At 38.7% G+C, this 144,179-nt stretch overlaps 9 protein-coding genes across 11 annotated transcripts in view; 5 read left to right on the forward strand and 4 right to left on the reverse strand.

Moving 5' to 3' along the window:
• The first annotated feature begins 903 nt into the window (after positions 1-903).
• LOC128865807 (RNA-binding protein 48) lies at positions 904-1,774 on the forward strand. Its single transcript, XM_054106166.1, has 3 exons — positions 904-1,097; positions 1,155-1,299; positions 1,354-1,774. Exons 1-3 carry the CDS (start codon positions 1,002-1,004, stop codon positions 1,632-1,634), a joined length of 522 nt encoding a protein of 173 aa, XP_053962141.1. The 5' UTR covers positions 904-1,001; the 3' UTR covers positions 1,635-1,774.
• On the reverse strand, positions 1,644-3,617 carry LOC128865806 (presenilins-associated rhomboid-like protein, mitochondrial). The gene is made up of 7 exons (XM_054106165.1): positions 3,355-3,617; positions 3,093-3,291; positions 2,733-3,030; positions 2,443-2,663; positions 2,195-2,296; positions 2,029-2,126; positions 1,644-1,968 (listed from the first exon to the last, which is right to left on the reverse strand). The coding sequence occupies exons 1-7, from the start codon at positions 3,399-3,401 to the stop codon at positions 1,884-1,886; spliced, it is 1,050 nt and encodes a 349-aa protein (XP_053962140.1). The 5' UTR covers positions 3,402-3,617; the 3' UTR covers positions 1,644-1,883.
• A 2,574-nt stretch (positions 3,618-6,191) lies between these two features.
• Positions 6,192-25,029, forward strand: LOC128866211 (protein rigor mortis). The gene is made up of 10 exons (XM_054106761.1): positions 6,192-6,380; positions 6,446-8,047; positions 8,108-8,444; positions 8,496-8,664; positions 10,421-10,574; positions 18,182-19,092; positions 19,176-19,332; positions 22,888-23,038; positions 23,114-23,371; positions 24,679-25,029. Exons 1-10 carry the CDS (start codon positions 6,332-6,334, stop codon positions 24,797-24,799), a joined length of 3,909 nt encoding a protein of 1,302 aa, XP_053962736.1. The 5' UTR covers positions 6,192-6,331; the 3' UTR covers positions 24,800-25,029.
• Positions 10,484-17,256, reverse strand: LOC128866212 (cilia- and flagella-associated protein 206). The gene is made up of 5 exons (XM_054106762.1): positions 16,602-17,256; positions 16,345-16,525; positions 11,505-11,854; positions 11,202-11,453; positions 10,484-11,139 (listed from the first exon to the last, which is right to left on the reverse strand). Exons 1-5 carry the CDS (start codon positions 17,046-17,048, stop codon positions 10,642-10,644), a joined length of 1,728 nt encoding a protein of 575 aa, XP_053962737.1. The 5' UTR covers positions 17,049-17,256; the 3' UTR covers positions 10,484-10,641.
• A 20,650-nt stretch (positions 25,030-45,679) lies between the features above and the next one.
• Positions 45,680-89,495, forward strand: LOC128868300 (uncharacterized). Of its 2 annotated transcripts, none has more exons than XM_054110213.1 (6): positions 45,680-46,336; positions 69,626-70,589; positions 76,978-77,217; positions 77,925-78,025; positions 82,146-82,480; positions 82,577-89,495. In XM_054110213.1, exons 2-6 carry the CDS (start codon positions 70,437-70,439, stop codon positions 83,227-83,229), a joined length of 1,482 nt encoding a protein of 493 aa, XP_053966188.1. In that variant the 5' UTR covers positions 45,680-46,336; positions 69,626-70,436; the 3' UTR covers positions 83,230-89,495. The 2 variants fall into 2 exon arrangements, with proteins under 2 accessions (XP_053966188.1, XP_053966190.1); XM_054110215.1 differs by having other exon boundaries at positions 70,452-70,589.
• On the reverse strand, positions 89,496-95,458 carry LOC128868296 (WASH complex subunit 2). The gene is made up of 6 exons (XM_054110209.1): positions 95,251-95,458; positions 94,973-95,173; positions 94,765-94,904; positions 93,217-94,705; positions 90,029-93,155; positions 89,496-89,929 (listed from the first exon to the last, which is right to left on the reverse strand). The coding sequence occupies exons 1-6, from the start codon at positions 95,350-95,352 to the stop codon at positions 89,793-89,795; spliced, it is 5,196 nt and encodes a 1,731-aa protein (XP_053966184.1). The 5' UTR covers positions 95,353-95,458; the 3' UTR covers positions 89,496-89,792.
• Positions 95,459-95,577: 119 nt separating this feature from the next.
• Positions 95,578-98,624, forward strand: LOC128868297 (PIN2/TERF1-interacting telomerase inhibitor 1). 2 transcript variants are annotated; one of them, XM_054110211.1, is made up of 3 exons: positions 95,578-95,951; positions 96,010-97,562; positions 97,660-97,781. In XM_054110211.1, exons 1-3 carry the CDS (start codon positions 95,879-95,881, stop codon positions 97,681-97,683), a joined length of 1,650 nt encoding a protein of 549 aa, XP_053966186.1. In that variant the 5' UTR covers positions 95,578-95,878; the 3' UTR covers positions 97,684-97,781. The 2 variants fall into 2 exon arrangements, with proteins under 2 accessions (XP_053966186.1, XP_053966185.1); XM_054110210.1 differs by having other exon boundaries at positions 96,010-98,624.
• Positions 98,625-98,629: 5 nt separating this feature from the next.
• LOC128868299 (DDB1- and CUL4-associated factor 11) lies at positions 98,630-103,382 on the reverse strand. Its single transcript, XM_054110212.1, has 9 exons — positions 103,285-103,382; positions 102,822-103,189; positions 102,484-102,757; positions 100,845-100,991; positions 100,216-100,782; positions 99,998-100,153; positions 99,203-99,309; positions 98,989-99,138; positions 98,630-98,923 (listed from the first exon to the last, which is right to left on the reverse strand). The coding sequence occupies exons 2-9, from the start codon at positions 103,020-103,022 to the stop codon at positions 98,906-98,908; spliced, it is 1,620 nt and encodes a 539-aa protein (XP_053966187.1). The 5' UTR covers positions 103,023-103,189; positions 103,285-103,382; the 3' UTR covers positions 98,630-98,905.
• Positions 103,383-138,979: 35,597 nt separating this feature from the next.
• Positions 138,980-144,179, forward strand: part of LOC128867703 (homeobox protein unplugged) — a 16,823-nt gene continuing 11,623 nt past the window's right edge. Inside the window, exon 1 of the mRNA XM_054109153.1 lies at positions 138,980-140,341. Within this exon, the coding sequence (XP_053965128.1) occupies positions 139,360-140,341 (982 nt within the window). The 5' untranslated portion in view covers positions 138,980-139,359. The remainder of the gene's footprint in view (positions 140,342-144,179) is intronic.

The raw sequence follows: 144,179 nt of genomic DNA on the forward strand, positions 1-144,179 counted from the left end.
TTGCCAGCTTAAAACGGTGCAGGTATTCCTGAAAACAGCCACGCCCGCTGAGCAACTGTGAAAGGTGATAGTCGGCGTCTCCATGTATTCTCATTAACCACTCATCAACACGTGTTTATGAGTTTGTAGGTCCAACGTCTGCTTTGTGACTCATCCCACCGCTGCTGCCACCGGCCTATTGTCAGCAGTCACTGGGTGTCATTATCTCTGTTCGTTTGAGTTTGACAGTCAATTGTTCTCATCATTACGCTAAAAACGAAACTAATAGATGCTATAGCACTCCGCTTTCACAAGGCATAACTTTTTTCGTCTGCATATTTTTCACCTTTAATACTATTGATTGATAATTCAAATATCTTCACAATATCATTTTGAATTTGAGCAGCATCAAAATCATGTGGATACCTAGGCACTCCGGCACCCAGGGTAACACACTGGCAGATACAATCGCCAAGGACATTTCCGTTACACAAACAATCACAGCCGAAGTCATCCTACCTAGCGACATATCCCGATTTATTCATGAACATAGGCAAATAAAGTGACTTCGTGATTCATCGTATTATAAACACCATTATTCGAACATTAACCCCAAATGTATAAAAACAAAAAAAATAAAAAATAAAATAAAAAATTCCCACTCACTCCTTTATGTCTTTGAATTGCGCAATATATAAAGTTTAATCGGTCAATTTTAAACTCAGTTTAAAAAATGCATCTCATTTAAACTAGCACTGCCCCTAGTACAAAGCGTGAATTACCTTATTTCTAGTGGTTATCAACTCTGCACTGGAGCTGCCACTAAATTAGAATTTTTCCGAAAGTAATTTTTGAATAAGAAAATATTTGTATTGATTTCAAAATAATTGGCTGGCAATTTTTCCACTTCATGTAAACAATGAATACCATATGCAGGAGAAACTTTTTCAAGAAATATGTAAAAATATGGCTAAAGAATAAAATAAGCATTAGTCGATCCAACAAAAGGCAATCAACGAAATATGGCTGATGCGAACGGTTTCACTCACCATAATCGTCAAAAGTATTGTCTGAATCGTTTGGATTACCGAAAAGGGCGTCGATTAAGAGCGGTCAAGGTAGTTTTCCTAACAATATACAAATAACAAGTCCTCAATTATCCTTAATATTTGAAGGTATATACCGTGGCGAATGAATCGAAACACCTTCTAGTATTTGGAGTTCCAAAAATTAATTTAAAACAGGAATTAAAGTCCAAGCTCCAACGATGTGGAGAAATGGAATTTCTCCTTTGTGTAACAGAGCAGTTGGCTAAAAAAGGTTAATTATTAAAATAGCCATTTGTTGTGCTTAATTTATAATTTTTCTCTCTAGTTGATTTGGAGGCCTTCACTGATGTGTTTCATGTGAAATTTTCAAAAGTGCCGTCAGCACGGCTTGCAAAACTCTACTTAGACGCGCAAGAGTTTTATGGCGGCATACTTCATATCTCTTACGCTCCAGAGTACGAAACTGTGGATGAACTTCGGCAAAAAATGTTAGTACGGAAATCTGAAATTAACCATAGACAGCGCTTAAACGGAAAAGCGGCATCAACAACGGCACATGAATCGCAGTCTTCTCAGATGCAGAATAAAAGAAGAAAAGAATTATAAAAGACTGAATTGTATAGAAATATATTTATGTAATTTGCATTTATTCGCTTTCCCATTAGAAATTTAAAATACAGAAGAACACATAAAAATGTGTGACTCTGTTTCACTACCTAAAATCATGATAATGTGCTGAGCTACAATTGTTTTTTTGTTTCAATGTACTTCGCTCAACTACGAATTTACGATTATGTTATCTAAAGCAGAATTACAATTGTATTTACTCCGGCTACCAATGAATGAACATCTCGGTTATTTGGTTTTACGTAGGTCATGATACATTGTAAGGAACGGTAATCGTTTTTGCCACAATTCAGTACCGTAATAGACCCAAAAGCTGCAAAGAATTATGACGTTACAACACATTTGTACTCCTCACTATGACATTGTAACTTACAGTCCAAAGAGAGCACCACCCAAATGGGCTGCGTGGTCAAAGAATTTCCACCCTAGAATGCAACCGGCCAAATCGAAACCCATGATCACTTTAATGGCCTTTTGGAGAACAAAACATGTGATTATGTAAGAATATAATTAAGTCATTTTGATGTCTGAGAACTTACAGCACCGGCCGAGAAATTGAGCATGGGTAGGAATAGTATGCTTAATTGAGTATCAGGATACTTTGCACAAACATAGGCCAAAATCGCCATTATCGCACCCGACTGAAATTGGAGTATTTCTTTTTTAATAATTCATCTAGTAAACATTAAACATGTAAATAATCAAAAGTTTTTAGCACATAATCGTTTATGTAGAATCATATTTTCAAATAAGCGATCAAAGTAGTGATGCTTTCTTTCACACTCACCGCGCCTATCGAAAGACCTGGTTTTGCTGTCACCGTCTTGTAGAGAATACTCGTGAGACTAGCAACCACACCAGCGCTCAAATACACTCCTAAAAATTGTTCTTTTCCCAAAGATAATACAGCCGCACGGGAAAAGCTGTGCAGCACATACATATTAGCGAAGAGATGAAACATGGAGTAATGACTGAAAGTCGACAGGAACATTGGCCAACAAATTGCACCTTGGAATACATAAGTGGATACAATATAGATATATATATATTATTAGACTTTCAGTTATTGAAACTTACGCCCCGCGGGGTTCGAGCAAAAGTAAGTCATCATTGTGTTACGTAAGGCTGGCACACGCCAAAGTCCAAACACCAACACATTCAGCGCGCACAATGGCACAAACACCCGCTCACCAGGCGTTAATTTATCCCAGTGGAGTTGCAATTCCTGCTTTACTTCTGGCCAAACATTTTGTTCTTGGTTAACCGTCTGTCGTTTTAGCCATGGAAATTTACTTAGACGTGCCTTCTCTAACATCATATTGCGCGCATTCTCATACTCCAATATGGTGACACCCATAAAGCAGCCAACACTAAACTACAAAATTTAAGATGTTACTCATTGAGAAATTCGCCCAATCAGTATTACTTTTAAATTACCGCGCCTGTAAAAATTACTGCTTTCACTACATTACTTGGCGGCACTGCACCGCCGAAGGCATAATTCTCGAACGGTGGAGATGTTTGCAGATTTTTACTCTGAGGTGGACGGTCATGTCGGGGACTGCTTCGCATAGTGCGAAGAACTATCGTACGTGGCCGCAGGAACTTACTACTGTAGCTAGGCATCAGTGGTTCGCTGAAATTTGATGGAATTTAAGTATTCTGACTCTTACATATGAATAATTTTAATAATAATCACGCTATTTGCCGGGTCCAGTTACGACAGAGAGCTCTCTGTAAAATCATGTTTGTTTAATTCGCGGCGTGTACAAATGATTGTTTTGTTTTTAAATAAATTGCAAGGTTTCGCGATTTCGTCACGCCTCCATTCAATTGCAATCAGCTGATTATTTCGGTTTGTTTTGATCCAACAATTGAAGGAAGTGAACAGCTGATTTTAGTTCGATTACTGCGTGTTCGATATATTTTTTCAAATCACTTAACTAATAAAAACTTTTATTTTCGTGATAAGTTGCTTTACATATTAGGGCAAATGATCCTCTCTGTTTCTTTTAAAAAAAACAGACACGAACCCTACATTCTTTTTTCGAATTGGAATATAACTGCAGGTATCGTACAGTAACTAGAATTTCAGAGATGGTAAAAGTAAAAGACCAAACATTCAATTGGCAAATACAAAACTAATTCGTTAAAGTTAAAAAAGAGGTTGTCTGTAAAGTCGGTTTACTGACGATAGTTTAACGTGACAACGTCATAAGAAAATATTGATGGAATGGTTGCAATTTTCAAAACAAAATTTTAATTTTATTTGTTTGATAGATATTTTGTATGGATATAGAGGAGGAGGTAAATGGAATTGCAATGGAATAGGTCAAGTTACATTTACACAAACGTGAAAAATGACGAAACATTTATCAAATTCATAAAAGATATCTTCAATTTCGATTGTGCATCAGACGTTAATAAGTCAACAACACTAAGAGGCATTATCATCGATTTGACTTTCTCAAGACATTTTACACTTGAAACACTCCCTTTCATTTCCTATTTTTCCTATCATCGTTTATTCTCAACAGAGAATGGTTCATTACCATGCACACGGCAAGAAGGCATATGCAAATACAAGTATGTGAATTTATATACAAATGCATATATACATACATATATATGCTCACTCAAGTAGGACAGAGCCAGATGTCGAACGTTGCCGAACGCGGGGGCCGATTGTGCTCTTTGTCGTTCGTTCCGCGCTCTCGCTTGCAGTTCAAGCACATTAGCTTACATTTGCTTGCGTGCGGAATATATTCGTATATTTGATATATCCATATGATTTGTATGCATCTTTACATATAGATTTGTTCTTTTTGAAAATTGCACCAAAGTATATGTATGTATGCATGTTTATATAAGTATATATAGTAGTATACAACATATCTTATAAGGTATATGGTAAATATTACCATACATTTATTCCTTCATATATAATAAAAAATACAAATACGTGAATTTATATATGTACATATGCGCATATACATACATATATACTCTCACTTAAATAGGAGAGAGCAAGATGTCGAACGTTGCCGTTCGTTTGCTTTGTTTGCTTTGTCGTTCGTTCCGCGCTTTCGCTTGCAGTTCATTCAATGCAATAAGCAAGGTAACGACAAATGAGCAAGGTAACGGCAATGAGCAAGGTAACGACATATGAGCAAGGTAACACTAATGAGCAAGGTAACGACACATTTTTTCGTGCGTGCAGCCTGTTAAATCGAATTATAAGACGTTATCACGTCAAAATATTATATTTGAAGTTCCCAGAGCAAACTCTTACCTTAGCTTAACTCCCAAATTTGTAATTTAACAGGAAAATCAAAATCAAAAATTTATCTCTTGGTGATTAGTAATTATGAAATAATCAGAAATTATTTCGAAAACTTTTCTGAGTCCAACATTTAATAAAATCATATTTATACATTTCAGGACAAAGCGATCACAGTGGAAAAAGGAAAAAATTGAGATACTTCTTGATTTTTGGGGGGAGAAACGACCACAACTTCAAAACAAAACAAAATTGACAGCTGATTATCAAATTTCGCATTAAAAAACGGACGTATCAATGAACGAGAAGGCAAGTATGGATTATATTTATATGTACTTTATGAACTTAACGATACACTTTTACAACGAGACAATAAATACGTATAATAAAACAAATGTGTTATAGTTAACCTTGCAATGGATTGAACAGTTTTTTAATAGCGATATCTAAACATTTTCTCAGTATATTCCTATGGTTACGTGTTGTTATTGCTGCTGTTGTAACTGCATAAAGTTGGCTATAAATGTTTGGGCTTTTGTTTATTAAAGAAGCTATAACTGAATTTTAGCATTCCCTTATTACACACCAGTGATCTAACAAGTGGTGGAATAATGTTTGCCATTGCTTGCCGATAGGCGACCGCTATTAGACACAATTTTTTTATCATTTTACTGTTTCATGCATGGAGATTTGAGCCTACAAATGAAACAGGCGATGGAATATCCTAGCGTTTTGTGAATTTTTATCCCGCCATTTAAATAAGATTTAAAAAAATTTTGGGTACTACTGCTGGAGTGACAGTCTTGCCTTAGTCTTAAGAGTAAATTGTTCTATTTTATTATATTAAATACATATTTTTTCGAAAAAATATGTACTACTGCTGGAGTGACAGCCTTGCCTTAACCTTGAAAGGAAATGGGTTTATTTTATTATATATATTTTTTGGAAATTTTGAAGTTTTCTAATTCTATTCTTATATGAAATGCACGAGTTTTTCATAGTGCTTAGGACAATATTTTCTTAATGTTATCTTATAATAAGAGACTTTTTTTCGAGAAAAGGAGGCACCATATGATTTAGTGTCTTGAAAATTCGACATTAAGCCTAAATAGTGTATATGTATGACACGCGTTTCAATTAACACACCCAGTTTATAAGATTTACTGGTGATTATATAAAATCACTGCATGACTTACCGGACTACCTGTATTTGAGCTTTGCGAAACTAGGAAAAATCGACGAAAATTAAGCATCTCTAACAATCCATAGGTAAATTTCTGAACTAATGTGGTCGATTTGAATGAGCGAAGGAAAGGACGCCGCGCGAGAAGTGTTTACAAAAAAAACTGAGAAGTTGTGTGAAGACATTTGATTTAAGCACGTGCCTGCAGGGAAAATGGTTTTGACGAAAGTCCCAATTACGCCTCAGTGGAATTTAACCAACGGTAAATCTCATAATTGTGAAGAGCTTGTTCAGTGGTCCAAAATTGTATTATTTTTTATATCACAGGTTGTGTGTGCACGCCGGATGGTGGCTTTCTTTATGTAGGATCACGCAGCATCAACTATGTGGGCCCCTTAGAGCAAGGGGATGGGGTAGCACACAAGTCACCACAGATCAAAGTGTTTCAAACTCGCCAGAGCATAATGAGTATAGATGTTGATCCGGGATGGCCTAAAAGTGGTCGACCAATTGAAATTGGAAAACCTTCTACTCCTGGAGCTCAACAAAAATATTTCGCAGCTTTGGCACAGGATAATTCAGTACAGATTTGGGATTTTGATCGTGGTTGTGCGGTGAGTGGTCATAAGGCTCATTTTAGCACGGCCTTATATATGGAAGGCAATGGACCATCACCTCAGGGCGATCATGTACTTTTAAGCTTTATGAAAAATCGTAATGTTCTGTCAATGAACGCCCAGGATTTAGTGGTGTATTGTGTTGCATCGAATACATACTGTCGTCGGCAGATGTTCGTATCGGCACGAAATCAAACGCTGACTGTATTGCGCTGTTCACCATACAATGAACATATTTTTGCTGTAGGCAACAATCGGGGACTGGTTGTAATTGGCGATTTACAAAGTATGAGTACCTTGTACACACTTCGTGGGCACGAAGCTTCAATAACTGCATTGTCGTGGTGTCCGAAAATGTTAGAACCATTAAAACGTGGATCTTCTGAAACAAAAGAGTTGCCCATCGCCCAAAAAGCCACAAAGGAAGTTTCAAAAGAAGAGCAGCCGTCTTTAAATAAAGATCTAAATAAATCAAAAGTTAATTCAAATAAGAATGCCAAACCGCAAAAGGACATGAAAAAATCAGTAATGTCAGCTGTAAATGATGACATCTTCGACATCTATGACTACGACTATTTGGAAAATGAATTCGGCGCACCTACAGAATCGGAAAAGAAAGTCAAGGATGCAAAGTCAGCTGATGAATTTGTAGGCGTTGAGAAAGCTGTAGAACGTGGTGTATTGACGAATTTCGATTTTGCCGAAGCATGCCAAAGTTTGAAAGAAGAAATAGATGCTTTGAAGAATGAACCAAACTATGATCAGGAGGACCCCAAAAGAATGTCTGAGGTCACGCTCGCTGATTGTCAAAAAGTATCGCGTGCCGACGACTTATCATCTAGTTGTGGAGAAGGTAGCCGTGAGTCAACAGAAGGTAGCTTAGAAATAGCTGATCGTTCTTCGGATGACGATGTACGCGTAGATGGTGGCGAAGTAAACCCGAAGCAACAAATACTCCATCAAGCAGAAGTGCATGCAGAGCAAACAAATGATTTGGAGAAGAAATTAATTGAGGTGAACAATGAAGAGTTAACGGATACTATCAAAGAAGAAAAAGATGAAACAAATAGTTTTAAAGCAGAAGAAGCAGAGAGGGATGAAAATCAAGAGTTGCCTACAGAAAGTAATTCCGAACAACCTTCTGTTGATGGCTATGGCTCTCAAGATAATTCTTCCACTTTCCTCAATAATACACGCAACACTATATTGTTGGCCTCAGCGAGCGTTGATGGCAATTTTTGGATATGGAATACAAATACTGGGGCAAGCTGCGACAGTGTACGCCCTTTGAATAACGGCAAGCATGGTAAAAGTAAGTATATTGCTATATGAGATGAAGTATAGTTTGGAATATAAATTTGTTATATTTTAGATACCAGCATTCACATCGATTGGTTGAGTTCTACACAATTTCTAACCACAAATAGAACTGGTGAACTATCACTTTGGTCAATGATAAATGACCTTTCACTAGAGCCGCCAAAGCGTCAACAGCGGCGCTACAAGTTCAAAGAGGAAACACAACAACGTTTTCAGCAGCGCAGTGTTATGTCCTTTAGTGCTTCGTATCGTTCCAAATTACTCTGGTGCTTGTCTTCACATCGGGAGATCAGCTGTGAAAACTTGGATACGGGAAATATGCTACTCAAATACTGCTGCGCTTCTACGAATGTTTCGGCGATGCGCGAGTGCCCTGATGATATGAATAAGTAAGATTACACATTCTGCTAATTCTTATGTACTTATTGAACTGTTTGTAGAATTGCGCTGGCCTTCTCTGATCGGCGTGTCGGCATTATCGACATTTCAAAGATGTCTGCCACTAATGTGTTCATCGAAAATTATATCTCGCGTGTTGATGCGTCCGTGCTTTCACTAGTTTGGAGCCCTGATAGTAAGAAACTGGCATTTGGCACGTTGGAGGGCAGAGTAAGTGGATTTGAGTGATATTCTTTAACACTGCATGAGTAACTTTAGCGTGCTATACTAAGTCTTACCGTAAATTCTGTGACAAGTTTAACAATGCATTCGGCGAAAACAAATTCGCACAGAAAAGTTCCCTTATTTTTGCATTGTCCACTCATAAATTATACTCAGTTTCAGTGATTGCTTTGCAAAAGTGTGGTAAAAGTGCAAGTGAGATTTACGAATTGCTGAAAAACTTAATATTTCTGGAAGTTTGTTTACTGCACGATCAATCGTTTTCCCAAGTGTCTAAATGACAGACAGCAAAAGAAATGGTCGTCCGCGCGTGGTTTGTGCAGCCATAAAAGCCGTTCGAGAAAGAATTCGCAGAAATCCTCTTAGAAAGCAGTAAATCATGTCCAGGGAAATGAATGTGTCGACCAGATCCACGTCAAGATTAATTAGAGTTGATCTCCACATGAAAGCGTTCCGTCGCTCAACTGGTCATCGCTTGAAGAAAATTAAACTCGACAGATGCAAGCAGCTTCTTCGGTGGCATGCGGTCGACGGCTATGAAAATATTCTTTTCACAGATGAGAAAATTTTCACTGTTGAAGAAGTTTTTAATAAGCAAAACGACAAAATCCATGCACAAGGAATACAATAAACTGCTCAGCAAACATTCCCTGTTAGGGTGTTACCACCCATGTAGACACCTGCTTGAGCCTGAGCCGCCTCCGAGGCACGTCAGCGTACTGTAGCAGATTAAACTCCTACCTATCCAGAATTGACCCCGACATATTTAACATATGTCCGGCATAGGAAGGCGCTCCGCACGACACTAAGCACCTTTTCACATGCCCCATCAAACCCATTCATCTAACACCCCTCTCCCTCTGGACCCAACCTGTCGAAACAGCAAGTTTCCTGGGCCTGCCGTTAGATGAGCTAGACGAAGACGACCGGTGATTTACACTACACTGACAGACCAAAGTTACTGATACAACCACAACAACAACAAAATCCATGCTAAAACTTCTAAAGACGCAGAAAATGTTGTTCCAAGTGTCCAGCGTGGCCACCATGCAACCTTCGTAATGGTTTGGTGGGGAAAGGCGTCAATCTCTTCACTTCTGCGAAAAACGAGTTAAGACCGGGGCAAAAGTGTCCCAGGAGGATGTCTTAGAAGGCGTGGTGAAGTAGTTGAGCAGTACTCTCTTGAATGGAGAGCGTTGGATCGCCCAGCAAGATTTGGCGCTCCAGCCCATAAGGCAAAAACCACCCAGCAGTGGCAAAAAAACAATATTCCTGGGTTCATAGCCGCAGAAGATTGGCTGTCTGGAAGCCCAGATCTGAATCTACTGGACTACAGATTATGGTCAGAATACGAGAACAGGGCCTGTCGAAGACCTTACAGAAATTTGGAGAGTCTTAGTTCGAGCAGCGACGTCAATATTCATGGAAACCGTGCGTGCTGCAATAGCTGAGTGGCCTGTGAAGGCTTGTGTAAAAGCAAATGGTTACCTTTTCGAATGAAAATCTAATTTTTTTTCTAATATTTACATGATTAAATAAAACTAACTTCATTATGAAAAGTATTATACTTTCATATCTATAACGGATTTAATTTGTAACATAACTTATGGCACGCCTACGTATAGTGAATTACGTCCGACCTCCAGCAAACGCTTTTACAGCGCATTTATTCTCTTAAATCAATTAGTGGCTGGCAAAAAATTTAATGCATCCCTTTATTAATTTTTTTTTAATTTCACAACAGGTTGGCATAATTTATGTGGAAGCTGCTAAGCCTACCATGACCTTCAATTCGTTTTGTGGCAAACCAATTTACTCCATTGATTGGCAAGGCGATCATATATTTGTGGTTTGCAACGAAATTTTAGCCATTTACGACGAAAGCTTGGACAATAAAGGTAGGTACAGTGAAAAATGTTATATTATTTGCATTTAATTGGCATAATTGCATATAAAACAATGGAACTACGATGTTCTGTGTCCGAACGGCAGGAATTCATTTTGTGCGTTCATTGTGCCAAATGACAGTGCGGTCTGTTGTGAGCGCGTCTGCAGCTTACGGATGTATGCCAAATGTATAGTTTCACGATGAAAATCCCATTTGTTCCAAGTGATATTAATGCGATTTGAGGGTCTAAGGTCGTTTACAACAACCATCTCCGTTTGGGTGCCACTTTCCGAAATTTTGCCTTTGCGCGTTTGGCTTTCTGCCACAAAGTCCTTCTCCAGAATTTCATCAACCAAATCGAAAAGCAATAGCAGATCCACAGAAGTGTAGATGGCCGTTTTTAATGTGTGCATAAAGTTTTCAAAATAACGTTCGGCATATTTTGCGAATTCAATATTAGAAAAACCGAAACGAAATTTCGAGTCCTCACAAAGTTTTTTTTGCAGAAATGCGGGCAATAGTAAGCCATTGGTTAATGCAATTGTTAGGCCACAATAATTTTCAAAATTATCTGACTGCAAGGCAAAATGGAAAGCATTGAAATAGGAGTTGTTATATAAGAAATGCGGATACGTACAACATTTTGCAATGACGTCATTGCGGGATGTGATTTGTTGGTGCGTTCCATTAACTCGTCGAACGTGGGCTTAATTGTTTTTTTGATAACTTGCCGTCGCACTTCGGTAATTTCCAATAGCTTGAGAAAGTTCGCCTTCACTTCTTTAGTTAAAGATTCGTCTAATAAATCTTTCAGCTTATTCAATTCGACCAAATAGCTTAGAGATAATTGTAAGGAGGTCCATAGTTCCGTGAGATATTTGAAATGGGGCTGAAATTCGCCACTGATTAATAGAAAATCGTATATTGCAAAAGTACTTACGAACACTAATTCCGATTCGATAGCAGTGCGAAACTTTAAAACATCATTAATTTTCTCTATAACGCAATCCATTTTCTTTCGATCGAGACTAATGAGATACTCGGCCTTTTCGAATGAATGGACTATATTTTTCAGCAGCTTCTCATACGAACTGAACAAAGCAATGTATTTGTTGATTTCACGCACTTTCTCTATGGGCCATTTGCAATTCACCTTCTTCGTTTTTGTGTCCACCTCTATAAGTTGAGCCATCACTTCTATGCCACTTTCTATGTAGTGCGCTATGTCTTTTAGAGCAGCTTCAAGCGAATCTCTAGTGTTGGTTTTTGCCATTTGAATATCCGTTAAGACTGCGTAGAAAAGAGAAAAAGCTTTCCATTTAAAATGGGTGTCTTTTTTGTGTATGTGTACATTAGGCCGGGTCGATTTGTGGGGAGGCAAAAATCACCCATTGCTCTGTGAAAATCATATTCTAGGGACCAAATAAGAAACTTTGCCGAAGGAACCATACCTCTAAAACGAATTCTGATGTCCCCCAATTTGGGTCGAACTTTTTAGTTTCTTTTCTATAACTCACTTAAATTAATTTTTTCATTTACATATGTTCTGACTAATAAATTTCTTAAGAGAAAAAATAGATATTATTATAAATAAATAAAAATAAAGAAAAAACATATCCATTTAGCTGATTTCTTCATGTAAAGACCAAAAATGGTGATATTTTTAATTCGCTTTAGAGGTATGGTTCCTTCGGTAAAGTTTCTTATTTTGATCCCTAGAATACGATTTTCACAGAGCAATGAGCGATTTTTAAATCGACCCGCCCTAGTGTACATATATTACTTTCATAGGAATTTCTGATGAAACAGTTGTCCAAGTAAACACAAATTTTTAACGTTTCCGTAAATTATCTTCTTCCAAGTGTGCCTTCTCATGCGCATGCTTATAACCTAATGCCAACCTTTACGGTCGGTTGACGAACAAATTGAAATTTATTTCCAAAATTAGCGACAACATTTTTACTGTTTCTAATACTCGTCTTACTGGCCATGCCAATAAAGAAAACTGTCGTATTTGAAGCGACGCGACACAAATATATCCAAAGCGCAATAAAGGCTCTCATGATATGCAAACGTATAGCAGGAAAATCCTGGTACTGTAGCCCAAGAATCCTAAGATGGCTATACATCATGATAACAAGGCCAATGAGTGGGAGTAATTGGGACCATCGACAGTGTATAGCCTTCATATGCATGCCTACAGGAGAGGAACCTGGACGCAGGTACCTGTTGTGTCTTGGGACATAAAAGCGGCTCTACCCAGAAATTATACTTTTGTGGTCCAAGGATAGAATTAGCCGAGGTAGAGGATTGTCTATTTAGGAACCAGCATTAACACCGATAACAATGTCAGCCTTGAAATCCAACGTAAAATCTCTCTTGCCAACAAGTGCTACTTTGGACTAAGTAGGCAACTGAGCAGTAAAGTCCTCTCTCGACGAACAAAACTAACACTCTACAAGACTCTCATCATGCCCGTTCTAACGTATGGCGCAGAAGCTTGGACGATGGCAACATCCAATGAAGCGACGCTTGGAGTGTTCGAGAGAAAGATTCTGCGTAAGATTTTTGGACCTTTGCACGTTGGCAGCGGCGAATATCGCAGGCGATGGAACGATGAGCTGTATGAGCTTTACGACGACATAGACATAGCGCAGCGAATAAAGATCCAGCGGCTACGTTGGCTGGGTCATGTCGTCCGAATGGATACAAACGCTCCGGCTTTGAAAGTATTTGATGCGGTACCAGCTGGTGGTAGCAGAGGAAGAGGGCGGCCTCCTCTGCGTTGGAAAGATCAGGTGGAGAAGGACTTTGCTTCACTTGGTGTGTTCAACTGGCGCCGGTTAGCACGAGAAAGAAACGTCTGGCGCGCTTTGTTAAGGTCGGTCAAAATCGCGTAAGCGGTTATAGCGCCAATTAAGAAGAAGAAGAAGAGGATTGTTATAATATTAGTGGGAGCGTGCCCTACATACCATTGGTGTGACGGCACCTCTGAGATGTTTCTGACATTTTCAGGTTGAACCTCCTTCCAAAAATCAAAAGGCCAATGATAACATATGGAGCGGTCGCTTGGGCATCGAGAACCGCTCTCTCGACAGTGCGGGCAGCGCTAACTAAGCTTCAGCGCTCAGCAAGCGTCTGCATTACGGGAGCGATGCGGACCTGCGCCACAGCTGCGATGGAGGGGGTGCTCGAGCTTACATTCAGCAATCAGCCAAGCGTACCCTGTTAAATGTTATTAGGGAAGGCTACGGTAAAGGAAAATTGATATCATTTGAGAATATGGAATTGGTGAGTCTGCAGCTCCTACTTATCCAGCTACGCAGAGATCACTATCACTATGTATCAGATATCATTAAAGTCATCAAATTCGAAAAGAAGTTCAGAATTAAACTGAACGATAAGTTAAACTGGACTTGACCCTGCATTTAAATGTAAACTAGTAGTGTATCCTGCACTGGTACACAGATGGCTCGAAGAATCTAGAAGGCATAGGCGCTAGAATTGACGACCCCAGAACCTAGCGTGCTGTGCTGATGGGTAGTTTTCCAAGCATCTTCCAAGTGGAGATGATGTGTGCCATCTGCCTATGTACAAAGATAAAATTAGACAGAAATTTCTGGAATTTGCCATTATGAGCGACAGTGAGGCGGCACTCATGTCCCTGCCGTCCTGTAAAATCAAGTTTTCACTGGTGTTTGAATGTATCGAGAAACTTTAATCTACTGGGAACACACAATCACATTCGTCTAATTTGGGTCCCAGGACGCCGGGCTATAACTGTAAACGTAATAGCGGACGCATTGGCGAGAGAGGCTGCGGCCTTGCCTTTAATAGGACCCGAGCTCTTCCTTGCTATGGGGCAACACAACATCAAGGAGAAACTTAGGAGTGAAGAGCTGAGGCTAAGGGAGGTTTTCTCGTACCAAACTATGGGGTTACGCCAGGTTAAATCCAAAAACTCCTAATCCTCCCCAAGGATAAACAGAATGCTCACGTGCATTTGCACAGGCTACGGGCTCTTGTCGTTTCAGCTCTACTCAGAGTTTAATATAAGAACTGGGTCTGGATGAGGTACTGCGATGAGTAGAGGGCTCAAAAGTTATGGCGTCTTGAGTAAATCTACCACTGTACGTGTTTCCGATTTCTTACAGTTTTAAAAATGGATTTGAATTAACAACAAGGAGTTTGTATTGTGCATGTTGCATTAAAAATTGATTTAATGGTGCGAAAATTTTAAAAATGTTTAGAAACTGTTTCGGTAATGATAATCTAAGGAAAAAAGCCGACAGCCGTTTACGAGTGACATGAACGTTTCAGAAGAGATCACGAGCCCATCGAGGATGACGAACGTAGTTGCAGGCCATTGACATCGAAAACTGATGGAAACATCAATAAAATCATAGAAAAGTTGCTGAATAATCGCAAGTTCAGGACATATTAGTTAATTATTTGGGTTTGCGCCGTATTGCTGCAAAGTTGGCCGTTATTCCCAAAGGACCTGAATTTCATACAAAAAAGGGACCGCGTTGATTGATATCGCCAAAGATATGATTTCCAAAGCTGAATTACGCATCATTACTGGAAATGAGACATGAGGCTTATGACTACGACACGCAATCCAGACATCAGGCGCGTGAGTGGCGAGCTCCGAATGAAACAAGACCAGAAAAACCACGTCGTTTTCAGTTAAAAAAGAGAGCGGTGCTCACGGTTTTGGTGGATTACAATGCAATTGTAAGACCAGAATTTTTGCCAGAAGATCAGACAGTTAATAAAGACTATTATTTGGGTGTTATGAAATATTTAAGTAATGGAAAAATAGAAGACGACTCTGAAGGCGATAATATCACTTATGAGCAATAAACTTATATTTTGAATTTTCTGAATATATTCCGGTAACTTTTTGATCAAGGTGGTGTATTCCACTCGCCTTTGGACCAGGCTTAGCATGTGGATCGAAAGCGGTGGTGTGCAATTTACCTATAGTTCCAGAACGTGTGAACTCCGATCTTCGATCTATCTATTACCCGTAAAAATGTCCAGTTCGGTTTAGTTTGAATACTTTTTCAAAACTGTAGATGAGGCTAAGGTCGCAGGCAGGTTTCCCACAGCAATACTAATTGGCCAGCGAGGCAATGCAATACGTACTATATAGCGCGATGTACTATATCGTGGAATCACGCACCTTTAGTGGCCGAGTAATCGGAAGAAATAGGCGACCAACCGAGGTCACCGACTAAGTCATGCGACTTGATTATTTGCCCTACTTTTTGTGGATTACGTTACGTCAAGTATCTAGTATTTGCCGATAAGTCAGCTACTATTGACGATTTGGAAGATAGCATTTGGCGCATTATCGTTGAGATTGTATCGGCTGCACTGGAAACAGTGGCGCAAAATTTACCAACCGGATGGTCTTCATATGATGCAGTCGAGGTAAACATATGCCCGAAGTTATTTACCTGCTATTTACACCTGCCTTAAAATTCGCAAGCAGGTAAAACAAAACCAAAATTTTATTAATTTTTTTTATACGAAAAAAGTTTTATACTTCTTTGGTATAAAATGTTATTTGGCAGGTTGAGTGCGGAGAAGTCTCGGCCAACTGCAGCCAGAATAAAGGCACATACACTCAATCCAACCCACCTCTATCCTGAGTTTAATAAGAGAACTGGGTCTGGATGAGGCACTATGATGAGTAGAGGGCACAAAAGACCATGAGGTCGAAGTGCAAATCTCTTAGAAAAATCTGTTTATCAATTTGGAATTTTACTCACTATCTCGCATGTTTTCCTTCTCGCCGTTTGGATCGCAATTGTTGTAGATTAGTATACCGCAAACGGTAGCGGTCAGACGTTGCAGGTACTCCAAACGATGATAACGTTTCTTCAGCACAAAGTTTTGCAAATCTCCGTGGCTAAGCACACTTTTCAGACTTTGATGCGTCTGCTTCAAGAGCTGGCGGACAAACAAAATGTTGGGAAAGTTAAAGATAAATAGTTTATTAGCCACAGAATATTTACCAATTACTTACAACGTCATTTTTCGGATCACCAATATTGTAGCAGGCAATAATGAAGACCTGTATTTTGTAAAGCATTTCATTGAGCTGCTTGTCACTGCTCGTCTCCGGATATTGCAAAATGCCCTTAACGAGCATATTTAACTTTCTTTGAAAATTTTCGTTGTAAATTTCTTTCATATTCTCGATTTTCAACTCGCGAAAGTTTCTAAAGCAAAAGTTCATTTTTAAATTGCACATCGTTGGATCGTTTTGATTCTTATATAATCCAATGGCATTTTGCCTGAGTTGCAAAATAGTGCAAGCATTTGGATCCTGCTTGTTGAGGCCGAGTCGCGCATCGCGTGCCAACAAATGCACGAAGAAATAGGCAAAATTCGGGTCGACTTCCAAGCCATACTCTTTGCAATCGTCCAGGAATAGCATGAAAATTCGATTTAATTGATCTTTTATTGACATTTCGGTGTATCAATCAGCGTGTGGAAATATTATATTTAAACTAGATTTCCATGTATTACTTGTTTGGAAACAATTCACTTCACATAATATCGAGACACCGAATTTCAGCGTGATGGTCTGTTGCTATTACTGGTTACTCTGACAACAACGCAGTTTGTTAAATAAAAAAAATATAAATTTGAATTAGAATTTTAGCTGACACAACACAGTATCTGATTTGAAAAATTTAATGAAATGTAACGAAATTACCAAACCTGTAAAAAATATTTAATATAAATTTAGGTACAGGGTCCGGCACTCGAAGTGTAACCAATTAAAAAGGACCATAAATTTAGTTTGGAAAATCACTTTTATTCAATTCAAAGTAAAAAATGTGTGAAAATAATACAAAATTAAGAATCAATTTACCCTTTGCCTTGACTAAGGCCTTGAGACGGTCCAGAAACGAATCGCAAGCTGCACGAATGTGACGTACAGGTTTTTTGTGCCACTAGCGCACAATGGTTTTTTTAGCGCCTCGAGACTGGTGAATCTTTTAGTTCAGACCTGGCTCTCCAAAATGGTCCAAAGAGAATAATCCATCGGAATCGCGTCTGGTAAATTTCAGAGCCATTGTGTGAACGTTATGAAGTTCGGACCGTTGTTTTTTAGCCATTCTTGAAACGTCCATGGTCTGCCTCCGAAATGTTTGTCTGCCCACGGCTTCAAAGCAACCGCCGGAATACTTTCCCGATAATATTTCGCATTTACTTTGACGACAGGCTCAATGAAAACGATTGAAGAGCGCCCACCTGCAGTTACAGTGGCCCAAAACCATTACCTCTGGCGGGTGCTGCCTCTTGGTGGCCCATCGATGACTCAAATTCTCGGTATGAACGGTCGGTCAAATAAATCCCATTGTTTTGGGAGTTTACGAATTGTTCAATTTGAAAAATTTCCTGCCATTTCCTGCCAAAATGTGACGGCGCGCCCATTTTACAAAAACAAATTTTGTTCATTTGAGAACATTTCAGACAAGCGATTTCATATTTTTTTAAATAAAATTTACAGCAATTCGAAGCATTTGTGCCTAATTTCTTTATTTTCTGCTCAAAAACAAGAACTTTTTCAATTTGCTCTTTTTCATCTCCCAGATGCTCACATTATCCGTGAAGTCCAAAGCGTTTCAACGGTATCAGTGCGCGGCCACATACTTTACGTAGGCACACAACGCGGCCACATACAGGTGTTCCATCGTAATCCCAGTCTTCCTTACTCCTACATTCTAATGCAGGACGTGCCATTGGCGCCACGCTACATCACCGAAATCTCCTGGAGTGCCATTGCCAGCGATCACGTCGCTGTAGTGGCCAATGCCAATAACATACACATATTAAAATCGGTTTCGCCCGACGGCCTCCTTACGCCCGTGCGTCGCATCGAGATCAAAAATCCAAAGGCTGCGAATGCTTGTGTTAAATGGAGCAATCGTAATGCTGCCGAGTTTCTCACTTGCGGTTTCGATGGTGGTGTACGTGTTTGGGACTTGAATTCGACGTCGAACGATGAGAAATTCCTTAAACAATTTCCATGTCCCATGACATGCGGCCTCTTCTTGCCAACGGATGAACAGATTGTGATGTGTGCCGGTAAATCTACCTCAATCGAATTGTTCGATATGCGCTTAGAGCAATCCGTGGTTTATTCGGCGAGCAAATGGAAGCGTTCCAATACACACACATTGGAATCTGTGAAATGGGCCTTGAAGGTGCCCACACGTCCTGATGCGTCCAAGCCAGTGACAGCGGCGGAAAAGCGTCGTGCCAAGCGTACTGCAATGGGTAGCTATGAGGAAACATCGGGGGCAGTTGAAGGTGCAAATGGGGCAGAGCATGATGAGAGTGCTGAAGTAGTCGATTTGTTGGGGGCGTTAAAGTTAAGAGAGGCTACTCAAAAGAGCAGCGCATCGGAAAAGAACGCGAAAGCTGAGGTATCAGCACAGCCAGAAGTCGTAAAGAAAAATGAAAATAAGTTAGCGATGGGCAGCACTTCCGTCTTTATGAAGGTAAGTTGATGAGTCATTCACGTGAGTGGGAGATTTAAAATTTCTTTAATTTTGAGCACAGATTTTGTTTTGTATTTTTTTAGAAATCAACGACTGTATTTAACTTAACAACCAAGGAACTGAACAAAGATGTTTTGGAGAAATTAAATATGGCCTTAGATAGTTCGGGAAATAAAAACTTACTTTGTGCGAAATTATTTGGTACAAAAGCAGACGCTCAACATTTACTGGCAGAGGAATGTGAGTACTAAGTTGGAAATTGTAATTATGCAAATAATCTGGATTAAGTTGAGGCCGCCGTAGCCGAATGGGTTGGTTCGTGATTACCATTCGGAATTCACAGAGAGAACGTAGGTTCGAATCTCGGTGAAACACCAAAATTAAGAAAAACATTTTTCTAATAGCGGTCGCCCCTGGGCAGGCAATGGCAAACCTCCGAGTGTATTTCTGCCATGAAAAAGCTCCTCATAAAAAAAAAAATATCTGCCGTTCGGAGTCGGCTTGAAACTGTAGGTCCCTCCATTTGTGGAACAACATCAAGATGCACGCCACAAATAGGAGGAGAAGCTCGGCCAAACACCCAAACGGGGTGTACGCGCCAATTATATATATATATCGTCCCCTTAGTATTAAAATAGCCTATCAATTTTTTGATGTTTTGAGAAAATGAATTTCAAACTTTTTGTCGAAAGTAGCTCTCACTCAAATCTCCTTATGTCTGTAAATATTTATTATTTTTTGACTGACGTTTTGACCCACTTTGTGGAACTAGAATTTGACAAAATTTTGACCACATATAAAATCGACGATGGAGAATCCAAAAATTCAATAAAAAAATAATAGCCCATGAGCACATAGGCTATTGTTATACTAAGGGGACGATATAATGGATGCGGTGTTCGTAAATGACCATGAAAATATGTAGGATATCGGTAGTGCGACATATCTCTTATATTAATCCTTCGTTGGGCACCCGGGTTTGGCTAGACTTTACGGACTTGGGACGTGAATTTAACATACATATTTCTATTATAGCTAACGACTTGAGCTTCCAGGTAGCTCCCTAGAATTTAATTTTGATGGGTTAATTGATGGTCATGTGTGACACAAATTGGGTTTTAAATCGTGATCGTTTTTATACACCACAGTTTTATTTAATGGGAGTTCATAAAAATCAGAAAAATATTTTTAAATGGGGCGGCTAAGCTATTTCGTGTGATATCGCTGAGCTGTTTAAAATGGCGCAGTTGATGAAAAATGTAACATCCAGATGATACAAGGTGGCAGAAAATTAATCATCCAATGTGCCAATTCCGACATGCATATTGACGCCAAATCAAAATATCTGGGCACAGCGTTCCACCGATAGACGATTCTACGCTAGCGGAACGACCCGGATTTATTATATTTCCGGCCAAGGACTGTCACTCCAGCAGCATTTCCCGTATGTAGGTATGGGGAATGTTTTTGCTGCTACAACAACAACATCTGGGCATTATGATCGACAGAAAAATAAACTGGCAAGAGCATGTAAAGAAACAACGTAAGAGATTTGAAACTCGTTTTAAGAAATTGTACTGGCTGCTGGACCTCAATCCAAATTATCTCAGCAAAATAAAGTATTTGTATATCGAACGACAATTGCACCGATCTGGAAATATGGAATTGAGCTTTGGGGCACTGCTGCAAAAAGTAATCTAAGCATACCACAATGTGTCCAGCCTAATACTTAGGATCATGACTGGTACATAGCTAAGGCAGATATTCATCGCGACCTTGACATCAATACTATTGATGAGACAATACAAAGCGCTAGGAGCAGACACATAGCAGACTATTGTTGCACACAAATCGTGTGATGAGAAGGCTCCCAAATAAAGAGAAATCTACCCAATGTCGGCTCAACCGTCAAACACCAAAAGATCTTGCAAAATCTATGTAGTTAATTGCCAACTAATCGTATTTGTCACTGATTGTTAGTCATTCGCTTTAAATGTTATGCATATTTCATTTGAATGGGCTTGAGGGCATTGGCCCTACAATATGACTCTCATTCCATGAATTACTTATTGTCTAACGACGGGTGTAATATTTTAAGGAAGCAAATAAAAACAAAATATTCGTCAGAAATGTGCTGCAGGAAGTTGGGGGCTAAGCACGATGTAATAAAATAGTGAAATGTTTTACAAAAGATAGCAGCTTTAACTACGTTTTCTCTTACCATTAGTTTTTAGAGTCATATTGTATCTGCCACCCCTAGATCTTTTCTGCAAATACTCAGCGGCCAGTTCCGCTTTAAGGCTCAGAGCGAGCTCACAATGGAAGACTGTCACACATGGACATTCAACCATCTTAGACTCCTATACGGATATATCACCCTCCCATTCTCTGCTTCTTAAGGAAAATCCCTTCTAGACTGGAATGGCTTGAAGAAGATCCATTACCCAACACACGCGTTAAGATCTACACGGACGGACCTAAAATGGACACCGGTGTGGGATTAGGGTTATATTGCGAAGAGCTTTCTATCAGTGAATCCTTTAAATTACCGGATCACTGTAGTGTTTTTCAAGCGGAAATAAACGCTATTCAATAGGCCTTAAAATGGTTAGAGATAAACAGAATAACATCAACAGATGGGGCCCTGGATGTATTCCAAATAACATCGAGGAGTGTCGTACATTGTCACCAATCTCTTAATGAGATGGCCAAACAATATCTTATCTTCTTATGTTGGGTTTCACTCCACAGACTGGGCACCAGGGAACTGTAGGGCTGACCAACTTGCAAGAGAAGGTACCTGTATGCCAAACATAAGTAATTTTATGGGGGTACCTCTCGCAACTTGTAAGCTTCTTATTAAATACGCACTAATCAGTTCTGCAAATCAAGGATGGAATAGTGTCAATACCTGTGACATTGCTGGACAAAGATGGCCTAGGGTAAATCTACGTCTGTCTAAGAATATTACAAAATTGAGTAGACTACAAATTAGGACCTTAGTAGGGGCCCTGACCGGATATTGTCTCATAGGAAATCAGTGAAGGCGTTTACATGCATGATTTCTGTTGTAACTGCAGAAATGAGGAGGAGTGGAAACAATTCAACACCTTTTTTGCACATGTCCGGCTCTAGCCAGAAGCAGGAACCGATATTTAAGATCCTACTTCTTAATGAATATAGATAATCTATACACTTAAGGTTTCAACAACCTTTTACGCTTTATCAAAAGCTCAAAATGGTTCAATATGGAAAGGAAAATGTAGCCCAGCCCCTGCGGCGCACAACGGACCCATTTCGTGGTCTAAGTGGCTCTATGTGCGATGCGGCTGCCCATCCTAACCTAGTTTTTAGAGCTATTTTTTTCATTTTGGCCAGCCACGAGATAAGTACAGGCGTAGCACACTGATTTAAGTTATAACGGGGCATTGTCTAGTCGGCAGGCACGCCCAGAGGATAGGTGTGCAAATACATGACTTCGTTCAGAAGTTGTCTAGATGAGGAAGAGACGATCCCGCACCTTTGTGTCATTGTCCTGCTCTCTCTAGACTTAGATTTACCATTTCAGGGAGACAATTTTTTAATGGATTGGAAGATCTTAGTTCTGCGGAAATCATGGATCTTCTGAAATTTTTGAGAAGTACACACTGGTTTTAGGAGAGATAAGTACAAGTTCCCTGCGCGGCATCACAATGGGCTATGAGCCTTAGTGTGCCCCACAGTGGACAACCGCTTCAACCTAACCTAACATATTCCATTATATGCTTATGATCAACTTCGTTTTTTTTACCTTAGTGAAACACCATAGATACTCAAAAACTACCGGCATACCCAACTTATTTATGACACAATTAAACTCATCAGTCAGAGAGGAGATACTTAATTGTATACAGAGCAAACAACTGTCCGAGTGGCATGTGGCCGTCGCACCTACCATATCTTATGGGTAATTTTATTTTTGTTTATATATTTTATTTTATGTGTATGTATTAATTCTTTTGATATGAAACAATCATTGCAGTTTTTGGCAAAAATGCTGCCAAGCATTCGCCGATCAATTGTTGGAGCAGGGCTACGCACTGCAAGCGGCTACTTACATAATAGCAATGCATCACCATGTTGAAGCCATTGAAATGCTCATGTCAAAGCATTATTATAAAGAAGCGCTCATCATCGGTCGCATTCACTTGCAAAAGGACGATCCATTGTTAAAAGACATTAGCGACAAATGGATCACGCACTTGGATACGACTGGCAATTTGACTGGCTCGGCCTTGCTGTAAGTAAAAGATGTAAACCAAAACCAAAATTTTTATTACAGGTCCGGAATTCGAAGTGTAACCAATTAAAAAGGCCATAAATTTAGTTTGGAAAATTATTTTTATTAATTTCAAAGCAAAAAATGTGTGAAAATAATACAAAATTAAGAATCAATTTACTTTTGCTCGATATGACCACCTTTTCCTCGACTATGGCTTTCAGACGGTCCAGAAACGGTGAGTCCTGTTGAAACGTCCACGGTCAAATAAACCCTATCGTTTTCGGAGTTTAGAATTGCTCAATTTGAAAAACTTTTTCGTCAGAAAACACAATGTTCGGAAATTGACCGTTTTCGGCCAAGCGCAGCAACTCCTTCGCTCTCTCAAGTCAGACTTGTTTCTGCTTTGGCGTGAGATCATGCGCCTTCGGGATCTTGTAAGGCTGGACTTTGAGATCTTTTTTCATATGCGGCGGATGCTACGGTCAGATATTTTCAGTTCTTTCGCCATTTGATTGTCACTTTGTCGAGGGTTTCACTCAAGTCGCCTTTTTCTTTTTTTGACCACCTCAATGACGTTTCGCGATGCTACCAGTATCATTGTAACGAGTAATCTTGCGATAAACAAACACTTTATTTGTTAATTAATGGTTAATGGTTGTAAAGGGTTAAGGAGTAGCCCTTTAGCACTGCGACCATATTGATCTATTGTGCACCCTATGCTGTCTATTGACTGTTAAGTATGCTTATGAATTGTACCAGCTCCTTCTGAGGGAGTGATTGAAGGTCTTCATCTGTAAGCATGAACTTGTTTAAAAACCTTTTCCTTCTGTGCGTCAACCCCGGACATTCGATAATGAGATGTTCCATAGACTCCTCATCTTCGCAGCAGAATCTGCAGGTGCTGGTGTTAGTTATGCCTAATTTATGTAAGTGTTTGTTGCAGGTGAAGTGACCCGTGAGGGCGCCTGTGAGAGTGCGAATGCTCTTTTTGTTTAACGTGAGGGCCATGTTGGCTCTTTATTTACTTTAAGTTGTTCGAGCTCACGAACAATCACTGGTTTTGATTTTCCAGCCAAATATAATGCAATCTCACTACTACGTTTGAAATCCATAACTGATTTTCTTTTTTTTGCGATTACTCTCGGCAAAGTGCTTCCACACAAATGCTTCTGCGCGTTCATCAGCTGGGCGAGCTGTTTGAAGTTGGTTACACTTCGAGTGCCGAACCCTGTGTTAAATAAAAAATTTTAAATTTCAATTAAAACTACTCAAATTTTATTTCATCAAAAAAATTTATTCAATCATATTTGTTGCATATGTTTTAGTTGCGTACTCTCGGGCCAGCTGAATCGTGCTTATGAAACTTTATCCAAAGTGCGGAATGTTCATCCCGAAATAGAGCGTGTACTTGGAAAGATGAAAAGCAAAGAGCCCGTTAGACAATAAGTCATATAGCTTATCAGTATACTTACATACTTAGATTAAAAATTTTCTACCATAAGAAAAACTACAAATGTATTGAAGTGACTAAGAATTGCTCGAATGGCATTGTTATTGTTTACTTTACTTTTACGTTATTGTAACAGTTAATTTTTTATATGAATGAATTTGTAAGCAATTGATTTTGAACTATGAAAAAATAAAGAGTGAACTCGAAATTACTGGAACTGAGAAAATTATAAATTTTTTTGCTGCTGTTGCTGTTGTTGTAGCAGAGCTCACAATTCCTCATGTGGTTCGAACGTGGATCATCATCTAATTCTAGTTCGGTGAGGCTGATTCTAGAGTTACTCCGAGCAATGCGGGTCGCTTAATGGCTTATGTATTATTAATATACATATATTTAAGGGGTTACATGGGTTTCGTCGGGTAAAAAAAGGCCCATTTTCAATATTTTTTTTTCTATGTAAAAAATTATTTATTTAATTCAAACCTTTTTCTGTCTTATAGATACATATTTAAAGAATAATTTCTGAAATTTTCAAAAAGAAAAATTAAAACTCCTCCATTGTGACGTCATTTTCGGTGACCCCTCGAAAAAAAGGTGCGTCCGCGTTGTCAGAATAACTCCTGACAGGCTCATCAAAAATAAAAAAACAAAAATAAGTGCTTTAGTTAAGACCATAAACTCGTGCTTGAACGAAGGAAAGAGAAAAAGTAAAAATTGGAATTTTGGCAAACATTTTTGCAAAAAAATGAAAATTTCGGTAAAATTTGCTTGACATTTTGTTTTTTTTAAATAGTTGTAATTGAAAAAAAAAAAACCAAAATCCTTCGTTCAAGCACGAGTAAATTGTATTTTGAACACTTGTGTAAAATTTCATCCAAATCGGTTGAGTAGTTTTCGAGAACAGTTGACAACCGACTTTGAAAACACAGTTCCGAGAAAAACGCGTTTAAAGTTTTGAGTAACAATAAAAGTGGCTTGGAGCGCACACATTCCAAAGGCTGTATCTCCGAATTTATTATTCGGATCGACTTGAAAATTTTTGGATAATATTCCTGAGAAGTTGTAGAAATTAATAAGCAAAAAAAATAAAAATAAATCGATTGTTTGAACCAACGAAACCCATCTAACCCCTTAAGAATACTCACAGAAAATTTAATATCGTTCCGGTGAATATTTTCGAAGTTACACGCAAATTTGAAAATGCGTTTCAGAGTGCTTGAAAGTACCTATAAGGCCGGAGCTTTAAACGCGTTTTTCTCAAAATGGTGTTTTCAAAGTCGGTGACCAACATTACTTGAAAACGGCTTAACCGATTAGTCTCAAATTTTAAAACGAGCTCCTTAAATATATTTTTTAGTAATTAATCGAAGATTATTTCACCGATAAATATTTTTTTTATAAACAATTTAAGGCCGGAATTTTGGTCGAAAAGCGATGTTTTTTTGAGAATCCGCCATTTCGCTTAGTTCTTCGATTAATTACTAGATTTAACATTACTTGAACGAAATCTTTTTGGTTTTTTAAATTCAGAGGATCCAGCTCAGAGACATAGTGGCCACCGCAAAACGTCTTTTTTGAGAGGAGCATCCAGAGATCAGCTGTAGCTTCTTTCCAAATAACTATTTTTACTAATACTAAGTCTTAAAATACAGTTAAAAGATAACATAGCATGGGTACAAATTTTTTCTCAGAAAAAATTCTGGAATATTCACTTTCTCGGCTTGCTCGGCTTTCCAACTGTATAAAACCCCTTAAATTTACACACTGAAATCTTGTAAATTCGCTTAGATAGCTTTAACTTTAATAAATAAAATACAGTTGTTTTACGAGGTCGTTAGTTTACGTGGTTTTTACTAGGCATTTAAGCATTTAGATGAATGCCCAGGGCCGTAGAGAGCATATCCGGGCCCGGGGGAAAATCCGGGCCCCGGGGGAAAATTGCAAATGCGGGCCCTTTCAAATGATGTATAATTCATATAAATACGTATAATCTCGAGTCCGGGCCCCTCTGAAAACTCCGGGCCCGGGGGAAAAAGTACCACTGAAACTTTTTCCTTACACTAGGGGATCCCTTTTAAACCATCTTGCGGCTTTTATAAACGAGCTTGATTCCGCAGTATTCCGCCGCATACTGAAAAATGATCTCAAAATCAAGCCTTACAAGATCCAAAAGACGCATGATCTCACACCAAAGCAGCAAAAAGTCAGACTTGAGAGAGCGAAGGAGTTGCTTCGCTTGGCCGAAGCGATGAACTTCCGAATATTGTGTTTTCTGACGAGGAAATTTTTCAAATTGAGCAATTTTTAAACTGCCACAACGATAGGATTTATTTCACTGACCTTTCATACGAGAATTTAAGTCAACGATTGGCCACCAGGAGACAGCACTCACCACAGGTAATGGTTTGGGCCGCTGTAACCACAGATGGGCGCTCGAGCGATCGAGCCTGGCGTTAAGGTAAATGCGAAATATTATCGGGAAAGTATTCTGGAGCTTGCGTTGAAGCCATAGGCAGACAAACATTTCGGTGGCCGACCATGGACGTTTAAACAGGACTCGGCACCGTCTCACAAAGCTCGAGTGAACCAAGAATGGCTGAAAAACAACGTTCCGAACTTCATAACGTCCACACAATGGCTCCCAAATTCACCAGACGCGAATCCAATGGATTATTCTCTTTGGGCCATTTTGGAGAGGAAGGTCTGAACTAAAAGATTCACCAGTCTCGAGGCGCTGAAAAAAGCAATTGTCCGCGAGTGGACCAAAATACCTGCAAATCACATTCGGGCAGCTTGCGATTAATTTCTGGACCGTCCCAAGGCCATAGTCAAGGCAAAAGGTGGTCATATCGAGCAAAAGAAAATTGATTCTTAATTTTGTACTATTTTCACACATTTTTTACTTTGAATTGAATAAAAGTAATTTTCCAAACTAAATTGATGTGTTAAAGCGGCGCTGGAATTGCGTTGTAATGGATGGAAATTAATAGGACTATGAATAAGTTCGTGCAGTTTTACAACAGATGGCGTAACTTGATTATTATTCCATCGATCCACATTTCCAAACATTCATTGGAGAGCTACTGTCGTAAGGCACAAACGTCAGTATAAGTTTTTTATTTGAAGCGTAAACAACAATATTTTTACCACACTTGAAAATGTCGAATTTCGTGCCAAATAATGTGTTTTTGCGGGGAATTCTTCTTCATTATTTTAATATGAAGAAAAAAGCAGCCGAAAGTCGTCGTATCTTGGTGGAAGTTTATGGTGAGCATGCTCTATCTGAGCGAACGTGCCAGAAGTGGTTTGCACGCTTTAAAAGTGGTGATTTTGGCTTGGAAGACGAAGAACGCGAGGGTGCGCCGCCAAAGTTCATGGATACCGAATTGGAGGAATTGCTCGATCAAGATCCGGCTCAAACGCAAGAAGAGGTTGCAAAAACTTTGGGAGTTGATCAATCAACCATTTCCAAACGTTTAAAAGCCATGGGAATGATCCGAAAGGTAGGCCATTGGGTGCCGTATGAATTGAAGCCAAGACACGTTGAACGCCGTTTTATGGCATGCGAACAACTGCTTCAACGGCACAAAAGAAAGGGTTTTTTGCATCGAATTGTGACTGGCGATGAAAAGTGGGTCCATTACGACAATCCAAAACGTCGGGCAACGTATGGATACCCTGGCCATGCTTCAACATCGACGTCGGCGCAGAATATTCATGGCCTGAAGGTTATGCTGTGTATCTGGTGGGACCAGCTGGGTGTTGTGTATTATGAGCTACTGAAACCGAATGAAACGATTACGGGGGATGTCTACCGACGACAATTGATGCGTTTGAGCCGAGCACTGCGAGAAAAACGGCCGCAATACGCCGATAGACACGACAAAGTTATTTTGCAACATGACAATGCTCGGCCACATGTTGCACAAGTGGTCAAAACATACTTAGAAACGCTCAAATGGGATGTCCTACCCCACCCGCCGTATAGTCCAGACCTTGCGCCATCCGATTACTATCTCTTCCGATCAATGCAACATGGCCTGGCTGACCAGCACTTCCGTAATTACGATGAAGTCAAAAAATGGATCGATTCGTGGATTGCGGCAAAACCGACCGAATTTTTCACAAAGGGAATCCGTGAATTGCCAGAAAGATGGGAAAAAGTAGTAGTAAGCGATGGACAATATTTTGAATATTAAATTTGTAACCATTTTACGTCAATAAAGTTTCAAATTTCGAAAACAAAACCGCGCGAACTTATTCATAGTCCTATTATGTTGATGAATAAGCTAAAAAAAAAACAAGTTTTCTTTGTTAGGCGCAGGACTTTTCAGTCCATGTGTTATAAGTATAGCGGTTTAGAAGCAATAAAGCGCTGAAGACGATGATTCGAGGCCTTTGGCGGAGAGTTTTTCTGAATCCATGAATCTGCTGCCAAGTGTTAATTCTACTGTAACTTACATACATACATAGCTGCTCAATGATTGCAATTAAATTTGCTCTATAGTCTATTTCGAGAGCCTGCAGTTTTCCTCTTGCAAAACTCTTTTAAAGAAAAAAATAAGCCCATGTTGCTATAAGAAATGCTTCTACGCCCTAAAACCGTTATTTTCTCAATTCCCAAAATTTCCACGCCTCATCTGCATATGCAAATTTACCAAGTACGTAAATGTACGAATAAATGTGTATTAGAAATGAGTCTAACAGCGCAGCCATAAATTAAAACATAAATAATTGTTATGCCATTCAATACTGAGATGTAAATACTGACGTAGCAGCAGAACAAAAGCATTCGCCAAACAACGGCAGATTCCCACAATTCAGCTTAAATCCATTCAACAACTAGAAAGACAAATAAAACCAAAAGTAGTAGATGCGAGTGTCAAAAAACAGATTTAGAGCTCGCATTGTCCACTATAAAGTTGCGTACATTTAATACGCCTCCGCGTCCTACCCAACCGCCGCCACCCGCCATCATTCGACTGCTTTGCGCGAGTACGGTTGAACTAACAACACCACAGGCCTCACCGAAATAATATAAGAAGCGGAATTTTACACATTTCAGTTAATATTTTTACAGCTTGAGGAATGCAGAGCAATGAGTTTAAATAAATTCAAATTCACACGCAAGTAAAAATGATATCGGTATTAAAATTAACATTCACTAACACAAACCAAAAATTTATACACATACACTTGCAAGTGCAATATAAATATGACCAAAAAAGAGAAAAAAAAAGGCTCAATGAGTTAGCCAACGAACGTTTTTAGTAATTATCGGTAATTGTGGTATTAACGCCTGCAACATTGAGGGCAGCAAAAGTAAATATTTTGAATTACTCGCACAGTGGCGCATGGATTTTATGAGCTTGAGGTCGATAGCCTCCGGTGCTAGGTGCAATTTAATGATTTGTAATTAGATTTCATATAAATAATTAAATAAATAAATACATATATATATATATATATAAAGGGTGCTCAATTTAGAGGTATTGGAATTTAAATTGAAATAAAACAACACAAATACAAATTGACTGGGCAATCTTTATTATTTTTGTGTAGAACCATTTATGACATTTACTTTTCAAAGATAATCCCTTTTAAATGTTGTCCGCAACTGCGCCGTACTTCGGTCATCCATAAACTCAAATTTTGAACAACTCGCTGGAGGACTTCGGTCAGTCGGTCGGTATCTCGTGAATAACTTGATTAATATTGGCTTCCAAGACCTCAATCGAAGCTGGTTTATCCACAAAGCATTTAGATTTTACATACCTCCATACATAAAAGTCTCCATACATAAAAGTCCAAAGATGTCATATCACACGATCTTGGTGGCCAATGCATTGGTTCTAGATGAGAGATAATTTGCTCTCCGAAACGACGACGCAGTAAATCCATTGTTTCACGTGCTGTATGGCAAGTAGCGCCGTTTTGTTGGAGCCAAATGTTGGAAGATCACGGGCTTCAATTTACGGCCTCAAAAAGTCGTTTATCATGGTGCGATAGCGTTCGCCATTCACTGTTACATTGGCGCCAGTCTCGTCTTTGAAGAAATATGAGCCGATGATTCCTCCATCACGTAGGGCCGCACCAAACGGTTACTTTCAGTGGATGTAATGTCTGTTATTGAATGGCTTCGGTTTGATCTTCAGCCCAAATAGGGAAATTTCGATTATTGACGTAGCCATTAAGCCAAAAATGGGCCTCATCGCTGAACACCATAAGTTGGCCTGAGCTCGCGTTAAATACTTTTCACAGAGCGTCGATTTTCGTAATACAATTGTACGATTTGTTGTGGCGTAAGTTTTTCCATGATGAAATGTCAATGAATACTGAAAAAAAATGATGTACTAAGTTTGAGAGTAGTCACGCACGATCCATCAAAAAAATCCTTATTGAAGAAAATACCTCCAATCTGATCACTCTTTATATATTGGGTTGGCAACTAAGTAATTGCGGATTTTTTTTAGATAATCAAAGACAATTTTTTCATAGAACTAAATAATTTTATTTTGTAATGTATTGCCCATTTTGATCAATGACCTTTTGCCATCAACCATAAATGACCAGGCAGCATTATAATCCCATGTTCATAAAACTTCTGGTTTTTATTAGCAAAAAACTGAATCAGGTACGATTTGACATCATCTTCACTATTGAAATTTTTACCATTTAAGGAGTTTTGTAAAGATCGAAACAAAACGTAATCATATGGTGTAAGGTCAGGACTATATTGTGGATGTGGCAAAACAAGCTGCAATAATTTTTGCCGAGTGGCCACAGATGTGTGTGGCCTTGCATTGTCATGATGGAACAAAATACCTTTTCGATTTGTCAATTCGGGCCGCTTTTCCCCATCTGCATTGTTTAATTTCGTTATCTATACAATGTAGGCATCAGAATTGATCGCTCGGTTGGGTGGTTAGAGCTCAAAGTAGACAATTCCTTGGTAATCCCACCAAACTGATAACAAAACCTTCTTTTGGTGAATATCAGCTTTTGATGTTGTTTGAGTTGGTTCACCTGACCTGCTGCCCGATCTTTTCCGCTTGATATTTTTGTAAACCATTTTTCATCGCCAGTTATCAGTCGTATTAAAAATTGATCATTTTCATTACGGTTCTTAATGGCTGTTAATGCGTTGCGTTAAATCAAAGCACCTTTTAAACGCGTTTGAAGAGATCTTCTTCAGCTCCTTCAGCGAATTCTCCTTAATGGTCTCTATCGACTCAAAGCGGCGTTCGCGGAGTGGCAATTTTAGTTTTGGGAAAAGCAAAAAGTCACCGGGGGCTAAATCCAGTGAATACGGTGGTTGTTCGATGATATTTGTCGCGTTTTTGGTCAAAAAAGTGTTCAAAATATGAGCCTTGTGAGGAGGTGCGTTATCTTTGTGCAAGATCCATGAGTTTTCTTTGCACAAATTGGGCCGTTTCCTACGCACTATCTCTCTCAAACGTTGCATAACTTCCATATAATATTCTTATTCGTAGAACCATTTGGGAAAGAACTCCGAGTGCACAACACCATGATAATCAAAGAAAACAAGTAGAATGACCTTCACTTTTAACTGACTTTGACGGGGTTTTTTGGCTTTCGACTCATGTGGATAGCGCTATTCGGCCGGCTATTGACTAATTTGCATCTCAAACTCATATATCCACGTCTCATCACTTGTTATGATGCGCCTGTTATGATGTCATCAGCCACCTTCTTCCGATGAATTTTTTGAAAGAAATTCAACTCTCTTGGAGCGAGTCGAGCAGCCACGCATCTCATGCCCAATTGATGGTGTAAAATGTTGCGAATTGATTCGTGGGACCCGCTAAGGTCACGAGCTACCTGCCTCAAACTTAAATGATTGTTTTCCAGCACCATTTCCTTGACTTTGTGGACGTTTTCATTCATTGAAGGCGTTGATGGGCGACCAGATCGGGGCAAACATTCCACGACTTCTCGGCCCTCTGCAATAGCCTTATACCACTGACCTGTGGTTTTGATAAAGCACACTCGCCATAGGCTTTCTGCAACATTTTCAACGATTCGGCACATGAAATCTCGTTCAAAACCCAAAATTTAAGCCAACTTCTTTGTTTGATATTTTTATCCATAATGAAAATCACAGAGCACACCTGCGGTTGACTGATATAATTAAATGCCAAAAAAGCATCTCTTTCCGCGAGCCATCTGTTGCGACTAAAGAAAGTGTATTCAGCGTCATCGCTCGGTGCTCTGCGGTATATGCACCTGGAGTCGCTTACATTACTCATGCGATATAGGTATCTCCGGAAGTATCCGTGGTCCAAAAGGAATTGAGTTAAGAAGTAATTCACTTCCCCGAAGTTCCTTTGAGGCCAGTTGCCTATTGATTCGCCGTCCATCTGCCAATCGGTTCAGTGTCCCATCGTTGTTGTTGTTGTAGCAGCATAAACATTTACCATACGGGGAATGCTAATGAAGTGACAATCCTTGGCCGGATATAAATCCGGGTGTTTCGGTTACGAAGAACCGACTGTCGTGGGAACGAATGCATAGTTTTGCATGGTTTGCCGTCTTCGTTCCGCGACGGTATTTATGATGTGTTTTTTCTTGGGGTCCCACGCCTTCATTCGTTTCCGGGCCATGAGATCGACAGGTATCTCCCCCCTGATTATAAAGACTGCAGCTCTGGTGACAGTACGGTAGGCTGAGGAAACTTTGAGTGCCGCTGTTCGTTGCACAGCCTCCACTGCTTTGCGCTTGGCTTTCCAGTTTAGCGCAGTTGGTGTTGGCCCATCGATGGTTACCTCTAATCCGCTTAGCATTCCCGTGACCTGTGCTGCTTTAGTTCTCGCAGCATAGGTCTGATATAGAGCTAAAAAGTTTCCTCTTATACTTGGATCTCACGAAATGGATCTGACTCAAACAAAAAAAAAAAAAACAACAGAAACAAGACTTGACACGAGAACAGTGGTAGCAGAAAGGCGCTAGTCGCTAATTAGGATTATTTTAGTAGAAATATTCAATCAGTAAAGATGCATCAAGCAAATGCCTCCGCATGATCTGCAGTATATTCTGGCCAAACACCCTCAGTAACGACGCACTGTGGAAATTAACGAACGAAGAACCCATCCTTAGGCAAATCATACGCAGAAAGTGGCGATGTTTAGGAGGCAAGCTTAGAAAGCCACCAGTTAGCATCACAAGAATGGCACTGGTCGCGGTCGTCGAAAAAACACTTGGAGAAGGTCGATGCTGCGCCAACTAGCAGATGCCGACATCCCATAGGACGGTGCAAAGACAACAGCACAGAACCGGGTACGATGGAGGAATCTTGTCGAGGACCTATGCTTCCGAGAGGAGTGAATAAGGAAAAAAATTCAATCAGTAACAACAACAACAAGCAATAGCTTTCATAGTTCCTGCTACAACAAAAACATGTCCATCGGCGTAGGTCAACACTTTTTTTTTACATTTGCTTAGTAAATTGAAAACTTTGAAGTCATGTTTGTCGAATTTTTTATATTTTTGCTTTATGACATTCTACCAGCAAACGAGTGATGTGTAAGTGTAACTTTGATATATTTACTTCCTTATAATACTTAGTTTTTCTTTCGTTTCTATGAACAAATTCATATTTAGTGAGCACTTCGCCTCTAGTCCACTGGCATCACAATACACGTAATGGCATTTCTATGAAAGCTGCCGTAGGCCTGGCTATCAAGGAGTCATAGTCAATGAAGTGAGCCAAGTTTGAGCGAATCTTTTCAAAAAAGCACTACTGTTACTAATACTTTGTTTGCCGTGAGTGTTTGCAATCAGTGCAGAGCATTGTGCAGAGACGACAATTGCTCCTTTTAACAATAAGACTCTCACAAAACATATTGGCATGCACAGCCGAAAGTTCACCACCGAAATCGGCCGAAAGCACAAAGTCGCCAGCAGCAATAGTCGCAAACACTGCCGCGCATGCGAATACAATCAGTTGCAAAGCAGTTGGCGTGGTGAGCATACGTGCATATGAGCAGTTGCGGGCAGTGTTTTAGCAGGCAATCAAACAAGCAATCGAGCTGTGAGGCAGGCATACGCGCACGTTCGTCGCTTAAGTCTTTCGTACGTTTTCACTTTTCACTTAACGGTGTGATGCGAGCGCCGGCTATCTTATGTATGTATGTATGTATGCATGCATGTATGGAGATGTGTACATTCTAACGTTTGTGAGTGGCTTAGCAAACAGCTAAAGATGTGCCGATGATACATTCTTGTTAACACAACGAAACAAACCAGTGACGAGCTATTTACGATGTTGGCATAAATTAACTGTTGCCTTTGCGGTAATTGCTAAAAATAGACCAGACGCAAAGCGGGGTGCAAATAAATACAATAAATAAATGTTTTTTCTTCTCATTTCTCTAATGCCATATGTAAAATGCGTGTTGTAATTAGCGCTGATGCGTTGAACAGGTGGCATGCGCGGCAGCCTACAAAAGCGCTGTGAAATTGGCCAGCGTTGCTTGTGTGACAAATAATTAAAAAGTAATTAAAGCGTTGAGTGGTAGAAAAAGAAAGGGGCGAAATGTGTTGCTAAAAGAGTTTGAACCAAGTGAAAAGAACCAAATGCAAATAAAAAGGAAGCAAATGCAAAATAAATACAATTATTGTTGAAAAATGTGAGTTTTTGCGTGTGAAATTCCAACTTGATTTAAATTGTTTTTTTCGTTTCGTTTTAAACAAAATTACCTTGCAACTGTTGAACTTTTTTTATTCTTTTTCCCTGCTCTAATTGCGTGTGACTTTGTAGCACAACAAGAAAAAAAAGTAGCGAAAAAACAATGACACTCGAATAGATGTATGAGAAAAAGTGCGTCCAAAAGTCATAATGCGATATTAAACCAGCGCAAGTGTCAAGTAAAAACAAACAAAGTAACAAAATATAAAAACAAAACAATTTAGAAAACTATAAACTCATTAAAAAGTTGTACAAATTGAAGTGGAAAAGTCAGCGGCAATTTATTATCGTCAAAAAATGTTACAGCCTAATAAAAATGAAATCAGTCAGTTGGTCAGCCATGGGGATAGCCGTTTAGCCAGCCTGCATGGCTTACTGCAGGGGACACTTAAACTTACTTACAAACTGACTATAGCGCAGGGAGATAGTGCAGCTTGTCAGTGAAGTCATCTCGTCAGCACCTCAAACGACAACTCCGCCTCACTCACGCGCTTATGAATTTAAATAAATACAAACATCAAGTTTGCTATGGCTTTCGACTCACGTTCTTGTCAATGGTTTATGCAGGCAAACATTCATATAAATTGATATGTCAGGGACGGCCCAAGAGGGTTGAGAAGGGGGTGTATCAACTTTTATTGCCCGTGCATAGCCTTTATTTGCAAATATGTTTGATAGCTCATAATTCATTTTCATTTATAAACACTTGAGGAATTCCTCTCGGGTTGTTTGGCCAGCATTATTTCAGTCCGTACAAACGATAACTCACGGGAAACTGTAGGTATCTGAATGAAAGGTGGGTTAGTACTGAAAATGGGACATCAACACACCCACCTATGAAGGTGATTTTCAAAAATGAGAAAGTATAGTGTTGTTGTTATTGTTGTTGAAGTGGTTGCGTGTTTCTGCTGAAATAATCCTAATTAGCGACCAGCACCGTTTTAAAACCACTGTTCTCGTGTGATGTCTTGTTTCTGTTGGTTGTTTTTGTTTTCTCAGATCCTTCCTCTAAGTCAAATTCATTTTGTGAGATCCAAGTATAGCAGCAAATTCTTTATCTCTATGTCTGAGATCTCATTAATTTGCTGTAAGAAAGGCTTACCGAATGAGCAAACTCCTAGAGCATGACTAGCCCTAGACATTCCCATAGGTAGTGAAAAAGACTTTCCTTCACCCTTTCCGCTTGCCAGCTTCTGCAGATGGGATTGAAGGGGAGGTTGAGTCTGGCTGCATGATCCTCTACTTTCTTCGGGGAAAGTCCCGGGGCCTATGATAGAAAGCACCAAGGCGTAAAAAGGTGCAAAAGTCAAAAATTTGTGCTTCACCTATATTTCGAGGAAATCCGCCAAACACCCTAAACAAAAGAAAGTATGATATTTTAGAACGCGAAGCAAACCACAAAGATTGTTCAAGAATGTAAGAAGAAGCTTAATTCTATCGCAAGACACAAACGGGCTTGTACTTATATGGGTCCCACGATACTTCGGTGTTCAAGAAAACGAAATTGCCGATGAATTGGCCAACCGTGGTTCAGCGGTTCCCCCACAAGAGGCAGAGCCAATAATCGGAATCAGTTCCGCAGGAATTATGAATTAGATCAGTGCTTATGTATGAAATTTACATAAAGAGCGATGGTCCGGTCTAGAACTGCAAAATGTTTTGTGACAAGACCGAATAGAAAACTAGAAAACTGTCAAACTTTCTACTAAAACTTGGAAGGAAAGACGTTCAGTTGATGGTAATCATACCGTTACAGGACAAAACTCAGCATATGACCACCATTGGAATCATTGAGGCCCCGATGTGCCTGTCTTGCTTGGAGGAGGCGGATAGCACTGAGCACTTTCTCTGTGAGTGTGCTGCCTTTGCTAGACCACGGCTACGAGTTTTGGGTTCCGATGTCGAGAGAATGAGTAATATTCGTTCACTAAAACTGGTGGATATTTACAGATTTACCAAAGAATCTGGAAAGTTCTCAAAGGACTAAAGGACTCTGTCTCTGTCTCTATTCTTTCCCATCTCTTTCTCTGATACTTTTCTCCTTGACTATCTACACTTTAACTTTCCAGAGCTCTAAATACAAAGGGTTTTTTAGCCTGAGTCCCCAAGGAGCCCCCAAATCTCTTGATGCTCCTTGGCTCGACCAATTCAAACCCTGTTTTTACTTGTATCATGCGACTGCACTGCACAACAGCATGCACGATGATTGAGTTATGACAGATGATCCTAGTCCAATTTTTCATGGTCTGTAACTGAAATTTCAGTATCAGCTCTTTAAAAAAAAATATAAAACACAAGTCTTTTTATAAAAAAAACACTAATATTTAACACTTTGGGGACGAGTATCGGGGTATAGCCGCCCAAGCCGTTTTACCGATCCGGACGCGTGTCGGCATAAAATCACCCAAATTAGTTCATAGCTGCAAGACCAGCGACGTCTGTCGTTCTGAGCGATAATATACGCATAGGTATAGTAAAAGAGTCACGTTTTCATTCAAAGACATTGGGGGCCATTAGCGATGAAGTCTTATCTTCCTCATAATGTATATTAAACTAAACAGTGTCACTGCCAAAGGAACCTGCAAGCTTTTTATATATTTTATCCTACGCAGGATGGCTAGGCGATCTAGAGATGATACGTTAGATAGTGACAGTTCTGACGAATATTACTTTGAATCTGATAAGACGGAAGATGACGCATTACTTCGTCAAGTGGAAGTGAAATCCGTGCAATAAGGAATCCACTCAGGCATTTCAACATTAGCAGTGATAGCAGTTTGTTTATAATTATTTTTTGATTTTATGAAACTTTTTTTTTGTGTCAAATAAAGACTTAGTTTTTATAACATTCAACGTATTTATTTTTTTTACTGCGCACTCCAATACCTCTCGTCCTCAGTGACGCTCGCCCATTGAGCGGCTCCGTCTCCAAAGGGTCATAGATAATCATGTATTTTTTAGTTTTTAAGCTGAAAAAAACTTTCTTTTCTGTGATTTTCTTTTTGAAGCTGAAGGTAGAGAGAGCTGTTCTGAACGCTCCAACAATAGTCAGCCATCAAGTGTGCGCTCCAGTAGCCCTGATAGCGCTCCTCCATCGTACGAAGGCTCTGGTGGCACCGCTCTTCTTGTTCCTCACTTAGATCCCCAACATCGGCAGGGAAATAGTTGAGGTGGCAGAGAAATATTGAGGACTTTGAAAATGACTCATTAGTTTTCGGACGTGTTGCGAATAATCAGAATTTTTTTTATTCCCCAAAAAATTTTGCACAAGTCAAATAACCTCTTCCATGCGTTTTTCTCGAACTCTGTCATGTAAAATTTGAGTCTTTTATTAAAGATCTTGTCTGTGGATCATCAAAAATTCCCGTTTTTATCTTTTCTGCACTTAGTTTTGGAAACGTTTTTGATAGAAAAAGGAAACAATTTCCGTTTTTGTCAAGACCTTTTACAAATTGTTTTTAAGCCTTAGTTTTATGTGTAACGGGGGTAAAATAATACGATCTCTTGATACTGGAGGTGGGTTTTTTAATTCGTTCTGTAGACCGGAAACTAGCGCTTTCCGACTAGGCCAATCCTTTTTAATCTAATGTTTTGTTTTAGCTCTACTGTCTCATAAGCAAAGAAAACAGGGATACTTTTCCATCTGGCAATCTAATTTCCTGCAAGCTTAGGGGCAGCACAACACAGCACAGTATTATTATTATGACAAAAAAATGGACTATAAAATACAAATATTTGCCAGGAAAGATTGGCAGACCAGAGTCGTATCAGGTCACCATATTTACACTGACGGCTCAAAAAAGGTCAATGACACTGGATTGGGAGTGCACTCGGAATAAATATCTTTAAATTGCTCCTTTAGACTCCCAGACTGGTGAAGCGTCTTCCATCTGAGATCTACACTACATACAAAGCAGCAAAAACTTACCTCCGACAAACCTTATTATTTTTGTTGATTGGTGGTCTCTGATTACTAACTGTAGGGTCTCCAAAGCACGCTGGCTAAACTGAATATTAAACGTCCAAAATGTCTGTTTATATTCAACAGTTCAACTCAGGCCCGACGAGAGGGGGGGGGGGGGGGGGATCGGGTACTTTTTCCCCCGGGCCCGGAGTTTTCAGAGGGGTTCGGACTCGAGGAAACTCGACTTCGATGATATTATAAGAGCTTTTGCCTCAGCTAAAGCAAGAAAAGCAAAATTCTAAGCATCGTGGCAGTCATTTTCAAATATTTGTAAGGCTCACAAAATGAATAAAAAATTTTAACTTTTTTCAGCTGCGTTTTTTATTTAGGATCTGCTGAAGAGTTTTCTAAAATTCATTTTAATCAATATTTCATAATTAATTCTTCAAAAATTTTATCAATGAGTTCTTCAATGTTTAAATGTTATTTCACTATAACATAATACGCATTTTGATAAATAAAAAAAATTTGAAGGGGCCCGCATCTTCCCCCGGGGCCCGCAAGTTTCCCCCGAGGCCCGAATACTCTCTCCACGGCCCTGGTTTAACTACCAGCGTCCTCACAGATGTTTTAACGGGCACCAAAGCCAGTAGAATGGGTGTACCTCACAGTGACTTTTGCAGGAGTTGTGAAGATGAAGAAGAAATTTAGTTGGCACAACACCTCCACTGTGGAGGCCCTGCACTTCAAAGAAGGCCTTAGGGCCCATTTAGAGTGTCTTGTCTTAGACAAGCAACCTGGCTAACCGATTTGATAAAGTCTTGATAGTTGTTTGGGGTATCTAAAAAGGTGATAGAGTAAATAAAGAACAGCGAGTACATATCGTCCCCTTAGTATAACAATAGCCTATGTGCTCATAGGCTATTATTTTTTTATTGAATTTTTGGATTCTCCATCGTCGATTTTATATGTGGTCAAAATTTTGTCAAATTCTAGTTCCACAAAGTGGGTCAAAACGTCAGTCAAAAAATAATAAATATTTACAGACATAACGAGATTTGAGTGAGAGCTACTTTCGACAAAAAGTTTGAAATTCATTTTCTCAAAACATCAAAAAATGTATAGGCTATTTTAATACTAAGGGGACGATATTGAAGCAAGAGCTCAGTCTATTGACCGCTATTGAACTTTGAGAGCTAATAAAAACTTGGACAGAACGTAATACTTCACAAACTGTTTTTGTATTTACTTTTGGGTCAGGAACTGCAATTGAAAAATCAGCATTTACATAGAAGAAGCCACAAAATTATCGGATAATGTTTTCATTGGGGTTAAGGGAAAATAGCAAATCGTGGATTCGTACCTGCTTATACGAGTAAGCTATGCGAGCTTTCACAACCGAAAATGAAAACTTATTCCGACCCCTTCATGGATCTGCCACTGTACGTGTTTATAAAATTATATACGTATGTACATATATTTGTGCATGAAAGGGCAAGCATTCGCTGAGAACCATAAATACATACATCACATATGAATTTCGAATGGTTAATTCCTTGTGACTAAGCGTTGAATAATTTCTACGACGTGCGTATAAACCGCGAGACGCTACAGCGTGTCTGACAACAATTGTAAAGAAAACAACAATAAATACAAAGTAGTTTGACACGCCTTCCCCAATGAATAAACATACATACATGCATGTGACTATCGTGCCTGTATATATGTATATCTGCACGAGTGTGTATGTATGCATTTATACCCAGCTTAAAGTACGAAATGATTGATGCCGGTATCGGTCAAATGTATGTACGTACATCGATTCTATGAAGTGTAAGCCCGCATATTTTTGTAATCCGTATGTTTTTAGTAGTTACCCATGGGTTTGACACACACATATATGCATACACACATATATACATACATACATATATACATATATACATAGATACGTACGTACATACATACATGCACAGCTACAATTGCATTTGTACCGGCTTGCTGCTGATATAATTTCGCCACAATTTCTTTAAGAAATAAAAACCAACAGTAGAGTTAAATAAAATTATGCACAAAAAGCGTCAAAGTTGCTTCAAGTAGATATCAATTCCGTCTAATAATTGGCTGCTTGACAGGTTTTCGATTGTCAGGACGCTTCAGTTTTCAGCTATTAAATGTTAATAAATCAAGAAATCCATGAAAGATGAGAACAACTAAAAACTCTTTTTTTTCATTCCCGTCAGCTTGCAGGGAGGGCTACACACTCATTAACGTTAATAGGGTGATCAATAAACGAAAAGAAATTTTTATTTTTTTTACATCAATAATGTGAAGGTTATACAAAATTTCATTGCGCTGGTTATCAAAAAAACTATATTATAAAAAAATTTTCGTTTGTTAATTATCGGAAAAGTTTGTCCACAAACATTTGGCCTTAAAAAAAACACTCACTATTAAAAAAAATATCGTTTTGTTAATTATCAGAAAAGTTTGTCCACAAAAAATTGTTTTTTTCTGATTCTCGAAAAAAAGTTATCAACCAATATTAAGTTTTTTTTAGTAATTGCATGCTTAATATACGGCGGAATAGCCGAATGAGTTTATTGCGTGACTATCATTCGAAAGTGCACGGGTTCGAGTACGCGGGCATGAAACACCAAAGAGTTGTTTCTAATAGCTGAAAAAGCTGGCATGAAAAAGCTCCTTATAAAAAACGATCTGCCCATCGGAAGCGTCTTAAAACTGTACCATAGTTCCTGCCATTTGTGGAAAACATCATGACTCACACCCCATTACTTTTTACTACGCGTAATATACTGCGTTAAATAACTAAAGGGTTTTCTAATCAGAGGTGTTATTTTGATATTCAAAGAAAAATGCTACTTTTTAATAGAAATGATCGGATGTTTATTTCATTATAAAGAAATAACATTAGGAAAATGACCACCTCGACCACGCTTACAGGACAATATCCTTTTCATGGCATTTTCCATAACCGAATTGCAAAGTAGCTGCCCGATGTCCTCGATAGCCTCACGAATTCTATCCTTGAGGTCTTGAATCGACCCTGGGCTGTTGGCTGTTGGCGTAGACCTTTTCTTTCACGTGTCCCCAAAGAAAAAAGTCACGAGGTGGCCAATTGTGATCACAGAGAGATAACACGGTCCGGAAACTTTTCCCGTCAAAGATCAAGGTTTTCGTTGCTTATGTGGCACGTAGCGCCGTCTTGTTGAAAATAAATGTTGTCCAGATCAATAACATCCAATTCCGGCCATAAAAAATCGTTAATCATCTCCCGATAGCGCAATCCATTCACCTGTAACACCTGTTATTGGAAAACCCTATACAGCACAAGAATTTATTGACAAGTTCTAATTACTTTTTTTGTTTCTTATTTCATTTTTATTATTTTATTATGAAAATATAGTTCATTCTCCCACAAAAACCATATAAATCCCAAGGATGATAAAAGCAAGATTGCATCCATTAGAGAGTACGTGACGTCACATTAGTGTAGTCCTGCAGTGTTGCCAAGCCTTTGCTCTTCGCAATAAATTTTGGGCTTTTCTATCCCAAATGCGAAAATTTTTGATTTTAGTGTTTTTTTTTTAATTCAAAGCTACCAAAATTGGAAGTTAAAAAAAAGTATAATTAAATAAAAAAGGCTAAAATAAGCCACTCTTGCATTTAAAGCTTATGCTTAGAAGATTTCAGTGCTATTGAAAATTTGTTAATTCTTATAATTCTGGTAATGTGGTGACACTGATCATCGATTGTATTAGGATGACGTCACGAAAACCAGCTGATTTTATCAAATTCGCTGCGAGCAAAGCAACTGTACCACGACAGGCGCAACCTCATTATTCTTTCCATCTTGATAAATCTAAGTTTGAAATTTGTGAAAATGAAAAAAAAAAATCAAAAAATGTTTATAAAAATTTCACACTTTTTAGCTAGAAAAATTTCGAGTATGCAGTTATAGCCCATTCAATTTTGTTACAATAAAATACAAACTTAAAGTGGTTCAAAAAATGCGTCGATGTTTTTTGCGGCGTTCTTGTTTATTTTCATTTAGAGGTATCGGATTTTAAATTGAAATAAAACAACAAAAATTGAAATTGTTTGGGCAATCTTTACTATTTTTATGTAGAACCATTCATGAGATTTATTTTTTAAAGATCCCTTTCAAATGTTGGCTGCAACTGCGCCGTAATTCGGCCGTCTGTAAACACCAATTTTTAATGACTCACTGGAGAACTTCGTTCGGTCGGTCGGTCGGTATCTCGTGAATAACTTTAGTAATGTTGGCTTCCAATGCCTCAATCAAGGCTAGTTTATCCACAAAGCATTTAGACGTTACATACCTCCATATATAAAAGTCTCCATACATAAAAGTCCAAAGGTGTGATATCACACGATCTTGGTGGGCAATCCACTTGTTGGAGGCGAGAGATAATTTGCTCACCGAAACGACGACGCAGTAAATCCATTGTTTCACGGAGTCTATGGCAAGTCGCGACGGTTTGTTGGGGCCAAATGTTGTGAAGATCACGGGCTTCAATTTCCGGCATCAAAATGCCGCTTATCATGACGCTGTTCATTCACTGTTACAATGGCGCCACCAAAAAATTGTCAAAACTCAACGCGAATTCGAACTTGCACTTTATTCTGTTGAAATTCAATGGGCTATAAAACTGCACACCCGAAATTTTTCAAAAAGTTCTGATTAAAAAGTTTGAAATTTTTATGAACATTTTTTAAATTATTGTTTGTATTTTACGCAAAGTTTGAAACTTTAATTGACATATTTTTAATAGAAGAATGAACCATATTTATCATTTTCGTAATTTGTACAATAGAAAGCTTGAAACTATAATGTATATGGTTTTTGTAGGTCAATGAACTATGTTTTTTTGTTTGTATTTTGGTCAAAGTTGGGAACTTGGATTTATATGTTCTTAACAGAAGAATGAACTATATTTTTATAAACAAATTATTAATTCTAAAGAAGAAATAAATAAGTAGTCGAAACTTGTCAATAAGTACCTGTAGTAATTTAGCCCATAGTTATTTAGCCCAGTTCTCTAAAACTCTGCGTTGGCGATCACGGGCTTTTCTACAAGGAGAAGTCCAAAATAAACAAGACTGAGCTAAAATAGAAACGGCAGGAGCTTTGTTCTGATAACTTCGAGTTTATTTATTCAAAACAGTTCCCTCTGGCCTCGGAACACTGTTTTGCGCGATCTAAAAGCTTTTCGAAAGAGTGTTTCAGGTCATTGACCGACAGGAAGGTCCTTCAGGATGTCGGTAAAATTCTTTTGGACGGTCTCTACGGACGGACGCAAAATGTTTTTTGCAATGCAGTTTTCCGAAAAGGTCGAAGTCACAGGGAGGCACATCAGGCGAATACGGTGAGTGATTGATGGTTAAAATGCGATTTCTAATCAGAAAATAAGTCACAAGAGTGGATCGATGAGATGGTGCATTCTCATGCAATAAGCACCAGCTTCCTCCTTCGCGGTATTCAGGGCGATTTCGCTTCAAAACGCCAAGATAGAAAATTGCATTGACGGTTTGGCCCGTTGGCATGAACTCACTGTAGACAATCCTTTTGGAATCGTAAAAATAAATGGGCATCGACTGGATTTTTGACTTCTCCAAACGCGAGTTTTTGGGGGTGGCTCGTCTGGGGTTTTCCATTCGGCACTTTGACGCTTAGTTTCAGGTTCTTGTTGGACACACAACGTTTTATCACAAGCTCCAATATTGTAAAGGATGATCTCGTCTTTTCTCCCCTTTTCAATGAGGTCTTTAAATGTTGAATTCCGAGCAATTTTTGGTCCTCAGTTAACTTGTGCGGAATGAAATGTGCTCAGACCTTTCGTAAGCCCGAATGATCGGTTAAAATGCGATAAATCAATGTTTAGGAGATATTCAACTATGATTCCATCAATTTAAACGATAATTTCGGTTCATTTTTGATAACAAACACAGTTTGATGACGCCAGTTTTGTTTATTTTGGAATTCACCTTGTATTTGGGAATCATTTCAAATGGTTTCAAATTCTTTTTGGGATGCTATGTTTCGGTCTTCCAAGCTGGAAATATGTACTGGCCAATAGTTTAAGTGTCTAAATGGAAAGCAAAGTTAAACCGAAATTATTCTCGGCTTGAAATTTCTCTTAATTTGCAACTAATTCTATATCTAATAGCACTGCCTTTTTTTGCCTCTTTAATATTTTGAAATGAAATATACAGAAATATATAGAGGAAAAAATTACAGAAATATTAAAACATTTGAAATTTTCGTAAAACAAAAATTGCATTTAAAACTGGTTGCAATAATTAGCGATTGAACAAAAACTGCAACAACAAATTATATGAAAACTCGTAAAAACTACTATAAATACCTGCATACTTAGAGAATTTGTTGGAATAACGAATATGAAATGTGAAAAACGATAATGAGATCACGAGTATAAATCCCAATAAAAGAATAGCACGAGCAAAACACTACAATTTAGTACCAGCAACAGCAACAACAGGAAAGCAATAAAAAATTAATTGCAGCAAAGTCGTAATTATTGTACTAACAACAAAAACGACAACGACATTTTTCTGCTACATTACGCCATTCCCTGATAGGTCTTGCAGACACAGTCGCAAAACCTACAACATTAGTTGACGCCACATCCTACAACTCAGTGCAACGCGAAGGGGCTGTCGTGCCTTCCTGTGAACACTACATTAATGTAAACACTGAGTGGCAATTCGATTGTGTATACCTGTGTGTGTGTGTGTGTGTGCGCGCGTATGGAATGCGTTCACTCAACACCATCAGTAACATATAACGAAGCCAATAACAACGAACATATCACAACGACACATTGCGGCAACCATAACGCACAACGAAAGTGAAAGGTAATTTGTAACTTTTTCTCCACATAAACTTATTTCATTAATTCATTTCTTCAGACAACTGTACACAAACGTATTTGCACATAAACTCATTCACACATATTTACGTACATAAATTCATATAAATACCATACAAATACGTAGATGCCAGGGTGACTATTTAGATTGTGAGATTAGTTATGAAAACAGAAATAAAACAAAAGCATGAAATAGGCATGGTTGGTTGGTTGGTTAGAGTGGTGATTCATCCAGAATCCATCTAGCGCTTCATCCATTTTGTTGCCACATCCAGCTTGTTTAACAGTTATTTACAGCAAGACGATATCCAGTCTGTGCGGTTTAGAACCCTTATTAGGCTGTTGCCGTCTAAGCCAGACAGTTGCTCGAGACTTTCGAACAGCGGTTTGCCCAGAGTTAACATTCTGTCCTTCCATAGGGCAGGATATTCATAGAGGAAATGGAAGATTGTTTCCTTTTTCTATGACAGTATGTGTTGTGAGGGATGCCCATTTTGGCGGCTTGTTCTCCGATAGACCAAAAGCCAGTTATGACTGCCGTTAGTCTACAGGCGTCCCGTCGCACAGTGCGGCCGATTCCCAAAAAGCTGGCCAAAAGTCGAAAAAAAGATTTCTAGATAGAGTTTTTTTGTCTTTGGGTTGGCTATAGTAATGCCTTGAGTAGTGAAAACCGTTCATAGCAACGTCCTGTACCCTAAGTATCCTCTGCATTTTCAGTCGCAACGTGGCCTTCGTTTGAGCATCGTATTACTGTCGATGAATAGTGAAAGTTGTACACATTTGAAAGATTTTGTAATGGAGTAAATTGAACAAAACCAAATGGAATCATCTTCGGAAGGTTAGTAAAATACGAGAAATCTTTAGTACATATCAATACCTCGACACAAAATTTTTAGCTGCAGCAATACGTAGATACATTTTTTGCAATTTTTTTTATAAAATTTGAGTTTTCAAACTGTATAGTAATACAACGCCGTCAAATGCTGCTTTGAAACCTATTAAAGGTTACTCAAAAAAGTAATGGTTACTGAATAAAATAAGATTCAGCTGCTACCACTTGCTACCTTGCGACCCCGAAAACATATAAATTTACATGCATCTTGATTATGTTCTTGAATATACGCTATATACGCTATGTGACGGGGTGGCCAATAGGGGTGGAAGGGGGTGGATTTTCAAAATTTTAAGATCAAATTCGTAATCAGCGACCCCGACAACCCCCGAGTAAGAAATTTTGAATCAATTACTTAATTTTTTGAGTTTTGGCCAGCTTTTCGGGAATCGGCCGCACAGTGCGTCGTTTCATGTTTATCAATGTCGACGATTGCTTGAGGTTCTAGGTGGACCACAACGTCCTGCTGATTTTGCATTTCGTCTGGTCTCTACATCTACAATCTGCGATTCGAAGGTATTTTAGGGAAATTGCATGCTTGACTGCACCTAATGGTGTGAATACCGGTACTGCAAGAACGTTATTCATGGCAGATCCCCCTCTTGTTAGTTCATCGGCTTTTTCGTTACCTTCTATGTTCCGGTGTCCCGGGACCCAAATTAAGGTTACTTTATGGTTTTCACTCAAAGTGGTGAGGTTATTCCTATTTTGCTCCACCACTTTGGAGGTTGTTGTAGCCGAGTCAGTAGAATCCGGATTCGAAACCCGCTATGGGAATGAAACACCAAATGATAGAAAAGGTTTTTCTAATAGCGGCAAGCCTCCGAGTGTATTTTTGCCTCGAAAAAAGACTGTCATAAAACACCGTCTGCCGTTCGGAGGCGGCCTAAAACTGCACGCCATAAATAGGAGGAGGAGCTCGGCCAAGCAATCAACAAAAGCGCCAACATATATATAAAGGGTGATCAATTAAGAGGCATCGGATTTTAAATTGAAATAAAACAACGAAAATTGAAATTGTTTGGGCAATCTTTATTATTTTTGTGTAGAACCATTCGTGACATTTATTTTTTAAAGATAATCCCTTTCAAATGTTGTCCGCAATTGCGCCGTAATTCGACTATCCGTAAACAACCATTTTGAACTTTGACTTTCAAGGGGACTTCGGTCGATCGGTCGGTATTTCGTGAATAACTTGGGTAATATGGAAGCCAATCGAAGCTGATTTATCTACAGAGTATTTAGATTTTACATATCCTCACAAATAAATGTCGAAAGGTGTGATATCACACGATCTTGGTGGCCAATCGACTGGTTCGAGACGAGAGATGAATTGCTCGCCGAAACGACGACGCAGTAAGTCCCTTGTTTCACGGGCTGTACGAGTATGGTAAGTAGCGCCGTCTGCCGTCTTGTTGGAACCTCATTGTTGTGCAGATCACCGGCTTTAATTTTTGGCATCAAAAAGTCGTTTATCTTGGTGCGATAGCGTTCGCCATTCACTGTTACAATGGCCCCAGCCTCGTCTTTGAAGAAAGAGCGCCGTCGATTCCTCCAGCCCATAGGCCGCACTAAACGGTTGCTTTCAATGGATGCAATGGCTTGAATGGTTTCAGGTTGCACCTCAGCCCGAATTTGGCAATTTTTGCGTCTTGACGTAGTCATTAAGTCAAATAGGGCCTCATCGCTGAACATCATAAGTTGGCATGAGCGCGCGATAAACACTTTTCACAGAGCGTCGATTTTCGTAATAGAATTGTTCGATTTGTAAGGCGATTTGTTAAGGCATAAGTCTTTCCATGATGAAATGTCAACGAAAAAAAATTTGTATTTAGTTTGTCTTACAAAAGCACATTCTGGGAAGAAGTACCTCTAATCTGATCACCCTTTACGAGCATTTTACAGCGGCAAAGTTTGCCACTTTTTCGTCAAAAGTGCAAGTAAGCTTATCGCTACATTCTCGCCTGCATAATGCACATCGAAATTGTAAACAAATCATTGCTCGAAATTTTTAAAGAGCTAAATTTTTTATTATTATTTTTTTTATTGTAATTTCGAACAACACAATTCGCGCGCAAATATCAAATGGCTCTGAATCAGGTATCGTCACAAATGTATATTCGTAGCTTTCCAGCTAAAATGTCAGCTAGCACCAATCAGCGTTACCAAGTCTCACAATGTAAATGGTGGCCCTCGTGTAACTCACATTTTATATTTCACGCAATTCATCATATATAGCTTACACTGCTTTGATATACTAATTTTATAAAGGAGCTTTTTCATGCTTTATTATTACATCGCTAGGCAAAGGCATTATTCAAATTTAAATCACAACAATAAATCCGTAAGTGGAATAAAATGAAGTGAAATGAAAATGATTCAAAATCACACATTGATACCATCCATTTATAGTGGTGTAATTCGATGCATAGGTACCGTTACAAGCGCAGTCACAAAGCCGCATAATCGCATAATCGCCTGACTGACTGTCTGCCTGGCATCGTAGGCCACTCGTACATGAGTTAGCGCAATCGGTCGCCTCGTTCATATTAGCATTCCAATAAATGCAAAAATTAAACTATGCATAAATGCATGAAAACACATAAATCCATAATACCACGCAGACAATTGATAGCCGTACAAAGCGTATAAATTAGTGATGTGCATTTTTTCGATTTTTACGAACGCGGGATTTTTAGGAATATAATCAAAGAAAATAGCGCGGGAGGGAAAATAACCAAACAGGAGGAAAAAGGAAGAAGGAGCTTTGGATTAGTGGATGACGGGCAGCAGTGGCTAATTGCGTTTGTATTAATCGCTTCAAACTACTGAAGAAATTCACCACGTGAGATAAATTTAAACTCGCAATATCCGCAGGTGCAGTAAAAAATAACCGCGTGAATGCCTAAATCTTTATCCGACAAGAACAGGGCAGCTGAGAAGAAGATGCTGAGATGATTCCGGCTTCTGCAGAAAGAACTTGAAGCAATCCCAAGTCACACTGCATGGACACCTAACGGACAATGTCCGGTAAGGATATCCACCAAATTCGAGATCTGCGACTGTGTTAGCCTTAGAAGTTCCTTCGAGTGCCCCCGATCTACCCGTGACCAGAAGGGTCTTACGATTTTACACGTTTGCGCACTAGCCCAACCCTCATTCTCGCATTTTGCGGTGAAACCGTCTCCAGAGTCCTCTGTCTAGCCAGCTCATCATATATTTTTTAATCTCGTACAACTGAGACAGAATAGAGGAAAGTATGTGGCTTTGATATAAATTATTTTATGTTGAAAAAAAAAAATCAAGCAATTTAGTGAACTTTTTTACAATAGAGGCATACATATGAATGCACTACTTTTTATATTCAAAAGAAAACAAAAAAAAACGTTCTAAATATCCATCCTCTCTAAAAAGTTATGGGCTATGTTGCTTTTTTCGGTATAAAAAGTGTTCTTTCAGCTCCCATTTCATATGCTTCGAAAAAATTTACAAATCTTGAAAATTATTTGCCTGCAAACTCGAGATTTTCGGGACCGAAATTGACACCCCTAGTTCACATACATATACATACATATGTATGTACTTAAGTTAGATTGCTAACACATCAAATGCTGGCAAGCAGCGGTTGCTAATGGCTTTATTAAATTTATGCGAACTTTTCTTAATATCTCAATTCATTCAAAGCGGCATGGAAATTCAAATAATTCAAATATTTCAATTATTCAATCGCATCGCACTCGGGCCCACTCTAATGCACTAATTCAATGCCTCACTTGGCGCGGCTTCAGTCTATTCATGAAGTGTAGTTCATACTCGCATATTTACATACATATATACATGTGTGTACTTGTAAATGTGTACCTGTACGGGCATGCAATATAAAATCTACTCAGAGCATAATAGTATATTAGCATTGTCATTGAACTCGCGCATTTAGAAGGTGCGCACTCATTTCACCTTATCACCTCTGCTCTATTTACATATGTGTGCATGTATAGTATGTTGCTCTGCTTGCACACACGTATCAAATTGAGGCACACGCAATTCTTCAGCATACGTTGGCTCATAGCGCTTCGGCTAATGCTGCAGCTCATCATTGTCATCATCGTTTGGCGCATCACTACACACCCGAATCACTACACAGCCACACACACGCGTATCTGTGTAGGTACTTGGTTATAGCATTTAGTTGTTTTTGTTTGTTATGCGCTGAGTGGGATTATGAAACTGACTGCAACATGTCATCATAGCAATCTTATGTTGTGATCGCGTTGACATCAACTTTTGTGGTAACGCACTGTGCATTGCTTTTTAGAGGCATTTTGTGTGTGTGTTTAGTAGAGGTACGATTCACTTTATGCCATCTTTCACTCAGTTTTCTTATTTTAGAAGAAGTTACTGATTTGGAATCGCCTTAATTGTGTGTGTGTGTGTGCGTCACGTCAATAAATGATCAGATGAATGTAATTGAGCCAATTTGCCAGCCATTCTAATAGCCAAACACAGGGTAGTCTATGAGCGACTGAAGTCGGGTACTTTCAGATACACTTTCCTGAACATTAAAAAAATGTATTGCAGTACTTACTACCGATGACATCGAATACTTAAATCTTTTAATAAATAAAAGTTATAGAAATTGTTTATCCAATAATAGGCGTCCCTCGGCAGGCCGTGGAAAATAATGAACATCTACTACTTTTCCTGCCTCCACTCAAACATTTTTTGTTTGTTTTTATTAAGTTAAAATGGCTTTTCCGAAACAAAATATGATGATTAATAAATTAGTTTGGGGAAAAAGAAATCATTATTTTTGTTTAAAAATTTTGCGTAAATGTTTTAAAACATTTAGCATCGATCCTTAACTCCTGGGCGATGCTACGACTACTAGCATTCCGGTGATCTTCGATTATTTCTGTGATTTTATAGACATTTACGACATTATCGACATTTTCTTTAACTTCAAAAATACCTGAATGGAATTGACGAAACCAAAACTGCACGTAATTATGTTAGTTGTTGCAGTAACGGCACCATAAACTCCATTCGCAATTTCAGCGGCCTGGTTTGCATTTTCGTTTTTATCAAAGAAAAACTCAAAATTGTAAAATGTACCGAATTTTCTCTTTATTGACTTCCTTGACATTGTTAACTCCCTGTAACTCACAACTGAATGGAACAAACGAATTTAGTGTGAAATATCAGCTTGGCAACGAAGGTAAACTGTATCTTGTTTTAATGGATACAGCCATCTACCGAGAAAAATGTACCCTTTTTTGGGTGTTCGGCCGTGCTCCTCTCCCTATTTGCGGTACGCGTCTTGATGGTTTTTACAAATGGAGGGACCTACAGTTTTAAGCCAACTCCGAACGGCAAATGGTTTTTATGAGAAGCTTTTTCATGGCAGAAAGGCCGAGAGCTACCCGCTGTTAGAAAAAACGTTTCCTATCATTTCGTGTTTCATGCCCGAAGTTTCGAACTTGGGTACACAGCAACTCATGCAGCTATGGCGGGCGCCAATTGATGTTTGAATATAAGGACTTTTGGCTGACCTTATAAAGAAATATCTTTTTGTATTTTTTTGTTTTGCTTTGACTGTTATTTCAACGTTACTATTTTCTGTAAGTTTTCTGTTACGAATGCATTTAGTGTTTCGATTACCCATGCATACCTCCGTTAAATAATAGCAAATCGGCAATTAATTTCATTTATTACTGTCTGTAATTAACTATCCATACACAACACACAAGCTTATATTTAATTTATATTGATCGTTTCTCATATTTTATATGCGTAAGCATTGTTTAACGGTTAAGCAATTAAATTAAATTTAGCTTGCTTTTTAAGGCAGCCAACCTATTTATTTGCGGCGCTTAAGTTAGTGGCAAATAAAAAACGTTGATTTTAATGCCACTCAGCCATCATTGACAGCTGTACACACAAATCTAACAAAAAGTTCATGGCGAAAGAAACAACTGAAATCCATTAAAGTCATATTGAACAAATTGCCAAGAAAAAAAAAATAGGCGACAAATCAATTTCTGTATACGCTATAACTTGAAACATATTTATGACAGAGGTATACAAAAGGTTTTCCAATAACAGGTGTTATAAATGAACGGATTGCGCTATCGAAAGATGATTAACAATTTTTATGGTCGGAATTGGATGGATGGATGATCTGAATAACGCTTATTTTCAACTATACGGCGCTGCGTGCCACATAAGCAATGAAACCATTGATCTTTTAGGGGAAACGTTTTCGGACCGTGTTATCTCTCGAAGAGGTGATCACAATTGGCCACCGAGAACTTGTGATTTAACACCTTGTGACTTTTTTCTTTGGGGCCACGTCAAAGAGAAGGCCTACACCAATAGCCCAGGGTCGATTCAAGACCTCAAAGATGGAATTCGTAAGGCTTTTGAGGACATATGTAAGCCACTTTGCAATTCGGTTATGGAAAATTCCATGAAAAGGATATTGTCCTGTAAGCGTGGTCGAGGTGGTCATTTGCCTGATGTTATTTTCCACTATCAACGGCGTACCTTCCTCTTTATAATGAAATATATAAATACATAAATGATCGGATGCATTTATGTTAAAAGAGGGATCTTTGGTTTGAATATCAAAATAACACCTCTAATTGGAAAACCCTCTATTTTAGTATAGGTTGGTCGAAACATAGGAAAGGAAAGAAAAGTTCGTAAATTTTTTAGTTAGTTAATTTTTTTTAGTTAAAAAAATTTAGTTAATTTAGTTAATTTTTTTTTAACAAATAATAATCTACTTCACTAATTATTTTTTAATTAATTAATTTTTTTTAATATATAATATTCTACTTCACTAATTTTTTTTAGTTAATTTTTTTTTCTTTAAATATAATAAGCTACTTCAACTTCAATATACTTACACAAGGTGGCCCAAAATAATAAACCAATTTTGTTTGTAACTTTTAACTTTTCTGCATTACTCCCTGAGCGGGTAAAAGTGGCGCGTAAAATTGAATGATTAATTTTGCACCACCTTATATATTATAATTGGCGGTTACGCCTTTTATTGGGTGTTCCGCCGAGCTCCTTCTCTTTCTTGTGGTGCTGTTTTTCTATAAATGGAGGAGCTTACAGTTTTCTGCCGTCTCCGAATGGCGAACAGATTTTTATGGCAAGCTTTTCTTTGGCAGAAATACACTCTGCGCTTTGCCTTGTCTGCCGAGGGGCGACCGCTACTAAAAAACATTTTTCTATTATTTGGTGTTTCACGCCCGAGGTCTCGAACCTGTGCATTTCCGAGTGCTAGGCATGAGATTAGTGGAACTATAAAAGTTCTCAGCAAGGGCAGGGCATATGTCTTGAGATATCAAGTCCGCTGTGTGTCATAATTTTATTAGTACGAAATAAATTTTACCTAAGCTATAGTTTAGATTATGCGGAAGATTTTTGGATTTTTATATCGTAGGCAATGGAGCAATCAGCTGTACGAGCTTTACGGCGACATAGACATAGCGCAGCGAATAAAGATCCAGCGGCAACGTTGGCTGGGTCAAGTCGTCTGAATGGATACAAACGCTTCAGCTCTGAAAGTAATCGATGCGGTACCAGCTGGTGGTAGCAGAGAAAGAGGAAGGACCCTCTGCGTTGACAATATCAGGTGGAGAAGAACTTGGCTTCCCTTGGTGTGGCCAACTGGCAAAATAACTCTTTACCCTGTTTTCAAAGGCTGATACTTTTTCGAACATTAGGCAATTTGTGAAATACGTTCCGCTCAAAGTACTCGACTCTCTGCCTGGATAGCTTTAACCTCCTTGCAAACCGCTTGAATAGAATTTGTATAAAGAAAAATATTACCTCAATATGTTTTCGTAAACTGCCAACTGTACTTCAGTCCATTTGTATTTTTCTCCCGTGCACTTCAATGCACATACAATCTTGTCTTGCTTTCGTTTACATCTTCTTAGTATTCTTCTTTTTTCTGCTTGAAAAGCTATCTATTTATTTATTACCACAGTTCTATTGTTTTTTTTTGTTATTACTATTGAGTAGCGCTTAATGATTTGTTATTTTGCTTAGTGCAATCTGTGTGTTTTGTGTGAGATATGTTTGTTGTTGGTTTTATTTTCACTTCACTTTTATATTCAACGTAATTTTGCAAAGCTTTCTTGCATTAATTCCCTCGTTATTTCTTTTATATCCTTTCTGATTGGCTTATATTAGATTGAGTATACTTTTGAAATAAACGTTAAGCGGAATCTCTTATTGAGAGATCAAAGACAAGGTGGCTTAGCACGACTGGAGCGATCGAAGCAAACTAAAAATCCCCAGGCCGATAGTCTTAGTAGCTAGTGCCTCTTTTTTGTAATATAGTTATTTATAATTATATTTCATTATTAATAAATAAATAAATAAATAATAAAAATCCCAAGTGAATCCAAAGTCTTTTCCACGTAATCCTTCAAATGCAGAAGAAACGAAAAATTACTCTCTTGTCATGCTGAAGCAAAATGGCGGAATCTCTCCCAGCGCTCGAACGCAAAGAATAGAGTCGTCACGGTTGACGATCTATAATTTAAGAAATACTTAAATTTACGTTCTAAAATTTTTTAGACATATTCTTAAAGGATTATATTAACATTTTATGAAAAAATAATTTTTTTTTTCAAAATTTTACAGGTATCTGTCCCCTTAATAATAAGAATTAAAAGAAAAAAGGTTTTCGGGTTTTATAATCTTACTTTTTTACTCGATATTGATATATACGCCATACTTTTTACCGCTGTTTATTCAGTTCTCGATATTTTGGTCAGATACCAGAAAGTAAAATTATCGATTGGTGGTATCGACTGCAGTTCCTTCACTTGTTCCATGATTTTTGCACTTGCAGCTTTCTGATGAGGCAACCAGGCATCGGTGCGGCTCTCAGAAGATCACGCAGAGTTCTGCGAATTGTACGGCAATTGCCTCGTTGCTGTGTCTACTCGACAAGGTCCAGACGGGACGTTGTACGGCGAATACCTCGTTCCCATGTTCACGAGTCGACGAAGTCTAGTGCGGCGTTGTGTGGTGCGCTCTACTGCAATGGGGTGTGGTTCTTGCCACTGGCCCAAAATCTCTTAATTAGCCGATGTAGTGAATTGCCATATTTCATATTAAAATTAATGTGAGCTTTCTGAGATGAAAATTGTTATTGTTTTTTTTAAACCTTTCATAGTTTTGGTTCAAATGGAGTGTAGATAAAAATATTGACTTCAATTCTTCATAGTGTATAAATGAAGTTTCCAACCTCGACTTTTCGATAATCTCAAATTTATTGCTTTTATATTACAAAATTTTTTAATTTGTTTTCATTTGCGCTAAATCTCTGCACGACAACGGATATCTTTGGTCAATAAAATTAATTTTACTAAAAGTGGACGCACGCCACAAATTGGAGGAGGAACTCGGCCAAACATCTAACAGAAATATACGCGCCAAATATTTATTTGTTTTAAAAGCGGATTAATTAATTCTTAAATATTTGAATGCCAACTTAATATTTTGCCCTTGCCTTATAAACTTGTGCTTGTATTTGAACATAAAATTTTATGTTTTCATATTTCCGCAAGAAGCAGAGAATATCAGGTTTTACGAAAGCTGTCTGCGCCAAAATGTCCACAGGTGTAAATTTGGAATTGTGGATATCTAAAATTTGTTAACATTTTTGTATTTCATTGGGAAATTTTTGTATGAAAACCAAACAAATGTGATGCGATAAACAGATCGTCGCCTCCAGCATAAGAGTACAATACGAGTGTGAGTAATGCATGCATGCAAGAGAATTACAACTGTACCTTACTCTAAGAGTACGAGTAAATAATAACTATGAGAACTGTATTAAAAAAGTTGTATATTAGTAAAAAATGTAGACTAAGTAGTGCAAATCGATAAGTCAAATAACTGCCGCAATTCGTGCATATTAAAATCAATAAACTTGTGTGGACATACAAATACAATGAATATATGTATATATAAATATTTATATATGCGCGTAACAGACCTTTTACCATATCTATGTACATGCGTATGTGTATGTGTGTTATTTGTAAAAACCACTTCCAAGTAGTAGCCACTACTTACACACTTTTGATTCCAACGGTTCTATTGAATTCTGTTGGTTGTCGTTAGAGGTGGGGAAAGTGTGTTGCCATAGTAAATTTACAGTTGTTTTTCTTTTCAATTGGCAAGTAGAATAGCAGCACAAACGAGCGGTGCTATCATTGGCCGACTCACAACAACAACAATGTACATTTGCAAGTAATAATAAAAGTGCTTGTTGTTCATAGAGCGCAGCGTCAAAATCGAATGCAAACAAAGAGGCAAAGCGTTGACGTAGACGTCGACGAGGTAGCCGTTGCTCGCGTCATTACCGCTACCTTTTCATACGTACATATTTAGATAAAAGAAACGTGGTTGTGGTCTTGCATTATCAATTTTAGCGGGTAATTACATTGAAAAAAGAAAGAAAGAAATAAATGAAAAAAAAGTAAAGGTGCTGATGCGCAAAAAAGGGGAAGGAAATGTATGAAAAAGTGCTAAGAGACGTATGTATGTATACGCGGAAAAACATTCGGAAAGGAGGGCAAAGTGGCAACAATAAATAATTATATAGGGTCGTTGTTTTTGTTGGGTGCTGCCGCAGACAAAATAGCTTCGGCTAAACTTAAAGTTTTATTTATTAAGAGTTAAAATTAAATTCACATTGAATATTAAAAGCAGAAATCAAAAATTGGTGCATAAAGTATTGATTTTTATAATAAGTTTTAACAATTTTAACGCATTCTTGAAACGTACAGCTTACCATATATAGAATTCAAGACAAAGTACACATTTTTGCCAAATTTAACAGCTGGAGTTCTATCAAAAATGCCGTTATGCACTGGCAAAGCTTGATCGCGGCTAGCGAAAATCTTTAAATAAATTCATATGTCCAACAATTTAGCACGCCTTTTGTGCGATTTAAATGAAACATATACCGATTTGCAGCTAATTTTCTTCGCTAGTGCAGGGCGCGTGGATCCACTTATACCGCATTCCTAGACTTGAGAATACCTGCACTGTTAAAATTAATTTGTATTATTAAAAAGTGTGACATTTTGGGAAAGGGCGTTACATTTTTACATTTTACATTTTTGAGGTTAAAAATAAAAAAAATTCTGCACTTAATTTGAAGAACGAACTGGCGCAACTGAGGAGAGAGCCAAGTGGAGGTTTTTTGAATTTTCGCCGGTTACGTATATTCGAATTTCGATTCTTTTTGTGGCGATGTTTTGTGTTAGCGGCCGCCGTAGCCGAATAGATCGATGCGCGACTACCATTCGCAATTCACAGAGAGAACGTCGGTTCGAATTTCGGTGAAATACCAAAATTAAGAAAGACATTTTTCTAATAGCGGTCGCCCCTCAGCAGGCTATGGCAAACCTCCGAGTGTATTTCTGCCATGATAAAGCTCCTCATAAAAATATCTGCCGTTCGGAATCGGCTTAAAACTGTTGGTCCCTCCATTTGTGGAACAACATCAAGACGCGCACCCCACAAATAGGAGGAGGAGCTCGGCCAAACACCCAAAAAGGGTGTACGCGCCAATTATATATATATATATATATATATGTTGGTACTCATGCTTCTCACTCATGCCGACAAGTTCGGCCATTTTGAATGTTCAGTTAAGAGCTGACAGCGGCTTTGCTTGCACGTGTTTCGGCTCGTTTTCGATTTTTACCTATTTAAAAAGATGGATCAAAGAACCTGTATCAAATTTTGTATGAAAGTCGAAATTAGGTGCGCGGATGCATTTCGAATGTTGACTGTGTCATACGGAGAAGCTACTTTGGACCAAAGCAACGTTTATCGGTGGTACAAAATGTCCGAGTACTTCAACAACAGACGAAAAAATTGATGAAGTGAAGAAAATGGTATTGGCCAATTGTCGAATCACCGTTAGAGAAGTTGCTGAGCACCGAGACATTTCGATTGACTCGAGCCATTCGATTTATACCTTTGTTAGGGGTGCGTCTTGAGGGTTTCTTACAAATGGGGTAATCCATGCCGTTTTACGTCGCCAGATTTTAGTGTTGGAAAGTTGCAAAACAAATATTAAGGGCGTTACAAAGCAATTGACACAAAAGACTTAAGAAGCGAACTCGAGAATATTAAAAGCAAATTAAGAATATTAAAAGCATTAAATCATGAGTTGCACAGTATGGCAATGGAAAGAAGTGTGTGAACAAGTAAACGGCAAAGATGTATGAGTCGATAATTTCTTACTTAAGTGCAGTGCTACGCCTAGATGGGACTACGCCTTGCTGCAAAAATGGCAGTAAGGGCATCGCAACACGTACGAAAAAAGAAGCCAGTACGCATGCCCGTACAACCAACTATATGGAGGTGGAAAAAATAAGAAAAATATATATAAACGTTACAACGTTCTGGCGCGCAGGTACATTCTTCAGCAATATCCGGTGTTAGTATGTTGCGGTTGTCGCGCGGCATCCGTCCGGCTTAAATGCGCTGTTGATTGCTTTAACACGTTGTCGAGTTTTTTATGCACGTACATATGTGTGTGTATGTGTATGCCTGTGTTTGTGCATAAAGAAGCTTTGCACATAACGCTTATTCACCGTTCGCCCATTATACCATAACTTCATCCACAAAAGTATGTCTGATTATGGCGCGTGCTATAAAAGAACACCAGTGGCACTCAAATCGACTAATCTATCAGAATGTAGGCTCAATGTATGACTAATAAATTGGTAAACAAATAAAAGACAACAATTGAATTGAACTAATGAAGAGGTAAGAAGCTTCGAAGCTTTAGCTGCTGCCGTCACTGCTCGCACAGTCAAGTCAGTATTAACTGGCGCTGCACCCCTAAATACCCACTCAATTGAGCGAGTTGAAGCTCTTCAATTAGTTTCACAAACATATATTTACACACACACACATATACACACTTTAATTTATAGCGATGCACTGGCATTTTGACGCTTGAATGCTATTAAATAATGGCAAATCCGCATATTTGAGGAGGTGTTTTTTGGCTTGTCAAGTCATTGGCTTCTCAAGTGACTACTTGAGGCTTGTCTGTGCAAATATGTTTGTATGTATGTATGCATGTATAGGCTTGGGTGTTTGTTTCGGCAACTTGAAGTTTTTGCATTTTTTGTAAGGTCTTTCGCTCACACACACATGCACACAAATGTTTATTTATTAGTTTCATTTGCCGCATCTAATAAGCTGACGGTATTTCAAAAATGGCATAATAAAGCGGTGTCGCCTCGAACTTACGGCTTAAATGTTTTAAATTACTATGTTTTTTTGTTTGTGAGAATTTTAATTGTGCTTAGGTTGAACAAAATTGGCGTAACTACATTATGACGAAACGCATAATAGGAGGCTGACATTGATTTTATGGTGAATTACGCCTTTGTTTGCCCGGCATGTGGGTGACAACACGCCTAATGCAGCGCTTTAAGGTGGAAAATTCACGAGGCTCATGTCACAGAATTTGAGGTTCGGTCCAATTTGGTTTTCTGCTCATTTGTCTTGCATTTAATTATGTATTTTGTTTTTTGTCACGGGATGACGCCCGTGAAGAGGAAACTCTCATGAGTACTGCTATACCGGCAAAGCAGTATGCACGACTTGTAGTCTCACAGCTACACCTACGTACTAAACACCTCTCCACTATCTAATATACCACTCTCCCCGCGGAACTGGTTAGCTCATAGGCTGCCAGTTATTTTGTCTACGAAACTCCGTGCGTCTTAGATCAGTAATCACTGGATTTTAGCATAAAATCTATAATATTTTCGCCTATATCACAGGTCCTCTTCCCTCTCCATGCAGATTTGGCAGTTTGGGGAACTTCCATGGCCGAATCTATGGAAGTATTTTCGAAATACTTCGCACCCTGAAAGGAATTGGGTTAGGTGGAAGTGTGTTTTCCCATGGTTCCTTTCTAACCACATCGTAAGAATGGGTATTAATTAGGTCAGCGTCCATCTACCTTTCGCTGATCTGTTCCACCGGCCTTGGCAGTGGGCGATCGAACGACGCCTTTCTTCTTCTGCAATAGTTTTACGACTTGCTCTACCGTCGGACTCGGATGACCTCAAATACACTTTCTGCATTTCTCTCGCCAAAATATCTACGGGGACTAGTCCTACTATAACGAAGGAAGCATCGTCCGAAATTGTACGGAAGCGGCAGCTAGTTCACAAAGCGCTTAGCCGATAGACGGTTGTCAGGTTTTTGTGAAGCTATTTAACGGGGGAGCCTGGTTTATAAGGTCAAAAAAATCAATTTTTTTTTTCGTTTTAAGCGATTCCTAATATATTTCAGAATATTCACACAAAGTTACAGAGCCTAATTCTCAATATTTCCGTAGATACAAAGCCAAAGGTAGGCGAGCGTTAGGTAGTTACGCTGTGACCGGACAGCTATAGTACAAACTTTATCTTCTTTTCTCGACTTTTCATTTTTATGATTTCTTTGAATTGACGTACATGAATGAAAAAAAACTAATGAACCTTTTGAAATGAATCATAGCTTGCTCCCTTCAGTATTAAATTCTCTTCTATTTGAACTAACAAAATAGATTAAAAAAAATGTTTCAAGATTTTTATACCAGTTTAATGAATTTTTTTTTATAGAAAGGCATTTTTTTCTTTAAAACCTCCAAAAAGTTGAAATTTTGGAATTTCTCTCAGTTTTCTTAGTTCATCTAGAATAAAAAGTCATGATAATTAGAAATCCATTTGAATTTTTTGCTTTAGATAATAATTACGAGCTGTATCTTGTACGCCAGTTGGAGCGTTGCAGCGCTCTACTAATTTCTATGTTAAACATTTTTTTCTACTTATTTTAACCAGTACAAACATTTTTTATTTTTTAAATGTTCATTAAAAGATAGAAAAAACTTTGCAGTGCTAAATTAATTTTTTTCTTAAAAAAAAAAATCGCAAAGAGATGCAATTTTTAGACCTCATAAACCAGGCTCCCCCCTTAAGTTGCAGTGCATCCGCCCAGATCGGTGCGGCATACAAAAGCACTGAGCTGACTACCCTGCTATATAGTATTTATTTGCTGTGGCTAGATCCTCCAATGTTTGGCATTATTCACGACAGGCAGGACTGCACACTCGATGCCTTCTTCACAGCGTATTCAAGGTGCGTTTTGAAGTTTAAACGGATGTCAACCATCACTCTTAGGTATTTAACAGCGGCTTTTGAACTAAGGGGTTACAGTGTCAACATTTACATTTATAGTTTCTACTATCTTCCTGCTGCTTATTAGGACTACATCAGTCGTATTCTCAGCTAGTTCCAGCTTCATAGACCTTAGCCAAGTCTTGATCCTGCTTAATGGTTTGCTGGCGATCTTCTCAATTTCGTGGATATGTTTTGCTATCATTACCACCGCGATGTCATCCGCGCATCCAATGACTTTAGAACTAGGGGGATATCCAGTCTTAGAACCCCGTCATACATTAGGTTCCATAACAGTGGGCCCAGAACTGATCTTTGAGGAACTCTTGCTGATACTGCGATATACTACTCAACGCCTTTGCCACTTCTAAACCTCAGCTTATGGTCCGTGAAATAGCTCTCAATTATTCTGATTTTATAACTAGGCGACCGTATTTTTTCGAGGGTTTCTAGTATACAGTTAGCTGTATTAAAAGCATTTCTAACGTCCAGAGTTACCACAGCGCAGTATTTTTGTTCCCGCCGCGCCATCTCTTGCCTTGAATGGCTTCGGTTGTTAAATCTATCACGCATTTAATTGACAGCCTGTCGCAAATAATTCTCTCCAGAATTTTCCCCATTGTGTCTAGTAGACATATTGGTTCATAAGACTCGGGTTCGCCAGGCTTTTTGTTGCCCTTGAGTAAAAGCACAAGTGTTTGCTTCTTCCACCTCTTTGGGAGAGTGTCTTCGTGAAAGTAGGTTTGGAATACTGTTTGAAATATGCCTGGACGTTTGAAAATCGCCAATTTCAGGGCTCTATTTGGTATACCAGCTGGACCTGGAGCTTTCTTAGACTTTATTTTATTACACGCCGCTTCGTGTTCTATGCAGGATGACAAAATGTTTTCAGACACATACACGACTATCTGCCCGATTACGCTGCCAAATACACCAATCTAGAAAATATATTAGGGATATCTAATATTAAGTGCGGCCTCGGTAGCCTAGCGTAAGTGCACTAGCCTGCCATCGCAGAGGTTGTGGGTTCGAATCCCACACAAAACAGGGTCCTTGCACTTTTCCATACTTACCTACTTTCCTAGTTTCTAGTAAAAAACAGAACAAAAAATGTTCATTCCTCAACCCCAGAAACCTTATCCTTCCAATCTTTACTCCCACACAAAAAGTCAGCGCATTAATTGCACTGTGGCTGCTAAAACAAGCAAAACAAAAAAACAAAAACAGTTACACATTGCATCAGTGGCGCCAGCAAGAGGAAGCGGCAATCGCGGTAATAGCACAGACATACCAAATTTAGCGAAGTCCTCAACCATCTGTGTGACCCTTCTGGCAGACAAATGTGAAACACACAGCGCTCCGAGCAGTAAGAAGGCGTTGTTCCTAAGCAAGGCAAGACAGGTGGGCATTCCCCCTATTTAGGACTGGTAGCGGCAGGCTAATCACCTACCCTGCCAGAAGGCAAAATAGATTTACGAAATCCATGCAAGAGGAGACCCTACGCTCCTGAGTGGAGTGAGCAAGGTAAAAAAAATATCAATTGCGGCTCCTTTAAATGAGAAATTCTAGTTACTTTACGAACAGAAGATATACTCAAAGTAGTAAAAGAGCCCAAGCTTCTTTAACTAATAATAAAATAATAATATTTTATACCTTGAAAGTGAGCTTAATATTCCTATAGAAGTGTATAAAAATATCAAGGACGCACCAGCATTTATAACATTTACGCTTCATTTCTAAAGATTCTAGTAGTAACTAAGCGCGAAAGCCGTGAAATTCTTTCACTTTTCGGCAAAGCATTAAATTATTTGCTCGCCTATTTTCAATCTCACCGACGTATCATAAACAGCTTATTTACCAATTCGCCAACTCATGAACCTACTTAATACTTAAATAAATATTTTTGCGACGTTATAAAAAAGAGCTACTTTACAACTGGCAGTGTGTTAGTAGGGCAATAAAAAGTTTAAGCAGTGCTCTTGAAAATTCAATTCACCACATTGAGTTCGCGTCTTAAGTCTTTTGTAGTTATTTTGGCAAGTCAGTGTGCGAGATGGGAAAGAATGAAAATAGTTGTGTGCAAAAGTGAGCATATCAATAACGACGAACATTTATAAAAATAGTTAAGATATATACTTTCAGACGGTGTATATCTCAGGCAGTGTTGATCTTATCTACTTGAATTCATAAATCGATTTTAGTTGGGAATATTTGTATTTTATACTACTTTCATATAAAGGGTGGTTATGTTTCAAGGGCCGGTGTTGATTTTGAATAAAATGTAATGTGTTTAAGAAATTATTGTCATTTCTCTTTATTATGATAATATTCGTATAGCTCAATTAGGTATGGAACAAAATATTGACCGAATAACCGCCGCGGCCTCGGCGGCACACCTCCATCCGATGGTCCAAATTTTCGATGACGCTGAGGCATAATTGAGGTTCTATGCCGTTAATGTGCCGAATTATCTCATCCTTTAGCTCTTGAATTGTTGCTAGCTTATCGAAGTACACCTTTTTTTGTCAAATAACCCCAAAGAAAGAAGTCCAACGGTGTCAAATCACATGATCTTGGCGGCCAATTGACATCGCCGCGACGTGAGATTATTCGGCCATCAAATTTTTCGCGCAAAAGAGCCATTGTTTCGTTAGCTGTGTGACAAGTGGCACCGTCCTGTTGAAACCACATATCGTCCACATCCATATCTTCCAATTCGGGCCATAAAAAGTTCGTTACCGGCCTCATTTTGGAAAAAATACGGCCCAATGATGCCGCCGGCCCATAAACCGCTCCAAACAGACACTCTTTGTGGGTGCATTGGTTTTTCGGCAATCACTCTTGGATTATCATTCGCCCAAATGCGGCAATTCTGCTTATTGACGAATCCACTGAGGTGAAAATGTGCCTTATCACTGAAGATGATTTTCTTCACGAAGTGCGCGATATGCATTTTGATTTGAACGCCCGTTTTCATAATAAGCCAGAATAACTTTAACGCATTCCTCGATTATGTATCTTTCCATAGTTCAAATTGAGTTAGTCTGACATTGAAAAATATCAAATGAAATGCAGAAAAAAACTTGACGTTTACGTGTGGTTCATATTCAATATCGGCCCTAGAAATTTAACCACACTTTACAACCTGCAACAAATGAGAGCAGATCCATATTTTGACCAGTTTTAATTATTTTTCATTTGGTTTTTAGTGTTCAATATTTTTTTATAAAAGTGTTTCATCAGTATGGAAAGAAGTAAAAGTTGTATTTATTCCTAAGGCAGGAAAAAGTTCACGCATATCACCCAAGGATTTTAGGCCAATTAGGCCGTTTGTTAACTTGAAGATTACGTTCTTCAGAGTTAGTGATTCTTCCGCTCAGAGACCCTATATTTTGCTCCAAGTGGAATTGGTATAACGATTTTTATAAAAAATTTAGCATAAAAAATATTACGAGATGAAGTGACTTAATTATGTCACGTGACAAGTATATACATAAGTACAATATAAATACATCTCTGATTTATTTTTTCTCTGACTGCAGCGGCTGTATGTTAGGTTAAGTTGACCTATTGGTCCTCAGAGGCACCAGTACCAGATGGAGCTTAACCTTTACGCTTCTTTGCAGTAGACATGTTGTAATACGTCTGCTTCTTTTGCGAATCAAAGTAAACTTTGGAGCTCTATCCCCGAGAGGTTTTCTAACTTCTCATATTGCAAACTTCCTAAGCATTTCAATCTGGTTCTAGCCAACGCAGGGCAAGAACATAGAAGGCGTTCTAGCGTTTCCCTCTCTTCCAGTTCATTGCAAAATCTGCTGCTTTCATTGTTTGTAATTCCTTTTTCGTATGCGTGCGCTGTTAGCAAAATGTGGCCTGTCAGCATACCTACGATAGTTCTGCTTTCTTTTCTGGACAGATCTAGTACGAAGTTTTTTTTGGTGTTTTTGTTTTTTGGTATGCGGACCTGGGAGGTGGAATCTTCTAAAGATACGTATGAGCCGACTCATACGTATGCTCGATTCACATGCGATATTCCCTGGCTATTTTTGAACTAACTTTCGTAGTGATTGCGGGCTAAACCACCCCATCGCCTCGCTTTTCTGCTTTTTTCGCCCTCGGTATTACTAGTTAAGATATTCCTTTGAGGGGGTAAGATGTGTTTATTCACTCATTTGTTTGCGCTCATTATCATCATGTCTCAGCCTTCGCATAATTGTTACAACCATAGTTCCACTTTTCTTCAGATACTAGCATATATTGTACTAGGCTAGCAGCTGTCATGCTCTCGCCGATATTTGAGCGCCACATGCTTCGTTCCCCATCAAATCTAGAGCATTCTAACAGGGTATGCTCAGGAGTTTCATACCATATTTGTCTTGGCAGTATAGGCAAAACGGGGAGTCTGTGTGCTTGTATTTGTACAAATACTGCCTGAAACAGCTATGCCCAGTTAAAAGCTGTGTCAGCATGAAGTTAACGTTTCCATGTGTTCTCCGGATCCATTTCTGTATGTCGGGGATCATAGTGAATGGTTCTTCCCTTCCCACTATCGTTCCATTTGGTCTGCCAATTTTGCAGAGCGATATCATCGATCCTCTGTAGGGCGTGCCTCAATGAGACTATGTTACCAGATATCCATGCGTTTTTTGCATACTGGTATTTTTGGGATTCTGTACGAATGCTGTACGAATCGGTCGTAGCTATCTGCATTCTGTGTACACCTGATTTTCGCGGTTTTGCAAGTGGTTAGATTATTCCACCTTCTGTCTATCCGTGTTTTCATATACGCAGCGATATCATTGTATACCGTATTTAAAGGTTTCACTATACCGTTTTCTTGTTCAAATGGTATATAAACAGTGCTCTTGGCAATCTCATCTACAATTCGTTTCCTACAATGCCCTTAGTATGTCCGGGTACCCAATAGATGCGCAACCGTCTGTCTGCCGCTAGTCTCTCTATGGTTTCTGCGGCTAGTCTCTCTGCTCTTTAGAACATTTTTAGATGCAATTTCATATGAGTTTATTGCTTTTATCGCCGCTTGGCTGCCAACGTCTATATTTATGTTGGCGTTGCTGGATGTCTTTGCGAATGCTACTTTCGCAGCCTTACCTGCAGCAAAGACTTGAAAGATACTGCAGTGGTCGGGAAGCTTAAATATCTGCCTGATGCCTAGCTCTGCGCAATAGATCCCTGCCCCTACTCCGTCTAACATTTTCGAGCCATCAGTAAATATCAGGTCATAAGTTCGTTCAGGTTCATAAGTTCGTGCGTTTTTTAAAGGTGGTTTTAAAATTAATAAAAAAGATGTTTAAAGTATTTATTAATCAATAATATATGTTTCTTCATTATTTACAATGTCTTCCCAACGTTTAGGCAAATTTTTAATTCCCTGCTCAAAAAATTGTTTGTCCTTGGAGCCAAAATACGCTTCGGTATCCCTTTTTATAGCTTCTCTTGAGGAGTAGTTCTTGTTACTCACATGGGATTGAGGTCCACGGAAAAGGTGATTATCACAAGGTGCAGTATCCGGAGAGTATGGTGGATGGGGCATTAGCTCCCATCCGAGCTTGTTCAGCTTGCCTAATGTTTGCCTTGCGGTATGAGCTCTTGCGTTGTCGTGGTGAAACAAAACTTTGCGTCTATTCACTAAAGACAGTCGATTTTTGTTAAGTGCCTCATTCAGGTTTGATAGCTGATGGGAATAATAATCAACAGTTATCGTCTGGTTTGGTTCCAGAAGTTCATAATAAACAATATCGGCCATATCCCACCAAATAGACAGGAGAATCTTCTTGGGGTGAAGGCCATCTTTAGGGGTCGGTTCTGGTGTTTCATCTTTATCTAACCATTGGTGTTTGCGAACAGGATTATTGTAAAGGACCCATTTTTCATCACCAGGAGCGATAAGGTTCAAAAAACTTTCATTTTCAAGCCGTTGCAGTAGCTGAGAACACACATTCACTCTCTGCTGAAGGTTGGCGACGGAAAATCTATGCGGAACCCATTTTCCCAGCTTTGAAACCTTTCCCAACTGCACCAGGTGCCTGTGAACTATTCCATGCGATGAATCTTACCTCTGTCAAATTTGGCTCAGCTTCCACGAGTTCGAGCAAGGCGTCGGAGTTAAAGACTTCAGGACTACCAGGACGCGGGGCATCCTCCACGTCGCAATTACCACTTCGGTATTTTGAAAACCACTTTTGCGCAGGCCTTACCCTCACGGTATCCTCTCCCTGAACAGTGTTTATTGCTGCAGCAGCAGTTGTTGTATTTCTACCACTTTTATAAAAAAAAAAAAAAAAAATATGCCTCTTATACGCGTTCGAAGATTCCATTTTATTTTTTAACAACACGTGCTTCTATCCACTTGTTGCATGCACAATATATCAAAGAAAATATAAACAGTTCCGTTATATTCCGCGAATAATTTTTTGTATGCAAAAATCGTGCAAAAGTGAAATTATGGGTAAAATACGCACGAACTTATGAACTGACCTGATATATTAAGAGTATTTGGGTTCGGTTTCATGCCTCTTTTCCCATCTCTCTTCTCCTATTGTTGTTCGGAATCTCTTCACCCAATTGCATTTTGTAGTAATGTAGTCCGTCTCGACCCTGTAACTCATGCCTATTGAGCTATGTTCGAATGTTTTACAGGTAAATTCAACTGTCGCGTTGAGTCTTACAGCAGATTTAGCTGCTGGACATTCTGCCGCAATATTAATCGGTGACAAGTTGAGTATTCTTTCAAGCACTGCCGTTGGAGTAGTTCTCAATGCACCTGTGGTGCAGAGTGCACCAAGACGTTGAATACTTTCCATAGGTTGGCTTAACGCACCTCAAATTCGCTCCATAAGTGCCAGCATAGGATCATTTGCGAATCACTATTATAAGATTATCCATGTAGGCCTATTTGGAAAGTAGTAGCTGTATTTATTAGTAAACACAGTTTTTTTTGACAATACAGCAAGTGAGAGTTTATTTATCAGACTGCATTTATGTATATATTAAGCTTTGTTCACACTCATACAACACACGCACACACACACAATCCCAGCTACACTAATTCTTTCATCTCATCACTACCAAGTCGAACGTTCATTTGATAACTTCAATCATTAAACGGTGGAAATTTTCATTTCAGCACAAGTAACTGCACATTGAAAGCGCGACAAATACACCGACCGATAAACAGACAACCACAATTTACAATCACATAAGCAGCTTATTGTAATAAAACGCTTTTTTTAGCATTGAAAATATCCACACGCACATACCGCATAAGCCAAACGAAAAAGAAAAATAGAAATAAAAATAAAAACAATACCGTATTTATTGGCAGCAGGCGGAATAGACACATCTACGTACATAAATGTATAAAAAAAGCTTTGATTTTACGCAATTACTAACAACTATAAAGCGCATGAAAAAGATTCACATTTCTACGCGTTGAAACAGCGGTTGTTGGTGACAAAAACCAAAAAACAAACGAAAAAAAAAAACAAAAAACAACATAAATACTAAATTGGCCAAATTTAACATAAGAATAAGCACATTCACCAAAAAGGCAATAAGAGAAGCAATAAAATTCCAAATTCCAAAAGTACAAAAAAAGCATTCAACTCAATCATCAAATGGTGGTAGTTCAGTTGGCGGCAACAAATTCACTCAAATCTTTACGAATTCGACTCAACTCACATTGACGGCGACCGAATTCACTTAGTCAACACCCAAGCATTCCATACATTCAAGCGCTTTACAGTGAACATCATAAATTTTGCATTGAAACGAGTTGTGTTGACCGGTACCGTGGTATCGTGATACCGTTCTGTTTCTTGCCGTTGTTGTTGTTATTATTCATTTGTTTTCGTGCATATACGACAATCGTTATTTTTGTTTCAACTTTTTTCTCTACAATATTGCACGCAAACATCACAACAATAACAACGAACACAATGAATTATGAAAAGGCCATCGGTGAAACGCAGCAGCACAAGAGCAAAAACAACAAAAATAGCATACAAAGTTTTTGGAATGATCAAATAATGGAGCGTTTTATAAAGGCCAATTTATTTATGATTTGCTGTGTGGCTGCCGGATTGTTACTGGTAAGTGAGAAACTCAATAGTAGATAAGTGTTTAGATTTGTGTGTATGTATGTGTAGGTATATATGTAAAGGTGTTGTTTTTGTAAGACGTTTCCGTTAGCGAAACGAACAATATCGCTAACGGTTAGTCAAAGTGTCAGCGGTAAGAATGAACAGCAAATGGCAACAACAAATCGCAGCATCAACTTGAACAAATCAATGGCCAGCATCTTGTGGATAAAAGGCAAACACCTGCTTGAGACCCGCCGCAGGTGAACAAGTGAAAATGAAAATGAGATTAACAATAAGAACGACAAAACTTAAATATTTTTCTTGCTTTTCGCTTGAATACCCAGCGGCAAATTACATTAACTTAGATTAAGCAAAGAAATAAATGAATTGGGGATGACACTTTCGCTCGCTTCAGTAGCTGTCGCCAGTAGTTGAAAATAAACAAATTACAGCTAAATAGTTGAAAAATGAAATTGAAATTTGAATAGGTGGAGCCAAGAAGCACCAATAGATTTTGTGGCTCCTAAAACACTTAGGCTAAAACGCCCTTTGTATTTTAAGCTCTGGAAAGAGGGTAAATAGTCAAGGAGGAAAGGAGAAAAGTATCAGGGAAAGAGAAAGGAAAGAATAGAGACAGAGACAGAGGTAGTTAGTCCTGTGAGAATTTTCCAGACTCTTTGGAGAATGTGTAAATATCCTCCAGTTTGAGAGAACGAATATTACTCGTTCTCACGACATAGTAACTCAAAACTCGTAGCCTTGCACTAGCAAAGGCAGGACATGCACAGCGAAAGTGCTCAGTGTCATTCGCCTTCTCCAAGCAAGATAGGCACATGGGGTCCTCAATGATTCCAATGGTGGTCATATGCTGACCTTGACCATAGGTTGTGTTCTGTAATCAAGCCGACCATCAACCGCACGTCTTTCCTTCCAAGTTTTAGTAGGAAGTTTGACAGTTTTCTGTTCGGACTTGTCACAAAACACTGTAGCGTTCTGCACCGGACCATCGCTCTTTATGTAAATTACATATATAATCGCTGATCCAATTCATATTCCTGTGGAACTGATTCCGATTATTGGCTCTGGGCCTTGCGGGTGAACCGCTGATCCACGTTTGGCCAATTCATCGGAAATTTCGTTTCAGCTAAATAGTTAGTAAGTATTACCTTGGGCGAAAAGAGATCCATTTCTTTGCGAAAAGCTCCAGGAGTGTACGCTTCACTAGAACACAGATGTCTCGAAGACAACAAAAGGCATAAGCGCTGGAATTTACGGCCCCAGAACCAAACGTTTTGTGCTGATGGGTAGTTTCCAAAGATCTTCCAAGTGGAGATGTATGTGATCTGCTTATGTGGAAAGATTAATTTAGACAGCAACGACCGGAATGAGCGAATCACTATTTTGGGCGACAGTCAGGCGGTACTCATGCCCTTACCGTCTTGTGAGATCAAGTTCTCACCATCGCTCTTTATGTAAATTACATATATAATCGCTGATCCAATTCATGATTCCTGTGGAACTGATTCCGAGTATTGGCTCTGGGCCTTGCGGGTGAACCGCTGATCCACGGTTGGCCAATTCATCGGAAATTTCGTTTCAGCTAAATAGTTAGTAAGTATTACCTTGGGGGAAAAGAGATCCATTTCTTTGCGAAGCTGAATCTGTTAGGTATGCACAATCGCAACTGGCTAATTTGGGTCCCAGGACACAGAGGTATAATTAGGAACGAACACATTAGCAAGAGAAGCTGTGGCCCCGTCCTTAAGAGGGCCCGAGCCATTCCTTGCTATGGGACAACACACCATCAAGGAGAAACTTAGGAGTGAAGAGCCGGGCTAAGGGACGTTAGCTGGCACCAAACTATGTAGCTACGCCAGACGAAATCCTTACTGAGGTAGTATAACCAAAAGAGGTTTAAAAAAACTCAAGACTCTGCTCGAGGATAAACAATGAATGCTCACGGGCCTTCTCACAGGCCATTGCAGAGTGCGTAGTCTTCTGCACATGATCAGGATATGGTCTACTGACTCTTGCCGTTTCTGTAACTAGTCCCAGGATATTCCAATGCATATTTTCCTTGAATGCAGCGCTATAGCCTGGAAAAAGTTGAGACATCTCGGCCATTTGCAGCCAGAAGAAAGGCACACCGCACACCCAGATCTATCCTAATTTTAATAAGGGAACTGGGTCTGGATGAGGTATTGTGATGCGTAGAAGGCACAAAAGGCCATGAGGTGGAAGTGAAAACTCCAATAAATCTAATGGGTATTATTATTTATGCAGAAATCCAATCGCTGATATCTGTGTTAAGCGTGTAGCCTTTTAAAGATCGCGCATCTTGACTTTCTAATTATTTTCGGGGGTGGGTTTATTGTACGGTGGAGTTAATATTGGGCCAGGGAATAAGTTCGTAGCGTTTTTACTAGTTCGTAGACTTTTATTTAAACAAAAAACAATAACTATATCAATAAATTAATCAATTATATATTCGCCATTGCTTTTTACAATCTCTTCCCACCTCTCGACCAATTTGTTGATGTCGTTCCGCCAAGAATCGCCTGGTCTGAAGGATCTCCCATAAGAGCTCTTGGAGTGCGGCTTTGACGACTTGTGCAACATGGGGCCTGGCGTTATCGTGAGGGAGTATAGGTTGCAAAGTAGATCAGGTCTTTTCAGTCGTGTAGCCTCATTCACGCGATGTAGCTGGGCAATGTAGAGCTCCTTGTTGACCGTGGTATTCTTTTCGCACATTTCCCAGAGCCCTATGCCCTCACAGTCACACCAAACACATATCATGATCTTCTTTGGATGAAGATCCGGCTTGACTCTCGGCTTTGGCCCACTCCTTTCTTTGCTTCATATTGATGTATAGGCACCATTTTTCACCTCCTGTGACGATTCGGTACAAAAAACGCTGTTTATGACCGCGTGTTATGGCGGGTGAGATGCTGAGCACCAATTTAAAGGCTACTTTTTTTGTTTTTTCATTGAGCACATAAAGCACCCAGGCTCACAAACCCCCAAATTATTGGTAAATCCCATTGAATGAAGGTGATTGAGAATCGCAGTTCATTTTTATCGCCAATTCACAACTGGTTTGGCGACCATTTTCCTTCAAAAGTGATTTGAGACCTTCTTCATCGAATTCAGAAGGCCTTTCGCTGCGGGACGTCTCATCGACGTCAAAGCCGCCATTTTTGAACTTTGCAAACCATTTCCGTGCTGTAGACTCGTCTATGACTCCTTCTCCATATACATCTCAAATGTTCCGGGCTGCTTCGGCAACTTTTTGACCTCGATGAAAAGCAAAGAAGAGGAGGCGCCGAAAATGTTGATTTTTACCTCCTGGGTATTCCATTTATAAGCCTCAAAACTAATAAAAAATTATTGTAATATAAATAACTCAAAAATTCAACTAGTATAGTTTTGTGGAGCAGAAAGAGTGGCAAACAGCAAGCAAATCGCTGAAAATTAAAAGAAAATATAAACACTTATTCCCCCACCCAATATATCTCTCCTACTTGGGGTGGCTCCTGGAATGGCTTCTTCAACAAAACTACAATATTTCGCAGACCCGTCAAACAATTAGGTTGCATTCTTTTGGTAGACGTTTTTGATAAGAAACCTCTTTCATTTGAGTAGGCAATGCCCAATAGACGGTGGCTCTACTGGCCATGCTGGATCTGTTTTGCTTCGAGTTCGCAGACATTTATAAAACTTGTAAAATGGGACAAGTTCTTTGCTAGACTCTACCGCCTTTTCACCACAAGGTATTTCCCATGTAGATTTTTTTTGTTTTATTGTGTCCAATAAGCGCGGAATAAGGAAAACAAACTTTAAATATATATATTTAGAGCACATTCGTATGCGTGTATGTATGTGCATGTGAATTCAGTTAGGTAATTAAATATGTAGCATTGAGAAATTAAGTTTTTCTTTCCGTTTGATTGACTGAATAATTGATTGTTTGAGCGTTTTACTTTCGCTTTTCTCACACTGCTGGTGGCTTAGTTGTTTGTTGTAAGTGCTGCTGCAAATGTTGTAATTGCTGTAATCAAGTGTAACAGCCGTTGCATGGCCAATAGTATTTATTGCAGATTTAATTAAATTACTACATATAATTTAAGTATTAGATGACTAGGAAATTTATAATTTTATTTTTGTTTATGAAACTTTATTAAAGTAGGTGTTGAGATTACAAATAATTTCATTTATATGGTTTTCGTTTCAAAAATGCTGCATAAAATATACCGTTCACAATGTTCCAATGATTTCTGTAGGGCGAATTCATATAAGGTGATGGCAGAAGTACAAACTCAAAATTTAAATGCATTGTTCTTAAATGCCAAAATCAGCTGATCACTTCCCACGAATTCCACGAATTTCAATCAGTATGTAAACGAAACAAGTAATTTTGACATACAAAATGAAGTGCAAAATAAACCAGACTGGGGTCATACAAATATTTTTGATGGCGCCATCTTTTTAATGAGTTAGTGCGTTTGAAGTTACATCCCTAACTGACTTTCAGTGAAAGTTTGGTGACATTCGGTTTAGTGGAAGCGAAGTTATTGCGTCTAAAGTGTCAGTATGTTTATGTCATCGGGGCAAATTTTGTTTTAAAATCGGTAAAACGTTTACCGAAACATTTGAATTGATGAAACGAGTTTATGGCGATGATTGTCTATCTCTAGAGTTCACGAGTGGTTTACACGTTTCTGAGATGGTTGTGAGGACATAAATAAGAATGAACTTACGGGCCGCCCAAAATCAGTAATCACCGAAAACTCTATCGAAATTGTACGTAAATTTATCAAAAATGAATCGAAAACATCGTTGAAATTCATCGAATCGAAGTTGAATATCTCCAAAACATCGATTTATCGCATTTTAACTGATCATTTGGGCTTACGAAAGCTCTGTGCATGTTTCAATCCGCTCAAGTTAACTGAGGACCAAAAATTGCTCAGAACTCAACATTCGAAAGACCTCATTAAAGAGGCGAGAAAAGTCGAGAACTTCCTTTACAACATTGTAACGGGAGATGAAACGTGGTGTTTCCAAAATGAACCTGAAACTAAACGTCAAAGTGCCGAATGGAAGGCCCCAGACGAGCCACCACCCAATAAATCGTGTTTGGAGAAGTCAAAAATCAATTTGATGCTCATTTGTTTTTACGATTCCAAGTGAATTGTCCACAAGGAGTTCATGCCAATGGACCAAACCGCCAAAGCAATTTCCTATCTTGGCGTTGTGAGGCGTTTGTTGCATCGCATTCCTCGAATTCACCCTGAATACCGCAAAGAAGGAAGCTGGCGCTTATTGCATGAGAATGCACCATCTTATCGATCCGCTCTTGTGACTGATTTTTTGACTGGAAATCGCATTTGAACTATCAATCACTCCCCGTATTCGCCTGATATGGCTCCCTGTGACTTCTACCATTGCATTTGGCCATGAAAAAAAAAAAAACGTTTTGCGGTCCAAAAGGCTTGTACCGACATCCTGAAGGACATACCGGTCAATGACCTGACCGTTCCTTGCACTTTTCCAAATTTACCTTCTTTCCCTGTTTCAAAAAAAAAAAATCATTTCTCAAACCCAAAAATTTATCCTTTTCATCCTTACTCCCGCACAATAGTCAGCGCATTTGCATTGTTGCTGCCAAAACAAGCAAAAACAAATAAAAAACACACAGTTACACATTGCGTTAGTGGCGCCAGCAAGAGGAAGCGGGCAACCGCGGTAATAGCGCAGACACATCAACTTTAGCGAAGTCCTCAACTATCTGTGTGATCCTTCTGGTAGAAAAATGTGACACACAGATGGCGCTCCAAGCAGTAAGAAGGCGTTGTTCCTAAGCAACGACAGGTGGGCATTCCCATTACTTAGGACTGATAGCGGCAGGTTAATCCCCTACCCTGCCAGAAGGCAAAATAGATTAACGAAACCAACGCAAGACAAGTCTTGTCGAGGCCCTATGCTCCCGAGAGGAGTGAACAAGGAAAAAGAGATAAAATGAAAACTCGTGCATTCAATTATTTATTAAATCAAAGGCATTGGAATACAAATACATCTTTCTAGGCCGTTAGCCCCAGCTGCTAGTGGTGAACCGTGATCTCCGGAGCGAGACCTGATCATTGCACATTCGATTGAGATGACCTATGCGATTATTCCTAATGTGAATAACTCGTGTGTGTAATTTTTGCTTTACTACTGCAATGAAATTATTTATAATTAATATTTATATAAGTAAATACATTTTAGATTAAATTTGATTAGATTACATAAATTAGCAATAGTGATGTAAATTTTTTATATATACATTTTTTATCAATACATTTTTCTATTTCTACAAAAATGCATAATTTTCATGAAACATTTGATTCCACAACAGATCGTGTACTTGGGTGCCTTCTCCTGTGAAGTGTCCTGGATACTGGAGGCGCACGGCGATTTGCCCATATCCTCATACATCCTCTGCACACAGTTTTTTATAGTTTTTGTAGCAACAACAATACTCATACATGGACTTGTCACAGGCTTGCCGTGGGGCCTATTCGCATGGTCAGTGGTCATTGGTCTACTCTCCATACCGGAGCTGATATTTGTCATGATTATGACAACACAACATTGGGTAAGATAAATTAATATTGGGTTGCTACTTGAGTTTGTGTATTTCTACACTGAAGTTGAAAAGTATGCCGTCCGACTTGGTAAGGAAAGTATTTCAGAAAGGGTGGAAAGGATTGTAGGCTATCGGTTTTTTCAAAATTTGCAAACGCATTTAAAATCTATGCTCGTAGTTATCAGCGTAAAAAATAAATCAAAAAGAAAATCACTGCCCCCACCATAAAACTTTCTCATTGTGTTTTATGGTAAAATAAAGTCGTATCAACATCACTTTGCGTTAAAAATATATATAAAATCATAGTAATCAAATAATCGATTGCGGAAAAATAGTTTTATTAATTATATTTTCGATATTTTAGCCAGATTTTTATTTATATTATTCCACATAAATTCGCCGAAAATGTCACTCGTTAACACTCAAATGGTTTAACATCATTTGCCAGCAGAAGTAAAACTTGATTGGCAAAAGTTGAATAAAACTTTCTTTACTTAATTTACAGGGCATTCGTATGGTAAAGTACATAAATATTTTTGAGTTGAAAAATCACTTTCCTTGCCAGTGTGAACGCACCGCATATGCAAATTGTGAAACTATGAAAGCTAATAATAATTTCAATATTCCCGCTTTTCATCAAAAGCCATCAGCGCATTTTATGAGAGTTATTACCATTGAGTTTCTTATTAACCATTTCCTTTTTGATTTTTTCTCAGGGTCTGCAATCGGTGCACGGTCTCACCGAGTTGATTTCCTACCTTGTAAGGCTGGTGATAAATTGTTTTGCGTTGATTTGTGTGATACCCACAGGCATAAGGTAAGAGCAAAAGTTGAAACCATAAACGCGCCACACCATAAACCCAAATGAGCAAAGACAAACAGTTTAAATACCACTATAAATACAACAATAACAACCAGTATGGAAAATCGCATGAATTCACATAACTACGCCGCGCATTCAAATTTTACTTTCGACCTTGCCAAAACTCGATTTTAAACTACATCTTGCAACTGGTCTAGAAATCAGGTTCAACGGCAGGTGTTGGCTGCCTCATTTTTGCAGTTTAGCTTTAGGGCAAACTAATTTAATAAAAGGTTGATATTTAAATAAAGTAAATGACGGGCAAATAAAATGAAATAGGGGAAAGGAAAGAAAAGGACAAATAACTCGTCTACTACTCGATTGGTCATGGGTTCGATACTCACTGTCGGCATGAAGCGTCAAATGATAGGAGAACATTTTTGTTTAATAACGACCGATTCAGGCAAAAATGCTATAAAATTCATCTACCCTTCGGGTCAGCGTAAAACTGTAGATGCCTCCACTTGTGAAACAATGCCGAAGCTCACGCCACAAATTGGAGGAGAAAGTAAATTAATGTAAAAGCCAGTTATATATGAAATAACATAAAATAAAGAAGTTAATAAAATAAAATAACGGTAAACAAAAATAAATTAAATTGTATAGAAAGTACAGATAAAAAAATGTATATGAAGTAAAATTAACCAAAATAAAAAAATAGTCATGAAATATTCAAACGAAAAAATAAATATATAAAATAAATTAAAATAAAATAAAATAAATCAGTAATGCATGAAGCACTCGCAAGATGCTACAACGAGCTGCTGAAAAATACAGCTGTCATCCCAGAATTGCTTACAGCCGAAGTGACCTATCTTCTCGCAAAAGACGCACTATCTGCTGATCCAGCACAATACCGCCCAATTACTTGCTTGAGCACGACATACAAGCTCTTGGCAAAAATTCTTGCTAATCGAATATACGAACTTTGTGAAATTAACGGCATTTTATGTGAAGAACAGAAAGGTTGCAGGAAGCGCTGAATGGGGTGTAAAGATCAGCTTATTATAGACACCGTAATCACAGGAGTAGCTCTGAGAAGAAGGCGGAATTTAAGCGTCGCGTTTATTGACTACAAAAAAGCTTTTGATTCAATGCCGCATGATTACACTTAGAAATATTAAGAATATACAAAATCGATGCTGCCACTGTTGCCCTCTTAGGCCGCATAATGAGAAAGTGGAATACAAAACTTTTTCTAAATGGAACTGTTTCAAAACTAATTTCAATCAAACGTGGTATATTCCAAGGGGATGCCTTAAGCCCCCTATGGTTCTACATTGGCCTCAACCCGCTTAGCAGGCTTCTTACACATAAGCAAAACGGCTTTACACTCAAAACAGAAATAAGAGAGCATACGTTCAACCATCTTCTATTTGTTGGTGACTTGAAACTTTACGCAAACAAAAAGCATAAGCTTCATGAGCTGATAGATGTCACTAAAGCTTTCAGTGATGACGTAGGAATGGAATTTGGGACAGATAAGTGCAAAATAATACATCTAATTAGAGGTCAGCTTGATGAAACCGCGAATCGTATAAATATTTAGGATTTCTGCAACTTAAAGGAATCAACCACACGCTAGTAAAGAAAAACCTCATTAACAAATTTGAGGCACGACTGAAAGCTGTATTAAAAACTAGTCTGAACAGTGGAAATAAATGCAAAGCAATTAATACCTGGGCCATACCTCTCTTGACATACTCGTTTGGAGTAATAAAATGGTCTCAGACGGATATCATTCGGATTGAAACGCTGATACGCACCACTTTTACAAAGTTCCAAAACCATTACTCTCAAAGCGCTGTGGAAAGAATATCCCTTCCTCGAAACGTTGGTGGGAGAGGAATCATTAATATAGCGCGTCTACACTTCTCGCAAACTTTAAAGCTACGTACATATTTTCTAAGCAGCGAGTCTAATCTATTTAAGCTATAGCTATGGCAGATAACGGCTTTACCCCGCTAAGTTTGATGGAGCAGGATTTCCCAGTACCTGAGGGGGTTAAATCCCCAGCAGAAATGATCGCAGCATGGAAGGCAAAAACAATACACGGTGCCCATCCCCATGATCTCGAAATGGAATGGATAGACGCACAATCATCCAATTTATGGTTGAAAAAAGGAAAACTATTTTCTGAAACAGAAGGTTTCGCAATCGCTATCCAAGACCGAGTTATTCCAACAAGGAATTTCCGAAGGTCGATACATGGCGAGGCAATAGAAGATAGGTGCCGAAGGTGCGGCATTTACGCCGGAACAATCGACCATATAATTGCTGGATGTAGCGTACTTGCCCCCCGTGAATATGTCATGAGACATAACAATATCGCAAAGATCCTCCACCAACAACTTGCGATAAAACACGGTCTCTTACAAGCAGAAGTCTTGTATTTTAAATATGAACCAAAGGCAATATTGGAAAATGCAAATTTTAAACTGTACTGGGACAGATTTATATCCACAGATCAAACAGCAGCTGCCAACAAACCTGACATTATCTTGTTCGACAAGACAAATAAAACGATCGAAGTAATCGATATAGCGGTGCCCCTTAATCGCAACATCCAAAGCACATGCTCCACCAAAGTATCGAAGTATGCAGCTTTGGCTATAGAACTAAAACGGATGTACAAAGCGAGGGAAGTGAATATAATTCCAATAATTATATCGTCCACTGGATTAGTGCCTAAGCATTTAATAAAAAGCTTGAAGAAGTATGACTGCCAACACCTCTTAGAAGACATGCAGAAGTCGACCATACTGGACACATGTGCAATAGTTCGTAGATTTTTAAATATTTAAGCAATAGTAATCGCATGGGCGTAGAACTTGGACTACGCTCCACCAGAGCACAATCCCTTGAAAATTTTATAAGGGATGTGTAATCTCCGGCAATAGCCGAGATGGATTAAGCTCAAATAAAAGAAAATAAAATAAAACAAAACAAAATAAAATTAAACAAAATAAAATAAATGGAATAGATTAAAGTAAACTAAAGTGAAATAAAAGATGAGACAAATTGAATTAAATTTATAGATAGCACCGAAGGCCCAAGCAGCTGGTGTGCTCTGTTTTTGTTTTTAAGTTAGTGTAATATTTTATATTATTCTAATAAATAATAATAATAATAATAAATTTATAGATGAAACTATGAATTGATTAAAATAACTAAAAATACAAAATAAGATAAAATTAAGTGATATGAAATCAAATAACACAAAAGTTATTGAAATAAAATCAGCAAACTTAAAGGAATAATTACAAAAATAGTCTAAAGTGAAAGAAGTAGACTGATATCGTTTTTTGTTTTTTTTTTTTTAAATTTTTTTATTAGCTTTAATATACAATAAAACTGTTTTTTCAGCGGAAGAGCACTAGCCGTCAGGTTAAACAAGTAATAAGCAATGGGCGAATAACGACAATTAAAAAAATTAGTATTTAAAAAGATGCTAAATAGCAAATGGCTCAGCAAATTACCCTACTGAAACATCATTCAGAACTTTTTTTCTTACATAAAACCTAATATGGAAATTCGCGCTGGTCTTTTGTGAAAATAAATTTCTTATTGCAGAGTCAATTAATTTTTCAGAGAATGTATGCTTCAAGTGCGCTTTTGCTAACGAAGAACCCGTTACGCATTTCTACGCATGACGTGTTGCTATTTTCTTAAATATATTTTTTTTATATTTTTCGTTTGTTTTTCGAGGGCATTTCTGCGCAAAGAAAGCAACTTCAATTTCGCATATGCGCAAAATTTATGGGAATTTTCTCCGCACCAATTTTTGTTATTTATTTGGATTTCGTTTGCTACACAAAACTGATTTCTATGAGGAAAAGTAAGAGTGCAATTAAAATGCTGATTTGCAGTGAAATTGCGTACTCAAATAAAGCGAGTATTTCAGTTATTTTTGGTTTGTGAAGTACATACAGTAATAAAATTTCGTTTTAACTTACTTAGTTGAAAATAACTGTTTAATGAAATACATTTTACGAATTTGGGTCAAGTTTAATCACTTGAAATCATACAATACGAGTACCACACTTCACTACTACCACATTTCTCTTTCGTTCAGATGGCGTCGCGAGACGCAGGTGCTTACACAACTGCAGGGCTTGGCTACACGCCTCCAGTTGCAGACTCCGCCGCCCAGCGTGCCAATTGTCAAGGCCGATTCGCGGCGTTCCAGCAAACGACGCCAGAGTGGCGCTTTCGAGAATGCAGGGTATGAGGTGAGCGAACCGACGAAGATCAGTATGAGCGGCTCACAAGCACAAGGCCTAAATATGTACAACGCCAATCCGCTATTTGGCTCTCAAAATGAATTCAATGCTGCGATTTTTATGCCACAATATATGCAACAGTTCAATGGCCACAGTTGTGGCAACAACGGTGTTCAAATGCGCAACGGTGAGTCGAGATAAATGAGAGCTGCAAAGTGTTTAAAGAAATGAAATTGTTTTTTTTTTTGTTTTCTCCTGCTTCTTCTTCTTCTTTCTACAATAGGCAATCGCGCGCAATCATTGATGGATCTACGTTGCACACTTCCCGGCATGTATAACCCGCGCTACGTGCTCGACACGGAGGATAAAAATGGCAAATATTTCAATATAACCATCGACGATCTGAAGAACAGTATACAAGACTCAAAAAAGCATCAGGCGCCACCTTCGCTAATAGGATCGGTTAACGATCCCATTTACTGTTCGATTGAGCCCAAACAGCAAACTCCGCCACAACAAAGGCAACGCTCACCGGAAAAATCCTCACAGCCGACGACAAAGTTGGCGCGCAACTGCATCTCGCTGGAAAATTTGGATGGCATTGCGAAGGTGCAAAACGAATTGGCTGCCTATGGCAACAATTTGTTGCAGAATTACACGCAGCAGCAACAATACTACTTGGCCATGTTGAGCGGGTATTTGAATCCAGTGCATGGCACAGGCGTCTATCGGCGCCCGTCAAGTGGCTCTGCCGTGGGCGGCTTCTCGGGCACCGTATTGGCCCAGCCAGTGCCGCGTAGGAATCCCCAACCACTGCAATACTATGGCGGCTATGATTATGCGAACTACACAAATCCCTACATTACGGCGAACAGCAAATTGTCTTTGGGCAATGAGTCCGATGACTATCGGAAATATCGCGATGTCGCGTTGTAGAGGGGTAGACGGGTATATACGAGATGAGACGAAAGAATTGGGTGCATAAATGTATATTTAGGTTATGTCATAAGGTGCTAGAAAAATAGTCAATGATAATTTTATTTTGAATTAGGGTAAGTCTAAGCTTAAGAGGAATAGAAATATTTAAAGCAAAGATTTTGTTTGGAATCACATAAGTACTGATTGATTAACAAATCGTGTTAAGTTTGTTCATGTATTGTAAAAATTATCCATTAAGTTGCCAGTAAATTAGTTTATGAGAATTCGCTCTCAAAGAGAAACATATCAAAAAATGTACATGAACGAAAAACCAGTAACAATTGGCAACTTTTACGAACAGCTGATTAAATTGTTGCGGAAGAAAAATCACAAAAAGTAAATAACAAAAAAATCAGTTGAGCTACCTCGTATTAAATTTAAAAAAGTAGTAAAGCAAATAAAATGTAAAACAACGAGCTTGGCATCATATTATTTTATTTTGATCACAATAATTTGTTCCAATTCATGTTGTTGTTGTAGCAGTAACTTTCCCCTGTCAGTGTAGTGTAACCACCGGTCGTCTTCAACTAGCTCATCTAACGGTAGGCCCAGGAAACTTGTTGTTTCAACAGGTTGGGTTCAGAGGGAGAGGGGTGTTAGATGAGTGGGTTTGGTGGGGCATATGATAAAGTGGTTAGTGCCTTGCGGGGCGCCTTCGCAGGCTGGGCATATGTTTGGTATGCCGGGGTCGATTCTGGATAGATAGGAGTTTAACCTGTATCAGGAACGTAATTGTGCCCCAGTAAACTAGCCCTGTGTAGTGTATCGTTGTTCCATTTCATCATTGCTGTTGGTTGAAGAACATTCCATATATTCCTTGCTTTCTTGCATGTATGTATATATGTACAGTGAATCAAAAACGTATTGGCACACTCGAAAAATCCAAGTTCTCAGAGCTATAACTTTTCTTAATGCTTTTTTGATGTAAATTTGTGCCTTTTTTAACTTCCAGGGTTGAGCTTGTAAACCTATGTCGATATTCATTTTTTTTTTGTTTTTGTTCAGATACGTAATAAATAAATACATTTTATATTTTTTTATACTTTCAAAAAGTTATAGCTCTGAGAACTTTGATTTTTCGAGTGTGCCAATACTTTTTTGACTCACTGTATGTATATTGCCTAATAAGATAACAACCAAGAATTACAAGCATGAAACACAAAAGATACCTTCCATGTTTTCGATTTGTGTTTCGTACACCCTTTTTGGGTGTTTGGCCGAGCTCCTCCTCCTATTTGTGGTGTGCGTCTTGATGTTCCACAAATGGAGGGACCTACAGTTTCAAGCCGACTCCGAACGGCAGATATTTTTATGAGGAGCTTTTTCATGGCAGAAATACACTCGGAGGTTTGCCATTGCCTGCCGAGGGGCGACCGCTATTAGAAAAAAGTTTTTATTCAGAAGTGCATACACACCTCAATATGATTGGCTGATTCCTATTTAATATATGACTTCAAATAAACTTTATAATTTTTATCTAATTTATCCATTTTAATCACCATTTTTATTTAAATTTAGAACTTTGACTTAATTCGCAAATTTGAATTCGTGTTTATTATTACTTCGCAATCAGCTGTTTTTTTCACTTTCATATGCTTACAAGTAAAAAATTACCCAGTAAAAACTTACAACTTCCACTCAAAATGAAATGTCATTTTGCTCTCACATTTTCCCCTACTTTGCAAGTTTTCTGGATGCATGAACACCAAAACTTGATAATTTGTAACGATTGCTTAACGAACAGACCTATTATTATATTAACAATGACAAGCAAATAAGGTTACAAAAGGATAAAGAAATTACAACTAAAATAAGAAATAAAATTACTTACATATAAAAAAATTAAGTAAAGAAAGTAAAATAAAATAAAACAAAGAAACTGTAAAGGCAGTAGAACAAGAAATAAGATAATAATCTTTTGTGGAGTAAAATAAAGTAAATAAAACAAAATAACATTAATTAACCCTTTGCACTCGAGAGATGATTCTCGCGCTCACGACATGATTGAATGCCGCTACTCGAGAGGGGATTCTCGCTCACCACTTTATTTGGTGTGGAAATTTAATGCGTAAACTAAGTATATATTTATGTTTCACTTTGTGGTGATTGATATCTTATCGTTTATGTTTGTGACATCGTTCTTTAAAGTACGATATTATCTTCGTAAATATGTGAAGAAACATTAAGTATTGAAATATAAAAGTGTTATGTGTTACTTTATGCGAGCAATCATTTTAAGTTTGAGGTAGGAAGTTCACCAAAGGCGCTACGAAACTCTTCGTGTTGCTGGTTAGTCTCGAGTGCAAAGGGTTAAAATAAATGTATACCCATATGTATGTATGTACATATTCGAATGTTTGAAGGAAAATTTAACTTTATTTTATAAGCTTTATACCTCTATTTATTTTTTTTTTTACATATATAATAATATAAATAAATATTTATTGTGAGACAAAACGACAATAACCGAATGCTACCGAGAGTAACACAATTAATAACGACAACCAAAGAGCCAGCTAACTCAAAGATAACTAAAACAGAAATTGAATAAATGCAAAGTTCTGTGTGTACGATTGCTGAACTACATAAAGGTGCATAAATAATCATAAGCGCTATAAATATGAAAACTGCTAGAAAATCTGATTACAAATATTGTTTATAAAGAACTACAAACCTTTCTGTAAGTTGTTAAAACCAAATTTTCACATGTTAAGGGGTTAGGGGTAGTCAGAGGTCCGAAAAAATTATGATTTTCAATCATTTTTTTTTTGCTAGTCAATTGCTTTATTTTACAAAAATAAAAACATAGCATTAATACTTCATGCTACGACTTGACTTAAGCAAAATTTCAAAAAACAAAAAAAAAATGTATAATTGTAAAAGTTATCGCTGTTTGTGTGGAGCCCGTTTCTCCAGAAGTCCCTTGCGGTGAACATCACAAGTCCTTGGAGATTCATCTAAAATAAATCGGAAAAAGATAAATTAGTTTTGTTAATAGATAATCTTGTGCCTGATCGAAGATTTTATTTTTTGTCAAAATTAACAATATGGCGGTCTCAGGAAATATTTTTCAGATTTTCGAGAAAAAAATTGACAATTAATTGTTTAAAATAAATCGAAATTTTTGAAAAACCAAAAAAAAAAATCCTTCAATCAGGCACAAGTTTTTTATGTTTTTTAAAAGCAGTATAAATTTTATTGAAATCTACCAAGCGGTTTCTAAGTTACAGTGATCACCAGTTCAAAAATCAAAGTTTTGAGAAAAACGCATTTAAACTTTTGCTATCACCAGTTCAAAAATCAAAGTTTTGAGAAAAACGCATTTAAACTTTTGCTATCTGCTCCGGAACGCCCGTGAGCCCTTTGTTAATTGTTGAATAACTCGAAAAGTATTTGTCGGATTCACTTCAAATTTCCACACAATATTTTTAAGATATTATACTTTAAGAAAATGCAAGAAAAACCAATATTTTGAAAATTCTGACTACCCCTAATCCCTTAATGAAAACTTTAGCAAAACGTATATCCAGACAAATTGTTCAAATCGCATAAAAAAATTTTAATTTTCAAAATTTGTGCTGAAATTTAATTATTCTAAAATTAAGTCGCTATAATATTACTTTGGGGAAAAATAAATGCATTATTTTGGTGTAAGATTTTTGCGCAAATGGTTTAAAACTGTTTGTGGTCGATCTTTAGCTCCTGGGCGATGTTACGACTGATAACATGCCGATCAACTTTGATTTTTTCTGTGATTTTATAGACATTTTCGACATTATTGACATTTCCTTTAATATCAAAAATTCCTGAACGGAATCCAACGAAACCAAAATTGCACGTAATTGGCTGTTAGAGTATCGGCGCCATAAACTCTTCTTCTTAATTGGCACGATAACCGCTTACGCGATTTTGGCCGAGCTTAACAAAGCGCGCCAGTCGTTTCTTTCTCGTGCTAACCGGCGCCAATTGGACACACCAAGTGAAGCCAAGTCCTTCTCCACCTGATCTTTCCAACGCAGAGGAGGCCGCCCTCTTCCTCTGCTACCACCAGCTGGTACCGCATCGAATACTTTCAAAGCCGGAGCGTTTGTATCCATTCGGACGACATGACCCAGCCCACGTAGCCGCTGGATCTTTATTCGCTGCGCTATGTCTATGCCGTCGTAAAGCTCATACAGCTCATCGTTCCATCGTCTGCGATATTCGCCGTTGCCAACGTGCAAAGGTCCAAAAATCTTACGCAGAATCTTTCTCTCGAACACTCCAAGCGTCGCTTCATCGGATGTTGTCATCGTCCAAGCTTCTGCGCCATACGTCAGGACGGGCATGATGAGAGTCTTGTAGAGTGTTAGTTTTGTTCGTCGAGAGAGGACTTTACTGCTCAGTTGCCTACTTAGTCCAAAGTAGCACTTGTTGGCAAGAGAGATTCTACGTTGGATTTCAAGGCTGACATTGTTATCGGTGTTAATGCTGGTTCCTAAATAGACGAAGTCTTTTACAACCTCAAAATTATAACTGTCTATAGTGACGTGGGTGCCGATACGCGAGTGCGCCGACTGTTTGTTTGAAGACAGGAGGTACTTCGTTTTGTCCTCGTTCACCACCAAACCCATTCGCTTTGCCTCTTTATCCAGTTTGGAGAAGACAGAACTAACAGCGCGGTTGTTAAGGCCGATGATATCGATATCATCGGCATACGCCAACAATTGTACGCTCTTATAAAATATTGTGCCTGAGCGATTAGTTCTGCGGCTCGTACGATGCTCTCCAACATCAGGTTAAAGAAGTCACACGACAGTGAGTCACCCTGTCTGAAACCTCGTTTGGTATCAAACGGCTCGGAGAGGTCCTTCCCAATTCTGACGGCGCTGCTGGTGTTGAGCAACGTCATCTTACATAGCCGTATTAGTTTTGCGGGGATACCAAATTCAGACATAGCGGCATACAGGTAACTCCTTTCCGTACTGTCGAATGCAGCTTTGAAGTCGACAAAAAGATGGTGTGTGTCGATTCTCCTTTCGTGGGTCTTTTCCAAGATTTGGCGTATTGTGAACATTTGGTCGATGGTAGAGTTTCCAGGTCTGAAGCCACACTGATAAGGTCCAATCAGTTGGTTGACGGTGGGCTTCAGCCTTTCACACAATACGCTCGCTAGAACCTTATAGGCGATATTTAGAAGACTAATCCCGCGGTAATTGGCACAAATTGCAGGATCACCCTTCTTATGGATTGGGCAGAGCACACTTAAATTCCAATCGGCAGGCATGCTTTCATCCGCCCATATTTTGCATAGGAGCTGATGCATGCACCTTACCAGCTCCTCGCCGCCATGTTTGAATAGCTCAGCCGGCAGTCCGTCGGCGCCCGCGGCTTTGTTGTTCTTTAGCCGCGTTATCGCTATTCTCACCTCGTCATGGTCGGGTAACGGAACTACAATTCCGTCGTCAACGATTGGGGTATCGGGATCTTCACATTCTCTATGACATGCGCGGCTGTCACTGTTTAACAGGTTCGAGAAGTGTTCCCTCCATAATTTAAGATTGCTCTGTACGTCAGTCACCAGATCGCCGTCTTTGTTCTTGCAGGAAAACGCCCCGGTCTTAAAACCTTCTATAAGCCGCCGAACTTTCTGGTAGAATTTTCGGGCGTTGTTCCTATTGGCTAGCATCTCAAGCTCCTCGCACTCACGTATTTCGGCCTCTCGTTTCTTCTGTCGGATAATACGTCTCTCTTCCTTTTTCAGCTCTCTGTAGCGATCCCACATGGCTCGCGTTGCGCCCGATCGCAGCGTGGCTCTATAGGCGGCATCTTTTCTTTCTGCGGCAGCATGACATTCCTCGTCGTATCGGCGCCATAAACTGCATTCACAATTTCAGCGGTCTGGCTTGCATTTTTTCCTTTATCAAAGGAAAATTCAAAAATATACCGAACTTTCACTTTATTAACTTTCTTGACATTGTTAACACCCTGTAACTCACAACTGAATGGAGCAAACAAAAAACGGCAAAATAATTTGTTTAATGTGAAATGTCACCTTGACAACGATTGTTTGATAGGTACTTCAGAAGATATCCATCACTCCAGCCATTTAACGAGAAAATAATGGATTTCTTTCTCCCCAAACAAATATTTAATTTGTTAAATCTTTTTATATTTACTTTAGTTAATTTTATTTGCTAATTAATTAAAATAAAGGCAAATGTAAATATTAATACTCTATTCAATACTTGTATATGAATTCATTTACTTTATTTTGTATCTATGCGTATGTAACAAAACAAATTAATTGTGTGCAATGTATATATATATAAAATAAAACTAAAAAATGACTTTTTACATAAAAAATTCCATAGAAATTTTTAACTTTTTGTTCGCTAATTACAGAGTGCATATGTTTTTTTTATGTTTCATTATTATTATTTTTTGAAGATTAGGGTTTTCAATTTTTTAGCACTTTTACTGTTTTTTTTTTTTTAATACAGATGTAGGTTAGTGGAAGGCCAAATATGCTTCACAAAATCTTATGGGTCTAGCAAATCTGCCAAAGGATTATCGGTCAGGGTTGCTGGATTCTTGAGAGTCGACGTAATTTTCGTTGATTTGTGTGTTGGCGGTACCTGCATTTTTGTTGCAGTGGTTGCTTTTGTTTTAACGGTATCTGCGAAACAAATCGGTATAACAAACAAAAACAAAAAAACAACACAAATAAAAATTAATGAAATACGTTTTTTAATTTATATTTTTCTATATACTTTACCATGTTTTGACTTGCTCTTTCCACCGAAGAGATCATCTTCATCACTTTCAATATCACTAAATAGGCCGCCACCGCCAGCCGTTGCCTGCTTTGCTATGCTACCTGAGCTGGTTGATTTTAAGCTTGCTGTTGTTGTTTTTTTCTTGGGCTTCAGGTTTGACAAAAAATCAGCGTCTTCATCATCGCTGCCGAAAATTGAGTCTAATTTACTGCCTCCTATGCTGGCAGTTTGTTTTTGTTGACCACTGACATTAGTTGCTTTGATTGTTGGTGGCAAATATTTTGTTGTTTGCGTTGTTGTTGCATTTACTGGTGGCGCTGATTTACCGCTGTTGAAGAGATCATCATAACCATCTTCACTTGGAGGAGTGCCAAATACAGATTTTGAAGTACTCTTTGCTGTTGTAGGTTTGTTCGTTTTGGTTTTTATTATTGTACTTGTACTGCTATCTGCTTGCGTGACATGCGCACTCTCAAATAGATCATCTGCATTGTCATCTTCTTTTTCGGCAAAATATTTTGTGAATGTTGATGGGTTTTTCGCTGTCGCTTGCACTGTGGGCGTTTGATCAAAAGGCTTTTCGGCAGTCCTGTGGTCGTTTATGGAATTTGGTGTTTTCAGATTTGCACTTTGAGTTGGAATATTTTTCTCCGCATTACGAATGTGCGCAGATTTGAAGAGAGAATCATAATCGTAAGCGTCGTCGCCGTCGTCGTCCACAAATAAATTTGTATGCAAAGCACTAATGCCACCACTGCTTGTGTTTAATGCAGTCGCTCCCTCGTTGCTGGAATCTATTGTCACATATGTAGTTTCGGCTTTGTTGCGCAGCTGCTCCTGGTGCTGATCTCTATCTGGCACGTTTCCCTCCGGTTGATTTTTTAGGGCATCATCATGCCGTTCGAGGTCTGCTTGCTCGCCAATAAGAGATTGTCGATAATTTTCCTGACGCGCTCTCCGCGTAGACGGACGTCTGCCGGCTGGTGCACGTATACGTGTCTTGCAAACACTAGTCAACATGTTTTCATTAGCTGACTCAGACGTTGTAGTCGAAATTAAAGATGCGCTTGAGGTGTCTTTGCTTATCGTAGTCGATGGTTCTGGAATTTCCGTTGGAGTAGCTGAAGGTTTGGATACCTCAGCAGAAGTTGGCGACTTTTTAAAATTTGGCTTTCCACCAACGCCAGGTAGCAACGCCTGTACGTTTATCTTGATATTTGGCATTTGTAATTTGCCTGGAGGGCTGCTCGATTTTTCCGGCGCATGTAAGAAATCCGAATTCAACTTGTTTACTACCCGATCGGTCACATCTTTGGAGGATGCAGCGACGTTGCTACTGCTAGTCGCAAGTTCATCATTCCAGTCCCTTTCAACTTTAAAACTTTCCTTCTTAACAGATGGCATTTGGCTGGTTGAATCTATTAAATTTTCTGCCTTTTCCCGTTTCTTAGCATGCGGCTTCGTCGGTGTCACTTTTTCCATTATATTAAATAGCTCTTCATCCGCGGGCGGCTCATCAGCGAATAGCATCTGCGCTGCTGTTCTATTTTCCTTTATCTGCTGTACTGCCTCCAAAGTCTCTGAGAAATCATCATAGAAAATACTATGCAAACGCTGATTCATCACAGTATTCTGAGGTGTAGCTTTCGCGGGCGCAGAAAAGCTAAAATCATCGCCATCATCGTCTGGGGGGATTTCACTAAACAAACGTAAACCACCATAATCACTACTACTATTCGGCTGATTTTTGATGTTCCCATTCTTTTGGACGTTTGTGCCAGTTATTGCCGTTGCTTTGTTTTCAATGCTTGGTGTCTCTGGTAAGGCAGGTTCATAGAAATCATTTTCCAAGTCGAGCGTCAATTTCGAGACGGACAAAGGTTGAGTACTATTGTTGAGTGTTGTGAAGAAATCATCGTCATCGGGTGGCTCGTCGAGAAAAATGCCAGAATATTTATGATTGTGAACAGATTGTGTGTCTATATCAGCAGGAGCAACAACTGACGGCATTGATGGTTCCAATGAAGTTTCTGTGGCATTTACGTTAGAGCTGTTTTCATCAGGTTCTACAGCTATTTCCATATGTGAAGATTTGCTGGTTGAACTAGTTTGCGCAACTGCAGCCGAGCTATCGTCAGCTTCCTGCATTTTCGATTTTAAAATTTCATTATCTGCTGCTTTTTCCGCAGTTACAGCTAAGCTGTTGGCCTCAACGATTGGATTCTTTTCGGCATAATTAACTACTTGCTCATTTATGTCGTCGTTTGGTGAACTTAGAGATTCAGGGAATAAAGATTCGCTTACAGTGTTATTATCGTCAACGAAAAGTGCGCTACTCTGTAATTCATTAATTGGTGTTGCAGCAGTTTTCTTCTCAAACAAAGTGCTCACTGGTTGATCTACAACAGAAGGCACAGTGGAATTAGACTGCATTGTGTCTGAATTCGCTTCACTCATGTCTGCGTGTTCCTCTTTGGTGACTTCTGACACCGAATCTATATTAACCTCATTAAACAAATCCTCTTTCCCAGTTTCCAAAACATCTTCGAGTAAGGCGGTTGGTGGGTTAACATTTGCCGTTTCTGTGGCTTGCTTAGTTGGAGATTTCTTATTTTGTTTCTGCTCTAATAAAGTAGCGCCGTCTTTTTGTTTCCGATTATCAGTGCTGTTTTGCTGGTTGAGTATTACTTTCGTAGTTGCTTTTACGCCAAATAAATCGTCGCTATCATCGTCGAAGTCATCATCAAAAAGTGCTGTTCTTTTCGGCACATCTCTTGATGGTGCATCTGGAATTTGTGAAGTTTTATTGGGAATTGCTTTAGTGTCATCATCCTCAGCTTGTGCATCTCTTTTCGCTACACGTTCACTGAATAAGTCGTCATTATCAACAAAAACATTTTTAAATAAAGGCCTTTTTTGATGTGTAATCTCTTTAGTAAATGCTTTTGTAGCTTCTACGCTGTTGCTAAGGTTTCTTACAGCCTCATTAGGAACAGATTTGGTTAATTGTTGACTGGCTTTTGATTGTGTCGATAATAAATCATCTAAATCTTCAGTGTCTTCGTCGCCAAAAAGATTTCCTCCGAAAAGTTTGTTACCGGATTTTACTGCTGCCGTTTCTAACCTCTGTGAATTTTTTTTATTATTAATTTAATTTATTTTTCAAATTTCATATATTTTTATTTACCTGTGGTTGCACTCCCGTCTTGGCAAAATCTAGTATAGGTTTTTGACCCACTCCATCATCAATATTATCAAATAAGTCCACTTGGGCAGTTGCTGTCGCATCCTTTTGTATACTCGCTCTACTCCCACTCTCCTCAATTGCACGGCTATCGACCACTTTCTTGGTTTCGTGCTTCAAAGTGGATTGAGGTTCATAATCTGCAGGTGGAATATCATCGAACAGATTGCTCGTAAATCGTGACGACTGCTTAGTAGGCCGACTGTCTTTATCACTTTCCTCGTCAAAGAATAAACTTTTACCTGTACTTTTCGGTGGTGGTAAGTTTAGTTTTTTTGTGCCAAAGACATTTAAAAAGTCATCATCATCTTCGTCATCGTCAAAAAGCAATTTTGCAGTAATGGTTGGCTTAGCCGCTGCTACACCAATATCCAACTTTTTCTCTTTACTTGGTATAGTCGTGGAGAAGATCGAATCATTCTCGGAGCTGTCTTCGGGGCTATCAAAAAGATTTATTGGTTTTCGTTGTTTAATTTCATTTGGTTTTTCAACTTTAGCCGGCACCGTTGACTGATTTACAATTGGCGTTTTAATATTCAACTGCTCGGCAAACAAATCTACTGTATTTGGCACAGTTGCTTGCTTCACTGGAGGAACACTTGCTTCATTTTTCATTGAAAGATTTCTAGTCGCTGGAACTGGCAATTGTGCATGCTGTTCAGCTTTCGTTTGAGGTTTATCCTCGACTTCTGTCATGAACGAATTGAAATCATCATCATCGAACAAATTTACAGGCATTCGTTTACTTTGTTGGCTAGTTTCTGATCTTGGCTGTATTGATTCCCTTTCAGTATTACTGTTGGTTTTTTGTGCTAATACCGCATCAGCAAAAATGTCTGTAGGTGGTATTGAGTCAATGAAAGGCGGCAATATAGAAGAAGGCTCCGCCGCATTACGATTGGTATGCACTGAATTAACAGCGATTTGTTGTTGCTGTGGGGATGATGATGAAGCAGAAGTACTCGTAATTGGTGTATCATGTCGCAATGTAGCAAACAAATCATGAACGCGTGCTTGGTGCGTTGCTGGATTCCGTGTGGTACTTCGAGACGTTGTAGAACAAGTATCGCTGTCATCGTTACTTGGAAAATGTGGTGTGGTTGGTAACCGTTTATTTTGAGCAGCAGCATTATTTGTTGCAGTCACCGCTGGATTATTTTGAGTTATCACCAACAGTGCAGGATGCTTATGTTCGATCGGTATAGATGTACTCGAAGCCCATTCTGAGAGATTCGCCGTATTACTCTCATATGATTCGTTATCGGTAGCTGAGGAGCTGGAGGATTCAGAAAATGCATCGGATGTTTCATCGCCAGAGTATTCGTTTGAGCCATCACACAGCCCTACATGCCAGTGTTCTTTCCACAGTTTACTCCCATAAATATGTGGGAGTAAGGCATCGTTGTATGGGTTCTTCGGTTGATAAATACAGCTGGAAAGGCAGTTATTTTATTGTTATATCTTTTTTTATATTAAATTAACTAAGGCTACTTAGTCGCAGTGGTGGATTCGTCGTCATCAGAGTCTTCGAAATCGAGCGCATACTTCTCATGACTGTTGTGCAGCATTTGCAAATTTTTCCGCAGAAATGTTCCCAGCAGCTCACTGGGAGTCGTCGTTTTGTCACTGGACTAAAATTATGTCAAATTCAAAGTTTTATTTAAATAATTGGAGAAGAAACAAAATGGTTTCAAATTACCGTGGGTACTACTTCCGCTGGCAATTCTGTTGCATTCGCTAGTGTTTCGTCATCATCATGGCAGCGACTCTCGACAAACTGTGTGTATTGCAATGCGGTCAAGCTGTTGGCCGCATTCTCCAATGCTATTGCCGTTCTATTCACATTCACACTCAGTTGTTGAAGTGCATCGCTGGTGGTTGACGCCCGCTGTTCTAAATTCTGCAAATTCGTTTGGGCGGACGTGCGTAAATATTACATATTTTATTGGGCGTAATTTGTAAAATTCCATTGCATACCTGTGAAAGCTCCTGCATCCAAGTGAGTAGCGAGCAATCTCCTTCGAAACTCCATTGCACTGCCTGTGAGATTATTTTTTCAGCTCTCGAGCCCTCTTCCATCACTAATCGCTTTCACTTTCATTAACTTAATAAAAATACAGTAAATTGACGCTAATTTAATAAAAACAACCTAGTGGAAAAATTGTCAGCTGTCAACTGTTATCAGCTCATAAGGTCTGTTCAACGAATGCTATTGAAGTGAAATCTTTGCAGTTATTTATTACGAACCGGTTATATTTATATCACGGTATTTCCTATAATTTATTAAATTTATCTTTATTTTTTTGTTTATTTTGGTTCTTAATTGATATGGCGCACGAATGCGATTATTAAATTACAAATTACAAGGATTTAAAAGTATTCCACGTTATTCATTTCGCTTTACATAAATATGCTGCGATTGGCGAATACCTGATTGTTTTTGAACATACTCTTAACACGTGTGGTTGACAGCCGTTGTTAGAAATTGTTGAAGATTGTTTTCGGTTGAGACATTTTCATGTAACATTTTATTATTTGTAAATATAAAACTAATAAATAGTTAAGTTCATAAGTAGAGACAAATTATTGAACGAATATTATAAAAATGGCAATGCTTGCTGAGCCCCGACAAAGAAAGCGCTACAATTTAACGCCGCGAGGGAAGGCGCTGTATGAAGGTATGACGTTGGTGTATGAATTAGTAGAGCTAAAAACTAAATAATATTTCTTATTAAGATGATTCGCGTTTTGGCACGAAAATGTTGGAGAAAATGGGCTGGTCTAAAGGAAAAGGTCTGGGTCCAAATGAGAGTGGGAATAAGGATTTTGTACGTGTTCGTATGCGCAACACCCTCGAAGGCTTGGGCTTTGAAGATCGCGATGACCACTGGACGCAGCACGAACAAGATTTTAGCGGTCTACTGAAATCTTTAAATGGCGACAATGACGTAAGTGAGAAAGCTGGTGGAGATAAGGAAAGTGCTTCAGACGAGGAAGCTCCTAGAGTAGGATTTGGTTTCACGCCTGAACCAAAAAAGCCTAAAGTTGAAAAATTGAAAGATAAAATTAGTGGAGTGTCGTTGGAAGAGAAGTCGAAATTGAGTAAAGCGCGTGTGCATTATCGTAAATTTACGAAAGGAAAAGATATTGCCCAATACAGTGAAAAGGACTTGGCGAATATATTTGGAAAGAAAGTAGTTGAAGCAGTGCATGCTGATGGCAGCTCCACAGAGCTTACAGCTATAACGACCAAAGGAAAAACCTATGAAAAAGAAGAATCAGATTCGGCGGAGGAAAAGGAAGTGAAGCCAAATTTCGGAGGAGTGCAGACTATTAGCACCGGATTGTCGGTGAGTGAATACTTTAAGCGCAAAATGGAGGCAATGAAAAGTAAACAAATAAAAACGGATGAGAAAAATAATGAGCAAAAAGACGTGGAAATTTTGGAAGAGCTCCCTAAGCAAGATTCTGTAGAAATTAAGACGAAAGAAAAGAAACGAAAACGAGATGAGAAAGCGCTGGAGTCTGAGAATAAATCAACTGGAGCGGAGTATGGTAACGAAACTGATGGAGCAGTAAAATTAGAGCTCAAAAAAGAAAAAAAAGTTAAAAATAAATTAATTTCTGGAACCACCGATTTGGAAAGTAACGCACCTGTGGGTGATGCGATTGTTCAAGCGTCCGATATTGAATATAAAAAAGATAAAAAGAAGAAACGTAAGCAAATCGAATCAGTAGATTTGGCAGTAGCAGAACCAAAAGTAGATTCTGAGTTGCCTAAAAAGAAAAGATCTAAAAAATCCGAAGAGGAGCAGCAAATCAATACCGAGGACGTAGTAATTGTAGATAAGGAGGCTCCGAAGAAAAGTAAATCCAAGAAAAGTAAAGATGCGCAACCGCAAGTGAATTCTGATGCGATTGCTGCAGACAGTGCGGGTGAAATTTTAACAACTGAGACGCTTGAAAAGAAAAAGAAACATAAAAGCGCAAAAGACGTTGAAACCCCTTTGTTGCTCGAAAAACCTATAGATGAAATAGTGCTTAAGAAAAGTAAAAAGTCCAAAAATACACAAAAGCTGTCAGCAGACACTAAAACCGATGCAAATTTACCAGAAAGAGCAGATAGTCCTGAGAACGTTTCACAGCAAACGACTGAAAGCTCTATTACAATATCACGTAAAAAGTCAAAGAAGCAGAAGAAAGGTGAGAAAAACGATCAATTAAACGTGGCTGATGGTGGTTTGAAAAACCATGGAGCACCGGACGGCCAGAAACAATCCATAGAAGATGTAAGTGCAGAGATATCCTTGCAATCAATGACTCTTGATGAGTTGATAGCCAAATGTAATTCACTGAATGTCTACACTATTTCTTCATTTTGCGCAGAAAAATTCCGTAACGTCGCCCTAGATGAATTCAAAGGATCAACAATAGCGCAGCTTCCTGGTTATTCCTATACTGACAAAGATCTGCAACTAAACATAATTAGTTTGCCCAGTGATGAGAAGAGAATCGTACAACTTTGGAACTGTAGCATAAATAAATACCAGGAAGCTAATTCACGAGCAATTTTTGGCAAATACAAAAAAAACGTAGTAAGCGTACTATACAAGGGCAAAAATAAAAATGGCCAAAAACAGGAGAGAAAAAGAATACCTCGATTTTACACGAAGTCGCTAAAAAGAAAAAGTGTATTCCAGTCAATATAAAATAATAATAATAAAAACACTCTTTTTTGGTTACCGCAAATCCGTGTTTATACTTTTCTTAGTTAAGTTGTAGTTCGCCAATTATGGTGGTAGCCAAATGCTATTAACTTATCATAGCTATGGGAAAATTAGTATGTAAATTTTGGCAGCAACACTTACTTATTGCTGCTACAACAACTAACTTATTGAAATCCCCACGATAAACGGTTCTACGTGTCCATGGTGCCTAGTGCAAAACGCAATTGCTTGCCTAAGTACACAGTTTGGGAATCTGTCCATGTCCATGAATCTACGGGGCTTACCTGAGCAACATAAGTCACTTTTTCTCAGAAAATTTGCGTACTTATATAGACGGCCTTAAACGACATTCGTCGAAAGTCCATTATCACTTTCACGAAATCTCGACCCCTGATGGCTATTATCACAGTTAAACCAACACACGTGGCGGACGAAAAATCTCAGCTGCCGCAGAGAGGCATCCCGCTTGACTCTAACCATCTCTTCACTTGCCAGCTTAAACATATTCATCTCACACCTCTCTCTCTCTCTTTGATTCCTCGCTGTCGAAACTGGACATTTTATGGGCCTGCGGTGTGATGATATTGACTCAGCTGAAATTTGTAAGCTGCCACAACAATAAACCCAAGTAATTTAATGTGATTTAATCGCCTAATAGCATAACGTTACATATTTACATGTTTCTATGTAATTGAGAATTTTAGTTGTACAACATTTAAAAAGAAGCATGAAACTAACCGAAATATATATTTATGTATATATATATATATAATGTATTTTTAAAGTCAAAAGTAAGTGTATGTTCATGCTTTGTGTTGATTCTTATGTTGATGCTGTGCTTTCTGCTAACCTTTAGTTGTTTAAGTTTCTTCTGGCAAAAATCTATTTGTACGCGACAAGGACTGCTACCATGACTGCTCAGGCTACGGCAAAGACATCACAATTTTTGTTTAATGTATTTGAAATTTTAAAGCGCACCATTATTTACCTCGTCTTCGTTGGCTTCATCATCTAAGTCTCCATTTTGATGGGCAATGCGGAGTGAACGCCGCAAGGAGCCTTGATGACCCGGCCCAGAACTTGGTCGTTTCAGTAGGGGATTATGTTTGAAGGTGTTAAGATTAACATGAGAATCCCACTAAAGCGCGTTCATTTCATTATTAATTTATTTATTCCATCTACATACGAAACATTGGTCTTACCGAACTTGATACGATCTCCGAACGCACAGGATGCCACGATAAGTCGCGAACAATGTCTTTATGCCCTTCAATAGCCTCCTTTATTTGACCAGTTAAAACATCATAGACTGAAAAATGCGAAAGATATTTTTATCAACACGATTTCCGCAGCTAATCTTGATAAGCAGATACAACAATAACTACAAAGCTTCTACGATAGCCACGTCTGCGTTACTAGAACAATCGCATTTAATTCAGACCAAGAATTATCGCTACAACAGAGAGAGAGAGAGACATACCCCATGCACGTTCCCACGGCAGTCGGTTCTACATAACCGAATCGACCCGGATTTATATCCGGCAAGGACTGTCACTTCAGCAAAATTCGCCGTATATGTATGAGGAATGTTTATGTTACTACAACAACAACAGACCCCATGCAGCCAATACTTAGATTAGATTATGTATTAGGTTTGCACTTCAACCTCATGACCTTTTTTGTGCTCTACTCATCACAGTACCTCATCCAGAGCCAGTTCCCGTATTAAACTCAGGATGCAGCTGGGTTGGATTGAGCGTATGTGCCTTTCTTCTGTCTCAAACTTCTCTGCGCTATAGCGCTGCATTCAAGGAGAAGATGCATTGGAGTATCCCCGGATTGGTTACAGAAACGACAAAAGTCCGCGGACCAAATCCCGATCATGTGCAGATGACTACGCACTCTGCAGTGGCCTGTGCAAATGCCCGTGAGCATTCTCAGTTTATCCTTGGGTCGGGTTATGAGTTTTTAAACCTCTTTCGGTTGTCAATACTTACTAATGATTCTCCCTGTGCCGCAGCCAGTGTAGATGTAGCGTTGTCCAGTTTGTAGTGCAGGCGAAAATTTCGCACGCAGTAGACTTTTGGTAACGCGATGGCCGCGATATGTCATGACACTAACATCACCTACCAAGGTTGATTTTGGATTGTAATCTAAATTGGGGAGTATTTGTGCATATTAAGTTTACTGCATGTACATAAATGAAGATGCTTACATTCACGTGGTACCGAATCCCAACGATAGTCCCACGGTATCACTGGCAGTTTTAGTCTCATTTTATTGCTTGGACCTGCCATAATACGTAGGTCCCAAATTTTGATGCTTTGATCTTTTGAATTGGTTAGCAGATAATGCCCATCGTTCCGCGGATCAATATAAGTAATGCCGTCTAAATGACCTACCAACACACCGACTGGTGAGTGTCTACCGTTGCTGCTACCCGCACCCGAGTTATAGCCCGGACGAACAGAACTACCACAACAACGCAAATCCCACAGCTTTAACACACCATCATTGCAACCTGATACGAATAGATTTGAATCCTGATCGCTTACGAAACTAACTGCATTAATGTCAGACTTGTGACCTCGCTGTGTGTTTATCATTCGTACAGCGCGCGTCTCACGATCGACCATATAAACCAATGAATTATTACTACCGCCGATTATACTTTGCCCGCATGGTGAAAAACGCAACGAGAAGATGCCACAACGCGTCTGTTCGGCATTTAAGTTAAGCCATTGCAATTCGCTCTCGTCACTATTCAGGGGTAACACAAAAACTAAAGGAAAACGAAATAGTCATTTTAGAAAATGCAAATTAAATAACACAAATGTAGCTTACAGTTATCCGACCAGGTAGAATAGGCGAGGTATTGACCGCAGGGGCTGAAATCTACATCCAAAATGCTCCAGTTGCATACTTCAGCTGTTATGCGGTTGATACGGTGGTATGTGCCCTTCGAGGAGTCAAAAACACGTATAATCGAATCTACGATACATGAAAATGTAGTTTCAAATTAGTATTAAATATTAAATAAATTATAAATAAAAATTTTAAAATTAAATTTTAATTTTATAAATATTTTTAATTAATTTAAATTTAAATTTTATAAATATTTTTAATTAATTTAAATTTTAATTTAATAAATATTTCTAATTAATTTAAATTTTAATTTTATAAATATTTTGAATTCAATTAAGTTTCAATTTAATAAATATTTTGAATTAATTTAAATTTTAATTTTATAAATATTTTTACTTAATTTAAATAATCTAATAAATATTTTTAATTAATTTAAATTTAAATTTTATAAATATTTTGAGTTAATTTAAATTTTAATTTAATAAATATTTTGAATTATATTAATTTAAATTTTATTAATATTTTTAATTAAATTAAATTCTAATTTAATAAATATTTTGAATTAATTTAAATTTTAATTTAATAAATATTTTGAATTAATTTAAATTTTAATTTTATGAATATTTTTAATTAATTTAAATTTAAATTTTATAAATATTTTGAATTAATTTAAATTTCAATTTAATAAATATTTTGAATTAATGTAAATTTTATAAATATTTTTAATTAAATTAAATTCTAATTTAATAAATATTTTGAATTAATTTAAATTTTAATTTAATAAATATTTTGAATTAATTTAAATTTTAATTTTATAAATATTTTTAATTAATTTAAATTTTAATATAATAAATATTTTATTAATTTAAATTTAAATTTTAAAAATATTTTTAACTAATTTAAATATTAATTTAAAAAATATTTTTAGTTAATTTAAATTTTAATTTAATAAATATTTTTAATTAATTTAAATATTAATTTAACAAACATTTTGAATGAATAAAATTTTTATAAAATGATTACTACACGATATATAACTAATTTGTTTAACTGTTAAAAAACTAACTAAAACTATCTTACAAAAAACTTTTCAATTTCAATTTAATAAATATTTTGAATTAATTTAAATTTTAATTTAATAAATATTTTTACTTAATTTAAATAATCCAAAAAATATTTTGAATTAGTTTAAATTTTAATTTAATAAATATTTCCAATTAATTTAAATTTTAATTTATTAAATATTTTCAATTAATTTATATTTTAATTTAATAAATATTTTCAATTAATTGGAATTTAAATTTTAAAAATATTTTTAACTAATTTAAATATTAATTTTAAAAATATTGTTAGTTAATTTAAATTTTAATTTAATAAATATTTTTAATTAATTTAAATATTAATTTAACAAACATTTTGAATGAATAAAATTTTTATAAAATGATTATTACAAGATATATAACTAATTTGTTTAACTGTTAAAAAACTAACTAAAACTACCTTACAAAAAACTACTATAATTACGTGCAACATACTGTACTGCAGAGTTTTATGTAAGTAATCTGGTAACAATAAATCTTCAATAGCTAAAGTGGGGAGAATCTAAATCTTAAATCACCTTGACAAGCTGTAACTAATTTGCTCCCATCTTTATTGAATTTACAAACGAAAACTTTTGCCTCCAATGACATAAGACGCTCCTCCTTGTTATTAGGCACGAATAGGTTAGCAATCCGACGCTGTTGATTTGGTGTGAACGATCCTGCTGGGTGTGCTGCTATCCCGTTCTCACGCTTGAATAGACCACGCGTCAGCGACCACCGTTCACTGGGTCGATTGCTATTTGCTGGCAGTGCACACAAGGCTTTGATCTCTTTGTATAGCCTAGTATGCTGCGAATAATAGTGAAACGTTAAATTAACCCAACTACATACATCAAAATCTGTAGAAACTTACGCGAAATATTCGCAAATCTGGTTTTTTTCGTATCACAGGCATTTGCGTTGTTGGCCTTTCTAATGGATTGAGACGCTCCAAACGTTCCAATTGACTCATTACTGTACCAACAGCTAAGCTTAGTTGCTCACCAAGCATTTCGTCCACATCCTCATCATTGAAGTCATCTTCATCAATCTCATAGACAATGTGATTACCCATTCCTGTCACTAGTCACTCGAAAGTGTGCTGTTGATTTTAGTGACACTCCAAAATTAGATAAAACTATGCACTCAAAAATATGTAGAAATTTTGTTATTTCCAGCTGACTGTGTCTCCCTTGTTGTAGAGGCGCTACTCGGGCTCTGCTCGTATGTTTTCATCAGCACCTAACCAAGATATTTGCAGGAAAAATATACATTTCTTGTTTACTGTTCAATAGATAACAGTTTTATACAGTTTTTATCACATTTATATCAATTACCTCACAATTTGTGGAAAACTGCACTAGTGCTGCAATGGCACAACTACTGCGATGTCTAATGAAAACAAAGAAAACAAAATACATAAATGCATGTTGCCATCACATAAATATTTCATTGCGGATTCCTCTTTACGCTGCCATTTGTTCCCTGGGATCTTATTCGTAAATAATATCAGTCTGATATCAGCAAAAAAGTGACAGTGACGTCAAACGTTCTCTGCTTCCTTTTTGTTTGCTTGCTTATTCGTTGCATTGACGTCAAGGCAAATGAGAAGGTGTACAGCCCTATTGTGCAATTCATCGTAGACTGCTTTTCGTAGAAACTAAGAAAATGTAATCACACTATTCGAATAGCTCCGAACGTACATTCGAAATTCATAGAGTAGCATTCACCGAATACACTCGTAACGTCAAATCTTAGAGTTTCGTAAAATTTTTCTACGACGACGTTAGACTAACGGTCAAAAACTAGAACGAGTAATAAAAAGAGGATTTAAAAGGAAACAAATAAAAAACCGGTAAAATGTAGGTCCTATATTAACTAAACTATAAATAAAAAGACATTTTTAAAGTATATGTACTTTTACGTGACTTCCACAGGTGTAAAGTTGGTAACAACACAGCAGCAGTATGCCATTTTGTAGAGGAATTTTTCCTTAGTGGAGGAAATCATTTTTATGTGCGTCCCTTCCACACACAAAACGATGGCAGGAAATCTATATTTTTGATAGAATTCCATATTGCTCTGTCGTTTTTCATTGGCACTCATGTCGAGATTTACCCACTGAGGACACAATCGTGTTTGTAGTGTCACCAATACGTATTTTAGTACGTAGCTAAATGTCGACTGCCCCATTAGCATGTCGAAATCTTTGCCAACTCCGTGCTGATAGCCTCCCTCCGCAAGAAACCGTAAAACAGAGGATAGTTGGAGAACTGGAGTTATGGACGACGATCTCACTCAGCTTGGGCTGTCTTCAATAAAACTCAAAACTTATGTAAATGCAGCTTTATTTAACCGGTAATTTTTGACAAATCTGTTTTAAACCGTATTTAAATTTATTTATTCTTTAACAAAAAGGCGAGCACTTACATTGATTCGTTCATATCGAGAGGTTTGCTTGCAACTCTTGGTATTTTTCGTTCAATTCTGACACTCCGTTTGCTTCTCTAACTTTCCTTCTCCATTAACACAGCCGCTCATGTCAACGAATACATCTTAATTTGAAAATTCATCGAACTTGACAAAAAACCTAAAGATTATTTGCTAAATTGTCTTGTTTACATTGAAGTGAGCTGCTGGCGAACATTTGAGTTTGACAGCTATTTGATATTTGAGTTTGGCAGCAGATTTTTCGTGTTCACACGAACCCCACGATTACAATTTCTTCGTATTCGTAGTAGACATTCGTATTCGCAGGTTTTCTACGACGGAGTCTATGATAGGGCTGGTAATCTTATATTCTATTATTCTTGGACAATCATGTACAATGTAACTGTGTGAATATGTTGTGGAGACAAAATTTTCTTTGTTATTTATTATGACGACCACACTGTATTTCCTGCTTGAGCTGATACCTAAGAACTTATATAGACAAGAATGTGCAGTTCCAGGCTCATTACGTTAACAAAACTTGGAAACCTAGGAAATTTACCTTCTTAAAAGGTAAATTATTTTACAAGGTTTAAAAAAATATGCTTTAATTGATTTGATACTCAGTTCCCTCTTAAGTTCACTTTGCCAGAATAAATGGGTTAAAATCGACTCAGTGAGTAGTTTAACTAGAGGAATTATTACCAACAAGAGTGGGATGATTGATAAGTTTAAGAAAATCTCTATAGGCAAAAAGTAAAACCTTTTTCCGAACAAATTCTAGTATATCTATATAAATTTTGTAATGCGGTTTCCAGACTTCCGACCCATATCCCAGTATCGATCATACCAATTTTGTAAAAAGTGCTTCAACAACAACAGCATAATTGAATGCTTATGAATACCGCTTTATAAATGCAAATGCATTATTAACGGTGGTATTAAATTATTAAATTTACTTGTACATATTTAATAAAAAGTTGACTGAAGAGCTCGTCGTTCGTTCCCACGTTGGCCGGTTCTACACCACCGGAACGACCCGGATTTTTATTCGGCCAAGGACTGTCACTCCAGCAGCATTCTGCGTACATGTATGGGGAATGTTCATGCTGCTTCAACAATAACAACAACAACAACAAAATCAGCACATAATGTTATATTACCTTAATAGGTTGTTAATGCTAAACACTATGTGGGCATTTATCACATTTACCTCTAAATACATTTGAATGTACGAGTACATTTATCCACACGAAATCCTCTCCCAATGCTAAATATCTTTTCCATTAAGAATCCAAATGCCGAAAGCAACCCTGCAATCTTCGACTAATTGGTTATATTTTGACATTTTGAGCGCTTTTGTAGTAATCGACGGCTTCCAAACTGTTTGCATAAATTTTGTTAACTCCGGAAATCGAGATGTTTATTTCCTTATTTGTAATTAAAATAGAGTTTTATAGACCCATATCATTTTACAAAGAATGATAGATTACAAGGTTTGGTCATCCGATGCAAATTTGTCAGAGTAAATTCAGCTGCTACATCACATGCGACTTGCACATTAATACAGTAAAATCACTATTTTTTTCATTTTTCTGACCGGATCTAGTTGTGTTTTTGTTTGAGTGAATTGGTGGGGTTGCTAGCCCAAATGGGTTTTGTGAAGCAATTTCAAGGTTTTAGGATGTAGTAAAACCATTGTTTGGATATTTTTAGTGACTGAAGCACCAGTAGTTAATAATTTTGGGTAATCTCATCGAAATATACTGCAACTTGACGCCTTTGAGAGCCAACTTTTTCTGTTAGAACTTTTGTTCTGTTGTTTTACTTCCTTAATAAGTGCGATATTGTGTGGCTCATCTAATGTCCAGTTTAGGCAGTGACACCAGGATAGCGCTGTCATAGTTATTAATAAACAACTAGGAAAATATAACAATATTTCCTTAAGTGTATAAATGTAATTATGTACTTATATTGCAAACATTTCTAAATAACTCATCATCTCCACCTATCTTCCAACATCTCCATTTATAGGTTATGTTAAAAAACCTTTGTTAAAACAGAAATTTTAGGTGGAGACCCCGAATTCACCGAATTTCTTGCCATCACTGTACCAACATCAGCTGTCATTTCGTAGATTGACAACCCAATTTTGTTTTTACATTTGTTTGATGCTATTTGGAAAGGTACCCATATACAAAATCGGGATACAGTCAAAGCAGAAAAGGCAAATGACTTGTTTGTGCAAAAGTAGAGTTGTTTGTGAAACACAAGAAAATATACGCACATATACATACATACATACTTTTTTGCCATAGTGGCATAAAAACGCAAAAAAACTGCATTTGGAGGCTTTATATTCATTTGTGCTTTCACAATTTAACATCCGGCACTTCGTTTTCATTGGTTTGATTAGTTTTAATCTCACAAATCAGAATACTACCAAGCCATTCACTGCCCAAAATCGGGCTGCAAACTCTGCTGTGAGGCTACAAAAAACCGATCTGCTTACCTCTAGAACCTTCGCACATATGCAGTTCTATTACTGGGAATGCCACAGTCAATTCAGGTCATAGGATTCCAGTTATTAGTTTTTGAAAACAACTAAAGACCGTTACCGAGGACAATGCATGGCGCAAAGACTTAGTTGCACCACTAATCCATCATTACCGATTGACCAAAAATGGAAGACGGGGTTGACGCTGGGACATATTGTGTGGAACTAAACATCAAAAAGTCAAAATAATCGTCATTTGCGGGAAGTGTTGATTTTCTTCGTTCATTCAAAAAACGGCGGCTGAAGCGCATCGAGAGCTACAAAAAGTTTATAGAGATGCTGGTTTAAGTGAAACAACGGGCCGAGATTGGTTCCGTCGCTTCAAAGACGGTGATTTTAATGTTGACGACCGTCCGCGTGAAGGAAGGTCAAAAACCTTCGAAGACGCTGAATTGGAGGCATTGCTCAATGAGGATCCGTGTCAAACGCAAGAAGAGCTTGCTTCAGTATTAGGAGTTACCCGTCAATCCATTTCCAAGTGATTGCTTGCTTTGGGAATGATTCAGAAACAGGGGACTTGGATTCCTTATGAGTTACAACCAAGGGATGTTGAACGTCGTTTTTTCGACGTTTCGCCTGTGAACAACTGCTCCAGCGGCAAAAAAGAAAGGGTTTTCTTCATCGCATCGTGACGGGTGATGACAAATGGATTCATTACAGCAATTCAAAGAAAAGAAAGTCATGGCGACTGCCCGGTCATGCTTCTATGTCGTCGAATAGGCGGAATATTTACGCTGCGAAGGTTATGCTATGTATTTGGTGGGATCAAGTTGGTGTTATTTATTATGAACTGTTAAAACCACGCGAAACCATCACTGAGGATCGGTATCGACTTCAATTGATGCGATTGAGCCGAGCACTGCGCGAGAAGCGGCCGCAATAGGCAGAGAGGCATGAAAAAGTGATTCTACAGCATGACAACGCTCGGCCTCACGTTGCCAAACCCGTTAAAACCTACCTGGAAACACTGAAATGGAAAATCCTACCCCACCCGCCATATTCTCCAGATATTGCGCCGTCCGATTATCACCTGTTCCGATCGATGGCCGATGGCACATGATCTACCTGAACAGCAGTTCTATTCATATGAAGACATCAAAAAATGGCTTGATCCGTAGATAACCTCAAAAGATGAACAGTTTTACCGCGACGGTATACGAGATCTACCAGAAAGATGGGGAAAAGTAGTAGCCAGCGATGGGCAATACTTTCAATGATTCACTTGTAACCATTTTTCCATTTTCATCAAACAAACAGCGATAACTTAGTTACGCACTTAATATATTAATTTTTATTATCAAAGTTTTAGTTTTTATTTTATTTAATTAACTTTTTTGTTTCACTTATTTCATTTTATTTTATTTTATCTCATTTCATTATAATTTATTTCATTAATTTAATGTTTCTTATATTTTCATCTACTTAATTTTTCGATTTTATTTTATTGTATTTCACTTTGACTCAGGCCGGTGCGCAGACCCTCAGACTTAGGGGGGCGGGGGTTCCAACTTTTGTTGCAGTCTGATATAACTTTGCTTGTGTTTATAAATTTATGACACAGTACACGCTTTAGTCACAGTTTTGGATATGATGAATCATTGATTGGTGATAAGGATAAATAATAATCAAAAAAGGATTGAAATTAATTTATTATAACATGCTTTATAATAACTCATCAATGTTCTCATGCTTTATTCGTATATAATTTGTTGTCTCTGTAGATGTACATTAAGTCATTAGCTATTATCAGATTTTAAAGAAGTGATTGAACATATACTATACATTTATCCCGTGTGGAGTTGCCTGATCTCCCATCGGGCGCGTCCCAGGTGGTGGATAGGGAGCCCTGGCATCACAAGAGTGGCCTTCCCTGTTGGGGTGGGTTCAACACTCGTGTGATGACTCAAAGTTGGCATAGAATCAGGGTGCCATCCGCGAACCAAACTGGCTAAGGAGGAGTCCCGAAAAAAACCAAAAGGTAATGGAAAACAATGGTTATATTACTCCAGGTAGAATCCACACAAGTGGCAATCCACCCGCTTCGGCGACAGGGGCATGGATTCTGGAGGCCCCAACCATTACGCTCTACGAGCGAGAGCGCATCCTGAAGGAGACGGGGGTTGCTATCGCAATCTCCTCTCCTTCAGAGTCTGAAAAACGTTTCCCTGCTTCTGAGGGCCTGAGTTGTGAGGTCTCTTCGGTGGCTGCACGACCTCCCAAAGAAGCTGGGAAATCGAAGAGCGCGGCAAGGAGGAAGAGAAGAAAGCGGCGGGCATGGCTCATGCGGGAGAAATCCTCATGTGGCTCTGCCGGCCCTTCTGCGTCTGTGGCTTCCAAACGACCTCGGTCAGCGGAAGTGACACCCACGGAAGCTACCGAATCTACGGTGGGCACAGGCACTCCCAAGTTGTCTCGCTCTCGAGGCAAGCGGAGAAAGACGGTGGCTGAAAGCAGCACACCTCCCTGCCCTGCGGTTGCCGCCAATGGCCGAGCCACGACCCCCCAAGGTACGAGCGCGGTCTTGGCGCCAGTCAATGTGGCGGGGAAAAGGTTCTGCTGAGCCACGTCTCTATCGGCGCCTCGACAAAATGTCCAGCACAGCTGTCTGCCCGGCGAAATCTTCGGTTGTGGAGGATCGGGAGCTGGACCTTCGCCCAAGCACATCCATGAGGTGCGGCCAAGCCATCCTATAGAGAGAAGGCTGCTGGCCCACGACCTGTGGCTGTGATTGGAAAACTGGGGCCTGACCATCAGCTGACGGATGCAGAAATCAAATACTGCAAAAGCCAACTGATGCGTCGGGTTATTGCCTCCGGTCCGGAAGCTAACGCGAAGGGCTACAACTTGGTCCCCCCATGGGGACCACTCGCTTCGCAGTTTACAGCGAGGAGAGTGTACCCCTCAGGAAGGCCATCTGCTGGATTCCGGATCCAGACCTGTCTACGGCGGATGTCCTATCCTGTCTACGTGCCCAGAATCCGGGCATCAACACGAGGCTTTGGCGAGTCGTCTCGTGCACCAAGAGTAAAAACCGGGACGGGAAGGAAGGGGCTACTCTTGTGGTGCGAGTGGACGAGGCCAGTGTTGATGTCATGGGCTCACGGTACGGGAACCGTCTGAGTCTCTTCTTTGGGACGGCCAGCTTCCATGTCTTTCCCAAATGATTGACTCGGACGATTCCTGTAGCTATCGTCCCTTGACGGTGACGCAAATTAACTTGCAGCATTCCAAAGCCGCTACTGCACTACTAAGTAGAAGGCTTTCCCAGCTGCACACATTACCCCACATAACAGCAGTGCAAGAGCCCTGGGTCTTTAGGGGCCGTCTCTGTGGCTTAAGTGCGCTGAAAGGGGCCACGTTACTATATGACAGGAGTTCTAGCAGACCTAGGACCGGTCTTATAGTATCATCCCATCTCACTGTGACGGGTCTTGAGCAATTCTGTTGCCAAGACCTGGTAGCGGCTGAGGTGTGTTATAGAGGTAGACGCGGATGGTCGAAGTTTGTGATTGCATCTGCTTACTTTCCTTACGATGCTCTGGAAGGGCCACCACCCGGGAAGGCCACTAGTCTCGTGAGGTTCTGTGAGCGGCGCAGTCTGGGCCTCATCCTATGTTGCGATGCTAATGCCCAGCATACAATCTGGGGCAGCAGCAAGTGCAATGGACGGGGCTCTCGACTATTCGAATTTATCGCGTCCTCCTGCGTAGACATACAAAACAAGGGCTCACAGCCAACGTTTGTAACGGCTAGAAGACAGGAGGTGATTGATCTAACCCTATCAAACTCAAAACTTGGGTGGTCAATCAAGAACTGGAGAGTCCTTGCCGAAGATTCGTGCTCGGACCACAGGTACATTGAGTTTCAGTGTGGCGAGGAGGCACAAATGCCATTGGCCTCTAGAAACCCAATAAAAACAGACTGGCAGAAGTTTAGGGAGGCGTTGCGGGACCTTGACGTTGCGCCACCAAGACTTCGAAAAGAACAGGCCATTGAGGCGGCTGTTGAAAAACTCAACGCTGCCCTAACCGACTGTTTTGAGTCAGCCTGTCCAATTCGACCTCTCCCGAGCCGGACTCCCGTTCCGTGGTGGAACCGAGAGCTCCAGATGTTGAGGTGTGAGTCGAGAAAACTTCTAAACCGGGCCCTCAAGACTAACCTGGCAGAGGACTGGGAGCGATACCGTGATGTTCAGAAGAACTACAAGAGGCTTATTCGGGAATCGAAAAAAGCCTCATTTAGGGAATTCTGCAGCGGTATTGAATCTCTGAGTGACACGGCGAAATTGGTTAGGATCCTGAAAAGGGACCCAACGGCAAAGCTGGGGTCACTCAGGAAATCTGATGGCTCCTTCACGGAGCGGAAAAGTGAGACACTCAGCTTGCTGATGGAGTCTCACTTTCCTGGTAATCAGATAAGCATCAGCCGGCAACAGCCCTTATTGATAGAGGCAGTTGTCAGAGCTGCTACACCTTCTCGGCATGACTGACTCGTTGCCAGATCTGTGGTGAATGAGGCCGCCATTCGATTTGCCATCGAATCTTTTGGCGACTACAAGTCGCCCGGACCAGATGGCATATTTCCTGCCATGCTGAAGGAGGGTGCAGAGTTCGTGACAGCAGCCCTGAAGAAAATCTTCTCGGCATGCCTGGCACTGGCTTACATACCACGCTCTTGGAGGATGGTGAGGGTCGCTTTCATCCCAAAGGTTGGAAAAGACGACTACACCAGCCCCAAAAGCTTTAGACCAATCAGCATGACCTCTTTCATGCTGAAAAGTCTCGAACGACTGGTGGAACTGCGCATACGTCAGAAGTCGCTGAAGGCTCACCCTCTGTCTCTATTTCAGCATGCCTATCAGAGTGGAAAATCCTGCAAGTCGGCACTGCAAAACCTTGTTGCTAGGGTAGAGCTGGCCATCGACAGGAGGGACTACGCTATGGGTATCTTTTTAGACATAGAGGGGGCGTTTGATAATGCCACTTTTGATAGTATGTGTAACTCTGCTAGTAGGCACGGCGTAGACCGGATGCTAGTAAATTGGATTCGTTCGATGCTGGCCCAAAGAATCGTTTCGGTGCGAGCAGAGGAAGATCTGCTAGTGTCATCTGGGGTTAACAGAGGCTGCCCCCAAGGCGGTGTGCTGTCTCCATTACTCTGGTGCATGGTAATCGATCCTCTACTGACCACCTTAAACGATTCGGGAGTCTACGCACAAGCATATGCGGACGATGTTGCTTGTTTGGTAACAGGCTCTTCGCTTATGAACATCTGCAGGAAAGTGCAGAAAACTCTGGTTCGGATTGACACTTGGTGCTGTGCGAACGGGCTGTCGGCAAATCCCGCCAAGACTGGTATTGTCCTCTTTATCAGAAGGAGGAAGCTTGACGGACTCGTTCTGCCAAGACTAAAAGGAGTCACAATCCAGCTATCCAAGGAAATTAAATATCTAGGAGTAATCCTCGATAGTAAGCTCCTATGGAAATCACACGTTGAGACAAAGGCATCCAAAGCGCTGACAGCTTTCTGGCAGTGCAAAGGTGTCTTTGGGAAAACGTGGGGTCTCTCTCCTAGCTAGGTCCTATGGATCTACACGGCTATGATAATATTATATTATCACCTATGCATCAGTGGTCTGGATGAGTAGACTATCCCTAGTGGGAGTCAGGAGGACCTTATCGAGACTATAACGCACTGTGGCCATCTGTTGCACCGGAGCTTTTCCGACTACTTCAGGCCCGGCACTAGATGCTCTGATTGGTTTACCACCACTTGATGCTTTCATCCGAGGAGAGGCTCTGAAGGCCATCTGCAGACTGAAACACAGTGGGAACTGGTACGGCCCTTGTCCGGCATTGGAACACAGAGAAGGCATGGACATCGATCCAACGATTCTCTCCATGCCCCTTGTTCAATGCCATCAAGAGTCGTGATTGACAAGAGATACAGTATGGTGCTGCCCCGAGGATCAACTGTGGTCAAACTCAGAAAATGAGCAAAAACTGTTTTCTCATTTTCACGAACGACTCCAAGACCGAGCACTGCTCCGGCACTGGGGTCTACGTGGAATCCAGAGGGATAAAACAGCGCTTTGCTCTTGGAATGCATGCATCTGTGTTTCAAGCTAAGGTGTATGCTGTTCAAGAAGCGATGAACTTTGTTGTGGAAAACAGATGGAGAGGCAGATCTATATGTGTCTGCAGCGACAGCCAAGCAGCGCTTATGGCCTTAGACAGCCCTCAAACCACATCAGGGGTAGTGAAGTCCTGTAAATCGAGGCTGAACTATGTCGGCAGACATAATAGCCTGATGCTAACATGGGTCCCGGGACACATGGGTATCGCGGGTAACGAGACCTCTGACTCCTTAGCTAAGATGGGCTCTGAAGCCAACTTCTTTGGCCCAGAGCCCGCTTTGCCACTCCCCTCTGCGGCCATCACGGCCACGGTTAGCAAATGGGTAACTACTACCCACAAGCGAGCTTGCCACGCTGAGAGAGCCTGCAGATGGACAAAACTTATGTTACCTGTCATGTCCGATCGACTGTCGCAAACCCTTCTGTCATTAAGCAGAGGGGAGTGCAAACGGCTGGTTGGACTGATGACGGGCCACTTTCTGTGGGCAAAGCACATTGAAAGGTTGGGCATCTCAGACAGTGTACTCTGCCCAGCTTGTGAAGAGGAGGATGAGACGGCGGACCACTTCCTGTGTGTCTGCCCCGCCTTCGCCCGAATCAGGTTTGAGGTCTTTGGCACTGATGTGTTAAGAAGCGACCATCTTGGCTCCTTGGCACCACAAGATCTACTCAGATTTCTTCGGAGATCGGGTAGATTTAAAGAAAATTAAAAGGGAATCCAAGTGTAGTACAATGGACTCAATTAATGTCTGAGTGCTGCACTTGCTAGTTGTCCCGACAAAAAAAAAAAAAAAAAAAAAAAAAAAAAATACAATTATTACTATTTGAGTAAAGACAAACAAATGTTTGTACGACCAAGTCAAACAACGCGATCATTCAACGTCGACTAGAATTTTGACTCTTCGTGGTACCGAAAAAAACTCCTTTAAAACTCTTTGAGGATCTACTACAACTCCTCGATGTATAATATATTCAAAGAAGCTAAACCGTTCAATCGCTCTTCAGTCATAGTCGATCTAAGGTACGTCTTAATACGATGCAGCGTTTTTTTTTCATATCGATTCATGTCAAAAAATTTTTTAAAACTTCGTCTGGGGGGTTTGAACCCTGCACGTGCGCATGGGCCTGCTTTATCTTATATTTCTGTCTTATTTTCGTTTGTTCTATTTTATTGTATTTTACCTTTTTTTATATTTTTTATTTATTTTATATATTTTTTTTTCGTTTTACTTTATTTTTATTTTATTCGATATTCTTATTTTTAATTTTATAGTACTTTGCCTTTTTTAATATATTTTGAAGTTTTTACTTATTTTGTTGTATTTTATTTTTTTCGACAAATTCTATATAATTGAATTAATTTTTTTAGCTAACCAGCATAGTAGGTAGGATAAATGGCTGCCCATGCGAGGATCTGCTTGGACAAAAAGATTGAAATTTGTCCATTGTGATGCTATAAAGAGAGGAAAATAGAGGGAGAAGTACCGAACAGGAGGGAAAAGGAAGTGGGGGCTTTAGATTGGAGGATGACGGGCAGCGTGGTTAGTCGGGGAGTTGCTAGCCTGCAAAACTTAATAAGTATGTACACCTAATTCTCTTTTTTTCACAATTTCTTTGGGAACGAGTCTATCGAGTAAAAAGAGAATTAGGTGAAAACAATATTAAAAAATTCATACATATTTTAATTCGTTAAATATATTATAAGAAATAAATTATTAAACAGCGAGAGCAAAATCTACCGAGTCTCAGAGTCCATGGTGATACGATTTTTAGAGGTGTACTAACTAGCAGTCCGTTATTTGGCTCTGAGCAAATTTGACAGATATGAGAAGAATTTTGAATTCTATGTCATTCGTTTCACAAAATTTAGATTTAGCTTAGTGAAACACAAATCGAATGACTTAGATTCCAAAGTTCTCCTCAAAAATTTTTTTTTCACCACCTGGTATCAATCATCCTTGTCAGAGACTCTATTCAGTTTCTGTTAAGCACAAATTTAACCCACGCGTACGCTTGAATGTTCTCTTATTCTTAATTACTCTGAGAGTCTGGCCACATGACCGTCAAATAACGCTTTAACCTGCCTGACTGATTATATATATTTACAGTAATAATATACATATGCACTCATGTATATATATGTGTATGTATGTTTGTATGTATTTATATTTCGATGCGACGACCACATCCTACCCAACCGCGAGCTGTTCAATATTTGGCCAACAATCAAACCGCCCACTAAAAGTAATTTAAATTACAATAACAACAAAACGCAAAATAAAGAGTGTGCAATAAATTGTGTAATTATTCGCTCTGCACAGTATCGATATCAATGAACATACATACACACACACACATCCACATGTAGTCTATGTGAGTGGTGGAACCTGCTTAGCTGTACTAGTCGCGTATACGCCCATTCGAAGCCTAAAGTGGGCTGTTCCCTTGTGGTTAAAGGGTAAGCAAGCCAAACTCGTCAATGAATTATAAATTGGTAACATGTGTATGCGCAATTAGCAGGCAAGTAGCACGAACAACAACAACAACAGCAAAACTTAAATAAAAAAAAAACGAACTATTATCCCAGTACAGGCAATTGTTTACATAATTAAATTGCCAACTAATTACATATTTGTCAATCGCTCGTTATAAACGTAATGAATAGCTATGCAGCACCAGTAGTTGCGAGACGAAAGGATGAAGGAATGATAATTGCGCTGACTTCGACTATCTCTATACATACATACATATGTGGCGATGTGTGGCGAATTATCCTCTGAACACCTGTGTGTGTGTGTGAAACGGAAAAATATTCCTGTGCAACGACAAGGCGAACTGCAATTCTCTATAACTGGGCTGACCCGTAGAAGTATTCAGTTTTTGTTCCGGTATAAAGGAAGGCTGACAAATTATATTTATATGCATTCGTTTATAATATGAATTATCGGCAATAAAAAATGCATGGTGCCGCATGGCAAAAGCATAGAAAAGCGGAAAAAGGAAATAGTTATTAGCGGATAGGGAAAGTAATTTTGTGGCCAAGTATTCAGGTAACGTAATTAATAATTATACGAAGCACGAAATGAGACACTTATCAATTTTATGCGAAAAGTTGGTAACCACTAAGAATATTTTGCGAGATAGTACAGAGCAGAACAACTACAATAGCTAGAAAAAAAGGCTTCAAGTGAAAAAGTCCAAATTTATAAAACATGCGTTCGACCAGCACCATTGTACAGATCCAAAGTAAAAACACTCTCAGCTGGATTTAAAAAAATGCCCACAGCTGAGATTACCTGATTCCAAAACGCTCTTTATGTTACATGGTTGCATAAAAAAGACTCAAATTTCATAGAAAATCGTATCAAAATTCTAAAAAATTACGTAAAAATGCATATATTTCTCAATAAAAATGATTATATCTAAGAAATAGGTATATTAAAATTATTTTTTATTATGAATTTTGCAAGTCAAAGATATTATTTTGCATTTTTCTTTTAAAAATTGCATTTTTCTTCTTCTTTATTTGCAAATTATTAACACAGAATGTAAGCGATCACGGTAATAAATTCTTCATTAGTTTTAATACAAATGTGATAAATAATTCTTTCTTTTTTACATTTAACAAAACTATAAAATATTAGATATAATTGTCTCATTGTCACTGATTCGGGCTGCTTCAACCAACTGCCCAATAGACCTTAATCCAGTGCACTCTCTTATGTTACGTAGCCAAGACATTTGCTTCCTTCCAATTTCTCGTTTGTCTTCGATTTTACCCTGCACAATCAGTTGCAGCAACTCATATTTAGGACCCTCATAATATGACCAAAATATGCGGTTTTGTGGCGCTTCATCGTTAATAACAGATCTCTATCCTTTCTAAGAAGTCAAGCGCTGGAGTCACTTCTGTGGTTCGTTTTAATGACAAATCAGCGTCTACTCCTGTGAACGTAGCCAATTTGTTTGTTTTTTAAATCTAATTTCACTAGTGATGATATGATACGTACTCGTTTTCTCCTTGTCATAATAATCCACTTTCATCTTCGAATTTTGGCTATTCAAACCATGCTTCTCTGGACATTGAGAATGGGATTTTGGGTTTAAACCCTTCTTCGCAGTCTGATAAGGATGGGCTGTCCGTAATTTTTCTTAAAAACTGCCCGGCTATTGTCATTCCTCTCAAATTAGTTTTCAATAAATCTCTATCTTCGGGAGTTTTTATCAACGATTGGAAAATCACAACTATCGCCCCTATTTTCAAAAGTGGCAAAAAGAATGATGTGCGCAACTAAAGGACGATCTCGAAGCTTTCTATTATTTCTAAACTTTTCAAAGGAATTGTAAAAAAAAATGTACTTTGCAACTAACAGCTTAATCTCGCCCAATCAGCATGGATTTATCTTGGGTACCTGGCTGCTTTTGGTGAATACTGCTTTGGAACTTATGCTGAAGGTTTTCAAGTCGATTGTGGTTACACGGACTTTTCTAAAGCATTTTATAGAGTTTCTCATACAATTCTATTCGGAAATTAGCCTCGCTCGGTTTCCATTCTGTTTTCGTTAAATGGTTGAAATCTTATTTATCCGATAGACGATGTGTGGTAACGATTGAGGGTGAATGTTCGGAACCTTTCATTGCATCTTCAGGGATGCCACAAGGCAGTATTTTAGGGCCTCTTCTCTTCGTTTTATTTATTAATGATATTTGCACCTGTTTTTCATTTGCCAACTTTCTTTTGTATGCTGATGATTTGAAAATATTTTCGGCCATTAGAAAAAAATGAGGATGTTCCTATGATAGGAAACGGAAATTAATGCGCTCGTTCGCTAGTGCAGTAACTCTGGCATCTCTCTAAATATTAAGAAATGTTTTCATGCCATCTTCGCCAAAACTCAAAATGTTTTCCAGTCATCTTACAGCATTGATAATACTTTACTTCAATCAGTTCATGAATTCAAAGATCTATGAGTGATCTTTGCCTCAAATTTTTTCTTTCAACAGTCACATTATTAACTTGATTGTGTCCACTTCTTACTCAATCGTAGGTTTTATACGGTGTAACAGCTCGATGTTGTCGGACCCTTACACTCACAAATTACTTTATAATTCCTTTGTTCGCTCTAGATTAGAATATACAACTTTTATCTGGAGGTCTTGCCACCAATTTGCTATTGAGAGAATTGAACGTGTGCAGAAGGTGTTCCTTAAATATGCTCTCAGGTCGTTAAAATTCTCAAATCCTATCCCTTCCTATCATTCCCGTTTGATTTTAATGAACTTAAAGTCTCTAGAGAGTAAACGGTCTATACTTTCACTGTCTTTTGTTTTTAGTGTAATTAAAAGAGAAATGGACTGTTCATCCCTATTACGCAGCATTCACTTGCATTACCCCTACTACACCTCTACGCAATACACTACACCCATTTTATCTTAAATTTCTTAACACGAATTATGCGCGCAATGTTTCTACTGCCCGCGCTCTAAGAGAATTCAATGAGATCTCGAGTTCTATTCCGCTTGACTTTTCGGTTTCAAAGAATGCATTTTATGAATTTCCAAACTCTTTTCTCTAATTTATTTAATAATTATAGTAATATAGTAGTAATTTAAGCTCATATTAGATTTAAGTGGTTTGTAAAAACAATAATTATGTTCTAGACTTATAATGAACGAAATAAGTTTCGTTAAGACTTCTTTGTTACTAACTTTATCTGTTCACGCTATTTTCATCATCCGACGATAGGACTACATCTCAAACGCCTCTAATTTATTCATACTCGTAATCTTTAGTGTCCATGCCTCCACACCGTACAACAAAACGGACCAAACGTAACATTTAAGCTACCGAAGACGTAATTTTGTGTTCAAGCTCTTATTGGAGAGAACTTTCCTGTAATTGAAGAAAGCTTCCCTCGCTGCTTCAATCCGACACCAAATTTCTCTGCCATTTGTCCATGTTTCGCTAAGCCAATATCCTAAGTACTTAAATCAGGATACTCTTTAGATCGATTTGTCATATGCATAATTGTTTGAATTGGTGATTTGTTGAGAGTTTTTTGAAACAACCATGAATTTGGTTTTTGGGTGTTAATACTTAGGCCGTATTGCAGACTTTTTCAATTGACTTCTTTAAGGAGATATTGGAGGTCATTAATTTTGTCAGCCAATATTGCGGTGTCATCGGCAAATCGTATGTTATTTATTATTTCGCCGATGACTTTTATTCGTAAGTTGAGTGATGCCAAAGCTTCTTCAAATATATATTCCGAGTATAAATTGAAGTGGTGATAGCATTGGCGATAAAACACATTCTTGGCGAACTCCTCTTTTGTTTGAAACATCACTCCCACCAAAAAGACCAAACACTCACACCAAGGGTGCCTGTCAAAAAATAGGAAGAAGAAGAGTGTTTTACTTGTATTTTTGTACTATGCCGTTGAAATCCAATCAGATACAACTGCACAACTGCTTGTTGTGTAAGCAATGACCAAGTTGAGATGGCTCCATTGTGATCAATCACAGGACAAACTAACTTGGTCTTATGTGAAATGAAGAGATTAGAGGGATATGCGACACACAAGACATTGTTAGGTGGAGCCGAAGACGAAGAAGGGAATGGAAAAATCACGTACTACGTATGTCGGTCGCTAAATCAGTAATCACGGAAAAGCCGTTGACTACGAGGCCACCCGGATGCCTTCTCAAACTACGGACGCTGGAAGCCTACAACTTTTTTACATACAATATAACACATGGACTGAAAAGTCCCGGGACTAACAAAGAAAATACGCTTTTTTTTTTTTCATATTAGTTTTATTCATCAACGTAATTTCCATCAAGAACAACGCAATCATTCCAAAGCCGCTCTAACATTTCAATACCACTTTTGCAGAACGATTCATCTTTTGCCTCAAAATAGATCTCAGTTTCAGCGACAACCTCTTCATTCGAGCGGAAATTCTTACCGGCGAGCATTTTTTTTAGGTCTGCGAACAGGCAGTAGTCGCTGGGAGCCAAATCTGGCGAATACGGTGTATGTGGGAGCAATTCCAGTTCAATTTACGTAGTTTTGCCATTATTTTGATTGACTTGTGACACGGTGCGGTGTTCTGATGTCACAAAATTTCTTTCTTTACCATATTCGGGCGTTCTTTGCCATTTCGGCATTCAAACGCTCCAGTAACGCTATGATATATTCTCTGTTGATGGTATTTTCCTTCTCAAGATATTCAGTGAATATTACAACACGCCCATCCCAAAATACCGAGGCCATAACCTTTCCAGCAGATTGCTGTGCTTTCGAACGCTTAGGATGAGGTTCAGCAGTCACTGTCTACTCAGATAACGATTGTGTTTTTATTCTGCAGTGAAGTGATGCATCCAAGTTTCATCTTTTGTCACATATTGACGCAAAAAATATTACGTTTAAATATGGCCAAACACTGCTTAGAATCATCAATTCGTTCCTGTTTTTGGTCAATAGTGAGCAAACGCGGCACCCCTTTTGAACAGAGCTTTCTCATAGTCAAACGCTGATGAAATATAAAGCCGATGCATTCTTTTAATGTCCTTAAAAAATAAATAAATAATTGGCGCGTACACTTCTGTTAGGTGTTTGGCCGAGCTCCTCCTCCTATTTGTGGTGTGTGTGTTGATGTTGTTCCACAAATGGAGGGACCTACAGTTTCAAGCCAACTCCGAACGGCAGATATTTTTATGAGGAGCTTTTTCATGGCAGAAATACACTCGGAGGTTTGCCATTGCCTGCCGAGGGGCGACCGCTATTAGAAAAATGTTTTTATTAATTTTGCTTTCACCGAGATTCCAACCAACGACCTCTCTGTGAATTCCGAATGGTAATCACGCACCATCCCATTCGGCTACGGCGGCCGCCCGATGTCATTACTACTTCAACTAACTCACCCAACTTCACTTTTCCTTCATTCAAAACAATGTTGTGAATTTTTTTAATGTTTTCTGGTGTTACCTCCCCATTTGGACGTCCAGATGTCCACTGCGTTGTGCATCGTCGGCGTCTCTACGTCGACGTTTAAAGTTAGGAAATCATCGCTTTATTGTCGTTTCTGGTGGAGCGGAATATCCATAACACTTTTCAAGCTATTGCCTGAACCGCATTATTCCCCATCAAGAAATCAATAAGCAGTGCATTATTAAAACACGAAATTATTTTTGATCCACTGCTTAGGAAAAAACAAAAGTAGTGTCACTCTTAGCACAACAACTCACGGACTAATGAATAGAACATCTTGAAACTTGAACAGCTGTCTTTTTAAGGTTTGTTTTAATTGAAAAAGAGCAGAACACAATAAAACTGGAGCCGTTTATGTGTTAGGCCCGGGACTTTTCAGCCCATGTGTTTTATGGCTATCTCTCGTGGAAGTGTCGAATTGACTTCGCTAGTTGGGTTTTCTAAAATCGTAGGTCTATAAAGTTAAGCCGCAATTAACCCAGACTATTGCTCAAACTCAGACCAATCTAAACAGCAGAGTCATTGAACATTAGACCTCTCGGATCCATGTCATCGTGCGAAGATTTTTTTTCATTTCATTTATTTATTGAATTTTGCGTGTCTAAGAAACTAACAATAAGTTTACAAATCTTAGAGTGATATGTTTCTTTGCCAGTGCTAAGAAAGTAATTATTTGCTCAAATGAAATATGTACAAGAGTGTAACAAATATGCTTAAATCGGATGTGAATGAATGGAGGGAGCCAGAAAAAATTATAGTCTCCGATTCTTCGTAGCTGGGAGTAGGAAAGGCCTACTCGCCAGTCTCCCTTGGCGCTCAAGTTGACCCTGCCGAAAAATTGCACCTGGACGGCGTTGTACATTTTGGCTCTTCTATTTATCTGAAACATAAAAACCAAAAAAAAAAAAATTATTAATCAGTATGACTATAGCTATGTCCCGCTACTAGAATAAGAAAAAAAAAATTGATTAAATGGCGCGGTTTTGAATTAGACATTCTAAAAATTGGATTTTTTTCAGTTTTTTAATAAAAAAAAAACGAAATAATTGAAATAATAATATGATTCTAGTACGAGCGATAGCCATTGTTGTTGTGAACAACATATCGTCCCCTTAGTATTAAAATAGCCTATAAATTTTTTGATGTTTTGAGAAAATGAATTTCAAACTTTTTGTCGAAAGTAGCTCTCACTCAAATCTCGTTATGTCTGTAAATATTTATTATTTTTTGACTGACGTTTTGACCCACTTTGTGGAACTAGAATTTGACAAAATTTTGACCACATATAAAATCGACGATGGAGAATCCAAAAATTCAATAAAAAAAATAATAGCCTATGAGCACATAGGCTATTGTTATAGTAAGGGGACGATATTAAAATTTCAGACGATTCGTTTGAATAGTTTTTTTTGTTTTGACAACACCGGGTCGAAAAAAGTTGTTTCGAAATAATTCAGTTTAAAGCAAGGCGAATCTATTAAAGCTGGTGATGGTAAATCAGCTGATTTGTTATTTTTTCTCGCCGTATTCATGTGGCTGTCAACTGTCAGAATAAAACAAGGCGGATAAATTGTTCGTTTTCTACTTTCTAATACTTTGCCATGACAATCAAACGTACAAAACTTGTTGTTGGTCTAGTGCCACCACCTTTAAGGGGGAACGCCACTGTGAAAATTAAAAAAAATCGATTTTTTTTGCATAAATTGTTAGTATAACTACTCAAGAAAATGTGGTAAAAATTGTAAAGTGAAATTCGCTTTATTCCCGATTCTATGTGTACTTAAGTGAGCACCCGTCGGTTTGGCCCCGTAGCGCTTTCGATACGATTCTTTATTTCAAACGCGTTTTTCTCGAAACGACTTTTTTTGATACGGTGACAACGATTTCTCGAAGACTAATGAACCGATTTTAATTTTCTTTTTTTCAAAATTTTTTTTTATCGCATTGGCTATCGTTGTACGTAGCCGATTTTCAAACTTTTGAAAATAACTATTTTTTTGGGCCTGTTGAAAATCAAAAAAATGGTGAAAAACACACATCGAAATTCAAATCACCACCATTTTGTAAAAAAACAAAAAAAAAAAAAAAACGGCTACGTACAGCGATAGCCACTATTGTTTAAATTAATAAAATTTTTGGTTTTTTGATTTCAGATGATTATTCATTGCTGTATCGCTGCCACCAGATGACGTCAGTTTTTTTAACTCGTTACGTTTATTTACATAATTTTGTCAATTTTCAATATTTTTTAATAAAAATTTACATCAACATAGTTTAATAATTATTCCTACTTACAAAAAAAAATTCCCAAAAATCGACTATTTTTTGACCCCCCACAGTGGCGTTACCCCTTAATAAATGCGCCTTGGTTTAAAGTTTGAGGTACAGGAGCGCGCGGACCGCTTTCTTCACAGTTAATGGGCTGTTGAAGCTATAATGGGAATTTTCGCATGAATATTTCACAGTATATTCTTAAGATACTAAACTTTAAAAATATTGAAAAAGTTAAAAATCGATTTTTTGAAATTTCTAGACCACCGGGTCCCCTTAAAGCTTCCGTTGTCCTTTTCGACGATTGTGTGCGAATGTTTTTTTTGTTTATGCGTCGGATATTTGAATGTTGCCATATTCGAGGGGACCTTTCAAATAAAATAGTTAATACGTACCTCTCACAAACCTTGTTTTATTTCATTTGACTCGCTTTTATTTAAATATGTAAAATTTACTTTATATTTATTTTCCACTCATCCGATTCTTGAAAAGTTTATCAAAATGTGGAAATTATTATTTTTTTGTTTTCTGTATAAAAAAATGTAATACAAATTCTTACAATTTCCGCTTCGTTTTTCTTTATTGTAAAACATTTAATAATGCATTTAAATGCATGTATGTATGAGTGTACACACAAAAATTATATCTACGTACGAAATACATATGAAAATTTTCAAGTGTGTATGTATGTATTTACATAAATAATTAAGAAAACATTTTTAAACAGTGAGGTGTAACATCCGCTGGCATGAAATTATTTCTGATATCAACGTATATTTGGCAAATTTACAAATTCACAACTTCGTCGAGGTAAAATGAGGTCAGGAAAAACGTTTCATAAAAATGCGAAAAATAAATAAGTATTTATGTACTCGTATGAAAAAATTTACTAGTCATGAGTCCCCAAGAATTAGCTTGTCTAGTATAAAAATGTGTACAGCATGAAAAAACACAAAGAAAAACACACACAATTTGATCGATGCTAAGTTTTTATATTTGATTTTAAATACTGCGCTAAACAGTTTTTTCCTCTCTATGTAACAAAAAAAAAAAATCCTTATAAGTTGTTCGCCTCATCTCCTATAATGCCACTTGCTTCTCTTTTTATTATATTTTGGGGGGAGAAGTCAAATTAACGAAAGGCACCGAAGCGTTTCGTGCGCTGAAATAAATCAGCACATCGTTGACGTCCGGGTCTCGCCCAATCGCCAAATGGTTATCTCTTGCTGATTTCCCCAACACCATCCATGCACTCCACCCCTTCGTGAGGCATTTCGTCTCGTTCGTTTTTGTATCGGCGCTGATCTTTCATTGTTTTTCTTTTTTGCGCCTAAGTTGAGTGGCGGAACTGCAGTAGTTTGTACGTATCATACAAATTTAACATGTTGTCGATTGTCTGTAACAGTAACGCAGAGCAGCAACAATGGCAGCAGCAATGAGATGGTATAATAAAAAATGCCTAGTAGCAATACATTTACGTATGCATGTGCATGTGTATGTGGCAACTGCGATATTTACTGACAAATTGTCTGGCATTGCTGAAATAATTGTGCGACGCTGAGAAATCACAAAAATTCATTACAACAACAATGCCACACCCGATTGCATTTTACTGTCTGCATTACACACGCACGCATACATGTGTATGTGTGTAGTTGAAAATTATATTGATGATATGTATGTGCGTATATGTATGTGTTATCTTTTACTCTAGAGTGTGCAATAGCCCATAGAATTGGGTTTATTTTTAGTTTTCCGACCGGTAGACAGGATGGATGATTCCTCTTCTCTGCTGGTGGAAATGCTCTATAATACAAATGTTTTTCGTGATTGTATTATAAGCCTTTAAATTGCGTACGTACATACATATTTCGATCGAAAAAATCAAATTCGAGACTGTGAGCATCTGCAGCCCTTAAAAGAGCAACGGATAAAATCAATGTGGTGATCAATGCACCAAATGCAGCCTTGGTCTGTCTAAAACTCTGGTGTTCGCCATCCATTTGCAATGAAATTTCATATTGAGCTTGACCGATGTCAAACTGTACCCGAATTTTTGGTATTAAGCCATAACCAGCATGAAACTCCTCATGAAACTTCCTCCCTGCCCAAGAACAGATTGGAGCGAACTCGAAGGAGCCCTTCCCCCTTCCCCTGGTGCCAAATTAAATCTTCGAGCTTCCAAATTGATCTGTGTTTGTGCCCACCTATCCAGGCACCCTCTCTCTTAGTCCATGGGAGCATCTTCTCGTCTTCACTGAATCAGTATTTTTCGCATTCGGGACACCCTTTCATAAGTTGGACCGCAGCCCTAAGATTCTTAATAGGGAATCAGACGAAACCCACGGACGATGACGGTGTTTGATGCGGTGCCAGCAGAAAAGCTTAAGTGGCAGAGTACAGCTTACTAGCGCAGACAATTATTAGGAAATTTTTCGTGGTTCAACAAGTAGGTGGGGGTTTTGTAAATACAACCTAGTATCAATAAGTTTTGAGGCGTTAAGAGAGGGTATTGCTACTAGCCTATATCTTTTTGTGTTTAGTTTGGTAAACTCTTCATATGAACTATGTGATTTACAAGCTATTTAGGAGCGTCGTGTCACAGTATTTTCTACAGTGGAAAAAATGAAGTTCCTGCAATGATTGAACTTATATTTTTGGAAGGTTTAAAAGCAAAGAAAATTTATGAACGAATGTTGAAAGCGTACAAGGCCTTTTCGACACCAATTAGTGCAGTCGAAAGAGTGGCTGCTGAACTTAAACGTGGTCATACAACCCTTGAAGACGGCCAAAAACAGCAACAACAACACCACCAGAAATCGTAGAGAAAATGCAGAATATTGTATTGGAAAATTGTCGAGTGACTGAAAAGGATTTAGTAGAAGCCCTAGGCATCCCATTAGGCAGTGTAAGCAATATTTTGGCTGAAGTACTTGCTTTCAGAAAACTGTGTGCACGATGGGGGCCGCATTCGCTAAAAATGGCATAAAAACTGATTCGACTTTCTCAGCAACATTTAGAGCAATCCATTCACCAATAACACGTGTTATGGGAAAACTCTTCATTTTCAGATAGCCAATTGGTCCTGAAGCTTTATAATCGCCTAATATTTACTCTAAGACACTAAAAGAATGTATCGGCGTTTTGACAGAACTATCACAGTACTTTACAATAATCCTGCTCTGGGTGCCGGGTTACAGCGGCATAGCGGGCAACTGTAAAGTAGACGAACTAGCGAGATCGGGTGCCACATTACCGATCCAACTAGACAAAGCGAACATACCTATATACCTTTAGCAACTTGTGAAATGCTTATAGACAAACACACTATCAGAGCTGCCAACAGGCTATGGACTCAGTCTCTGGCCTGTGCAACAAGTAGAATGACGTGGACCCAAAATGGAACATGGGCCGCACAAACCGACTGTTGAAACTGAACAGGAAGAACATGAAAAATCTTCTTGGTGTCCTAACAGGGTATTGTCTGATTGGTAGGCATGCCAGTAGATTTTGAGCAAACTATAACGGCTATTGCAGAAGCTGTAACGACATTGAAGAAGAAGAGACTATTAGAACACTTCCTATGCGGGTGCATGGTTCTGGATAGAAGAAGGTTCAATATTTTAGGAAAAGGTTCCCTGAATAACTTGGCAGAAGTAGCTACTATAAAAATAACAAGGCTTGTTAGATATATTAAAAAAGTTGGTTCAATGAGGACAATGTAGAGTGAGGAGAGGGGACAGCCCTGGTGGTATCACAATGGGATTACAGCAGGCCTAGGTGTGTCAATTGACAACCACAATACCTACCTACCTACCTACGTATCGAACCGCAAAACTTTTACAACATTCACAAACAATTAACAACATTCATCGGGAGACTCTTACCACCTTCTTAAGCTTCCGACCCCCGAATGCCGTCATGGAAGTCCAACCACCACCCATTGCAGAGGAAGAGCTCGAACATTCCTGAGAGTCCCGCGTAACCTTGGCACAATTACGTTCTGGATACTGTAACAAGTTAAATTCCTACCTATCCAGAATCGACCCCGACATACTAAACATATGTCAGGCATGTGAAGGCACCCCGCACTACACTAACCACCTTTTCACATGCTCCATCAAATCCACTCATCTAACGCCCCTCTCCTTCTTGACCCAACCTGTCGAAAAGGCAAGTTTTCTGGGCCTACCGTTAGATGAGCTAGACGAAGACGACCGGTTACTACATTGGACTGGCAAGGTATAGTAAACTGCTACAACAACAACAACATTGTTCTACGTGAAATTTCCTATTCATATTCGTAGTTTTTGGATTATAATAATCAGATAGTAAGTATGAGTAAAGCTGAAATGGCCTTTTAGAGTTGAGCAAGCGAAAAATGTAGTTTTACCTATACCTACACATGTATGTGTGTGTATACACACGTTTATTCGTATCTTAAACATGGCTGGCTCATAAAACAATTTTACGACCCAACGTGAAGAAATTAGTCAAATGGTGGCTGCAATGAATGGAATGGACTGAGTATCTAATAAAAATGCAACTTATACCCGTTTTTGTTGTGTTTGTTCATTTAAACCTCCGAAGCCAAATAAAATATACCCAATAAACATTTCCAAAGAAGAAGCATTTCTATACAAATAAAACTTTAATAAAACCACAAATGTACCTGCCCATATTATTCGTTTGTATGTAAATAGGCATATGTTCGAGTATGTATGTTTGAATATCTGTATATACATATGTATGTATGTATGCATGTACATATGTATGTATGGATGTATGTCTGAATATATGCTAATTAGTGTGCAATTTCGAGCAAAACGGCGTTAATGACAGCTACACCAACAGCTGCTACAACACCAAAGCGCGAAGTGATGGAAGTATAATTTTTTACAAATTGTGCAAATCGAACGGAATCGAAGCTGTTAATAACGCCTGCGCACGCCATTGGCATACAAATGTGTCAATTAGCCATCGAAGAGCTCAATTAATATTTATTTTCATATTTTTTCAATTCTGAACGCGGAAATTTTTGGTTGGGCTTTAAATACCGATTTACTTTATTTACATACCAAATTCATACATGGACATACATGCTTATTCATACATACATATCGAATAGGTGTATAAAGAAGCTCTTTTCACGCCTAAAGTACGAGGCATGATTGCCATTTACTTTTTACATTGCTTGGGAGCTCGGGTGTATTGTGCAGTGCCAGGTAACGATAATCTATACCCAGTCGCCACGACAGTTAGCATTTTTCCGTACTCCGTAATGTGCCTACGAGTCGTTGATACATACATGTGGGTGTGTGTAAAGGGTGTTTCAAAAATAAAATAAATAAAATCGAAATAAAAAAACATCGAGCAGGTCCGGCGTTGCTGACTAACCGAAAGACTGTACGGGAGCGAAGCATTCCTACTTGGCAGGAGGAATGGAGGAACTCTATGGACGGACGATGGATGCATCGATTGATTCCGAATATCATCAAATGGATAAATCGAAAACATCGACAGACAGATTTCTACCTGACCCAAATACTTAGTGGACATGGATTTAAGTATGAAGACAACCTGTCCTGCCCATTTTGTGACAGCGCAGATTTTCATGTAGAGGCAATATGCCGCTCCCCCTCCCATAAGATAGTACCTAACGGTTGTCCCGCGGGAGGGAAACTGGGATGGATTTTTAGTGGGTGAACGGAAAGAAAAGTCTCACATTTTTCGGCTTTCATTGCTTTTTGCTACCTCCAGAAAAAATGATCTTTCAAAAGACGCGCCTATACTCGTATTTTGTTTTAATTAAAAACAATTGAATCTTTCAGGTTCCACTATTTTTATTCAAAATATGAATCTTAACCAAATAATAGGACAGAAGGAGTTCCGATTAACTAATATAAATCACTGTCACGGAAAACCTTCAAAGTAGGATTATAACATTAGAGAAGGCATTTAGTAGGGCCTACAAAACGTTGTGCCCTATAAAATATAGCAAAAACAAAACAAAAAATCATATTCCTTGGTGGAGTAGTGAGCTTTTAAAAGAAGAATCGAACTTTACTCGAACCTTAACCTCAGTTACTCAGTACAAGAAGACAATTAGGGATGCCATCCAATGGGCGTTGATAAACTTGGGGTGGAAAACTGCATTAGTAGTTGGGTTATCTCTATGCTAGAAACCAGGTTAATCAAAGCTTATATGAGAAATACCCACATAATCATATAGAGGAACTCTCCAGGGAGGGGTATAATCGCCACTCCCATGATTATGTGTTCTAAGCAAAACCTTGACTAAGGGGTCCCGGTGGTCTAGAATTTTCAAAAAATCTATTTTTTTATTCGATATTTCGAAAGTATAGGCTTTTAAGAATATGCTGTTAAATATTTGGAAGGATATTCCCAGTATTTTCGATTCTATAGCTATTTTAGCTGGTAGAGTCAGATTCCTCACGCGGCCACTCTCAAAACTTTAAACTCAATTATCTCAAAAGTATTTTTTTCGGCCTGGTGTTGTCAAAAAAAAAGACAACTATTCAACCGAATCGTCTTAAATTTTAATATGTTGTTCACAACAACAATGGCTATCGCTCGTCCTAGAATCATTTTATTATTTCAATTATTTCGTTTTTTTTTATTAAAAAACTGATTTTTAGAGTGTCAAATTCAAAACCGCGCCATTTTGTCAACATTTTTTTTTTATTCTAGTAGCGGGATATAGCTACAGTCATACTGATTAATAATTTTTTTGGTTTTTGTGTTTCAGATAAATAGAAGAGCCAAAATGAACAACACCGTCCAGGTACAATTTTTCAAGAGAGTCAACTTCAGCGCCAATTTTTAAATTATTGAAACTCAAAAAAAATTTTTCATTTTTGTATGTAAAAGAAGTTAAATAAAAAGCCAAAAAAATGTATTTATGTATAATTTTTCATTTTTTTTTTTTGGAAACAAAAACTCCTGAAAATACCCTAAATTTTCGAGCTCTAGACCCCCGGGACCCCTTAAATTTGATAGAGGCGGGATAGAAGTGATGGCGTCTGCTGCTGATGTGGTGGCAATGGTATCAAGACTGTATCCTAACGCGATTAGTGGCATCATTCAAAGGGCGCTAGCTGGGCTCAACTGTTGGGCTACAGGCTGTGGCTTAAGTTTGAACTCGCGTAAAACAGAACTAATAATTTTCAAAAATAGATGCAAAGTATCCAATTTTACCCTACCAAAATTAATGGACAAACTCTCCCAATTTCAAGTAGATACTAAGAAGGAATCTCGGACTCAAAACTTAGCTGGAAATTACATATTGAAGAACGGATAAGGAAAGCAGAAACAGCTTTGTATGCATGCAAACCTATGCTTGGCAGAAGATGAGATCTTCAGCCTAAGAATACTTTATGGTTTAATCCCCTTAATATGACCAATTTTATTGTACGGATCGATAGTTTGGTGGAAAGCGCTTGGAAGAGATTATATTATCAAACTATATACTTAGCAGAATTCAGGGATCAGCCTGTGCAATTACGGTCGGTGCAATTCGATTTCGCCCTGGGTAGACTCTCAATGCACTGACACAAGCTATCCCGGTAGACCTCCATATCAAAAAGCTGACTACCGTGAGTGTATTTAGGTGAAGTGAAGTGGGGCGCTAGAGAAAAGAATTTAAGGCAACGCGAGTCTATTCAATCTACGCAGATGGTTCAAAAATGGATTGTAGTGCTGGTGCTCATAGACTTAGAATTGAAAAATCTGTGCGTCTTCCCCATACTTGCAATGTCTTCCAGGCCGAAGTATTGGCATTCAGGTAAGCTTGTTGGCTGCTAATTGCCGACTTCCCTTTTAAGTTAATATCGCTATCCTTTCGGATAGAAAGCAGAAATATCCTTACCACCTTGAGTGTAAACCACAAAAGTTACCTTAATCTTGGTGCCGGAACATCGGAGCATTGAAGGCAACGAAAAAGCAGATGAACTGGCAAGAACACTATCAGCCATGGGTAACATTCTTGCAGAATCAGTATTGACCCCACTGAGTGTCATCAAGAATGCCATCTCCTCAAAATACCTACAAGTCGCGGATAGTAGATGGAGGGATCAGGCAACCTGCAAAGTCTGCAGAATGTTATGGCCCACCTACAAGCACAAACAAACGTCAATACTGATAAATATGAAACGAAGGGATGCCTGTAGACTCATGGCAGTGATAAGTGGCTTCTGGTCCATCGGGGAACAAACAGCCAAAATGGGCATCCCTCACGACACACACTGTCACAGTTGTAAATAACCGGAGAAAAAGGAAACGATTTTCCATTTCCTCTGTGAATGCCCTGCCCTATGGAAGAAGAGAATGTCAACCCTGGGCAAACTACTGTCGAGAGTCTCGAAAAACTGTCTGAAGAATAGGACTATTGTGAATTTCGATCGCTCGACGCATTTTCAATAGATAATTTTTTCTCAGCTGGTACAGCAAATCAAAATAAAAGAAAAAGCGATTGTATTGAAATTCTTTGTTAACAACATTTTTAAAAGTAAAAAAAGTATTTTTTGTGAAAATGAGTTTATCCAGAACTTCTTCTTTATATACGCGCAATTTCTCTTGTTTCAGTTGCAAGAGTTCATCGGTTGCGTTTTTTTTTAATTCGTAACTTTTTTTGTATATTCCGCTGTTTCTGCAGCACATTGCTTTATTTCGTGCAAGGTAGAGATCATTTCTTCATAGAATCGTTTTTGGCCATCAGTCTGCAACTCCAGTAACCTCAATCTCTCTGCTTTTTGAGCCTTTTTTTTTGTTCTCGTTTTTCCCCGCTGGTTCCTCGTCAACCTTTAAATTTAATTCCGCTTCACTTTCCTCAGAGTTTTGGACCAGAAGTTCTGGGCTGGGATTTGACGGGGACAAAACTGCGAACTGGTCACTGGTAGTTGTATCCAGGCCAAATTCCACCCCTGGCGGATTTATACAGGCATCAAGTTGCAGTAAACCAATTATACTTTCTTCGGTATTTGAAAATCCCTGAAGTTTGTTAGGTCCCCCACCTGTTGCTCGGAGTTCAGCTTTGTTTTGCGACAATTTTTTCTTCGCTTTTGACTTTATGTCAGCCCATACCTGCCAAGGGAAAATAAAAATGTATTTCTACAAACATCACAAAAAAACCATTTTAGCCTTAATCCATTTTGCTGCCGTTCTAACTGGTGGTCCCAAGCAATTCAGATCCGTTATAAACTCCTTCCATTTTATTTGCTGCTTGAACTTTGGTGCAAATCCTTTTTGCGAATTGTGGATTCTCTTCAATTAATGCAACCAGCCTTTCTAATTGATGTTTGGTATCTACGACTTTCAACCTGCATAAAATGAACAAAATTAGTATACATATGTTTATTATTTGGTTGAAAATTGAAATTTGAAAAGGTCGAGCCAAGGAGCACCAGGAGATTTGGTGGCTCAGGCTAAAAAGCCCATTTTATTTAGAGCTCTGGAAAGAGGGTAGATAGTCAAGGAGAAAAGGAGAAAAGTATCAGAGAAAGAGATAGGAAAGAATAGAGACAGAGATAGAGATAGTTAGTCCTATGAGCATTTTCCAGATTCTTTGGCAAATCTGTAAATATCCTCCAGTTTTAGAGAACGAATATTACTCATTCTCATGACATCGGAACCCAATACATCGGAACCCATGCTCTAGCAAAGGCAGGACACTCACAGAGAAAGTGCTCAGTGTTATTCGCCTTCTCCAAGCAAGATAGGCACATCGGGTCCTCAATGATTCCAATGGTGGTCATATGCTGACCTTGACCATAGGTTGTGTCCTGTAATCAAGCCGACCATCAACCGCACGTCTTTCCTTCCAAGTTTTAGTAGGAGGTTTGACAGTTTTCTGTTCGGACTTGTCACAAAACACTTTGCAGTTCTATAGCGTTCTGGACCGGACCATCGCTCTTTATGTAAATTACATATATAATCGCTGATCCAATTCATGATTCCTGTGGAACTGATTCCGATTATTGGCTCTGGCCCCTGTGGGGGCACCGCTGATCCACGTTGGCCATTTCGTCGGCAATTTCGTTTCCTTGAACACCGGAGTGTCCCGGAACCCATATAAGTACAAGCCTGTTTTGTCTTGCGACAGAATTAAGCTTCTTCTTACATTCTTGAAAAATCTTTGAGGTTTACTTCGCGTTCTCCAGGGCCTTCAATGCAGCCTGACTGTCACTGAAGACTCCTATCTGTTTCCCGCTCCATCTCCTCTCGATTATCCATTCGGCTACTTTTAGGATGGCAAAAACTTATGTTTGGAAAGCAGTTGCCATTCCCCCCATAGCATAGTGATACTTATTGCTATCGTTTAAGTACCATCCGGCTCCAGACCCTATATCATTCTTGGACCCATCGGTAAAGAAAATATCCGTCAAACCTCCCTGCATGCATTCTGGATTGCTCCATAAATCAAATTTCCTTCCAAATGAAACTGTGGGTATCAAGTCATCTTTAGGTGCCAAAAACAGTGGATACTGCTCCGACAGCAACTTAAAGATGTCTCTGTGTCCCGAAGTTCCATATTCGTGCCAGAAACCATATTTATAGAGCCCACACATTGCTTTTATTGCTTCCTGTTGTATCTTAAGATCCAGGGGGGCAAATCAAGCATAGCATTTAGGGCATCACCAGAGGTTGTACTCATGGCACCCGTGATGCATAAACATACACTTCTTTGCAGCCTGTACAGTTCCCGGATTGTGGACTTAACCATGCTCCGTCGCCACCGGACCACAGAAGCGTAAGTGATGATTGGTCTGATAAGTGCTGTGTATATCCATAGGATCACAGCAGGTTTCAGACCCCAGGTTTTGCCAAAGACTCTACGGCATTGCTTAAAAATCTTCAATGAACAATTCACCTTCAGTGAAACGTGTGTCTCCCAAGTCAGCTTATTATTTGGTTACTATAAAATAAAAAATAGTCGCAAACAACTTACATTTTAACAAATTTTCCCACAATACGCTACACAATCGAAAGCAAAATTGCATTCGACTCTAAATTCGGTATACAACGAATATTTCGACAGGGTTACACCGTTCATAATACTAAATTCACATTCGACTTTCGATCTTCGACAACTAGCGAATATCGAAGATCGAATCCAACTCATAATAGGGGCCATAGTCCTGCCGTCTAATTGTCAAATGTCAAAGATGTGAAAGAAAACGTAACGTCTACGAGTTATTCACTATTGACGTCTAGGCGTCAGACCCTTTAGTAACATGGAATGTTCGATAGAGCCCAGTTTTTAACTGACAAACCTCTGTCTGAAAACATAGAGTACATTCGGTAAATATGTAACAAGTTTTTCTTCTTCATGCGCCCAATATTAACGAAATTCACTATTTCAGACTTTGAGGTTGAAAATATCGCACGGCGTCCAAATCACTTCAATCTAAATGTATTGGTTCAAATATTTCAATAGTTATTTGCATAGAAGCGATAAACGACATGGCGTGCAAATTATTTGGTATGTTCACACAAATTATGAATTAATTTAAACGGAACGCGGCCGACAGCATGCAGATAATTACAAATTGGCAGCGAAGTGTGGGTACGTACATATGTACGTTTGTATTTCTGCAGATATGTATAAATTTTCTGGTAATAATTATATGCAAATTCTAGGTGGCCACAAGCCAAGAAGGAAACATTTGGGTACCCTTAACATGCGTGAGTATTTCATTTTAATGTACGGCCATGCGCAGAGGCGAACAAATATTTGCTTTCGATTTTAATGAGCGCAAATTGAAATGAAACTTAATTAAAAAATACTAAAAAACAACTATGAACCTAAACTGTATTGTTTGACCAATTTAGATGGCCGCTTTTCATATATTTAAATATGTATGTATGTACCTATGTGTGTATGGGTGCATGTGTATTTATAAATTAATTATGAATCTGAGCACTGCTATCAAAAGTGCTATTAAATTGTGTATCGCTCTTTCCTGCTCTTTTAGCCTTTTGGCTAATTCCTAATGATGCCTATCCGATGCATCATCCGTCACACTCAGTTTCCCTGAACTCTTATTAAAGTGCCAACAAATTGGTCACTAATCTTTGCCAGCCGCGCCAAAGTCATCAACAGCATTCGGAAGCGTCTCACAAATTCGTGAAACGAGTATATGTACATACATACATATATGCGTATATATGGCACATTAGGGTGTGCCCTAATTAAGATGTTTGTGAAAATTTGAATGGTATTAATTTGGGGTAGCGGCTAATCGACATGGTGTCAAGTGGTATCACATTGGGGTTTCAGGCCTGAATGGGCGCCTCTACATTCTCATGAAGAGGGTCAGCCACCGTAAACTTAGCTAACCTAATATGGCAGATACGGCAGATGGGTAGAAGTAGGGACGTATTATTCGTGAAAAAATCGCAAATTATAATTATGTGGCTTGCGGAGAAAGATACCCATTATTTTCTCGGTAGATGACTGTAGTGATGGATATATCGACATTTCACACTAAAAATCGTTTGCTGTTTTTTGGTTTGTTCTATTCAGTTGTGAGTTACGGAGTGTTAACAATGGAAGTCAAAAAAGAGAAAATTCGATACACTTTACAGATTTTCTTTGGTAACGGCGAAAATGTAAGAAAAGCCTGAAATTGTGAATGGTGTTTATGGTGCCGATACTGCAACAGCCAACTTCTTTTGTATACTGTTATAATTATTTATTGAATCTATTAATTAATCTTAATACTAATAATAAGGCTTCGATTCTTTACCTAAATTATAGTACCTCCAGCTTCTTGAAGAAGGTTAAGGTTGTTATGGGGGTGTCAAATATACGTCACAGGGTTGGAAGGTCAATTCTTCTGAGACGTGACGAATTGACGGTATACAATAGCGACCGAGCCAATGGATTTGGGTGGTGTCTCAGCCTTTGGTAGTAATTTTTTTTGGATTACTGCTATTTTTGCTGCTACTAATGGCGGCCGCCGTAGTCGAATGGGTTGGTGCGTGACTACCATTCGGAATTCACAGAGTGAACGTCGTTTCGAATCTCGGTGAAACATCAAAATTAAGAAGAACATTTTTCTAATAGCGGTCGCCCCTCGGCAGGCAATGGCAAACCTCCGAGTGTATTTCTGCCATGAAAAAGCTCCTCATTAAAATATCTGCCGTTCGGAGTCGGCTTAAAACTGTAGGTCCCTCCATTTGTGGAACAACATCAAGACGCTCACCATAAATAAGAGGAGAAGCTTGGCCAAACACCCAAAAAGGGTGTACGCGTTAATTATATATATACAGGGTGGCCATATAGCGTTTGCTTTTTGAAACACCTATTTTTTTGAGAATGGTAACACAAATGACATGTCAAATGTGTTCATAATTTACTTAAAGGTTTGACATTTACGAAATAGGACGCTATACGCTTGAACAAAAGTGAGTCTTCTTCTGATTTTCTGATTTTCACATCGGTGGCTACGTCAATAAGCAAAATTGTCGGATTTGAGGCTCAGAAAATCCACACGTTACTGTAGAGAAGCAAATGCATCCACAACGAGTCACTGTTTGGTTCGGTTTTTAGTCTGGCGGCATCATCGGGCCATTTTTTTTCGAAAATGAGCGAGAAGCCGCTGTTACAGTAAATGGCGAGCGTTACCGTGACATGCTCAACGAATTGTTTCCAAAAATTGAAGAGAATGACATGGACGACATTTGGTTTCAACAGGACGGTGCAACTTGTCACACTGCCAAAGTTACACTCGAACTTTTAGCTACCGTTTTTGAAAACCGAATTATCAGCCGAAATTCCGATATCAATTGGCCGGCTCGGAGTTGGGATTTAAGCCTTTGGACTATTTTTTGTGAAAAGCCGTTAAGGAAAAATGCTATGCGAACCATCCAGAGACGATTGATGCTTTAAAACACGAAATCGAAGTTGCCATTCATGAAATTGGAGCCCAAACAATCGAAAATGTGCTTAAAAATTGGGTTGATCGAATGGCCTACTGTAAAGCCAGTCGTGGCAATCTTCAAAATAAAAAAAAAAGTTTGAAAAAATATTGATTAGTTTTTTTTTATAGCCGATTCAAAAATCAAATTTTACATAGCCCATACAAACATTTAGGCAATTTATTTAAGGAAATGTCCGCATTCAATTGGCGCGGGTCGATTTTGGCGCCCTGTGGCAGCCATTTTGTTTTGGTGACATCTGTCAAATCTTTTGTTTATTATTATGGTTTATGCCAAATCATCATGGCAAGTTACACGAGTGAACAGCACGTTCAAATGATAAAACTTTATTATCAAAATGAGTGTTCATTAACGCAACGTTGCGCGCATTGCGCCAATTTTTCGGTAGACGTGGTGGCCCTTCCAATTTCTTATGACCCATATTGAACCATATGGACCTAGACGACATGTGGTTCCAGCAGGATGGCGCTACGTGCCACACAGCAAACGCCATTTTATTCCATTTCAACATCTACCCGCCCTTATTGAAAAACCCTATATATGTAAATACTCGCATAGAGAGTAATTAGTTCGTTTGAATTTTTTTTAAAAAGCGTTTAAAAATCATAAAGACATTGAATACTTATTTCGCATTATACCTCGAAAATACCAATAATAACTATTTGGTGCATACAAAAAACCACGGATTCATAGCCTGTATTCCACCCATCATCACTCACGGATAAAGTGAAGAAATCCCAACTTACCAGTTTCTATCTTTTGCTTCACGAAATGATCCGAATCACTAAAATTCCTCCAAAACAGAGAATCGAAGGTGTATTTGCATTTAATATTCCATTAGGGTTTCACAATTGATTTCAAAATGTTTGTTTTTTTGGTATATGTGATGACATTATTTGTATGATGATTGATTTGTACATATTTCATTATCTCGAAGTCGGTACTGTGCAAAATTAGTTTTTCTCTCTTCGATTACTAAAAAAATCATTTGCATATCTGATCTCTTATGCGAGCAGCAATAAAATTCTCTAACCGAAAGAGTTGGGGGGTTCGAACATATTTAATGTTCACCCTACTATAAATTATCGTATAGACACTAATATATACATATATATGTATACGTTTGTAGTGTAATCACTCGCTAATGGGAAGGCGTGTTTTATGCAGCAGCGTACGCGGACAGTTTTATTATAACGCGATTCAAGCAGAAAGCAATTATGGGTTGGAGGCAAACAAAACATCAACAACCACAAACAACTACAATGAACATTTTAGAAGTGAGCAAAGGAAACAGCACAAACACGATAAGCAACGATTACAGTCAATTAGCCTGCTCACCGTATTTACTTGTTTCTGCAGCATTGGTGTGTGTGTGTGTGAGTATGCGCGTGACCAATACCGGTTGGCGGCTTTACAGTGCCTCACTGTTACTCTCATTCATTGGCATGCGCCATATTGGATTTGGTGCACTATGGGGCGGAGCTAGTGCTCGTTGGTGTATTGCTTGGTGTGTTTCTAACACACAAAACCACAAGAACAACACTGTACCGTAACAAACCACCACCACCACCATCACTGGCAATGCGAAGAGCGCAATTGAAAGGGGCAACCAACCAAACGTCTCAGCGAGTACGTGATGTGTCTGGGTGGCGGCGGTTTGTAGTGCTTAAATGTTTGTTTGTTTGTTTGTTCGTTTTTGGGTTCTTGCCAGCGCTAGCACTGGGAACAGTAGCTAGCGGTGAGCGACAGTTAGTTTGCTGTCGACTTTTCAACGGTTCAGTGCTTCGTACTGCTTACTCGCTACTTGTAGGAGCACGCGGTTTAGAATAGACATTTGAAAGCGTTGCTTGTTGTGTAAAAATGTTAAGTGAATAAGTGCATATGTATACATATATGTGTACACACGTACATACACTATACTGTGTAGAAATTTGTATATGTTTGAAAATATATTTTTATTAAACAAAAAGTGAATAAAAAAAAAAGATAGCGTGCAATACAGTGTGACAGAAATTATTTACAATAAAAGCTGAACATAGCATTTGAATTTCTTGTACTCCGTAATGGAGGGTGCCCGACCTCTGGAAACGAATACAGCTAATAAGCTAACGAAATTCTCCACTCCCTTTTCCATCGAAAGTCTGATCGCCACTCATCATCACCAGCAGCAGCAGCAGCAACAACAACAACAACAGCAACAACACGATCACGAAAGAAGCACACAAATGTTGGCAAGCGTCAACAACCGCGACCAAGACGAGCTGAGTGCACGCGCGTTGGTCGCCACATCTGCCTTAGGTCTAACAAATTTCCCCTTCTACAATCCCTGGCTCCACGGCTACTTCGCACAGAATCACGATCGGCTAACGCAGTTGATATCTAGCGGCTGTTACCTTACAAATTTCGCCAAAGCTGAGCAGAATGTAGGTGCGGCGCCACTGCCACCACCTTTGCTCGGCGCCCAACTAGCGACGAAAAGTGCACCTTCGCTGCCACCTCACCCGCATGCAATGCCAATAAGTGCTAGCTCCAGTAATGCCGATCATACGCGGGCGTTACCGTCGGTGCCAACACATCCGCTAGATCCTCAAATGCCAGCGCGTTTTCTCTTCAATCCGTCGGATGCGAATTATCGCGAAAAGCTTTTACTAACCAGTTTCGGTGGTCTTCGAGAGGTTAATGCCGCTGCAAGCGCGTCACAACCGTCCGTTGCCAGCGATTTAAGTGCCGATCAGCAACATGCATATGCGGAATGCATGGGTGATGATTATGTCCACAACTTAACGGTGCATACGCGTCTGCAAAGCCCCAACAAAAGTAGCTCGATGCCAAGTGAAGCCAATGCTAGTGATTTGACGTTGGGCGCTTCATCCGCCTCCAGTTGTGGGAATACAAATAGTCGCGACTCGGTGAAATCGCATACGTCCGAAGCGTTGCTGGATGTGGGCATGGATGAGGATTTCGATTGCAGTGGAGATTCTTGTAGTGACATAAGCCTTACGATGTCGCCGAAGAACTACAGCACTGATATGGATAAGAGCAGAGGTACTTATATAAATTTATGCTTTGCATAGTTCCAATATTCCTTATTACTTCTTTTACCTTTCGATGGATGCCGGTTGATCACAACCGAAGAATGTGTAAATATAAGTTCAGCTACCCAAGCTCATTTCAATATACAAAAAATTCCAAAAATGTTCAATACCCAAAAAAAAAACCAATTGGTTAAAATAGGAATTAACCCTTCGTTGGGCTCCCGGTCATACATACTTCTATTATGGCTAACGACTTGAGCTTCCAGGTAGTTTCCTAAAATTGTATTTTCTATCGATTTTTGGATATAACTTTTTAAAAGGGATCCTCGAACAGGACGAAAAAAGACCAAACCCGGGTGTCCAAACGAAGTTTTTAAAAGAGGTGTCCAACGGAGGGTTAAATCAGAAGAAATTGGTTACTTTGCGTGATAAAATAAGCTAAGGGCGTTTAGGTAGCAGAACCGGCTGAGACTGCAGCTTCTTGTCAATATGCATCTGTGCTTTCCCATAATCTTACTAAGAATCATACAGTACCAGATAATGGAGAGACTATGTGAACGGCGGCCGCCGTAGCCGAATGGTTTGGTGCATGACTACCATTCGGAATTCACAGAGAGAACGTAGGTTCGAATCTCGGTGAAACACCAAAATTAAGAAAAACATTTCATAATAGCGGTCACCCCTCGGCAGGCAATGGCAAACCTCCGAGTGTATTTCTGCCATGAAAAAGCTCCTCATACAAATATCTGCCGGTGTAGGTCCCTCCATTTGTGGAACAACATCAAGACGCACACCACAAATAGGAGGAGAAGCTCGGTCAAAACACCCAAAAAGGGTGTACGTGCCAATTATATATAAATATGTGAACCTTTACTTCGCCTTTGTTACAGCATTTAAAGCATCTAAAGTTTTTACGGCAACTCCGAACAGCAGATGTGGTTTGTGAGATGCTTTTCCAATGCCGCAATGCATTTGGCTGTTTGTCATTTGCCGCAGCAGAGCGACTACTACTCGAAAAGCTCTTTTATATAGTTTGTTGCTTCATGTTGTCAGTGGGTTTTGGACCCGGAGCCACCGAATATTGGTCACACTTAGCTACGGTGGGCACAATTTAATTATTTAAAACAAAATCGAAAAATTGCAATCTGTTCTTATTGAATTAAATTTTAAACTTCCTTTTTTTGGGCAAACATTTTGATTGAAATTGAAAATTTTAAATTTGAATAGGACGAGCGATGGAGCACCAAGAGATTTGGTGGCTTCTAAAACACTCACTCTAGAAAGCCCATTGTATTTAGAGCTCTGGAAAGAGGGTAGATAGTCAAGGAGGAAAGGACAAGAATATCAGAGAAAGAGATAGGAAAGAATAGAGACAGAGACAGAGGTACTTAATCCTGTGAGAGTGTCCAGACTCTTTGACAAATCTGTAAATATCCTTCAGTTTTTCTCCCGACATAGAAACCCAAAACTCGTAGCCTTGCTCTAGCAAAGGCAGGACACGCACAGAGAAAGTGCTCAGTACTATCCGCCTCTTCAAAGCAAGAAAGACATATTGGGTGCTCAATGGTTCCAATGGAGGTCATATACTGACCCTGTGCTGTAATAATACCGACCATCAATCGAACGTCTTTCCTTTCAAGCTTTAGTAGAAAACTTGACAGTTTTCTGTTCGGACGGAACTTTTTGGTAGTTGATACTTGATTGGGACCTTCTAAATTCAATGGCATGCTCCGGTTTGTCAGATTGGTTCGAGTTTTCAGAATAACTTTATTTGTAAAATTTCCCCTCGTCCGCTGAGATTTTCGGAATAATTTTCGGAAAAATTCAAGTTATATTAAAAAGCAGTCCTGTGTGCTTTTAGCAGAATTACTTTAAAACTGTTGGAGTTATTTACAAAGATCCCTAACAAGGGTGCATCTTTGTATCGCAGACGAGGTCTTAAGATCGCTTATAGGTAGGTAGGTAGGTGAAATGGTTGAAGTGTCAGTCTGGCACTCCTCAAGTAGCACTGAAGCCCCGTTTTGATATCATTATGAGACTTCCAACAGGCAGCTATCTATAGACAGCCAGAGCTGTTGACGTAATGAAGAAAGTTGATGGGATTTAGGCTGGCGCACTGCCCCCGCCGCCAAGTGACCTTAGTCGTCTAGCTGTCAAACCCGGATATTTACAGAGAAAGTGCTCAACAGTCTCCTTCTCTAAAAGGTCCCCACAGCTGCTGCACTGCTTTATAGACGTAGTTTAATGTTTTTTTTGGGAATTGATCCTAATATACATAAATTCTTTTTTAAAAAATTTGAAGTTTTCAGTTTCACAATGAATTTCTACGTAATTAAAAAAATATAACATTGGCAGCAACTGAAGAAACTTCTTTTTTTTAGCCTTTTACTGCATAAATTGGTAAAGCGTTGAAGAAACTAAAAATGTTTCACGGTGGAAATCGCTTTATTTAATTAGCAATAAGACATATTAAAAGAAAAATATTGAAAAAGTTTTATATTCTGTTTTTTACGGAATCCTATATAAGAAAAAAAATTAATTGTAAAGTGTAGAAATCAGTTGAAAAGCGAAAAAATTATTATCCGACGAGAAAGTTGAGTATATCGACTAAATAAAAATATTTTGTTTTTGTTTTTTTAAGTACTTACGTTTTACTCCGTTATAGTTTTTTGAAAATAATTCACTCGCACTTCACTTCACCCATCCATTCGCACAATTTTGCAATGGAAATCTCACGCAAACGTTAAGTTACCTTAAAACGAGTAGTGCTGGCGTTACTCACATTGTAGGAAATACAAAGGTGGCGCCATCCGTAAACCGCTACTTTGTTCTTAGCGAATTTTACATTCGGGTGACGTCAGCGCACGAAGTAAACAAACCTTTATGTGCAAATTTACTTGTTTGTGAACCAATCAGTGAAGATTGGGATTTTTAAATTAAGCAAAGTAATAGAAATGAATAAATGAATAAAAATGAAGTGCCGCGTGTTGAATTGTGAAAGCACGAACGGCAATAAAGTCTGCAAACGCAGTTTTTTAGTTTGTTTCCCATCACAAAGTATTCTGTCACTTTTGGCTTTCAACTGCTTTGGCTTATGCTTCCTCTTCTTTTCGTTTGATTATTTTCTGTGCCGACGTCAAGGGTCTGGGATGGCGAAATCTAATATATGTATTCGCAAAGATTAAAATAAAGATTTCCATCACTCAAAATTGTTTTATATATATAAAGGGTGATCAATTTAGACGTATTGGATTTTAAATTGAAATAACATTTATTTTTTGAAGACAACTGTTTTCAAATGTTTGCCGCAACTCGGCCATCCGTAAACACCAATTTCGAATGAATTGGCTTCCAGTGCCTTAATGGAAGCTGGTTTATCTACAAAGCATTTGGACTTCACATTCTCCCATAAATAAAAGCCCAAAGGTGTGATATCACACGTTCTTGGTGGCCAATCCACTGGCCCGAGACGAGAGACAAATTTGTTCACCGAAACGATAACGTAGTAAATCCTGTGTTTCACGGGCTGTACGAGTATGGCAAGTAGCGTCGTCTGCCGTCCTGTTGGAACCTCCTTGTTGTGAAGATCACCGGCTTCAATTTCCGGCATAAAAAAGTCGTTTATCATGGCGCGATAGCCTTCGCCATTCACTCTTACATTGGCGCCAGCCTCTTCTTTGAAGAAAGAGGGGCCGTTGACTCGCTCCAGCCCATAGGGCCGCACCAAACGGTTGCTTTCAATGGATGTAATGGCTATTCTTGAATGGCTTCGGTTTGCTCTTCAGCCCAAATACGGAAATTTTGCTTATTGACGTCGCCAGCCAAGGCGCATTTATTAAAGGTGGAGG

Source organism: Anastrepha ludens, chromosome 6 (assembly GCF_028408465.1).
Source record: "Anastrepha ludens isolate Willacy chromosome 6, idAnaLude1.1, whole genome shotgun sequence".
NCBI classification, from domain to species: Eukaryota; Metazoa; Arthropoda; class Insecta; order Diptera; family Tephritidae; genus Anastrepha; species Anastrepha ludens.

What these genes read in the sequence shown, in the direction of transcription:
- LOC128865807 (XM_054106166.1), top strand. Translation starts at nt 1,002, where the DNA reads ATGGCTGATGCGAACGGTTTCACTCACCATAATCGTCAAAAGTATTGT. An exon ending in GTCGATTAAGAGCGGTCAAG is followed by an intron (nt 1,098 to 1,154) that starts GTAGTTTTCCTA and finishes TAATATTTGAAG; the next exon opens with GTATATACCGTGGCGAATGA. An exon ending in AGAGCAGTTGGCTAAAAAAG is followed by an intron (nt 1,300 to 1,353) that starts GTTAATTATTAA and finishes TTTTCTCTCTAG; the next exon opens with TTGATTTGGAGGCCTTCACT.
- LOC128868299 (XM_054110212.1), bottom strand. Translation starts at nt 103,022, where the DNA reads ATGGGTAATCACATTGTCTATGAGATTGATGAAGATGACTTCAATGAT. An exon ending in CAGATTTGCGAATATTTCGC is followed by an intron (nt 102,758 to 102,821) that starts GTAAGTTTCTAC and finishes TATTATTCGCAG; the next exon opens with CATACTAGGCTATACAAAGA. An exon ending in TTCTACCTGGTCGGATAACT is followed by an intron (nt 100,783 to 100,844) that starts GTAAGCTACATT and finishes GTTTTCCTTTAG; the next exon opens with TTTTTGTGTTACCCCTGAAT.
- LOC128865806 (XM_054106165.1), bottom strand. Translation starts at nt 3,401, where the DNA reads ATGATTTTACAGAGAGCTCTCTGTCGTAACTGGACCCGGCAAATAGC. An exon ending in AACTGGACCCGGCAAATAGC is followed by an intron (nt 3,292 to 3,354) that starts GTGATTATTATT and finishes ATCAAATTTCAG; the next exon opens with CGAACCACTGATGCCTAGCT. An exon ending in TCAATTTCTCGGCCGGTGCT is followed by an intron (nt 2,127 to 2,194) that starts GTAAGTTCTCAG and finishes GTTCTCCAAAAG; the next exon opens with GCCATTAAAGTGATCATGGG.
- LOC128866212 (XM_054106762.1), bottom strand. Translation starts at nt 17,048, where the DNA reads ATGTCAATAAAAGATCAATTAAATCGAATTTTCATGCTATTCCTGGAC. An exon ending in GTGATCCGAAAAATGACGTT is followed by an intron (nt 16,526 to 16,601) that starts GTAAGTAATTGG and finishes TTTGTCCGCCAG; the next exon opens with CTCTTGAAGCAGACGCATCA. An exon ending in TGACGTCATTGCAAAATGTT is followed by an intron (nt 11,140 to 11,201) that starts GTACGTATCCGC and finishes TTTGCCTTGCAG; the next exon opens with TCAGATAATTTTGAAAATTA.
- LOC128868297 (XM_054110210.1), top strand. Translation starts at nt 95,879, where the DNA reads ATGGCAATGCTTGCTGAGCCCCGACAAAGAAAGCGCTACAATTTAACG. An exon ending in AGGGAAGGCGCTGTATGAAG is followed by an intron (nt 95,952 to 96,009) that starts GTATGACGTTGG and finishes TTTCTTATTAAG; the next exon opens with ATGATTCGCGTTTTGGCACG.
- LOC128868300 (XM_054110213.1), top strand. Translation starts at nt 70,437, where the DNA reads ATGAATTATGAAAAGGCCATCGGTGAAACGCAGCAGCACAAGAGCAAA. An exon ending in TGGCTGCCGGATTGTTACTG is followed by an intron (nt 70,590 to 76,977) that starts GTAAGTGAGAAA and finishes ATTCCACAACAG; the next exon opens with ATCGTGTACTTGGGTGCCTT. An exon ending in GTGATACCCACAGGCATAAG is followed by an intron (nt 78,026 to 82,145) that starts GTAAGAGCAAAA and finishes TCTTTCGTTCAG; the next exon opens with ATGGCGTCGCGAGACGCAGG.
- LOC128866211 (XM_054106761.1), top strand. Translation starts at nt 6,332, where the DNA reads ATGGTTTTGACGAAAGTCCCAATTACGCCTCAGTGGAATTTAACCAAC. An exon ending in TTGGCACGTTGGAGGGCAGA is followed by an intron (nt 8,665 to 10,420) that starts GTAAGTGGATTT and finishes ATTTCACAACAG; the next exon opens with GTTGGCATAATTTATGTGGA. An exon ending in TTGACTGGCTCGGCCTTGCT is followed by an intron (nt 23,372 to 24,678) that starts GTAAGTAAAAGA and finishes CATATGTTTTAG; the next exon opens with TTGCGTACTCTCGGGCCAGC.
- LOC128868296 (XM_054110209.1), bottom strand. Translation starts at nt 95,352, where the DNA reads ATGGAAGAGGGCTCGAGAGCTGAAAAAATAATCTCACAGGCAGTGCAA. An exon ending in CAGCGGAAGTAGTACCCACG is followed by an intron (nt 94,905 to 94,972) that starts GTAATTTGAAAC and finishes ACATAATTTTAG; the next exon opens with TCCAGTGACAAAACGACGAC. An exon ending in GAATCCACCACTGCGACTAA is followed by an intron (nt 94,706 to 94,764) that starts GTAGCCTTAGTT and finishes CTGCCTTTCCAG; the next exon opens with CTGTATTTATCAACCGAAGA.